General features: G+C 37.2%; 10 protein-coding genes, 3 long non-coding RNA genes, 1 other non-coding gene and 6 pseudogenes across 15 annotated transcripts; 10 read left to right on the forward strand and 10 right to left on the reverse strand.

The window, feature by feature from the left end:
- Positions 1-8,264: 8,264 nt before the first annotated feature.
- LOC125585497 lies at positions 8,265-10,880 on the reverse strand. Its single transcript, XR_007322422.1, has 2 exons — positions 8,787-10,880; positions 8,265-8,674 (listed from the first exon to the last, which is right to left on the reverse strand). It is a non-coding gene; the product is annotated as an uncharacterized LOC125585497 (long non-coding RNA).
- A 15,699-nt stretch (positions 10,881-26,579) lies between these two features.
- LOC111215994 lies at positions 26,580-28,954 on the reverse strand. 2 transcript variants are annotated; one of them, XR_007322955.1, is made up of 5 exons: positions 27,938-28,954; positions 27,710-27,753; positions 27,210-27,584; positions 27,037-27,102; positions 26,580-26,949 (listed from the first exon to the last, which is right to left on the reverse strand). It is a non-coding gene; the product is annotated as an uncharacterized LOC111215994 (long non-coding RNA). The 2 variants fall into 2 exon arrangements; XR_007322956.1 differs by having other exon boundaries at positions 27,037-27,584.
- A 215-nt stretch (positions 28,955-29,169) lies between these two features.
- On the reverse strand, positions 29,170-34,510 carry LOC106424186 (cysteine-rich repeat secretory protein 34-like). The gene is made up of 2 exons (XM_013864930.3): positions 34,169-34,510; positions 29,170-32,106 (listed from the first exon to the last, which is right to left on the reverse strand). Exons 1-2 carry the CDS (start codon positions 34,499-34,501, stop codon positions 31,663-31,665), a joined length of 777 nt encoding a protein of 258 aa, XP_013720384.2. The 5' UTR covers positions 34,502-34,510; the 3' UTR covers positions 29,170-31,662.
- Positions 34,511-37,564: 3,054 nt separating this feature from the next.
- LOC125585546 (putative cysteine-rich repeat secretory protein 37) lies at positions 37,565-42,180 on the reverse strand. The gene is made up of 2 exons (XM_048754830.1): positions 41,830-42,180; positions 37,565-40,836 (listed from the first exon to the last, which is right to left on the reverse strand). Exons 1-2 carry the CDS (start codon positions 42,163-42,165, stop codon positions 40,396-40,398), a joined length of 777 nt encoding a protein of 258 aa, XP_048610787.1. The 5' UTR covers positions 42,166-42,180; the 3' UTR covers positions 37,565-40,395.
- A 10-nt stretch (positions 42,181-42,190) lies between these two features.
- LOC125585547 lies at positions 42,191-44,574 on the forward strand. Its single transcript, XR_007322535.1, has 2 exons — positions 42,191-44,155; positions 44,240-44,574. It is a non-coding gene; the product is annotated as an uncharacterized LOC125585547 (long non-coding RNA).
- Positions 44,575-47,465: 2,891 nt separating this feature from the next.
- On the reverse strand, positions 47,466-49,379 carry LOC125585545 (annotated as a pseudogene).
- A 9,543-nt stretch (positions 49,380-58,922) lies between these two features.
- On the reverse strand, positions 58,923-59,868 carry LOC111210635. The gene is made up of 2 exons (XM_022711172.1): positions 59,517-59,868; positions 58,923-59,437 (listed from the first exon to the last, which is right to left on the reverse strand). Exons 1-2 carry the CDS (start codon positions 59,866-59,868, stop codon positions 58,923-58,925), a joined length of 867 nt encoding a protein of 288 aa, XP_022566893.1.
- Positions 59,869-65,205: 5,337 nt separating this feature from the next.
- Positions 65,206-66,567, forward strand: LOC111212192 (glutamic acid-rich protein-like). Its single transcript, XM_048755473.1, has 2 exons — positions 65,206-65,500; positions 65,579-66,567. Exons 1-2 carry the CDS (start codon positions 65,206-65,208, stop codon positions 66,565-66,567), a joined length of 1,284 nt encoding a protein of 427 aa, XP_048611430.1.
- Positions 66,568-70,254: 3,687 nt separating this feature from the next.
- Positions 70,255-77,601, forward strand: LOC111212191 (serine/threonine-protein kinase EDR1-like). Its single transcript, XM_048755538.1, has 8 exons — positions 70,255-73,041; positions 73,115-73,180; positions 73,257-73,409; positions 73,481-73,644; positions 73,714-73,861; positions 76,875-76,997; positions 77,080-77,167; positions 77,266-77,601. The coding sequence occupies exons 1-8, from the start codon at positions 71,377-71,379 to the stop codon at positions 77,454-77,456; spliced, it is 2,598 nt and encodes an 865-aa protein (XP_048611495.1). The 5' UTR covers positions 70,255-71,376; the 3' UTR covers positions 77,457-77,601.
- A 657-nt stretch (positions 77,602-78,258) lies between these two features.
- LOC125585841 (3-ketoacyl-CoA thiolase 2, peroxisomal-like) lies at positions 78,259-81,564 on the forward strand. Its single transcript, XM_048755539.1, has 14 exons — positions 78,259-78,502; positions 78,789-78,865; positions 78,989-79,073; positions 79,154-79,280; positions 79,361-79,459; positions 79,532-79,599; positions 79,690-79,797; positions 79,894-79,971; positions 80,051-80,183; positions 80,279-80,375; positions 80,521-80,644; positions 80,738-80,846; positions 81,073-81,156; positions 81,251-81,564. The coding sequence occupies exons 1-14, from the start codon at positions 78,410-78,412 to the stop codon at positions 81,358-81,360; spliced, it is 1,392 nt and encodes a 463-aa protein (XP_048611496.1). The 5' UTR covers positions 78,259-78,409; the 3' UTR covers positions 81,361-81,564.
- A 132-nt stretch (positions 81,565-81,696) lies between these two features.
- On the forward strand, positions 81,697-81,781 carry TRNAM-CAU. The gene is given in 2 exon segments: positions 81,697-81,734; positions 81,746-81,781. It is a non-coding gene; the product is annotated as a tRNA-Met (tRNA).
- A 3,388-nt stretch (positions 81,782-85,169) lies between these two features.
- LOC125585842 (vesicle-associated membrane protein 722-like) lies at positions 85,170-86,962 on the forward strand. The gene is made up of 5 exons (XM_048755540.1): positions 85,170-85,618; positions 85,988-86,129; positions 86,224-86,344; positions 86,432-86,494; positions 86,592-86,962. The coding sequence occupies exons 1-5, from the start codon at positions 85,423-85,425 to the stop codon at positions 86,739-86,741; spliced, it is 672 nt and encodes a 223-aa protein (XP_048611497.1). The 5' UTR covers positions 85,170-85,422; the 3' UTR covers positions 86,742-86,962.
- A 232-nt stretch (positions 86,963-87,194) lies between these two features.
- Positions 87,195-91,501, forward strand: LOC125585839 (cellulose synthase-like protein D1). Its single transcript, XM_048755536.1, has 6 exons — positions 87,195-87,989; positions 88,186-88,615; positions 88,689-89,069; positions 89,145-89,520; positions 89,609-90,032; positions 90,382-91,501. The coding sequence occupies exons 1-6, from the start codon at positions 87,448-87,450 to the stop codon at positions 91,331-91,333; spliced, it is 3,105 nt and encodes a 1,034-aa protein (XP_048611493.1). The 5' UTR covers positions 87,195-87,447; the 3' UTR covers positions 91,334-91,501.
- Positions 91,502-96,860: 5,359 nt separating this feature from the next.
- LOC125585840 (receptor like protein 27-like) lies at positions 96,861-99,459 on the reverse strand. Its single transcript, XM_048755537.1, has one exon. The coding sequence runs from the start codon at positions 99,457-99,459 to the stop codon at positions 97,015-97,017; it is 2,445 nt and encodes an 814-aa protein (XP_048611494.1). The 3' UTR covers positions 96,861-97,014.
- Positions 99,460-102,699: 3,240 nt separating this feature from the next.
- LOC106408699 (glutathione S-transferase T3-like) lies at positions 102,700-104,127 on the reverse strand. Its single transcript, XM_048755474.1, has 3 exons — positions 104,062-104,127; positions 103,813-103,885; positions 102,700-103,403 (listed from the first exon to the last, which is right to left on the reverse strand). The coding sequence occupies exons 1-3, from the start codon at positions 104,125-104,127 to the stop codon at positions 102,700-102,702; spliced, it is 843 nt and encodes a 280-aa protein (XP_048611431.1).
- A 15,571-nt stretch (positions 104,128-119,698) lies between these two features.
- LOC106378950 lies at positions 119,699-120,783 on the forward strand (annotated as a pseudogene).
- Positions 120,784-123,328: 2,545 nt separating this feature from the next.
- On the reverse strand, positions 123,329-126,244 carry LOC125586420 (annotated as a pseudogene).
- A 2,545-nt stretch (positions 126,245-128,789) lies between these two features.
- Positions 128,790-129,874, forward strand: LOC125585599 (annotated as a pseudogene).
- Positions 129,875-132,418: 2,544 nt separating this feature from the next.
- Positions 132,419-135,342, reverse strand: LOC125585598 (annotated as a pseudogene).
- A 2,536-nt stretch (positions 135,343-137,878) lies between these two features.
- Positions 137,879-138,962, forward strand: LOC125585600 (annotated as a pseudogene).
- Positions 138,963-143,063: the final 4,101 nt, after the last annotated feature.

Genomic DNA, 143,063 nt, shown 5'->3' on the forward strand with positions numbered 1-143,063 from the left:
TTGCAAAAGTGACCTCTTTAGACGACTTACCTTTAAGTCTTCTGGACGACTTAATGCTAAGTCGTCTGCGGCAATGTTTATTGAACTTCTTCATTTTCTCTATGTTTACTAATGTGTTTTATTTTGAATATTTGCAGATGATTTTTCAGTTACATGCAGTGTATGGAGAATGGTTGTTGAGAGATTTCCGTTGGGATTTTGTGGTTGATGATCTCAAAGGAGCAAGATTGTTTTTATTGAATGAAGATTCAACACATGCTGAACTTGTTGCAATGGCTCAAGAAGATTATAACCTGGACATGAGAACAGTGAGTGTGGAGATTAGCTACTCATTACCAGCAGAAATGATGATGGCTCCAGGCAGTCTTCCCATTCATGTTACAAGTGATAGACAAGTTCGAAACTTGCTGGAGATACTCAAAACCCATAGAGTATGTCTTTGTGTATCAAGCCGCAGCAAGGTCGAAACGGTTTCAGAGAAAAGGGATATTGATGAAGCTGGTGAATGGGAAAAAGATGTTGGTGATAATGATGAAGCTGGTGAATGGGAAGAAGATGTTGGTGATGATGATGAAGCTGGTGAATGGGAAGAAGATGTTGGTGATGATGATGAAGCTGATGAATGTTTTGAAGATGTTGGTGATAATGAGTTTGTTGAAGATGAAAATCAAGATGGGGAGGAGGAAAATGGGGAGGAGGATGCTGATAATTCTATTGTTGGTGAAACGGATCAGAATGGTGGGGATTACAGTCTTTATGGAAAGGTTCCAGATGAGGACGAGGAAGATGATGATAATATTTGTTTTGAAGAAATCCAAAAGACATATGCTAAGACAAATGCTATTGAAGGAGGAAAATCGAATGGTACCAGTATCTATGTCAACCAGAGTTTTGTTAGCAAGGGTGCACTGCTTTCAGAGCTGCGGTTGGCAGCAGTGAGGGGTAAGTTTTCTTTCAGATTATACAAATCAACGAAAACTCTCGTTGTGGCAACATGTCGGGTTAGCTATTGTGGATGGAAGGTCAGAGCGAGTGTCAAACATGGGACAAACACGTTTTGGGTAACAAAGTATGTGGAAAAACATTTATGCTCAGCGGGAGACCGAATCGCTCAGCGGAGACACTGTACTCCGAAGTATGTAGGTAGTCTTTTCATTGATCGTGTTGGAATCATTGATGGGATAACTCCGCAGCATATCACTGATGCAATGAGGAACATGTTTGGCATGGCGCTTGATTACACCACTTCATACAGAGCACTGTTATATGCACAAAGATTGGTGAGAGGATCAGCAGAAGAAGGGTATTCGCGTCTGGCATCATATCTCGAGCAAATCTCCATTGCAAATCCTGATTCTATCACGGCGATAGAACTTGATTCTATGAAAAGATTTAAGTATCTATTTCTCTCTTTTGGAGCTTCTATCAAAGGTTTTAAGTATCAGAGAAGGGTCATTGTGGTGGATGGAACTCACCTAAGTGGAAAGTATGGAGGAACTATGTTAGTTGCAGCCGCACAAGATGGCAATTTTCAGATATTCCCATTGGCTTTTGGGATCGTGGATGAGGAAGATGTACCTTCTTGGGAATGGTTTTTCACAAAATTGGCTAGTTGTATATCTCATGACAAGCCTCTGGTGATAGTCTCCGACCGGCACAAGGCCATTAAAAGTGCGTGTGATAAGGTGTTTCCTTGGGCAACCCGAGGAATATGTTATTATCACCTTCAAGATAACATTGTCAAAAAGTTTAAAGGGAAACATCTCATGTACTTGGTGAAAGGGGCTGCTTATGCTCACACGGTTTACGATTTTGACCGGTACATGGCTGAGATACGGAGTGCAAACCCGGAACTTGCAACGTATTTGGAGAAAGCCGACGTCAGGCTATGGTCAAGGGTTTATTGTAAGGGGAACAGGTTCAACATAAAAACAAGCAACATTGCTGAATCTATTAATTCCGCACTGAAGCGAGCAAGAGGATTTCCGATTACGTTCCTGCTGGAGTTCATAAGGCAGAAGTTAGGAAAATGGTATTGGAAAAGGAGACAAGATGCTTTGAGTCTCACAACTGAACATAGCGGGGGTGTTGAATACTTGCTTGCTGTTCGAGAAGAGATAGCGGATACGATGACGGTCGAACCAATTGATGGATGGCATTTCTTTGTCAAAGGTGGCAAAATGGACTGTGTGGTTGATTTGGAACATGCAAAGTGTGATTGTGGTGTCTATGGAGTGGAGAAAATACCTTGCTCTCATGCTATAGCTGCTGGAACACATGCTGGTTTGCATATCTCCACACTTGTATGTCCACTGTACTCAAAGAATTATCTGTATGCAGGATACTCAGAGAATATATATCCTATCGTGTCACAACATATTGAGGAACGAGAATGCTTTCCTCCAGAACTAAAGCGTGGTCGGGGGAGACCGAAGAAATCAAGATGGCAATCTTGGTTGGAGCTATCTAGGATGAGAGGACACAAACCCAGGAAGAAACACAGGGCACAGAGATGCTCAAACTGCAAGGAAACTGGCCATACGAAACCACAATGTACACAACCAGTTGACTAGTTGTCCAGACGACCTAAATTTAAGTCGTCCAGTCTTGATTACCCGTCCAGACGACTAAATTTTTAGTCGTCCAGTGTATTTTATTTTTAGACGACCTTCTACTAAGTCGTCCAGTGTATTTTATTTTTAGATGACCTTCTACTATCCCTTCAAGTGTATTTTATTTTTAGACTACCTTCTACTATCCCTTCAAGTGTATTTTATTTTTAGACTACCTTCTACTATCCCTTCAATTGTATTTTATTTTTAGACTACCTTCTACTAAGTCGTCCAGTGTATTTTATTTTTAGAAGTCCAGTGTAAGTCGTCCAGTGTATTTTATTTTTAGAAGTCCAGTGTAAGTCGTCCAGTTGGAAAACCTTCCAGACGAGTTATAATAAGTCGTCCAAACCTTCTAGACGACTTATTTGTAAGTCGTCCAGTTGGAAAACCTTCCAGACGACTTATAATAAGTCGTCCAAACCTTCTAGACGACTTATTTGTAAGTCGTCCAGTTGGAAAACCTTCCAGACGACTTATAATAAGTCGTCCAAACCTTCTAGACGACTTATTTGTAAGTCGTCCAGTTGGAAAACCTTCCAGACGACTTATTTCTTCCAGACAACTTATATATTTACAAATCTATACAAAGACAAGCTGAAATACAAATACTTCGCTCGTTAAAAAATCATGTTCAAATACAAAGACAAGTTCAAATACAAACACAAATCTAATCATACATGCCCACGAACTTATCACCATCCACATTTTCTTTCAAATGCTGATCAACAAGCTCCTTCCATATATCCACCGCCATATTATCCCTCATTTTCTTCGCGTTGCACCTAGCAAAGTCTTTAGGGTCAAAGGAGACCCCAAGAGCATGACATTCAATGTACTTTACAGCGTACACGCCACAATCACCATTGTTGGCCGTGGGTACACCTTTCAGCGGTCTCTCATATGTGTATGGCTCCAACCCGTATTTGACCCGTATTTCGTCGGTGGCTGCGCACTCAACAAGCAGATAAGGGACCATCTGGAGAAAAGGCTCCATTATCGCATCCCATGCGTCTGGTACACTAGATGAAGGTATGCTGTCCCAGACGACTATGTGCCTCTTAGGGATCGATATCCAAATAGCAACCCAATGCTTGTCGTTCAAGTTCACTGGCGCATAGATATCATCAATGTCCTCCCCCCACTTCTTGTTTGATTGGCAAAATGAAGGTATTGATCCGTCATAAAAATTCGACGCCCCACCAGGTAGAACTCTTCCTAAACCTTTGTGATCAGGTTCCGATGTTTTGAAGAGCTGATACTGCTCTCTCCAAGACTGGGAAAAGTTGTGATCCAGGAAGCACATTCGCTCGCTCCTGAAAGCTTGTGGGTTCTCCTGATACCTCTGCCTTAGCACATTAATCCAAGCATCTATATGCTGCATATTAAATATAACAAGTTAGAAGTTACCAGACGACTTAAATATAAGTCGTCTACGTGGTCGATTTATCTTTAAGTCGTCTGGAAAGTAGTCTACTTGGACGACTTTGTAGACGACTTAAATCGTGTGCAGAAGACTTACGCAGTCTTCCAGCCATTCTCTGGCTGTCCGGAGGAAGTGGTACCACCTTGTTGGTGATGTACGTGGTTTGTCCTCGGTCTTAGTTGAATAATGACTGCAAACAAAAAAGCAATCAGTTTTGGACGACTAAATCAAGCTATTATGGGTAAAGCAATCACTTACGGATCAGTTTTCAACCAATCAGCGAGTTCCTTCAACTTATCTTTGTTTACTGGCGGAAATGGATTATAGGCTGCCACTTTATCTTTTTTTTTTCTCTGCCGTATAAGGAGATCTCACAGTGGGAGCAGGTTTCTTCGCTCGTTTACTCTTTGCACGCTTGTCCAATACAACCAGGCTCGGTTCTGAAACTGGATCGCTTGGCTCGGTGGAAGCGAGGCTCGGTTGTTGATCGGTGGAAGCGAGGCTCGGTTGTTGATCGGTGGAAGCGAGGCTCGGTTGGTGATCGGTGGAAGTGACAGCAACAATCTCTTTGGAGGTGACACCATCTGCTTTATCCTCCGGCAAGATCTTATATACCGAGTTCGCCTCGGTTGCTGTATCCTCCGGCAACCATCTCTGCAATAAAAGTTGCACACAAGTTAACCCTGGACGACTTAAATAAAAGTTGTCTGGACGACTAGTTGACCCTGGACGACTTAAATATAAATCGTCTGGACGACTAGTTGACCCTGGACGACTTAAAATTAAGTCTTCCGTGGTCAACTAGTCGTCCAGACAACTTACGTTTAAGTCGTCCAGGGTCAACTAGTCGTCCAGACAACTTTTACAGTCGTCTGGACAACTAGTTAACCCTGGATTTGATACTAACCTCTTTGATTTGAGGAGGTTGTTTCTTTTGAGGAGGAGGCTGTTTCTTTTGAGGAGGATGAGGAGGCTGTTTCTTTTGAGGAGGAGGAGGCTGCTGTTTGGTTTGATGAGGAGGAGGCTGGTTACTAACCACGGTTTCATTGGCATGAGGGGTAGCCTGTTTGTTACTACCCCCGGTTTCTTTGGCAAGAGGGGTAGACTGTTTATCTTGAGGGGTAGCCTGATTGGTTAGAGGTGGAGGGGTAGCCTGATTGGTGACACCAACCTTCTTCTCCACAGCTTCCAATCTATCGGACAACTTCCTAAACTCCCTGATGCACTTCTTAAACCCTTCTTTCATGCAGTCAGCTACGCCCTTGAACATAATTTCCAAATCCTCTCTGGTCACCCCTCTAGCCTCTTCTCTAGCCTCTTCACTAGCCACTTTAGGAGCCTCTTTACGAGCTTTCTTCCGAGGTCTTGGATTGTCTTCCTCCTCCTCCTCCTCCTCCTCCAACACAACCATCTCTTTGGCTTTCTTCGATGGAGTCACAACCTTAGGTTTTGTATAGACCTTAGTACCAGTGACTTCCCAGCAATCCATGGTCCACTTCCACGGTCTCCGCTCGTACATGACTTTAATGATGTTCTCCGCGGGCAGGTCCTCAACATCAGAGTCCCATTTTGGCCACATTTCACTAATGTCCTTCTCAACAAAGTTGATCACGCGGGTCTGCAGTAAATAGAAGAATCGAGTTAGATATTTGAAAAAAAATACTAAATATACGACTTAATTATAAGTCGTCTACAAACAGACGACTTATAATAAGTCGTCTAATAAGTCGTCCAGCTGGAAGACTTTCCAGACGACTTAATTAAGTCGTCCGATAAGTCGTCCAGCTGGAAGACTTTCCAGACGACTTAATTAAGTCGTCCGATAAGTCGTCCAGCTGGGAAGACTTTCCAGACGACTTAATTAAGTCGTCCGATAAGTCGTCCAGCTGGGAAGACTTTCCAGACGACTTAATTAAGTCGTCCGATAAGTCGTCCAGCTGGACGACCTTCCAGACGACTTATTATAAGTCGTCTGCGCAGTCTTTTGGATTGAAGTAAATACCTGACTCAAGATAGCAGCTTTCATTGATCTGCGGCCTCTGCTGCCCTCGTAAGCCAGTATCGGTGGAGACGGACTGTCTGCTCTGGGACCACCAATACTAGCACCCAATTCCGGCATAGCTGTGTACGCCCAGACCTGAAGAACTTGTATAAACCCATCCACGGTGTAACAGCCAGTAATTTCTTTGTTCCACAAAGAGTCCATCAGCACCTTAAACGCGACTCTCCCCCATGGATAATTCTCAAACCGTTCTAAATCCATCACTAGCCTTGCCAGAGTAGATCGTGTAGCGGTTGAAAACTTTCTCCCTTCAATGAATCCAGTGAAGATGGAGAGGTACGCGAGCCGCTTGCGATCTTCCCTGGACCAATCCCCGCATCTCTTCAGTGCTGCTATTATCTGATCAGTAGTTGGCCCAGCTTCCAGATGAACTCCCAGCATCCCCCAGAAAGAAACCATCTCTTTGGTAACGTCACATTTTGGTGTCTCAAGGTCCTCGATGTACTCGCAGTTTAGACCAGTGAGGTTTTCAAACTCTAACAGTGAAAACCTCAAAGGTTCTGGACCAACGAGAGACCACATCTCATACTTCTTCTTAATGTCCAGCTTGAAACTGAGCATGTAGTGAACCAGCCTTGAAGCCCAACCAAATCCCTGCTCCTTGAACTTGATGAAAACTCCCAAACTCGACTTCTTGAACTCTTCAAATTCGTCATCAGTAAGAGCCCAACTTGCTGTTATCCGTATGATACGAAATGCTATTGTGGGCTTCTGGCTCTTCCCCTGATGTGTATAACCTATGGGGGAGTTCTGGAATATCTATCTTTTTTGTCTGCAAAATAATCAAAGACAACAATATAAGTCCAGACGACTTAATTATAAATAGATTTTATCGTTGTGGTTTTCATAAAAATTCCTCTTTTTGATATTTTTGATTCAAAAAATATAATTATATTTAATTGATCTAAAATGGTGAGTAACATGCTTCTCTGCTCATTTCCTCATAATGCAGTACTATAATCTATTTATTAGACGGTATCTCAGCCTCTATTTAATTTTAAAAACTTGACTTTTCTTTTAAAATTTATCTTTTTAAAAAAAAAAAAATATTAACTAATTATTCGGTTATATTCATATTTTAACAAAAAATTTTGTTTTGAAAAATCTTGCACCAAACTCTGGAAAATATAATTATAAATATGCTTAATCTTTTCTAATTAATTATGCAAATATGTTTTGGCTTTGATGATTATGTTAACAATGTGAGTATCCTAACATTAATCAGCTCACGGGTTGCAGAATTCGATTCAACCTGTTTACACAACGACTTTAACTTCGTCAACTCAATATATCTCTATCTACTGAGATCATAAGAATAACGAAATGCTTCTTCTTCTTACCGATGATTCATAAGAATATCTCCGCCAAACATAACCCATCTTCTAAATTCCGGGTATTTTCCTCAAACTGTGTTTTTTTGGTCTCTGCAGTCCAAGCACTGATCTGTAGAGTCATATTTTAGTCATTCGGCTTTCAAGTCAGTGATTTACTAAAATTTTAGGAAAACACGAAATGCTTCTTCTTCTTACCGATGATTCATAAGAATCTCTTAAGAGAGAAAGAGAGAACTTAGCTATACACATAAACCTTAAACTTGAAGTTTCCTGCATTTATGGCCAATTTCTTGTGCGATAAATTTCTTTTTCAAAGACGTATAAAAGAATGATAAATTTCTTTTTCAAAGACGTGTATAACAGAATGGTATTATTCAATAAAAAAAAAGGAAGATGTGGAATGTTAGCACAGCATGGCTAAGCACTACCCGTGTTCAGAAAGGCTCGCAGCCAAGTCCCACACCGTCTCCGCTCTCCAGCATATTAGCTCAAATAAGATTTTTCTTTTTCTTTATTATTTATTTCAGTTTTGGTTGAATAGTATAATAAGCTTATCATGGTTGACAGATATACTAATTGAGTAATATGAGTGTAATATAAGCTAATTTATGAAATATATACGTTTTAACGAATCACAGAGACTCTTAAAATATGTTTTGAGAGACAGAAACAGTCGTCAAAATATTTGTACGACTCCTTTTTCTTATAAAATTGTAAACAACGTATTCACATTGACTTACTGAAAATAACATCCGTAAATATGAACTACATAAACCAACACAACATCTAAGCAAAGGTGAGTTGATTATACAAATTGAAACATTGCAAAAAACACTAAAGATGCTGAATCTTGAAATAGTCAAAAAAATATAACTCACTAATCAGTCCCATGATTCTCATATATCCTATAATCTTTAAATACAACATTAGCACAAATCTATATGATCAAGATATTATTTTTACTGGTGGTTTAAAACAAAGAAACCTCAGATAATAATAGTAACAACCAGATGATGATGATAATATGATATCTTCCTGGAGCCTAAACGGAGAACTAACCAGACAGATTCTTAAGCGTTGCAAACAGAGACCATGCATCTATGAAGTATGATGCCAGATTTGTCCCAGAGTTGTCGTCGTACTTCTTCAAGAAAGGATGTTCCTGAGATGATTTTCAAGGATGGTGATTTCAACAAACCATTAGATCCTTTGCAGAGCTTCGACTGGGTCCTTTGGCAAACTGAAAGAGAGTGTAGAATAGTAGAATATCTTGAAATTAGTAACTACTCCGGGGAGATGAATGGATGAAAAAATATATTATTACCATGTGGAGATGAATGAAGATAACTTACAGGAGAAACTTTCTGAAGGAAGAAGAGTGGGCGGTGGTTGGTCATCAATAGCTTCCATGAACTCGAGAAGACTGCTCCATGTTTCCTCTTCAGCTGAGGTGGATATGATTCTTGCAGCGCAATTCAAGCATTACTAAACCCAAGCTCCATACATCGCTTTTATTACTATATACTTGTTCAAAAAAACATTTTTTTGCACATTTATTTTAAGTCTACATTAATCATTCAAAAGATTTCAATAAAGATCCGAATATAACAGCTTGATAATGTTGACTGTTGAGTTTCAGAACAATATGAACATGAATTTAAACATCAGGAGAACAATATGAACATGAGTTAAGAAGAGGAGAACACTATGAACATGAGCTAAAGAACAGAAGCACAAACGGTTTCTAAATTTATCTTTCAGAAAATTGTTCTCAAACTTATAACTTGTATATCAACCCCCGGTCTTATGTCAGGTACCAATCAAATATACTCCTGATATGAAAAAATAATCAACAAATCGAATATAAAAGAGTGAAAACGGTACTGAGACGGAGCTTTATACTTGGTTTGGTTATCAGGTTCTTCACCTGCGAAATTATTAAAGCAGAATTAGAAATCAGAAGTACAATTCGTGCGACAGAGGTGAAGTGAGAAGCTTAAGAAAGTTACCATGTGAAGATTCAGCCAACCCTCCACCCTCTCCATTTTATAGGTTTGACTTGAAGGAAACGGAGTGGTCGATACGAAAACATTAATTGGTAAATCAAGAGAATACGTTGAACGATAAGGGAAGATTAAGAGTTTGTAGAAGAAAAGTTTCGTGTTTGCAGAGAAATTGAACGCATACGACAAAGGTCAAGAGTCTGAGAACAATAAGAGAGACCCTAATCTACTTAAACACAAAACGCTGTGTTTGATGACTTAACCAAATATTAATTGAACCGACGCGTAACTTAAAAACGAAACGCCAGAACGCAATCACCAAACCAAACCGAGAACTATGGGGCCCATGTCTTTATGAAATGCATATGTTGAAATGCTTTAGGTCACGATGCTTTCGATTAAATGGACTTCCTGGGCCATTTAGCTTAACATTCTATCTCATAAAAAATTTAAGCCCAACATAAGAAATCCTTTGATTACGTGGCAAAACGTTAAAACCTGATTGGATGATTTTTTATGATGACGTGGACAGCCTAAATGAGGCCCTTATTCTCCTTTTAGTATTGTATTGATATATATTTGCATTTAATAGAAACATTGTCAATATAATCCGGTTTCTACACAACATTTATGATAAATTGTGATGTTCATGTAACTAGGGTTGAGAAGCATCTGTGTATCCAGAAATTTCAGGATACTCGGATCCCTTAGAGCCATGTTTTGACTATCCATATATCGATCCATGATTTTTTTTGATATCCAGATATTCAATATCAATCTAAATATTAAGATAGCAGTGGATATTAATATTTGGAAACCAATCCGAGATTCTATTACAAGGTTCCGACCTTCTAAGAATATCTAGATATTAAGAGTGGATCCGGAGTGAATCTCAGATCTAACCCCATATGTTTAATAATTCTCCCATCTCTATCTATAACAAATGTCAAACTTTTTCAGTTAATATTTTTATTTAACTCTAATCTGAGTTTTGGTTCATGTAGTCCTTTCTCTTTTTGCACAATGATAAGGTTTTACAACACTGCAAAAACTTAATTCTATATTTAAATGTATGACGGCTCATTACCCCTGCGACTGCGATGTCAATGCATGTACGGCATTTAGACCCGTAAGAGTCACCACGACACTGGAGAGTTACAGTGACAGAATCGGGAGTCGATGTTCCGATAGTTGTGTGTGAGATGTCGAGCATAAGCATTAGTACAAACGAGATGGAAGGCATAGTTGAGGTTGTCTTCGTACTTACTTCCTGAGTTATATTTCCCTTGATTAATGACACATTTGTGATTGAGATACTCATTGGTAAGATTCAGTGAGGAAACACTATGTATGATAAGGAATTGCATGGCTAAAATTGGAAAAGAAAATCATTTGGATAGATAATATCAAAATGTCATTGTTTTAGATTTTTATTCTTTTTCAGTAAAGGGTGATTTTGATAAATGAATTGTTGAAATTGGCATATTTATATAGGAGACTCAAAGCTTTTAATTGATTGGCTCATTGGACAGAAGAGAAAAGAGTGCATATTTTCAGCGGCGAAAAGGGCGGAACATAGAAAAAGTCTAAATTCAAAATGTTTTACTAAGTTTAAACTAGTAAAAATAAAATCAAACTGATACCAAAGTTTTCATGTACCACTATGAACTAAATGAGCTTTGTAATACGTTCTAATTTTGTAAGTAGTATAAGAATTTGCAAGAGGACCTTAGCTTTTTAATTTAAAAGCTGACCTTAAATCTAATTAAAATTTGCTAAAATTATATGATGTAGCAGAATCTTCTAAGGTTTGAGAATATTTTTCTCAGTGCTTTATCAAAAGTTCTTTAGGATTTGAAAATACTTTTTCCCTTACTATAAAGCTTGTATAAAATATCTTTCTTATTAAATCATCATAAAATTTTCTCCTACAACTTTAAACTTGAATGCCTATTTATATTAGATCACTAATCTTAGAATATCCTAATCTAATTTAATATAGGAAAACCATTAAAATTTTAAAGAAATAAAAGTAATTATCCTATTAATAAATAATAATAATATTTAGAATATATCCAAATATTCTCTCTGCATCATTATATCTGGACTTAGTTGGTTGTGTACCTTTGGCACATGCCAAGAACTGGACATTAAATCTTGTTTTTTTTCTCATTGAATTTATCCTCAAGAAAATTACCAATATAATCGGTTGTAGTTTAAACACAGTAGCACAACATAAATAGAAAATAAAGCAAAGGCTAACAATAAGCACCACAGAACCCAAACAAAAGGGGAAAGAGATCATCATAATTGTTCCTGCTCAGAGGTTAGACTATATGACTCCGAGGTACCTGATAGATGAGTAATCAGGCCGTCCCTGACGCTTCCATTCTTATGTGAGAATCCAGTCAACGGGGACCATTTCTAGCCAAGTATGATTGATGATGCTGGACCTGCAAAGCACTATCTGCAATTGCAGTAGCTATAATTAGATTGCCTTCACAGGATTCAGCGCTAGATGACATTAAATCTGTGGTTAACTTCACAAATTATATTATTTATATTTACTGCCCATTTCAAATTTGACAAATCCCCTTAAAAGAAAAGCATTTCTTAAGACTAACTTTTGTTTAGTAATTTATTTACAAGTATGTCATTTTGATTGAGGTGTCATCACCACATTCTCTCTTAATCCACATTTTAAATAATCTTTCATTTACTAGATATATTACATAAATTGCCACTAGTACCATTAACATGTATTATAATATGTCACAAATACCACGTAGCCAAATAGCTTCCTTGGTTGCTGTGGAGAGTGCCATATACTTCGCCTCAGTAGTCGACAAAGCTACAACTGATTGTAAATTTGACCTCCACGAAACTGTATTACCCCAAAACTTGAAAACATAACCAGTGACTGATCGTCGTCTGTCCAAATCAGCTGAATAATCTGAATCTGAAAACCCTTCAATTGAACAAACTGAACTTTTAACAAACATTGAACTGGTTTTAGATTCACCTCTTAAATATTAAGAATCCACTTAACTGTCTGCCAGTGATCCATTCCTGGTTTGGAGATAAATCTGCTCACAACTCCCACTGTGTGAGCTAAGTCTGGTCGGGAGCCTATCATGGCATACATTAGGCTCCCCACAGCACTCGCGTAAGGAATTCCTTCCATTCTCGCAGCTTCTTCTAATGCCTCTACCTTGGTTAGACTCTTCAATTTGAATTGAGGCGCCAATGGAGTTGTTACTGGCTTAGAATTTTCCATACCAAAACTTCTTATAACTCTCTCAATGTAGGCTTCCTGAGACAACATCAAAGTTCTTTTCTCTCTATCACGTATGATGTCCATTCTGATAATTCTTGAAGTTTTTCCTAGATCCTTCATTTCAAATTATCTGCTCAATCTGTCTTTAACTTTCTAAATCTCTGCCAAGTCTCCTGAAGCAATGAGCATATCACCCACGTATAACAGAAGATATATTTCCTTTGGAGTATTCACATTTCTCAAATACACGCATGAATCAAAACTGCTCTTGATTAACTTCTCCTTCTTCATGAAACTATCGAATCTCAAATTCCACTGGCTCGAAGACTGTTTCAACCAGTACAATGATTTCCTGAGAACACACACTTTATTCTCGTCTCCTGGTTTAACAGAACCCTCTGGCTGATCCATTAAAAAATATTTCTTCTAAGTTTCCATGCAAGAATGCGGTCTTAACATCTAGCTGCTCCAGCTCAAAGTCTTTGTTAACCACAATTGATAGCATTAACCGAATTGAAACATGCTTAACAACTGGCGAGAAAACCTCATTGTAATCAATACCTTCTCTCTGTGAATATCATTTTGCAACGAGTCTTCTTTTGTATCTTCTATCTTCAACACCTGGAATCCCTGTTTTGTATTGGAAAATCCACTTGCAACACACTGTCTTCTGATCCTTAGGCCTCTCAATCAGATCCCAAGTGTGATTTCTTTCAAGTGAGTCCATTTCATCGTCCGCTGAACTTTTCCAGTGCTTCCAATCTTTGCTCCTCTTAGCTTCTTCGAAAGACTTTGGTTCTTCCTTCTCAATATCATCTGCAACAGCCAAAGCATATGCAACCAAGTTTGCATCTTTGTATCTCGACGGTGGCCTTACATTATGTCTACGAACTCGATCTTTGGCCAACAAGTAGTTATCCACTGATCATGTAGCCTCTGGTACTTCAGCAAAAACAAGTCCTTCAGTTTCTTCAACACTCTCTAATTCTTCGGATCCCTCTTGATCTCCTGAGTTTCCAGAGCCAGACGTTTCTCCATGCTCATAATCAGGACTGCTAGGTCCACGAATCAGACTCGGACTGAATGAAATTTTCTTTCCATTTTTCTTTTACTTTCTGAAGCTTCTGAGTTCTTTCCTTGATCAGTAACTTGTTGAACTAAAGTATCTTTGTAGACTTCATATTCTTTGAACACAATGTTCCTGCTCGTAGTACACTTAAGGTCTTCTAGAATCCAGACTCTGTATCCTTTAACACCAAAAAGATAAACCAAGAATACCCCTTTACCTGCTCTCGGACTTGTCTTTTCTTGAACAACATGAACATAAGCCGTGCAACCAAATCTTCTTAAGTGTGATAAATCAGGCCTATTGCCTGACCAAACTTCCTCTGGTAGTTTGAAGTTTAAGGTTGAATTCGGTGTCCTGTTTATCAGATACACTGCTGTAGAAGTAGCTTCTACCCAAAACTCTTGTCCCAAACTAGTTTCTGCAAGCATACTTCTTACCTTGCCTGGTGCGGTTTATACGTTCTGAAACCCCATTCTGTTGAGGAATGTAAGTACAAGTTCAGTGTCTCTTGATTCCAGATTTCCTACATACCTCATCAAACTGAATGTTGCAATATTCCAATCCATTGTCAGTCTTTAAACACTTGATCTTTTTCTCTGTGTAGCTTTCATTTGCTTCTTTCCACTCTTTGAACTTAGAGAATGCTTCATATTTAGTTCTTATGACATAAACCCACACTTTCTTCGAGAAATCATCAATGAAACTTATGAAATATTTGCAACTTCCAAGACTTTCTGGAGTTGTTGGAGAACCCCAAAGATCTGAATGAACATACTTTAGGATGACTTTTGTAGTATGCTTAGCCGTAGGAAAACTTTGCTTATGTGGCTTTCTCTAGCTTTTCAACTTCAGACTTTGGAATAAATTCTTCCTTTACAAGCAACTCCATATTCTTTGAGCTCCTATGTCCCAACCGTGAATGCCATATTGAAGTCTTCGAATCAGTAGATTCACTGATATTCGCTTCGCCTCGTGACACAGTTCCTTGTAGATAATAAATACCATTCTCAGACTTGCATGTTATCACTTTATGTTCATCTTTGTAGAATGTTATTGTGATATCTCCACCTTGAAATTTGCAACCTGATTTCTCTAACATTCCATAGGGAATTAAGTTTCTACTCATGTTTGGCATATAACGAACATCTTTTAGAATAACCACTGAACCATCTTCATTTGTTATTCTAATTTTACCAATGCCTTTAACTTCGCATTGTGTGTTATTATCCATGAGTACTTTACTTCCATCTCCTTATTGTAGATCAAATAAGACGTCTTTATCTGGTGTTATATGAAATGTACAGCCTGAATCTAGAACCCACTCCTTTCTTGAATCATGTATACTCGCAGCTAGAACTAGTGGTTGCTTGATTTCAGTTGTTGTATTCACTTCTTGTTCACCATTGCTTCTTTGTCCTCTGTTTGGACAGTCACGTTTCCAGTGGCCTTCTTTGCCACAAGAGAAACATGTGCCTTTCTTTGTCTTGTTTGATCTACCTCTGGACTTAGATCGATCACCACAACTATTTGATCTGTTATACTTCTTGTTGTTAATATTGTCAGACCGCTTAGATAATTTTCCTCTTGATTCAACATATGACCCTTCAGAAGAAGATTTTTTTTTGTTTAATAAACATTTTTGTCTGAGCTCTGCCTCTTTTGAATATGCAGAGGTACCAACTTCAGAGACAGTAAGAGTATCTCTTCCAGTTCCATATTGAAGAGTGTGGACCAGTGGCTCATATGCAGCAGAGAGACCAGAAAGCAACTGTATAACCTGATCCTCGTCTGTAACGATAACCTTCAGACTCACAAGATCTGCTATTAGCTTTAAGAACACGTCCGCATTCTCTTCAATTGACGTGTCTTCTTCCATTTTGAAACAGGAGAACTGCTTCTTCAGATAGATCATGTTTGGAAGAGACTAGCTTATCCAAAGACTTCCACATGCCTAGAGCAATCTTCTCGTGCATGACCTTCCTCAAGATGGAGTCGCTCAAGCAGGTACCAAGTAAGCTTCTCACTCTTAAGTCCTTTTCGAACTTCTTTTGACCAATCACAGGTTTCTCACCTTCTTCTTGTTTTTTCAGAGGTAGAGTAAACCGTGAAACCTTCAATAACAACCGCAAGAAGACCTTGGATCTCGAGCTGTCCCATCATCTTGAACTTCCACATACTGAAGTCTCCTTTTCCATCAAACTTCTCCATCTCAAATCTCCCGAGAGTAGGTTCCATCTTGAACCGTAGAGACCTTGAGATTCACTGCACCAACAGAAACAACCACAACAACACAAGCAAGACTTCCTCAAACCACAACGATCGCAGCACGCAATCACAGATAAGAGCTCTCTCTTTCTCTTTTATCAAATCTGATCGAACTCTTAGCCTTAGCACCCAACCTTGTGCTCTGATAACACTTGTAGAGTTTTAGAAAGATTCATATCAGGTTTAGTTTTCTTATTTGAGTGACTGAAGTTGATTGAATATGGTTTCAGGTTCGAGATCAAGATCAAGATCAAAAGCAAGCAATCGACACAACACTTTATTCACCCGGTGTTCGCTGATCTACTCACTGGGGAGGGAATCAGTATCCGTCAACTGCTTCACTATCAGTATCGATCAAGTTTACAAGCTCGCAACAATGGCTATTTCAACCGAAACAGAGAAATTACAAGAGAAGTTAGCGAGCTTATCGTTTTCTCTAAAAAACCGGAAAGTCACCGTCGGGATGGTCCGATCTGACCGTTTACCGCTTTCGCAACTCCGTCGAGCTTCACACTCACTATCTCAAGCTAAGTCGTCTTCTCTCTTTCTCTCTAGATCTTATTTCTTGACCGTCTTCTCCGCGTGATAATGAAGCCTAGATCCGAAAGTTTGTTATAACAAAATTCTCCACTTGCTCTCCCGAAACGCACCGTTTCACTTAGCAAATATATTCCCTTTTGAATTTGGGCTGAGACTTGAATTGCTCTTCTTCTTGCAGATTCCAGACGGGCCAAGATTGAAACCGTAACGATGATGGGCCAAAAGAGACGAGGCCCATTCGGAGTCTGGCTGAATTATAATTCACAGTTTGCGCTAAAACAATATATCGTACATCTATTTGTAAAAAAAGAAAGAAAGATAGAACTAAAATAGTGAGCCATGTTAGAACTTGTACCGGACTATTAGACTAAATTGTCAAAAAGAAATGAACGACAAAATAACATTCTCAGAAACTAAAGCTTTAACTTAAACTAGCTTTCAACCCACAAAACCGTGTGGGTGTTTATTTTCACTTTATAAACATATACATCTGTTTTTACATTATTATTGGTATATATTTTTCATTAATTATTCATATATTTAATTTTTTATATAATTTTTAGATACAATAGTTTTATAGTTTGCATGTTTGTCTATTCAATTAATTGTTTCGAACTATTACATGTAATTGTGACTTATATATTTATCCTATTTGATTTGCTCACTAATATATACAAAGTTCAAAAAAATTGAAAATAAAATATTACCTGTAATTTTTAGTTAAAATTATAAGTAATATAAATAAATATTTTATTATTTAGTAATTTTATTTGTATTTATGAACATATTAAAATATTCATCTACAGTAATATTTGAACATTATTACTATTGAATATTAAATGAAAAAACACTGATATATTTTTTTAATATGTTAAATTGAAAAATGTTCATGATATAATCTACATACAAACTCATGGTGAGATGAAACTAATTTCTAGTAACTACAGCTGGTGGACTCCATCAATTTAAGTTTAGTGAAATTTTTAAATCTACGACCAATATAGTTGCGGGCAAATAATATACCGTAATTTGAGTTTAGTATTTTTTTGAATTGTATTATTTAATATTGGAATAGATTTTTCCTTGATATTATGATAATTGTTTTCCAATAATGTTACAATAACAACAAATATTGTTGCTGTTAAATGATTATACCCGTATTTGATGTTTTATTATTTTGAATACAGCCAACTTCATCTTCTCCAAATGATTTCTGTGTTTCAGTATATAAAAAGTAAAGATCATTTAATACAAAGATAACAATAACTCAAATAAGGCTAACACAAGTGCAACAATAAATTCAAAGAGAATCGTAACTCAAATATCACTCGAGCATATTTACTAAAAATAAAACGCTGTTAGTGACGAGTTAGTTTGGTCAAGCATTGTCATAGAAGTTATGGCCATGAGATACGTTTATCTGTATATGGTTAAATATAGTACACGATTAAGTATTTAATAAAAACGACAGAGACACATGAAATAAGACTATCATAAGTTTTTTTTTTACTAATGTATACCCTGTTGACATAACTTAAGCTTAGTGTTATCTTGTTATTATCCTAATGAGATTAGGATTTGAATATCTTGGTTTGTAGTTATCTAGTTAAGTTTATCCTAATGAGTTTAGGAAACTATGAGTTGTTATATAAGGAGCTATCATGATGTGATAGAACTTAACGTGTTGAGAGCTTTTAGTTTTTGAGACTTTCTAAAGGCAATAAAGAATTCTTGAGTTTGAGATTATTGAGTTTGATTGTTGAGCTACGTTCATATCTTTGGTTTCAATAATTGGTATCAGAGCATTAATATTGAAATAAAAAACGTTCGAGAAGAGAAGATAAACATGGCGGATCTGTCGATAACTCCTTTCAAATCTAAAGAGAATGGTTCCTCGGCAATCAAATGTCCGATGCTCACCACCACCAACTACACGGTTTGGAGTATGCGTATGAACGTTCTACTCAAAGTGCATAAGGTTTGGGAAGCAATCGATCCAGGTGGTGATGATGGAGACAAAAGCGATATGGCTCGAGCTTTCTTGTTTCAATCTATCCCTGAAAGTTTGGTTCTTCAAGTTGGTACTTTAGCAACAGCAAAGGAAGTTTGGGATGCGATTAAAGCAAGGAATGTAGGAGCTGATAGGGTCCGAGAGGCAAGGTTACAGACGCTTATGGATGAGTTCAATAGGATGAAGATGAAGGACACAGAAACCATAGATGAGTTCTCTGGTAAAATTTCTGAGATATCCTCCAAATCAGCAGCATTAGGCGAGATTCTTGATGAACCGAAGCTGGTTAAAAAATTCCTCAGCAGTCTTCCAAAGAGGAAATACATACATATTGTAGCTGCGCTTGAGCAAGTGCTTGACCTCAACACTACAGGCTTTGAGGATATTGTGGGAAGGTTAAAGGCTTATGAAGAACGAGTTCAGGATGATGATCAACAAGATGATCAAGGGAAGCTTCTATATACTAATACTGATCCTAAAGGACAACAAGAAGGTTATGGCAGAGGAAGAGGCCAAGGTGGTCTCTATAACAACAGAGGACGTGGAAGAGGACGATATAACGGTCGAACTAACTGGAGACAAGCAGGTGATTGGACGCAAGGGAGAGATGCATCCAGAGTTGTTTGCTTCCGCTGTGATAAAACAGGGCATTACGTCTATGACTGTCCTGAACGAGTACTTAAGCTGCAGGAAGCACAGGAAACTGAGAATGACAGCACACATGAGGCTGAAGATCTGATGGTTCATGAGCTGATCTATCTTAACGAAGAAAAGGTAGTACCAAGTAGGTTTGAGACCCAATCTGGTGCGGATAATATTTGGTACCTAGACAATGGAGCTAGCAATCATATGACCGGGAATCGAGAACATTTCACAAGTCTGGATGAGTCTATTACTGGAAAGGTGCGCTTTGGAGATGACTCAAGGATTGACATCAGAGGCAAGGGGTCGATTTTGTTCATTACTAGAGACAGAAAGCGGAAGGTCTTGGCCGATGTGTATTATATACCAGAACTGAAGAGTAACATAATCAGTCTTGGTCAAGCAACAGAGTCTGGCTGTGAAGTTAAGATGAGAGATGAGTACCTAACACTCCGTGATCGAGAGGGAAACGTGTTACTTAAATCAGTAAGATCAAAAAATCGTTTATACAAGGTCACAATGGAGGTTGAAGGAACAGAGTGCCTCCAACTTGAGAAGGTTAGTGACTCGGCTCTATGGCACGGAAGGCTTGGACACATTGGTGTGGATGTTATGAAGGTAATGATAAACAAGGAGATGATCACTGGTATACCAAAGATAAGTGTAGAGAAAGAAACGTGTGCCTCCTGTCTTATGGGAAAGCAAACAAGAGCGTCTTTTCCTAAAGTTAGCCCCTACCGTGCCACAAAAGTTCTAGAGTTACTTCATGGTGATCTCTGTGGACCAATCTCACCATCAACAGCCGGAGGAAGCAAATATATTTTTGTTTTGATTGATGATCATTCAAGATACATGTGGTCAATTTTGCTGAGTGAAAAAAGTGAGGCTCTTGAGCACTTCAAGAAGTTCAAGCAACTCGTTGAAAGAGAAACCGGAGCTACCATTCAAATATTACGTACTGACAGAGGTGGAGAGTTCATGTCTCGAGAGTTCAAAGAGTTTTGTGACACGCATGGGATTAAACGACATATGACCGCACCATATTCTCCACAACAGAATGGCGTAGTTGAGAGACGCAACAGGACATTAATGGAGATGACAGAAGTATCATGAAAGCTATGAATGTGTCACACTACTTATGGGGAGAAGCTGTGAGACACTCCACCTACCTGATCAATAGGGTCGCTACTCGAACGCTGAAGGATCAATGTCCATATGAGTGTCTCAAGAAGAAGAAGCCTAACATGGGGCACCTACGTATATTTGGCTGTGTATGTTATGCTAAACGTGACACTCATCTCCTTAAGAAGCTGGATGATAGGTCTAGAGAGCTAGTACATCTCGGGGTTGAACCAGGCACAAAGGCATACAGGTTATATGATCCAAGGAGTCGCAAGATAGTAGTCAGTCGCGATGTTGTTTTTGATGAAAGCAAGGTTTGGAGTTGGGATAAAATTGAGAAGAAATCTTCTGGAGTAACGTGTGAGATCACGTTACCAACTCATAAAGAGGTAACAGTCGCTGAATCTGAGACTGGAGATAGTGAAGCTGAACAAGATGAAGAAGATAGTGACAGTGGGGATGAGGAGAGCGATAGCCCAATACCTAGAAGATCAACAAGAGTTATCACACGGCCGGGTTACTTGGACGATTACGTCCTAAAAATAGAAGTGGACGAGACTGAGAGACTTCTTTTACTCATCAATGAGGAACCATGGGACTGGAACGAGGCAAAGCATGAGAAAGTTTGGAGAGAAGCTTGTGAAGATGAGATAGCTTCTATAAAGAAGAACAAGACATGGACACTGGTTGAGCTTCCTGTTGGATCTAAAGCTATTGGATTGAAGTGGGTCTTTAAAGTAAAGCGCAATGCGGATGGAAGTATAAGTAAGTACAAAGCAAGACTTGTAGCTAAAGGCTACGTACAACGTCATGGTATTGACTACGAAGAAGTGTTTGCCCCTGTCGCAAGGATAGAGACTGTCCGAGTTATCATTGCATTGGCGGCATCCAATGGATGGGAAGTTCACCATCTAGATGTGAAGACAGCATTCTTGCATGGAGATTTGGCTGAAGAAGTATATGTGTCTAAACCTGATGGTTTCAAGAAAAGAGGAAGCGAAGATAAGGTGTACAAGCTTCATAAAGCTCTCTATGGTCTAAAACAAGCTCCAAGAGCTTGGAACATCAAACTGAAGTCAATTCTTAAAGAGTTAAACTTCAGTAAGTGTTCTAAGGAACCATCGCTTTTCAAGAAAAGAACGAATGGGCGTGAGTTGTTAGTTTCTGTTTACGTAGATGATCTTTTGGTAACTGGATCTTGCGTGGAGATCATACGAGAGTTTAAAACAGAGATGGCGGCAAAATTTGAAATGACTGATCTTGGCAAGCTTACCTACTACTTAGGGATCAGAGTGATCCAGTCTGAGCTTGGCATTGTTTTGAAGCAAGAACGATATGCGTTAAAGATCTTAGAAGAGGCAGAGATGAATGAGTGTAATGCAGTCCAAATCCCGATGGACTCAGGCGTAAAACTATCTAAGGCAGAAGAAGAAGAAGACGTCAACGAGACAGAGTTTAGGAAGAACGTTGGGTGTCTTAGGTATTTGATTCATACACGTCCTGATCTTGCCTACAGTGTATGGGTTCTGAGCAGATATATGCATAATCCTAAGGCCTCACACTCAGTAGCGTTAAAGCAAGTGCTGAGATACGTTCGAGGAAGTTGTTCTCTTGGTTTGTTTTATAGAAAAGAGAACAAGAAAGGGCTTATAGGATACAGTGATAGCAGCTAAAATGTGGATCCTAATGATGGAAGAAGCACAACCGGCTTTATCTTCTACTTTAACGAGTGCCCTGTTTCCTGGTGTTCAATGAAGCAAGAGATCGTGGCTCTGTCTTCTTGCGAGGCTGAGTTCATGGCTGCGACGGAGGCAGCAAAGCAAGCTATTTGGCTTCAAGAGCTTCTAGGAGAGATTGTGGACGAGTCTAACAAAGCTATGATATTGATTGACAACAAATCCGCTATAGCCTTGACTAAGAATCCTGTGTTTCATGGTAGGAGCAAGCATATACATAAACGGTTCCATTTTATTAGAGAGTGTGTAGAGGATGGGCTGGTGACCGTGAAACATGTAGCTGGTAAGGAGCAGAAGGCTGATATCTTGACTAAGGCACTTGGGAGATGCAAGTTCAAAGAGATGAGAGGCTTCATTGGCGTTGAAGAAGTAAAGGAAGAACACATCACAAGCTTAAGGGGGAGAATGTTGACATAACTTAAGTTTGAAGTTATCTTGTTGTTATCCTAATGAGATTAGGATTTGAATATCTTGGTTTGTAGTTATCTAGTTAAGTTTATTCTAATGAGTTTAGGAAACTATGAGTTGTTATATAAGGAGCTATCATGATGTGATAGAACTTAACGTGTTGAGAGCTTTTAGTTTTTGAGACTTTCTAAAGGCAATAAAGAATTCTTAAGTTTGAGATTATTGAGTTTGATTGTTGAGCTACGTTCATATCTTTGGTTTCAATATACCCTTAGTAACAGAAAATGTATGGTCATTTATAATAAATCTGGTCTATGAGACACATGTCATTGATTTTTTATATAGTAAAGCGAAATCATCACGATTAATAAAAGATGAGTTGGTAATGTGAGATTTTAGGAGAAGTACTAGGTGATTTTATTTTACAATTTTAGCAGGCGCAACAGTAGCTGTTTCGATAGCAGTATCCGCATAAGTAGTTATAGATCTAATTCAAAAAAAAAAAATTCAAAAAAGTAGTTATAGATCTGTATTAGCGGGAGGACCAGAGGTTGGAATACTGAATACTAGGGAGTGTTCTTGCAGCTGGTATATTATTAGAGACTAGTATACCTCCAGTGCTAATGCACGTGTCAATTTACTGTTTCAAAAATTATTTTTATCATAAATTCCAATGAAAATAAATTATTATTTTAAAATATTAAATGAACATTGGCACATGATATTAGACTGCTTGCATATTTGTAGTATTTTTCAAAAAGTACATAAGAAATTATACACCAAAATATATATAAAATAATTTCTTTGATCCATTAAAAAAAAAATTTAATGGATCAAAGAAATAATTTCTTTGATCCATTAACTTTAGACAATGATTTCTTACAGAATTATAAATACTTGATTTAACTTAATATAAAGTTGGATTTAATGAATCTATAAATTTACTAGTATTTTAGCTAGTTACCTAATTTTTAATTTTAAAAACACACAATTAAACAAAATAAACCTCAGTTGCTTCTTTTGATAGTTTGTTAAATTTTTAAGATTAAAATTACAAATTTAGTTTAGTTTGAACCACAAATTTTGGCTTGAGGTCTCCATGTAGTTGATTGTCTTTATAAGGAGTAATTCAAACAAATATGAAAATTGTCGCCCTAGAGAAGGGTTTGTGTAAACATTTTGGCTTCGTGAAAGAACTCTGATGTAGAGTAATCTACCAATAAGGATGTGATCAAAAGATATATAATGTAAAAACAAAAAACAAAAACATTTTCCAAACTTGCGCACTATTAGTTTTGCATAGGTACGTATTGTATTATTGACACATGTATCCTGTTCCCTAGCAAGTTACAGCATATACTTATTTTTTATATAGAGTTGTACATGGTAGCTCGGTAAAGAGGACGATACCATAAGACTTAAGTCCCATTGACCCAGGAATTAAGTAATGATTGTCATACCATAGAGTGGGACCTGATTGCATCAGAATCAGATGAATGGACATGATCAGTGGAAATAACTAATTGAATCTAATCATTCGGGTAAAAAAAGTAACCTCCTCCTTTGATCCAAGCTACATTTACTGCCATCATGTTTCACAAGAGGCATGCTATCAACCATGCATAGTTCAATAGTTTACTCTGTTAACATTTTACCAGACTCTTCACAGATCCAATATATATTACAGATGTCTAAATAAACCTAAATCACTTCTTTCTCATACTACAACTAACTGAAATTATTTAAAAACTGAACAGTACATATATTTATGTTATATTTTTTACTCTGTTTTTGCCAAAAAAAGTTTCATATGAACTCATTGGACACACCACCATTAATACCTGCAAATTCTGCATACCCTGCAACAAAATCTTTAATGTTTCTCACTCCTCCGAATCTCTCCAACATCACGTACCAGTATCAATCTCTTCCCGACGTGATTTTAAACTCGACGGCCACAATCTACCGTATCAATCTAAAAAACTTGTTGATGATGAACTTTTAAGTATTAATCAGTAAAAAAAAGTAATAATTTTTTTGAATTGGTGCAGGAAAAAGAAAGTAGATATGAAGGAACTGGTTGAGATCAAATTGATATTTAAGAGTGATGAAAGGATCCGTTGTTTTGTTTATTTGATAGTGGAGAGGATAGAGAAAAACTGAAAAACTAAAGAAAAAACAGAGAGTAAATTTGTAGATAAAAGTTATTTAAGAAAGAAAACAGTTTGAGATCATGATCAGTTAATTTAGAACTTGGATGAATTAACTAAATATTTTGAGAATAATAAAATGAAAAAAAAAAGAGTCGCTGAAATTTTGGGATAGAAAATATTATTTTTCTTGAATTAATTTTATTTTGTAAATAATTTTTATGTGCAGAATTTGATTATCAAGTTGACTTGTGCTTTAATATATAAGGGATACCAAGGCAATGAGAAGCTTTATGAACAAGATGGTCACAGCTACTACGCTTTGAAGAAAGCCAAGAATACATAATAACAACCATTTGTAAATGCAGATAAGCCGAGAAATATAAATCAGAAAGTAAATGACACACAAAGTTTGTTAAAGAAGTTTGTTTCCTACATCCCTCGGACCTCGTCCAGAATTCGAATCCAATAGAATGAAAACGTAAATTACAACCAATTCGCAAACACGTAATACAAGCACAGCCATCTTGAATCATCGCTCCCTTCTATAACATGAACGCTTCAAGGCAATCTCACCTTAAGCTAAACTCTTCCAGAGTTCAGACTTTATCAAGATAATCTAACCCTGAACTAAACTACTCCTGAGTCTACACTTCAACCTCCAATTCTCTGAAGGGACGTCACCAAGTACTTCACCAAGTACTCCACCGAGTACGTCAACACCTAACGCACACCAAGGATACTAACGAGCACGTCAACACCAACACACAGCTTGATCACCTCAACACAACAGACAACTCCGCCACACGCAACGCCAGCACCAACGTCACAACACCAGGTACAACGGATACTCCGTCAGACACTACGTCAACACAATGTCAACACTCAGCAAGAACACAATGAAAACTCACAATGAAAACTCTCTTTCTCTTTAATATTTGGGTGATAGTCTTCTTATAAGACACATCCCTCCTTACATAATAAATAGACATGTCAGTTAGGGCCGAAGCCCGCAGTCCGAGCCCGCTCAGCCCTAGAAATTACCGGGCTTGGACTTAGTTTTATAAGCCCAAAAACAATTGGGCCTTTCGGGCTAAGCCCATTTGGGCTTTGGGTATTTTGGACCTAGGCCCGTTTGGGCTAGGGCCGGCCCGAAAGCCCGAAATTTTATACTTTAGGTTAAATGTTATCGTTCTTGAAATCAAAACCATTATTTGTATTGATATATTATTTTAATATTTTTATCGAAACTCTAATAAAACAAATATTAAAGTTGTTAATGCACTTTATTGTTTGATCAATACAAGTTTCACATTTTAAATTTTGCAAATCTACCTTCATTTTTTATGTACAACATGTTTTTTTTTTTAATTTCAAAATACAAAATATGAAACGTTTGAACATGTTTGTCATAAATTTTGTTCTTTTATATTTGGTTTTAATTTATATTTGACTATTTAAATTTTATTAAATTTGGTTTGTTTATAATATTTTTTTAAAGCATACGAAATAGTAAAATATTTTTGATAAAGAAGAAAAATTTAAATTCACTTTATATTTTAAAACAAAAAAAACGAAACTGTATTTTTTTTATGAAAGTTCACATATATTAAAACGATGGAAGTGACAATGACAAACCATTTTTCGAAAAGCCCAAAAAAGCTCGAAAAGCCCTATAACCCTATAAGGACCGGGCCGGGCTTTGAATTCTAGGCCCAAACTATTTCCGGGCCGAGCCGGGCTCAAATATTTACGGACTTAGCGGGTTTGGACCGGGCCAGCCCGAATTGACACCCCTAATAATAAACTTTAAACTTGCTGTCAAAGTTCATTAAATACACTTTAACGAACTTTCATTTTCATGTAAGGAAACTTCTTATTCCTTTGCAAGTAACATTTTTTCTCCAAGAAAACCATTTAGCTTAACGAAAAAGGTCATTTATATTCAACAAGATATTATCATTCCTTTTCCAAGCTCCACTTACACACATAATCTATGGAAGGAAACTTTCTTGTAAACATCTTCACAACCCAACGTTTTGACATATGTCTTGACACGTCTCGTAATACATCACAAACTACATCAGAACACCGTAGGAACTTACATCTTCACCATTGACATAGAACTACTCTGATCTTTAGAGCTAACTTCCGAGGGAACGACTTATCTTGCTTTACTTCCACTAGAATTTTTGCCTCTCCCATTAAACTCGGATCACGCCATGGTTTACTAGTTAACATAGGCTCACATATGCCTGAAGCAATCCAGTCTATTCCTTTGATAGAATACATCTGGAACGGAATGTTTCTGCTTGGTGAATAGAAAGACCGATTGACTAAGCCACAAAACTATGTTTCATAGAACGAAAAAAAACATACCATAGAGGTGGATTTGGTTTTTAGCACCTCCATCTTTCTTCACATCCAGGTAAGCAGCAACACCACCTGGAAGCCACAATACAAAAACATCTTTCATATCTATCATCTCCAAAACGGAAATTAACTTTTCGGTAAGTTCCTTCTCTATAAAGCTTCTGTGAAGAGGTACACACATGGAGAGGTTTCGTTGCTTTGATCTGACAACTCCATTTTGTTTTTCTTCTCCATATATTGGAGTTGCACTCACTTCAAAATACTTTACATGATCCTGTTAGCTCTGATGATTGGGTGTGTTTACTGCGTGAGAATTGTTTTAAATCCAGTGGTACGTAGTTGTTACTGAGACATACTCGCTATGGAAAGAGAACACTGACATAGCAGAGGAGATGTCAAAATCACAGATCAGTGTTACCTTTGGTCTTCAGAATTTAAAGAACTAACCAACTTTTCTTCATAAACATCAACTTTCATTATCTGTATATCTACACCCCCATTGGCGGATTCTATTGTGTGGACTACTCTCGGTCTCTTATGAGCATTTATTTTCTCTTAAACATGCAAAAGGACCAAACTTAAGTAAGAAACCAAAAAAAAAAAAAATCCAAAAGTAGACAGACCTGTTCAAACTTTAAAACTGCTGAAACGGTGGGGCAGAGAAAAAAAGATAATATACCTTTGGTGAGGGAATCCATAAACAATAACCGCTTGCAAATACAGCTGAAAACACAAAGACAATACACAATGAGAGTTAGACTGGCGTACGGGCGATCAAGAGACTGCTATGAATCCTTGAATAATTGATGCCTCTTGTCGAGATGAGGTGTGTGTTAAACTACATAATTAAGACAGGAACCATTGTGCGTGAGGAGTTGAGAAGGTGAGTATGTAGTTTAACACACACCTTGTAATTATTTCGTCACGCATCAGCAGCTCGAGGCGTATCAGAATCCCGACTTTTAGCGGTTTATATGCTTCCTCAAAGTGAAGCAGCCTGAATACCAGATTTTCGTCTGGCTGTCTACGGGAACGAACAAGTTCATCGAAGCGTAACGCGAGATAGGGAGCGACAGTGAATGAAAGAGCCATTACATCGGGAGGAGTTGAGCCGGTGGAAGATGACCGTTCAAGACTCAGCAACGGCGGATTGTGTGGATTTTGATTTGCAACAGCTACGAAAAAGATGCGGTGAAAGAAGTATGAATAGAGAAGAAGTGGTATCCGAATGGGTGAAGCTGTTACTGAGGAGGGGGTTGAATTGCTGTGTATAACGAAGGGGAAATTAATCGCCGGAGAAAGTCTTTTTTTGGGTACTGTAAAATTTAGTCCATGTTTGTTTCTGTATCCAGACGCTGATGTTGTTCGTTTATACACTATTCCATCAGCATCTAGAATTCTAGATGCAATATGTATATATTTGAGATGTCAGAATAAAAAGTAGAATTTGGATGCTACATTTGCATCTTGAAATCCAAAAGATTTAGCACAATATAAAAATTAATTAAATTAGTTATTATAATTATGAAATCCTAAAACGTGCCAAAACCAAAAAAAAAAGGTTCTCCCGCAGAAATTTGGAAAAGGTGTTTTTTTTCCCAAAACCCGAAATAGCATTTTCCCGATGAAATCTGAAAAACGTGTTTTCTCGCCGAAAATAAAAAAACGGGTTTCTTCGCCGAACCACGGAAAAAATGTTTTCCCACTAAAACCCGAAAACATGTTTCCCGCTAAAACCCGGAAAATGAGTTTTTCCGCCGAAATCCATAAAACGCGGTTTCCCTCCAAACCCCAAAAATGTGTTTTCCGCCAAAACGCGAAAGAATTGTGTTTTTCCAAAACCTGCAAAAACAATTTTCCCTCCCGGAACCCGAACAATGTGTTCGCCAAAAATGGAAAACGCATTTTCCGTAGAAACCCGGAGATTAGGTACCCCCCCCCCCCCAAACCCGAAAATGTATTTCCCGCCAACACCAATAAAATTGTACTGTCCCGTAAAATCGTAAATTGTATGTATTTGTAAACTCGCAAAATTAATTTTCCATCAATATCCGCATAATTTATCTGAATATTATAATTAGTCATTACTAAAAATAAAGGTCATGTCATTTTAATCATTTTAACTACTAGTATTAAAAAGCTATTATGAAATCAAGAAACGAACAACTTAACATCTAGATGTTGCATCTAGCTGCAAATACTAACTATAAAAACGAACAACATCTAGATGCAAATCTAGATGTTGCATTCAGATGCTACATCCAGTGATGGACCAAATACAAAAAGGAACACAGCCTTAAAAGGTCAATTTTGATACTCAATTCCAATGCAACACATGTCATTGTTTATAACACAATGATTTAGATGATGACATGTGTCACTTATTTAATTTTCAACTTAGTTTAAGGTTTTCAACATAATTGAATTCAAGTAAACTATCGGACATGTTATGCTCAGTGCTGATGAGAGAAAGTAAACTCGGATTGGAAAATTATGCTAAGTACACTTAAAGGTTTGAGTTACAAGAGCATGTATTGGTGCTTCTCAAACTCATTCTTCAAGAAACTATATACTGGATCAGGAGAAAATGTAATGGCAGTAAGAACCAGCAGCATCATCACTCAGTAGGAGAGTTAGGAAACATCATTCATAATCATATCAGCAATCCGCAGAAGTCTTTAAAAGAAAAGCTATCTGACACTAGGATTAAACATAAGTTTGTTGGGTAATAGCCTCAAGAATTCCAAGTCAGTTGAAAATCATTGTTTAAAATAAATATCACTATGGTTTCATATTCCTTCCTGGTTAATGACTCTGCGTTTAGCAATGTCATCCTTCAACAAGGAATCAGACAAGGCGAACCCGCTCTCCCGTACATATTTATCCTATATGGGGAATTACTCTCAGTACTTTATTGTCGAGCCCAAGAAAGCGGAGCGGCTTGATGACTAGAATCAAATTAGCGAGACACTTCATGGCGCATCCTAACACGACTAGGCTGTCTGTTAGCTCGCATTCTACTCGGAAGTACTGCAAAAATGCGCATTTTCGCTCAGTCATCTGTTCACCGTCAGCCTCTCATGGTTGGAGGGGACTTTTACTTGGCCCGGAACTACTGGTGTCAAGATTGAGAAATGCTATTGGCAATGGTATCTCCACCAATTTGTGGAAAGAAGCCTGGATATCCACAAAGTCTCAACTCCGCCCATTCGGACCTTGTAGAGAGCAGAATCAAGATATGATAGTTGCCGATCTCCTAACCCACGATTCTTCTTGCTGGATTAAGAAAAAAAAATTGGGGTATTTATTCTGGACATCACCACTCAAATCATGCATATTACCCCAAGTCTAATGGGATCAGAATATTCTTACTGCTGGTATGGCACAAATTCTGGAATTTATTATGTGAAATCTGGGTATTTGGCTTTGAATGATATGTATGAACATTCCCTTTTGGATCCATCACTTGCTGTCGCTATGGACTGGTAAAAATCTGTTTGGTCTGTCACCACATCACCAAAACTGAAGCTCTTCCTGTGGAAGATGCTTCGTGGAGCTCTCCCGTTGGTGCCAACCTCTCTCTTTGCGGCCTGACTACATCATCGAACTGCCTCCATTGTAGAGCACCCGAAACCGCTCTTCACCTCTTCTTCGACTGTCCTTTCGTTCTTCAGGTGTGGACCAGAGTGCCATATAAGCACTTCTTTGACGCCACCTCTTGCATCTCCCTAAATTCGGCTCTGCAAGCTTCATCAACCTATAATTCATCACCTTAGAGTTTCAATATACTCTCTTTCTTTATATCATCTCTTCTTGATCTGCCTACAACCTACAGGTCTTCTTGCGGACCTATCTTCATGGATCTGCTGGTTACTTTGGACCACGCAAAACCAACTGGTCTTTGAAAACTGTCATATTGCTGAAGGTACCACCATCTCCAATTCTCTATCGGCAGCCCGGGAATGGCAGCTGGCGTAGCTGGATACTCTAAACCTACGTGGGAACGGTATCCTGTCTGATGTACTTGTTCTGCTACCTCCTCTCACTTGGATCTGAAACACAGATGCAGCATGGTCCAAAGAACCAGGAACAGCTGGACTAGGATGTACTTGTTCTGCTACCTCCTCTCACTTAGATCTGAAACACAGATGCAGCATGGTCCAAAGAATCAGGAACAGCGGGACTAGGATGGATCATCTACCAGCATTTACCGGATTCAATAGTTCGTAAATACAAGTGGGTTCTCTAAGTTTCATCACCTCTAATGGCTGAAGCACTTGCTATGAGTGAGGCTATCACGTTGGCAAAGCTACGTCTTATCTCCAAGGTATGGTTTCGATCCGACTCTCAAAAACTCATCCAAGCTATTAACTCAAAGTCCATTCCGGTGGAGTTATACGAAGTTCACACTGATATCGAGTTTCTATCCATGTTTTCCAAATTCACTATTTTTCTTTCATTCCTAGAGCTCAGAACACTTTAGCTGATGCTCTGGCAAAGAATGCTCTACATTTTGTTTCTGCTTATTGTACTAGACATCAATCTTTATTAATCAATTTGGTGTTATAAAAGCAAAAAATAAAAAAATTAAAATTATGAAGAGGATGTATTCATCACATCCATAACAATGCTTTAACTTCTAAGAAAAGGGTATAACTCATACCTTACATCACAGTTTGAACCCAAAACTCTCGCTCCTTGTTTAATATTTCCGTTCTCAAAAAGCTTCTTGATACTCAACGTCAAACAACTTTTACAATCTAATGTTAGTCCTATACACTGCACCATTGCATATAATTTATTTTTTCCGAGCTTCTTTTCTCCTGCCGAGTAAAATATGAGGCCGAGGCCATCATGGACGGTTTTCTCGACTTTAAGTGTTAGTTCAGAGAAAAAATCCATCGCTCTCTTGGTGAAATTTTTTACATCGCCTCTCACGTTATTGTGGTTGTGCATAGAAAAAATATCCTTGTAGTTAGTCCTATATGGAATTTCTTCACCGATCGTACTAATATAGAGAAAACATTGGTCGTACCATATTAGTCCTCCTTTGTTTCTTGGACATCTCTTACGAAGCTGCAATATACAAAAATTTATGTTTTGTATCATTTTAAGTGATGATTTAATATGTCAGTGTAAAGCTTTCTTCTCCTAGTTATCCCCTATATATTAATTGAGAAACATTACAACCTTTTTTTTGTAGCCACATGTCATCACTAGGATGATTCTTAAAATCATTAGAGAAATAGGTTGGTCCCTCTATTTATATAATAAGTTTTTTATTTAACTAACCATAAATTTATTATTAATGTTTTTATTATTTCCTTAAATAAAAATTACGAAATTGCCTAATGTGGCTAAAGTATATATGACAATTAATGATTTTGAATAATAAAAAGTTAAATTAGTGTATCTTATATCATATTTATTTAATTTTAAACTATTAAAATAAATTAAACAATCACATTAACCATATAATAAAAAAAATTAGATGTTTCTATGTATGTTATATTTTGAATTTTTAAAAACGACTATAAATTACTAAAACTATTAAAAGTCTCACATTCAAATTTTGTGATCCATGTTTTAAAATTTTTTTATGACAAAATACAAATGATTACAAAATTATATAAGTAAAAAATCTAATTTAATTAATTATTAAGATTAGAAGATATATATATATATATATATATATATATATATATCGTTTTAAATTAAACTATATACCATATAAAATACTAAGTATTTTCATTTCAAAATTTACTTTGAACATTTTTTTTTTGATAAAAGCTTTGAACAAACATTGAAAACTTTTTTTTTTTTCAAATTATAAATTACTAAAACTATTAATCAATGAAAGTTTTGTTATCAATAATTTAAAATTTTTCGTATAAAAGATACAAATGATCAAAAACCATATGAGTAGGAAGCATTATTTAATATACATTAATATTAAAAATATACTATGAATGTGAATATCATTTAAATTTAATTAAATATCCTATCAAATAAAAAATATTGTTTGGATTAATAAAATTTATATATATGTTCCCACCAATTTAATTATATATGTAATAGTTATTTGCTTTTAATTATTTAATATATATTTATTATTTTATAATATGTGAAAACATATAATACATAAAATAATTTATATATATAATGTTCATCTCGCGCAATCTTAATCTAGTTTGTATATTAGATTATTGTTTTCATGATTAGGACAAATTTCCAAAATTAAGGACTCAAAGAAACCCCACAGGTGTAAAGAATTTGCAGCATTTATTAATATAGGTACATAACATTAGATTAAAAAAAATCGTCAATATAATTCATGTTTCTACACAAAATTTAAAGTATACGTTCAAGTTTCAATAATAAAATAGATGACAAAAAATATAACTATGGCTGAGATGCACCTGGATATCTAGAACTTTCAGGGTATCTGAATCAATCAGATCCTTGCTTACACTATCTATATCTGGAGCTATGATTTTTGGATATCTAGATGCTGGGTATTAGTCTAAATATTAAGCTAACAGTGAATATTCATATTTGGATACAGATCCATACAATAATCTTAAAATATTTAAAATAATATTAAACTAAATTTATATAACATTATATAGATGAAAAGAATATTTTTTACAAAATATAATATTTCAAAAAGTAAAAGTGATATTAAAAATAATTACAAATATATTGATAAAACTTGATGTTATCTTTCGAGAAAACTATTAACATATATTTTAAATATGCTTATAAAATCTAGATCTAGATATTCAGACTTCAAAATCAAAATATCCAGACTTCAAAATCAAGATATCTGATTTTAAAATCAAGATATTTGGATTTGGATACGGTTTTTACTAATCTGAGATTCTATTATACAGATCCAACCTTCTAGATATTTGGATATTTAGAATGCATCCGAGTGGATATAAGGTCGGGTCCCAAATCTTTGGATACTGTTCCATCCCTATCTATAATAAATTTCAAAGTTTGTTAGATGATTTCTAATTGATTCTAATCTGATTTTTGTGTCATGTAATCATTTCTATTTTGGCCTAAAGATAAAGTTTTATAGCACCACAAAGACGTAATCTTTATATTTAAATGTTATGACAGGCTAATTTACCCCCGCGAGTGCGATGTCGGAGCATGTATGACATTTAGACCCATAGGTGTCACCACGGCACTGGAGCATGACAGTGACAGAATCAGGAGGTGTTCCAATACTTGTGTGTGAAAAACCAGTCTCAGCAAAAGTTTCATCACGCATGATGTGGAAGGCATGGTTGAGGTTTTTTTCGTACTTACTCCCTGAGCTATATTTCCCTTGATCAAAGAGGCATTTGTGGTTGAGATACTCATTGGTAAGGTTCAGTGACGAAACACTATGTATGACGAGGAAAGGCATGGCCAAAATAAAGAAAACAAATTGTTTAGATAGAGAAAATGAAAATGTCATTGTTTTAGATTTTTATTCTTTTCCAGTAAAAGATGATTTGGATAAATGAAGTGTTGCTTTTAACATATTTATATAGGAGACTCTGGAGGATTTTAATTAATTGCTCACTGGACAGAAAAGAAAAAAGTTTGTACATTTTCGGCGGTAGAAATGGAGAGACAAAGAAAAAGTCTAAATTCTGAATGTTCTACTAAATTTAAACTCTTAAGAACATGATACCAATTTTTCGTGCACCACTCATTTACTAAATGGACTTTGTAATATGTTCTAGTTTTGTAAGTATGTTAAGTATTTTGCAAAAGGGCTCAAGTTTTATAAAAAAATTTAAAACTGACTTAAATCCGATTAAAATTTGCTAAAACTATATGTTGACTTAGTGCTTGGGCACCTTTGGCACATGCCAAACCCCGGACATACTCTATGTAACTAAGGATTTTCTTTCTCTCTTTACCTTATCAATAAAAACTATTTTTTTTAAGTAGGAAAAATAAACAGAGTAAGTGGAAAAAGAACAAGAGACGCTCCTCGTTTCAGAGACATTTTATCTGGCTATGTTTAATCTTTAAGTCGTTGAAATTGCTTTTATTTACTACTTCATCTGTTCCACAAAGATAGACTTTTAAATATTTTCACACGTATTAAGAAAACACATTAAACTACCACAATAAATGTATTATTTTCTGTAATTTTCAATTTTCAATAATTTTTAACCAATAGTTATTCAATAAAATCAATTAATTTTCTTGAAGTTTACATTTTTTTCATAGAAACACACAAAAATATATCTTTGTGAAACAAACTTTTTTTCAAAAAAGTCTATCATTAAAGAACGGAAGAAGTATTATATAATTTATGTATATTATCATTATATGTTTTTAGATACCTGTGAAGAAACTCTCCCAACAACAATGCTCTAATAAGATCACAAATTATACTCCCTCTCCTTTTTTTGCTTGGGATATTAATCTAAATCTATAAAAGGCTCATACTATTTTAAAAAAAGAGATGCAATCCACATATGGATTCTCATTCTTCAGGTATTTAAATGTGTCCTAAGCAATGGGTCCTTACCGTACAGCCACATGTGCAGTTAGCAATATCGTATTGGAAGAGAATCGATCCCTAGCGTAGACCAATATAACGATTCTCATCTGTTAGAAATCACTAGACCACTACGATATGATCACAAATTATTTCTTTTGTTTCAAAAAGCAATACATGTGGTAGAGTTTTAAAAATAAAACATATTAATTTTTTAATTATAAATGTATTATTTTTGTGTTAACTATTTTCCATAATTTTTAGCTAATAGAAATTCAATAACACAACTAATTTTGTTGAACTTTACAATCCCCTATATATTAATTCTGGAGCATTACAACATAATTTCGTAGCCACGTGTCATCACGAGAATCATTCTTAGAATTATTAGAAAAATAAATTGGTCCATATAAACATATATTATTCTTTTTATTAAACTAACTATCAAAATAATTAGTGGTGTACAAAAAAATATTTTTTCTTTCCTTAAATAAAAGCTACTCTATTACCTAATGTGGTTAAAATATATATGACAACTAATGATTATGAATATACATATTTGATAACAATTTTTCTAACCTCTCTTTTTTTGTTTAATTTTATACTATTAAAAGAAATTAAACAATCACGTTAAACATATAATAAAAAAATTAGATTTTTTCTTATATGTTATATTTTGATTTTTTTTTAAACGACTATAAATTACTAAAAATGGTAAAAGTCCCACATTGAAAATTTTATGATCAATAGTTTAACTTTTTTTTTCAAGCAAGATACAAATAATGATCATATATCGTAGGGGTGGGCGTTCAAATACACGTTCGGGTTCGTATCGTGCATTTCAGTATAAATGTATAAAACCCGTTCGGATATTTCTACACTTCGAGTCGGGTTCGGGTATTTTATGTTCGGGTTCTGATATTTTGGGCTGGGTTCGGATATTTTAATTTCGAAGAAAAAAATAAATAAATGATTCATTGTTTAAGTTTTTGTATTTAAATTATATTTTAACTTATATGGTTTTCTAATTTTATTAAAATTAAACTATTAATAGTTTTCGAGATAAAACTTTAAAAATAGAAAGACACTAATTTAGTTGTTGTTTTGAAAATTTAGATGCAATTTTTGTTAATGCAAGAAACAAGAGATTTATATATATTTTAAGTGAGTAGCAAATAATTTTGTCCATATAATAATGTATATTATCTAATTTTGAGCAATAAGCATCATTAATATAAATATTTTGAAAAAAATGAGAGAAGTAAACTAGAAATATATGGTTAAATATACTTATGTTTGGTTGTCTTTGGATATCCATTCGGATTTGGATATTACTGGAACTGGTGAAATAAGTAATTTATTTTGTTGTTCTAGAATTAGATGATTTTTAGACTGAGCTGGTGAATATATACTAGACAGACATTTATATTTCGAGTCTGCACTTATATATTCTATAACAGCTTGATATATTAGATTTGAACACTAATCTGTTAATATAATTTGTCGGTGATTTTTTCAAAATTTTGATTCGTAGACATGTAACTGGAGTGAAACTAATTTTAACTGATGTCCATTTTTTTCAAATTGACACTTATTTAATTCACCGAATTCATAGAAGAAGTTAGAAAAAGAAACTTAACTCATATCAATAAAACAAAATCGAGAATGAAAGCACAATTTTATAGAGGTAGAAAATAAACTCGCTTATGGAGAGTCAATAGTAAACAAATCGAGAGCAGAAAACATAATCCTCTTTCGTCATTATACAATCGATGTTGCATATTTGGTTTTGGTTATTTGTGTCAGCCGCAAAACTTAACTTTTTTTTATGCATATGAAGTCTTAAAAATAATTAAAATGAGATGTAATACGCTAACTCTTCAACAACGGGGATATATTTAAGAGACCAACATTTGTATTCGTCATTTTATAATCGATAAAGATTGTAGTGTTACAAAATGTTAAAATCATTTAATAAACAAATATTATTATAAAAACTTACCCCGCACATGTTATCATCTAGTTTACCGTTATTATTTAATAGAACTGTATTGAACATGTAAAAAATAATATCTTATAAAACAAATATATTTTGTAAGGCATAGATCTTTTTATTAAATGCAAAGTACTATTTTATATTAACTGCTAAACTGAAAAACATATTAAATGTCGAGAATTTCACTAATCAGTGTAATTAATCTAATCTAATCTAATATCCATACATTGTCTAAAACAATTATATCAATTTATAGAAATACTGAAAGAATTTGGAAAATTATTAAACATGATATTAACATATATGTAAACTTATAAAAAAATTATTTCTGTGATGAAATTATTATCAAAATACCATATATGACATTTTGGAAATGTAAATCAACTGAAAACACAATAATCTGTTGGATTTAGAATACTAAATATAGCGTATGTAAATTCATCTACCTCATCAGAGTATACACTCTACAATTACTCTTACATTCAGAAAGACAGTAAATAAAGACGTCTAAACTTTATGCACTGGTCTTCTATTATCGACGTTTATATTTAGGGCAACTCTTTCAAATAATCTAATTTTTTGTTATAAAAAGAGCTCGGAAAAAAATAAAAAATGTCTAAAAATGTTTCATTGAAGAGGAAAAAAATATTTATATATCTTGCATTATGAATATATAAATATAAATAAAAAATAAATGATTAAAAATAAAAAATAATAAATTTTTTGGATTATATGCTCAAGTTCGAAATTTTTAATTCTTTTTCAAAGAAACTTTCAAACTTTTTTCAAATTTCGTTTTTTAAATTCGTAAATGCTTTTGAAAATATATTTTAAAATTTTTATTTTGAAAGTTTTAATATTTATTTATTTATTTTTGAAAAAAAATAAATTTTAAACTTTGCCTCCAAAATTTCACCCTTTAATTCTAAATATCAAATCTTGATTAACTAATCTTAAATATGTATTTAATTTTTCAGTTACAAAAAAAAAATGTATATTTAATTTTTAATGAAACTCGTTTTCGTCATCCCTAGGAGGGGCTTTCGGTGAAAAGAAACAAAAAGAGGATATCATATAAAATTTCTCTTACATTTAATCGGCATGTCTTTCATCTACGGGTTGAAATATACCAAATTTACTAATTCATGTGTGATGTACAGTTGGTAGAATCTATCTTCGTTAATCCATATGGAATCTATGACAATAACTTCCCTTTGATGGTTGCTCCAAAATTTCTACAGCAGAACCGTTTCTTGTTGGAGACGAACCATCCTGACGGGAAATTTCACAGGAGCCCAAGTGGGAATGGTTTTACTAATCCTCAAACCGGTCCAGCCTATACCAGGTCTGGGAAACCGATGCTAAGGAAAAAAGCTGTTTCTGATCAACAGTTGCAGGAAGAGAGCCAAATAGACAACCGGTTAGAAGCAATCCCCAAACCTCCATGGCAAATGGTGAGAGAGAAGTCACCTTCTCTGGCTATGTCTTTTGGTTCAGAGAAATGGGAAGAGAGTGACTTCTCGTTCAATAATCCAGAACTAGGAATAAACGAGACTCAACTCACCACAGAAGTTCAAGAATAGATGAACCATGAGGATCCTAGCTCCTTTGATCTAGCTTCAAAACAACATGGAGTTATAAGTGAAACTAGTAGCTCCTTCAGGCCTTATTACCATAGAGTCGTCAGGATTGCTTCCATCGGGTTCGCAAGACTCAGGAAGCCCCGTGTTCTCTTTATCCACCAATACCAACGAGAATCTTGCTGATTGTTTGGTTAGAGAAGGCAATCTTGATGTATTCCCACGTACACAGAGATCATTTGATGTTCTTTGCAAGAAGATTCTGCTCGGTCCAAGGGTCATAGTTGAGGATGTCACAAACGATGCCACTATTGTTCCTCATGTAATTAATATAAAGTCAAATGATAACAACTCCTATACAAGAGAAGGAGAGAGCACAAGTGTTTGTTCTATGTCTAGAATGGAGGTAACTTTGTTTTTTTCTTTCTTTTTCTAGTAGAGTTTCTTTGTGTGGCTGTGATGATATCTATTTATTATGCAGGAAAAATATGGTAAAGGAAAAAATATACAATTGGAGAAGCTGGAATCCATAACTTACAGGTGAAAAAAAGTTTTCAGACAGTTGGTTCTGTTGTAAATGTTGTTTGTCGTTGACTTTGGTCTTTGTAAGTTCAGATTATAAAGAATACAGATCTTAAGGACTTACGTGAGCTAGGATCTGGGACGTTTGGAACTGTTTATAATGGGAAGTGGAGAGGGACTGATGTAGCTATCAAGAGGATAAAGAATAGTTGTTTCTCTGGTACATCATCCGAGCAAGATCGACAGGTTTAACTCTAAGTCAAGTTTGTATCATGTGTCTCCTCCATTAGCTTCACACTGATGTATTTGTACAGACGAAAGATTTCTGGAGGGAAGCTAGGATCTTGGCGAATCTTCACCATCCAAATGTGGTGGCCTTTTTATGGGGTTGTACCAAACGGACCTGGTGAAAGTATGGCGACTGTGACTGAGTTTATGGTTAATGGATCTTTGAGACATGCCTTGCACAGAAAAGATAGGTACATCCCATTTTATACCCAAACTTAGTCTTCTTCTTAGTTATACTGATGAACGTATTCACACAGGTCTACAAAGTAATAGCCTTAACAATTCCAAGCCAATTGAAATCATTGTTGACAAAATCAATTTTGATCTCGTAAACAATTTCTTAGGATATGTTTTTGTAAAAACTATTTTTATTGATTTATGAATATAACATTTCAGCAAAAGAAAATAGTAAAAAATACTCATAATTAGAAGTTATGAAAAGGATGTACTCACACCAGTGAAACTGCTTAGCTCCTAAGAAAAGGGTATAGTTCATATCTTACACCGCAATTCGTACCCAAAACTCTTGCTCCTTGTTTAATGTCACTGTTTTTGAAAAGCTCTTTGATACTCCATTCCAAACAACTCTTACAATCTAATGTTAGTTGTATGCACTGCACCATTGCATACAATTTATTTTTCCCAAGCTTCTTTTCCCCTGCCGCGTATAATATGACGTGAACGCCCTTGATTGTTTTCTCGACTTTAAGTGTGAGCTCAGATAAAAAATCCATCACCCTCTTGGCAAAAAAATGTACATCTCCTCTCACGTTATTTGAGTTGTACATAGAAAAAATATTCTCGTAATTAGTTTTGATTGGAATTTCTTCTTTGATTGTAGTAACATAGAGAAAACATTGGTCGTACCATATTATTCCTCCTTTGTTCTTCGGACATCTCTTACGAAACTGAAATATACAAACATATATATTTTGTATAGTAAATGATTATTTTTCTGAATAGGTGAAATGTTAAAAATAAGGCTTTAAAGAATCCCACACATGGATAAATAGTTTCAACCATTATTAACATAGTTGCATTTAATAAAAACATTGTATATTTAATTCGGTTTCTACACAACATTTATGAGAAATTGTGATGTCTATTTTAACTAGGACTGAGTCCCCACTGGTGTATCAATTTTCTACTTTTGTATTAATTTTCTACTTTTGTTTAGTTTTCATTATTTAGAACTCTTTGTCTAGAAGACTTTAATAATACAATTCACTGGAAAAAAAAACTAGGACTGAGTTGGGTCTAGATATCCAGATACTTCAAGGTATACAGATCTATTAGATCCATGTTATGATTATTTGATTATTCATATCTGGATTCATGAGTTTTTGATATCAAGATATTGGATATCAATCTTAATATTAAAATAGCAGTAGATATTCATAATTTGATATGAATCCTTACAAATAGTGATTAATATTTAAAATAATATCAAATTAAAATTTTTTAATATTATATAAAATGAAATAAAATATTCAAAAACCATATTTCAGAAAGTAAAAGTAATATTACAAAATAATTCAAAAATGAATTTTATGTATAAGTTAAATGTTATCTTTGATCAATTATTAAAAACTAAAATATATTTACAGAATCCATATATCCCTGTTTTTAGTGATCTCCGAGGTTCTATCACACGGGTCTGACCTTCTGGATATCTGGATAATTGGAGTGGATCCGGAGCGGATCTCAGATCTGATCTAAGATCTTTGATAATTGTTCAACCCCTAACTATAAAAATGTCAAATTTTCTCAGCTGATATCTTTCTAATTAACTATAATCTGGTTTTTTTTTCATGTAATTATTTCTCTTTTAGCTTAAAGATAAGGTTTTACAACACCGCATAACGTAATCTTTGTATTTAAATATATGATAGTTGATTTACCTCCGAGATTGCGCTGTCAGCGCATGTATGGCAATTAGACCCAATAGAGTCACCACGACACTGGAGAGTGATGGTAAGAAAATCGGGAGTCGATGTTCCAATACTTGTGTGTGTGAAACCGATCACAGCATAAGCATCACTACTAACTTTACGAAAGAGACGGTTGAGGTTGTCCTCGTACTCACTTCCAGAGTTATATTTCCCTTGATCAAGGAGGCATTTATGATTGAGATACTCATTGGTAAGGTTCAATGATGAAACACTATGTATCATGAAGAATGGCATAGCCAAAATAGAGAAAAGAAAACGTTTGGATAAAGAATATGAAACTTTCATTGTTTTAGATTGTTATTCTTTTTCAGTTAAGGGTGCTTTTGTTAAATAATGTGTTAATATTGACATATTTATATAGGAGACTCTGAAGAATTTCAATTAATTGCATTGGATAGAAGAGAAAAGAGTTTGCATATTTTTGGTATCATATTTTTGGCGGCAGAAAGGGAGAGACCAAGAAAAAGTCCAAATTATGAATGTTTTACTAAGTTTAAACTCTTAGAAATATGATACCAGATTTTTCGTCCATGGCTCATGAAACTAAATGGACTTTGTAATATGTTCTAATTTTGTAAGTATAATAATAATTTGCAAAAAGATTTTAGCTTTTTAATTTAAAAACTGACCTTAGATCTAATTATAATTTGCTAAAATTATATGTAGACTTAGCACATTTGCCACATACCCAGAACCGGACATTAACTCTATCTAGTTACGATCACTAATTATACGATCACTAATTATAGTACTTTATATTTAGGGCTTTTTAAAATATGACTTAAAATTTCAAGTCAAACACAAAAATAATACATGTTTTTTGAAATTTTATTTTTTTCTATTCACCCTAGAAGTTTGATTTCTTCACGAAATGCCATTATTATTATTATTATTATTTTTCTTTTCGAAAATGAGTATTTTACCTTATCATCTTCATCTTCACCAAGTATTTACAATATTGTCATTTCCATCAATACACCAACCACCATGAACAACCAATTTGACCTCTTAATGCACCAAAATTTCGATTTTTACTCTTCATATCTCATTACTTATGCACACAAATCACATCTCTTTCACATTCTCTTTAAATTCATCCAAAACCCCAAGATTTTGATTCCAAGCTTTGTAAGTTTCATAGAAACATTGAAGCTCATGATTCTTGGTCATTAACGACTTGGTAGCTTTTGTAATGAATTGGTAGCTTTTGTAATGAAGTTATGGGGGCTTAGAGAAACTAAGCAAGTCATCTCACATGTGCAAAGTATGAAATCATTTTTTTCTTAACAAAAGAAAGTTAGAAGACTTCTAAGGAAGTCTTCTTGATGGAGAACACATTTATCGAAATCTTCTGAAACTCTTTCCGAAGTCTTCTAAAAGTCTTTGCGAACAGATCTGAAAAAAAGACGATTTCATACCTTTATTAATACATACTTTCGATTTTTTTCTCTTTCAAAATATAGTTAATTTAAAAAGTTACCCACACAGAATTATTGCGACAGTAAGAAGACTTCGGGCCGAAAGAAGTCTGCGGAAAAACTTTCAGAAAACTTCTATAGCCCGAGAAGACTTCTCGAGAAATCTTCTATAAAAAATCAAATTTCTTACAAATTTTGGTCAATTGCAAAACTAACAAGTAAAAGGAAAGCTAGAAGATGAATTGCACATGTGAGATGACATGCAAAACTAACATGTTAAAGGAGAACACATCTAGCAAAGTCTTCTGAAAGTTTTTCCGAAGTCTTCTGAAAGTTTTCCCGAAGTCTTCTGAAAGTTTTCCCGAAGTCTTCTGAAAGTCTTTGCGAACAGATCTGAAAAAAAAACGATTTCATACCTTGCACATGTGAGATGACTTGCTTAGCTTCTCGAAGCACCTAAAACTTCATTACAAAAGCTACCAAGAGTCCGATTGGTATCTAGGTTGTTGAGGCTTTGTGGTTGTATAAAGCCATGAACGCCAAAACATTACCAATCAACTTTTTGTGGTTTTAAAATTCGGTAAAGCCTTAAAAACCACTTTTTAAAAAAAAACTTTTTTTTCTTCATTTTTCTCAACAGTCACTTTTCAAGGTTTTAAAGCTTTTTTTTTTTTAATTATTTTACAAAAACGTGGATGGCTAATTTTTTTGTATTTTGTTCATTTTTAGATATACAAAATTTTTTTGTCTTCTTCTCTTAAGCTTCTTCATCTTTTGATTCTTCTCCAAATATTTCATAACATTGAAAACTCTTATGCTCCTCCTTCTCCGTTTGTTTCCTCTCCTCCACTAATTCAGTAAATCCTCTTGTACAGTTCTTCTACATTTTTAGATCTACAAATTAATTATTTTCTGATCATTCTCTCTTCTGTGTGGCTTAGAATTTGGCTTAGGTTGAAGAAACGGCATGAGAGGTGGAGACATGACGGTGTCTACGGTGAAGGAGGCGAAGGAGGTGGATAGGAAAGCGGCAGCGATGGTGTTGGAGATAACAGAGGAAGAAGAAGATGCGGCAGAGGTGGTGTTGGAGATAGCAGAGGTCAAAGTTACGCCGGTGGTGGTGTTGGTAAGCCGGTGGTGGTTCGCAGCCGTCGTCAAAGTCACACGCGGTGGTGGTGGTTTTGAATAATATATACACATGTATTTAGTTTTGTATTTTTATAATAAATATGTATCTACATTTTTAATTTAATATAATTTATATTTATTTAATAAATAATTATTACAATAAATTTTTGTTTTTACGACTACTTAACTACCGTTAATTTTACTACTAAAAACCGACTACGCGCGGCAGTAGCAAAGTAGTCATAAGCGAAGTCTAATTTTCCGACTGAAATGTGACTACAATAATTGCGATTGATTTACGACATGTATCAGTCGCAAATGAGTTGCAAAAGGTAAGTTTGTGACTGATTAGCTACTGATTTCGTAGTCAGAAAGTTCATGTTTTCTTATAGTGAACGGTATTGATGGATATGTGCAAGTATAAGATCATGTGAATGACACCCAAATGATAAATGAGGAAAAACTTCTAAATACGAAGGAACAAGGAAGGTGTTCGAGATGAGATTACAAATAGCATATAGGCTAGGATCCGTTAAATTTTAATTTTTTTATGTTTTGTTTAATAAATTATAATATTATTTAAAATAATAAAAATAAAATTGTTGGTTATAATAAAAATTAAAATATATTTGTTGCTAAATTTTGACTACTAAATAAAAAGTCGATAGAAAGAAATAAGTAATATAACAGTCACAGCTTCTAAAGCTTTTGATGCCAATCAAGCTTTTAAACTTTTCAAAATAACGGCAACGGCTTTTAAAGCCAAATTCTCTACAGCCTTATTTCTAAAGTCAAATCCTAAAGCAAAAGTCCTTACCAATCAGACCCCAAGTCGTTAATGACCAAGAATCATGAGCTTCAATGTTTTTATGAACTTTATAAAGCTTCGAATCAAAATCTTGATTTTTGGATGAATTTAAAGAGAAAGTGAAAGAGATGTGATTTGTGTGCATAAGTAATGAGATATGAACAATAAAAATCAAATTTTTGGTGCATTAAAAGCTTCAAATTGGTTGTTCATGGTGGTTGTTGTATTGATGACAATGACAATATTGTAAATACTTGGTGAAGATGATGATGATAAGGTAAAAGTCTCATTTTCGGAAAAAAAAGTGATGGCATTTTCGTGAATAAATCGAACTTCTAGGATGAAAAGAGAAAAAAATTTCAAAAAGACATGGGTTATTTTTTTGTTTGATTTGAAATTTTATGTCATATTTGAAAAAAACCATATTTTCAATGGTATATGATATAAGAGGTTATTGACAAGATTTAAGGTGAATTCGACTATATCTCGAATATGATAGAATTCCTTTTATCAAAAAGTTTTCATTTTTAACTGGAATCAGAAGAAACTTTGATCAGAGCAGTTGTGGATCTAGAAAATAATTTTAATTGGGGACACACTACTAAAAACAACCAAAATTGTGTTTAATCGGAGGCAATTTTCTTACTTATTCACTAAATAAGAATATCTTAATAAAATTTACATAAATTATACAAGAAAAACAAAAAAAAAACAGTTGGGGACCCGTGACCCATAGATGCCAAGTCCGCCCCTAATCCGGAAGCCAAAAGACGGAAACCTTAAGACTGGAGATCTACATTCTGGTCTAACATATATGGTTTAATTTTTTACACTTTTTATAACACAAAAATTCAGATGGATAAGTCTATTTTCTGCAGAAACGTTTTCGTCTCCTTCTCTGACCAAACCCGTACCCGATGAGTCTTGACGTCCCGGGTTCGCCTCACACATATTGGGGACGTTTCCTTGACGTACCCGAGACGTCCCTGTCCCCTCGACGAACCCGGTACGTGAGACGACACCAACTTGGAGTACCCGTGCAACCTAGGGTCTAACTATTAAGATTGCTCATTGATTAATTATTCTCAACAAAACAATATATAAGAGGCCATTTAAAAAAATATCTGATTACGATACAATCGATATCTAATAATTGATTGATATTTTATAATGTATATTATTGTGGCACTTTTACTCAGTTGGGTAAATATATGGCAAAGTCGGGCTACCAAGCAGAGTACTGAGTACCTATATCTCCTGTTCGAAAACGCGGGTACTACGGGCGATTAGTCGGCGAGGAGGCGCTCGGCGGTGCTTGGCCGTGGCGAGTTGGCTGTAGTCGGCCAATTAATCGGCAACAACAAATTGTTTTTTTTTTGAGTTTTGAATGCTTTAAATCTTATATTTTTATGACAGATCTATAGGTTTTAAGTATAAAAACATGAAAACGTACCAAAATCTGATGATATGTGTGATTATAAACGTTTTACCGCTATGGAAAAACTGTAAAATTGAAAACCCTAATGACAGTTGGGGAAGATGAAGACGAAATGACGATAGTGCCCTTCATTAAAGGCAGAAAAAATTAAAAAGTAGAAAACAGCATGGATCCGGGGTCGAACCCGGATTCTTACGCTGAGCAAAGATTATGTAACCACCATGCTACTTCGACTAATTGTCTATTGCCATGAAAACTGACTAATGATGCATAATATATTTCTAAAAATTAAAAAAAAAAAAAAAAACTAGATCCCGATTAATCTCTGATTACTCTCTGATTAATTGTTAACTTTCTAGGTTCATATCGTACGCCCGACTAGCGTCTAGCGTAGTTTCGAACAGGGCCAATACCTGGATAAAATGAGACAGCCACCAGTATCCGTAGGGCCACACTCATGGAAAATAAAATATCCACCAAAGTTAAAACATTTTTTTAGCAGATTATGTCAGAATGCTTATCGATAAGAGTGAATTTAAGGAGTTGGGGGATAGAATGAGATATACAGTGTGAAAGATTTTTTGCAGCGGAGGATTCGATTAATCATTACTATTTGATTGTCCTCTGTCTATTCAGATTAGGCTCTATTAAAAGTTTCCACACGCCCATGTAGCTTCTTTATGCAATCATTTTTTTTTTTTGCGAATATGGAGTACTAGTATTGGAGAATTTTATTGTATTTATAAGATGTTCAATTTGTATTGATCCTATGGTATATTTGAAAAGAACGCAATGATAAAAATTGTAATGGATCGATATAAATCCTCAGGATACTCTAAAGTTGGGAGAGACAAAAAAAAATTTCTATGGCAATAAGCTCAAATAAGCATAAGCAAACACATGCATACACAATCCATTAAGAATATAAGGAAAGAAATCCAAAATATGCCTAAAATTAAGTTATACGGTCAATAGTAACTATGTTAAAAGGGTTAGCGTGTATATATAAAATATTAGTGCTGAATATGTCCAAAATTTAATGACAATCTTAAAAAGTAAATTAAAAAAATAAGACCCTAAGTTAATAGATTAGATGCCATCCATTACCAAAGAAAAACTCTTTATCCTTCCTAAACCGACCGTACTATTGACCAAATAACGTAATGTAAACCGACCTTTTATTATACCAAACTTTGGTTATCTATTGAACTAAAGAACCTAGCAGTTAAACTATCTGCGGTTAGAGCATAATTAACCCTAAAACTCCTAAACCCCTAATGGGGTTCTTAATGATTTTTTTAGTAATAATTGTAACCTAAGAACTTTTGTTAAGAGATTCTCATTTTGAGTGGTTCAATGAAGGTATCTTAACCGAGAGTTCTTAAAAAATAAATTATCTGTTTTGCTCACCATTGTTGCAGCTCCAAGAACCTTTCTCCAGTTCATGAACTCCGGCTATTGTAGTCCCACCTGGTGAAGTAACATCATCTTTCAACACACCCGGATGCTTCCCCGTTTTGCTCACCATTGTTGCACGTCCAAAAACCTGCCACAGACACACACAACTCAGTCTTCTCTTTCTAGTTTTCAAAACATTAAGACAAACAGAAGAAAAGGTTAAAGAAGCTGTAGGGGACCAATGGGTCAGTTGACTGACCGTCTGTGAAGCTAAACCGAGTGCGAGTTCTCGGGGTAAACCAGCAGCTACTCCTCCATCAGCTAAAGCTTCAATGGCTAAGAATATGTACGCTGGTCCACTTCCACTGTAACAAGATTGAAAATATTCAGTTGGGTACATGAATGCTTGATTCGTGACTTGAACAACTTAAGACATTCAGAAACCGTGACGTACCTGAGACAAGTGACAGCATCAAACATTTTCTCATCAACTTTGAACATCTTCCCCACAGAGCCAAACAACTTAGCAACAAGTGCTCCGTCTTCTTCCGTTGCCGCTGTTCCAAGGCTCATTACTATTTTACGCAAGACATAATGTTCATCATCAGTAAGCATTTGATAGTAATAAATCACAAACAGGGACTCAGAGAAATTACCTGAAGCTGCCTCGCCAACTGCAGCTGGTGTATTAGGCATCACCCTTACGAACCGATCTTGACCAGACTATTCCTAGCATAAGATAAAAAAGAGATCTTTCAGTAAAAAGGTATATCTTTAAGTAAATTCTGCAGATCAATGGTCAATGGATTATAGATCTCAAATTGTTTTTATTTTCTATTCGATTGTGATTCAATATAGAAAAAAAAACTGAGAGGTAGAAAGCATACCAACTTGAGGTTTCACAGAGAAGATCACAACATCGCTTTCTTTGACAACCTGCCAATTTTTTTCAACATCCGTCAAGTTCATGGTTCACTCCAATGAGAAATCTCTAGCTCCCTCTCTATCTAAGATTACTCTAAGGAGAGGTAAAGAGAAGAAGAACCACTTACTTCTTCGCTACTGGAGAAGACATTGACGCCAAAGGACTCGAAGACTTGACGGTGATTCAGATTCGAGTGAACTGCAGTGGAGTTACGATTCTGAGGAAGCATCCCGGAGGCAACGACGCCTCTGGCTATACTCTCCGCCATCTTTCCAGCTCCGATGAACCCTACTTTGAAGCTCTCTGCGGAAATTGGAAGCGTCTCCATCGCAAGAAAAAAAAACCAAACTCTCTCTAACTGTAACACGTGTCCCGCAAGACCCGGCTCTTCCTTCTCCTAAATAAGACCCGTTGCTTAACATAATTATCATTTTTCTTTTTTTTTAATTACAAAATAAAACTAAAACCCCCCTAGATATCCTGTTAATCATGGTCTTATATTTTTGATACAGTGGTTTCGTTATGGTTATTTAGGGGGTGATTGGTAGTTGTTGTAGGTGCTGTCCACAGCCGTATTTATTTCTAAAGCATCAAATTCAAAATAATCAAGCTTTAAATTTTTTTTTGAAACTACAGTTCTTGAAATAACCTACAGCTGTACAAGTGCTCTGCATAGCCAAATATCCAAAGCAATTTTTTAGTGCTTTTCATAAAATTCTACAACAATAAAATCTAAAGTCACAGCAAAAAATTTACAGATTTTTTTCTACAACAAAATTTTTAAAGCTATAGTCATTACCAATAAGACCCTTCGCTTAATAGTTAATAACATCTTCCCGATTGTTCTTTTGTCCGTGTTTCTCATGTTTAAGACCAAACTACAATAATTTAACTGTATAACAATATGATTTTTTTTATGCATTCATTCCGAGTCTCTGACATATCTTTTCGTTTCAAAAGCTACAAAGCCTATAATTTCTTCATGTGTTATTTGTGTATGAATGTATCATATGTGCATTGTTGTCAAATAGTATTGACTTTGTTAGTTGGTTCCTTTTGGGTCAAGTCCATTTCAATTTTACAATATGAGATTTAGAATTTAACATCTTATCGATATATAAATCAATACTGATCACATGAGCTGATAGCATCTAATCTATTAATTTAGGGTTTTATTTGAAATTTACCATGACATATTTTAAATTTGAACATGTTGTACTAAATAAAAAAACACAATTGTATTATTAATACTAAATCTGAAAAATTCTGTTTACTCATCTAACCAACCATAGAGAATATTCGTACAAAAATTCAATAATTTAATATTAGAAGGAAATTTTCTATGGGTTTGTCTAACAAAAAAAAATTATATTAGAAATTAACATGCAAGATTTTATAACAAATGGTATAAAATAATCTATTTACATATTTTGCTAACAATATCAATAAAATCAGAAATTGTTTCATTTTAGTTATTTTCTGTATATTCTTCTTCTTAAATGTAAAAATTCCATATGGCTATTCAAACTTATGTGCTTGAACTAAACCCGAAATTTTATCGAGTCTTTAAAATTGTTATTTGAACAAAACCAAAAATCAAAATAACTAAATCCAAACCAAATCAAAATTCATAATTAACTTAATGGTTCCTATAACCAAACCGAAAACCAAAAAATATAGTCTGGAAACAAAACAAAACCAAACGCCAATGCCTAAACATATTAGTTAACAAACAAACATGTTAATAAAATTGTTAACAAAAAATAATTCCGCGTTTAGATACTATTAAAGCAGAATCCATATTAGGATTCTACCCTTTTAATTTTTAAAATTATTTACAAAGAAATACCATTTTCTTATTTAGATTTTTTTTAAATTATTTTTTCCTCATTTAACATTCAAATCAAAACAGAAACAAAATCAGTTATACTATATTTCCATGGGCATTTAGGCAAAAGTTGGATATTCTTCTTCTTTTAAAAATGCTATATTCACTAACCGTAATAAATTTACATTCTATTATCACTAATCTATTTAATTAAGGTCTAATATTATTGAACAATTGTATTAGGCGTTTTAACCAAAAAATCCAACCAAAATGCCTCCGCTAACCTAATGTAACAAGCTTAAGGCCCAATCTTACTTTACAAAAATAAAATATATTTCTATAACACTGATTTTATCATCTAACCTATAATATTTTTCTATCATTTATTTCAAATTCTTAACTATAAATAAACCATTATGTAAATATTATTATTATTATATAATACCTTCGCATAAATCATTTATTATATCATTTTGTACATAATATTAAAAAAAGCAATTACGAGTGTAAGAATATTTTTAAATTTATCACAAAATTAAATTTAAATATAAAATAAAAATACAAACTCATAATAGGTTACTAATAACAAAATAAACTAATATTGTCATATCAATAAAAAATATTCCTATTATCATATCTTATTTTTGTGGATGACATAATAAAAATGTCATCAAACTCTAATGAATCACAAGTTTATGTAATATTAAATGTAGTTGACTAATTTAATAAGACAATAGTATCAGATCACGGGTTAGTAGTGGGGTTTTTTTGGGTTTTACTAGGATTTTTAAACGAATTTTAATTAACAAATTTTTTATTAAATCCGAACCGGATTATATACATGGTTCCACCTATGCCGGTTCAACCAATGATTTGGGTCGTATATGAAAATAGTACTTGAAAATCTAACATTATAATAAAACACTTTAAATTATTTATTTTCTAATAAAAAGATGTAAATTCATGCAAATTTTATCAAAATAGTTCAACATAAAAAAGCACTCGCGCTTTCAAAAATAGTATTAGCTTCTAAATCGAATAAAGATAAAAAGTATTGTATATTGATGGTTAGAACTATAATACAAATATATGAAAAGAGAACTCATTTTAGTTTAAAATCAACAATTCATAGCATTAATATATATATATATATATATATATATATATATATATATATATATATATATATATATATTCTATTAAATAACACATATCATCTTTAAATCTATTTCGAACAAATACCACATTTTGAAAAAAAGGATAAAAATATCAAAAATTCAATTGTTAAGATTTGAACAACAATAATGGTAGTTTTTAAATCAGCTTTGGATCAATAAATGAAAAAAAACTCGCGCTTTCTTAGCGCGGATCAAAATCTAGTCTATATTATTAAAACTGAAGTGCATTTTGGTACTGTTTGGAAACATGGATAACAGTATAAATGAGAATTGTTTGGAAATATGGATAGCAGTATTTTTAGTATTTTCTTTTATTTACACATTTAGCTATTGCATTTACAATAAATTAAGTACTTCATTTTTGTATTTCTTTTTATTTACAGATTATGCCATTATATTTAAAATCAATTTAAATTAATTAATTACAATTCTGAAACTTATCTAACTAAATAGATATTAATATATGACCATTATTAATATTGTACAAATATTAAGTAAATCACATGTATTAAAGGGAGATAATGTTCCTATATTACATCAAATTTCATTAAGTTATAAAATTTATAATATAATATTATGTACAAATAAAAAAAATTATCAAACATCTATATTATAAAATAATATATTCTACCCTACATGTAAATTACAGAACATAAAAAATATACATGAGATTTTTTTATAAAGCCAGCGGTTTATGAATTTACGTTGAACACAAATTAAATCAAATATCCGCGCGGGGACGCGAATCAAGTTCTAGTAAAACATTAAATGGCTTTGATGGTTTAATTACAGCAAGGAAAACAAGAAGCAGCATTTCTCCTCTGCAAACGGAATTTCAAAAAAAATTGTGCGATGAAATGTACGAAGAATCTCCGATACTTTTATGTGACATTTGCGATAGATTGTTCTTAATTGGTGAAAATGGTTTTAGAACGAGAAGAAAAACTTTCTTTTGTGACCAAAATTGAATGTAATACAATGGATCAAGAAAAACTTTTTGCATTTTGAGACTATGCATATACTCCGGACTCAAAAACAAGGGCAGACAATCTTTCACACGGTGTTCGAAGTCAACTGTATCATTTTCTTCTAATAGATATAGAGTTTTTTTTTATAATTAACAGAGTTTTAATTAAGTATGTTTATGGACAAAAAAAAATGTATATTATTGTATTATCACCAAATTTAAGATTTGTTAGTGTCACCGAAATAGGTTTGATTGAAACTGAACCATAGCTAGGGAGGGACATGAAAAATGCTTTCGTGAATCCTCACCAGTTATCACCCTATACACTCAATTAAGAGATTGCTTATTTAATTTTGTAAGAACTGCAATCATGTTGAGTACACACACTATTAGTGAATGTCCGGTATTTAAATCATAAACACACTCCATTTTAATCAATTAGAGAATCTCTAGGACTTTATTCTGGATTGCCCCACTAACTCCCATGTTTGTTCTATTTTATTCCACCAATTAAAAACAATATAATTTTTAATATACTTTAATCAAAAACGTGGTGAAAATCGAAATTGCCCTTAATGAAACAAGGTATTTACAGGATCCAACCTAAATTTTTTGACTCTACCCACTATAACCTGGATCCTTAACCAGACCCGCGCGTTCCTTTCCTTTTTCTCTTCCTTTGTCGTCTCTCCCTCTCTTCTAAAACTGAAAATTGAAAGAAAACCCAAGAACCGACGAACACGATGAAGCCACACCGCATTCACTGCTTCTTCTCTGGTCTTCCCTTAGTCCCCCGTGTGTAACATCCCCGATCCGGAATGAGTAAAAGTTAATTAGTTTGCCATACACCTATCAAACAAGAACATGCACGACGAACTAAAGAACTCTAACCAGATCGAAGATACTACTACCACGTGCCCAAAAATTTGATCCGAGGTTCCCAGATCAGATCCGAAATCCCAAGATCATATGTCCAAGAACGGGTTTCCTAGCGATTCCAAATTAAGGCTTTGCAACCCGAGTTTGAAACCGTTAGTTAGTTCATCCCGGACTAGGACTAGTATCATATGGAATCCAAGCATTTCGCAAACCTTTTCTTATTCATATATACTTTAAGTTCAACCACATCAAAACTTTATACATGCTCGGCCGATGTTCAAAACCATATCATACATATTACAAAACGTACATGTTTGCAAAAGGTAGCAAATCTACACCAACAGCTTTATGCTCCTCCGATCCCAAATGGAACCTACTACGGGTTATCTGCAAACAAAGAGTCTAATGAGCAACTATTTTGCTCAGTGAGACGGATTTCCTAACAATTATTTACCCCCCCCCCCCCCCCCCATTATGCATCAAATATCAAGCAACATAGATTAATTATATTAAGAAATATGCAATGCAAAAATAAAACAATCACGTAAACAAGCATCCACTCTTCACGAGTGGTTAGATCACTATCGATCGTCGAGGACTGCCTCTCGCCATTGGTTCCTATCTCGATATGAAGTCCATAACACATCCCTCCTTGCGCCCATTGACTCTAAACACAAATTCTAAAAAGCCGATGGCCCGGATAACACACTTGCCGCATCGTCATGCAGCTACACGGTCGAGGGTAGCTAGCCCTATCACACGTGTCTTTGCGTCCTGCCCGGAACTAATTTTGGTAAGGCCCCAGACAAGGCACGGGCCTCGAGTGGACACCAATGACTCTCACGACACTCCACCCGAGTGTTGGACCCTCACGGATCAAGTCTGTGGATTTACGGGTTTCCCAGTTAAAATATGATCAAGCATGTTATATTATCTGAGCCGAGGCCCAAATAATACAATGCAATGACATAAGTATATGCAACACAACATCAATGTATCACAATCATGTTATACCCCTCGAGCCGAGGCCCGACGATATAACTCAATATCTTTCACAAACATCAATCATTATTATATCATTATATATCTAAACGCGCAACCTAGCAATGCATCAACCAATACTCTTGTTTTGCAGGCGCTAAACACACACACAACAATCATAACCATAACAAAGACTCACCTCAACACTTGGATGAAAGTTTCGGACTGCAAACGCTTCTATCTCGAAGCCGACCCGCTTTAAACTTCTATCGGGAAAACTCTAGAGCTTTAGAAATCTAAATACAGGAAGGGTAGGGTAAGAAAGGCTATCTAAGTTATAATTAAGAAAATAGAGAAAAGAAAAACAAAAGCTAAATAAAAAGAAAGCTATAGACAAAAAAGTTTACCTTAGGGTTTCGACTTTTTCGAGCTGCTATGGTTAGGGTTCTAAGCATGAGAAATGACTAAATGGGTGTCTGCTATTTATAAGGGTGGAGAATGAGCTCAGGAGAAGGTATAGGTCGTGGGTTACAAGCAGGAGCTGTCCTGCCTGCCCCATGCAACCAATTGGAGAGAGATTGGTGTGCAGCCACAAATCTGTCCAATTAAAACAAGTTTTGTGGCCAGCCACCAATTCAACCAATAGGACATAAACAAGATCTGCTTGGAGGCTTCTACAGTAAAGGAGTAACACATGTCTAGCTGCTTAAGGAGGTATACAAGCAGCAGCATCCTCCAGAAGCTTCCGGATATGCTTAACACATCGTAGATGAGCCCAAATGGGCCGTATTTAAATCCCGAATGTGTTATAAGCTGATCCGAGCTAGCGGGAATGTTTCTCCTTGACAAAAACCTAGATTTCTTAAACCAAAATATTTCTAAAATAATTCTAAGGTCATTCCTATCGTAAGGTCCTATAATAAAGTTTCGATTAATTTTCTCGTCCGACTAGGACGTTCTAGGTCGAACCGCGAGCATTTTCAATCCACTAAACTTCCCGAAGAATTTATTTCTTCAGATGGAAAACTATTCTAAGACTTTCTAAATTTTTTCTTATGTACCTTGGGATCCACAAACATCCACGAGAAAAGATCAATCCGACTTCCACTTACTTGAGTAATTTTCTCGGCTGTTACATGATTTTTCCTTGTCTGCGTTTTACTCTTTAAAAAGGGTTATTACATTCTCCCCCTCTCAATAGAATTCGTCCCGAATTCTTAGTGGTTCGATGTTCCACCCATCTGGTCTTCATCATCTTCCAAAAACAGTTCAGGATGAGTCGCTCTAAACCTCTCTTCATCTTCCCATGTCACAATTACTCGGCGCTGTTTTCCCCAAAATACTTGTACTTGAGGAATCTCTCGATTCTTCACTTTCCTTATTCGTGTTTCTCCAATTCGAAGTGGTCCTTCAGGGTAAGTGAGGTTGGAGCGAAGGTTTTCTACTCGTTGCGGCTCTACTTCTGTAGGATCTCGTATATGCCTTCTTAACATCGAGACATGGAAAACTGGGTGAAGAGCCATATCTGATGGTAGCTATAATTGATAGGCTACTTCTCCAACCCGTTGCATCACTCGGTATGGTCCTATATATCGAGTGGCTAACTTTCCCACTTTTCCGAATCTATCTCTCCCTTTCTGTGCGGCTACCTTCAAATATACCCAATCACCAACTTGAAATATTACTTCACGTCTATTCTGATCGGCATATTTCTTCTGCCTGTCTTGAACTTTCTTCATATTCTCCCGAACAATCTTTATCTTTTCTGTTGTTTCATCTACTATATATGGTCCTAACATATGTCTTTCTCCAACTTCACCCAACACAGTGGTGTGCGGCAGGGTCGTCCATATAATGCCTCATAAGGGGACATCCCAATACTTGCATGGTAACTGTTGTTATAAGAAAACTCTACCAAAGGCAAGTATTGTTCCCATGTACCTGACCAGTCTAAAACACACATCCTTAGCAAATCTTCCAAGGTTCTGATTGTTCGCTCCGTCTGCCCGTCAGTTTCAGGGTGAAACGCCGTACTCATATGAAGATCAGTCCCCAATACTTGCTGGAAAGCTCTCCAGAATTGAGCCGTAAATCTTGGGTCACGATCAGATACAATGTTGGCAGGAACTCCGTGTAATCTTACTATCTCCTTTAAGTAAAGTTCTGCCAGTACTTCTACCTTGTCAACAATTCTAATGGGTAGAAAGTGAGCAGTCTTAGTTAGTCGGTCTACCACCACCCATATAGTATCATTCCCTCTTCCTGGGGCTCGAGGTAGTCCCGTTACAAAATCCATAGCCACTGACTCCCACTTCCATTCTGGGACTGGTAGGCTTTGCAATAATCCTCTCGGCACTTGATGGTCAGCTTTAATTTGTTGGCATGTCTGGCACTGAGCTACCCACTCAGCAACTGATCGTTTGATTCCTGGCCAGTGATAGTATCTACGTATATCCTGGTACATCTTGGTGCTTCCAGGATCAATACTGAATACTGAGTGGTGTGCGGTTCTCAAGATCTCTTCTCGTAACTCCTTTCCTACAGGTACTGTTATCCTTCCGTTCAGTAGGAGGGTTCTGTCATCAGCCAAATGATAACCACTATCATTTCTTCCGCCTGATTCTTCAAGTTCTTTTTATAATCTTCTTTAGCTTCACATCTTCCTTCTGCTCTTCTCGAATTCTTTGCAAGAGGTTTGCTTGATTCACTGCTCGTAATCCCAATGGCTCGCTGCCCTCGGCCTCTATGGCTGAAAGACTAACCATCTTGAATTCTGCGTTTAAGGCTTCTAAGTCTTTCTCAATAGTTGTATCACTTCTCCTCCGACTCAGTGGATCTGCTACCACATTCGCCTTTCCTAGGTGATATTGGATTTGTAAGTCATAATCCGTGATAAACTCCATCCACCTCCTTTGTCTCAAATTCAAATCTGACTGAGTAAAGAGATACTTGAGACTCTTGTGATCAGTAAATATTTGAATCGTCTCGCCATAAAGATAGGATCTCCATTTTTTAAAGCAAATACCACTGCGGCCATCTCTAGATCATGGGTGGGGTAATTCTCCTTGTGCTTCCTTAACTGTCTTGAGCCATAGGTGATGACCTTTTCATCCTGCATCAGTACACAACCCAGTCCTACTCGAGAAGCATCAGTGTATACGGTGTAAGGTCTTTCTGGAGTAGGTAATGCAAGAATAGGTGATGTCGTTAAAGCTTCCTTTAATTGTGTAAAAGCCTTTTCCTCTTTCTTATCCCATTCAAATGATATATCTTTTCCAGTCAGCCTCGTCAAGGGTTTTTCCATGATGGAAAAGTTTTTTCACAAACTTTCGATAATACCCAGCCAATCCTAGAAAGCTTCGAACCTCGGTGGCGCTGGTAGGGTGTGGCCAGTCCGTAACTACTTCAACCTTTTCAGGATCTACTGCAACACCCTTCTCTGACACTCGATGACCAAGGAATCCAATCTCCCTTTTCCAGAAACTACATTTACTAAACTTGGCGGACAACTTATGGCTTCTTAATCGCTCCAACACCTTTTGGATGTGCTCTGCATGTTCATCTTTACTTTTGGAATAAATAAGTATATCATCAATGAAGATGATTACAAATTTATCCAGGTAATCACGAAATAAATCATTTATCAAGCGCATGAAAGCAGCCGGGGCATTTGTAAGACCAAAAGGCATTACCACAAATTCATAGTGGCCATACCGGGTCCTAAAAGCCGTCTTCATGATATCGGACTCTGATATAGGGATCTGATGGTATCCCGATGCCAAATCTATCTTTGAGAACCAGCTTGCCCCATGAAGCTGATCCAAAAATTCATCGATCCTTGTCAAGGGATACTTGTCCTTTACTGTAACATTGTTAATCCCTCTATAATCGATGCATAACCGCATGGTGCTGTCTTTCTTCTTCACAAATAAGACTGGTGCTCCCCATGGTGAAGAACTCGGTCTAATAAATCCTTTTTCTATCAAATCTTCCAATTGCTTCTTTAATTCAGCAAGCTCAGCTGGAGCCATTCGATAAGGTGCCTTCACTATTGGGGCTGCTCCCGGCTCTAATGTAATGGTGAAAGGATCACTTCATGGTGGGGGCAATCCTTCCAATGGCTTGAATACATCCTGGTATTCTTTTACTATTGGTATCTCTTCCAACTGCGTCCCTTCTTTCAAGTCTCCTCCAAGGGTAGTCAAAGTTACCAAATATACTTCGCCCTTGATCAAATCCTTCTTAACTCTTAAAGCAGAAACAAGCGATACTCCAGAACTTGGACATATCCCATAGTATGTCGTTGATGGTTGTCCACTTTCTTCAAGTGTAATTCTTCCTCGACCACAATCCAACTGCGCATAGTATCTCGACAGCCAGTCCATTCCCAAAATCACTTCGTGTTGTCCTAAAGGAACAACTAGAAGGTCTGCCGGATATACCATTGATCCCACATGGATTGGAATCCCAAGTACATAACTATCGGCATGAAGGTTATGGTTCCCAAGGATTCCCTTAAAACTCGACACTACCTTAGGTATCACAAAACTATGTGTGGCACCCGAGTCGAAGAGAACATGCACATAAACTCCACCAACACACAATGTTCCTAAACAATATTTATTTCACATTTTATATTTCATGTGTCAAATTCACACAAACAAGCAATGAGTTAAAACCCTACTTACCTGTGATCAGGCCCTGATGGGGCTGTTGTGGTTCGGGATTTCCTAACTCTAAAGCATTCACTTGCTTTGCAACTGCCAGGCGCTTCGGGGCTGGTTCAATTGATAGTCTAGTGGGTGGTGTTGGAAGTGTAACCTGTCTCTTATGGGGGAAACTGTTGGCATAATGCCCTTTCTCACCACACGAGAAGCAAGTAATATAATCAGGAGCCTTCCTTCCCTGACTATAAGGACAACTTCTAGAAAAATGGTCTGTACCACCACAAGTGTAACACACATCTGGGCCATTCCTAAACCGTCCATCATTCCTTCTTCCTTGTCCTCTCCCTCGATTAAATTGTCCTTTATTATTCATTCTTCGTATTCGTAGCCCTTCAATCTGCGAGATGGCTCTGCATGCCTCATCATGGCTTGCTCCTTTCCCATACCTTCTTCAACATTTACCGCTATCTCTGCCAATTCATAAAGGCTATGAAACTTCACTACTTGCAGATGGCTAGCCAAATCCGCTCGCAATCCTCTTATAAACCTTCGAATTAGTGCACCTTCATTCCTTGGTCCATAAGGAGAATATTTCCTTACCTTTGTAAACTCGGCCTCAAATTCCCTGACTTTCCGGTTGCCTTGAGTTAACTCCAAGAATTGAATCTCTAGCCGGTCTTTTGCTTCAGGTGGGAAGTATTTCCGCTCAAACTCGTTTTTAAAATCTTCCCAGTCGATCTCTCTTCCCATACAGTATTCTTCCACGTTATCCCACCAATCAGAAGCATCGTTGGTCAAGTAGTATATTGCCACATCCTTCTTGAAATTATCAGTGGATGGCCCGAAAGTTTTTCTCCAAATTCCTCAGCCATGATGACGCTTCGAAGGGATCTGTTCCTCCAGGGTATCTAACGGTCCCAAAATTTTTCATTAACGTAACCATCTTCAGGTAATCTGGAGAGGAGGATGGTCTTTGCTCTGATGATTCACCAGTTCTATGATCAAGTCTATCTAGCAAGCCTTGCACCAATACTATAAGAGGATCCAAACTCCCAGCTGTCCTCTTTTCTTGCCTACAACGTGGCTCGGGCGTCCTTTTCCGGTGCTTGAACTCAGATTCATTCCGTCTTGGATTATGTGATGTTGTATAATTCCGCCTCGATCCATACATATCAGGTGCTTGATTCCTCTCCCTCAAATTCTCATATTGTTCTTCTTTCTCATAGTCCATATGTGAATCCGTCGGATTTCTCCCGGTCGACTCATGTTCGTGTTCATAGTAATGGTTATTTTCTTGTGCTATCGCAGAATCATCTGTCACCTCAAGGTTTGAATAGACTTTGCGGTTTTCAGAATTACATTACCCATATCTAGGTGGTGTCATCATTGGCTCCTCACTCCTTGTACGTCTTGGAAACATACTGCAGCACAACCCAGGGTAAGTACTAATCCCAACTTATCTAACAAAGGAGCATGTTGGTTTCCTATTCTACCTTTTGCGAAACCTTTGACTCGATAAATTATTGAAAACAGGTTCCCAAGTGAGCAAAGTGAACCATGCTCTGATACCACCTTAGTTGTAACACCCCCGATCCGGAATGAGTAAAAGTTAATTAGTTTGCCATGCACCAATCAAACAAGAACATGCACGACGAACTAAAGAACTCTAACCAGATCGAAGATACTACTACCACATGCCAAAACATTTGATCCGAGGTTCCCAGATCAGATCCGAAATCCCAAGATCATATGTCCAGGAACGGGTTTCCTAGCGATTCCAAGTTAAGGCTTTGCAACTCGAGTTTGAAACCGTTAGTTAGTTCGTCCCGGACTAGGACTAGTATCATATGGAATCGAAGCATTTCACAAACCTTTTCTTATTCATATATACTTTAAGTTCAACCACATCAAAACTTTATACATGCTCGGCCGATGTTCAAAACCATATCATACATATTACAAAACGTACATGTTTGCAAAAGGTAGCAAATCTACACCAACAGCTTTATGCTCCTTCGATCCCAAATGGAACCTACTACGGGTTACCTGCAAAACAAAGAGTCTAATGAGCAACTATTTTTCTCAGTGAGTCGGGTTTCCTAACAATTATTTATCCCCCCCATTATGCATCAAATATCAAGCAACATAGATTAATTATATTAAGAAATATGCAATGCAAAATAAAGCAATCACGTAAACAAGCATCCACTCTTCACGAGTGGTTAGATCACTATCGATTGTCGAGGACTGTCTCTCGCCATTGGTTCCTATCTCGATATGAAGTCCATAGCATATCCCTTCTTGCGCTCATTGACTCTAAACACAAAGTCTAAAAAGCCGAAGGCCCGGATAACACACTTGCCGCATCGTCATGCAGCTACACGGTCGAGGGTAGCTAGCCCTATCACATGTGTCTTCGCGTCCTACCCGGAACTAATTTTGGTAAGGCCCCGACAAGACACGGGCCTCGAGTGGACACCAATGACTCTCACGAGACTCCACTCGAGTGTCGGACCCCCACGGATCAAGTCTGTGGATTTACGGGTTTCCCCGTTAAAATATGATCAAACATGTTATATTATCTGAGCCGAGGCCCAAACAATACAATTCAATGACATAAGTATATGCAACACAACATCAATGTATCACAATCATGTTATACCCCTCGAGCAGAGGCCCGACGATATAACTCAATATTTTTCACAAACATCAATCATTATTATATCATTATATATCTAAACGCGCAACGTAGCAATGCATCAACCAATACTCTTATTTTGCAGGCGCTAACCGCACACACAACAATCATAACCATAACCAAGACTCACCTCAACACTTAGATGAAAGTTTCGGACTGCAAACGCTTTTATCTCGCGGTCGGCTTCGCTTTAAACTTCTATCGAGAAAACTCTAGAGCTTTAGAAATCTAAATACAAGAAGGGTTGGGTAAGAAATGCTATCTAAGTTCTAATTAAGAAAATAGAGAAAAGAAAAACAAAAGCTAAATAAAAAGAAAGCTAAAGACAAAAAAAGTTTACCTTAGGGTTTCGACTTTTTCGAGCTGCTATGGTTAGGGTTCTAAGCATGAGAAATGACTAAGTGGGTGTCTGCTATTTATAGGGGTGGAGAATGAGCTCAGGAAAAGGTATAGGTCGTGGGTTACAAGCAGGAGCTTTCCTGCCTGCCCCATGCAACCAATTGGAGAGAGATTGGTGTGCAGCCACAAATCTGTCCAATTAAAACAAGTTTTGTGGCCAGCCACCAATTCAACCAATAGGACATAAACAAGAGCTGCTTGGAGGCTTCTCCAGTAAATGAGTAACACATGTCTAGCTGCTTAAGGAGGTAGACAAGCAGCTGCATCCTCCAGAAGCTTCCGGATATGCTTAACACATCGTAGATGAGCCCAAATGGGCCGTATTTAAATCCCGAACGTGTTATAAGCTGATCCGAGCTGGCGGGAATGTTTCTCCTTGACAAAAACCTAGATTTCTTAAACCAAAACATTTCTAAAATAATTCTAAGGTCATTCCTATCGTAAGGCCCTATAATAAATTTTCGATTAATTTTCTCGTCCGACTTGGACGTTCTAGGCCGAACCGCGAGCATTTTCAATCCACTAAACTTCCCGAAGAATTTATTTCTTCTGATGGAAAACTATTCTAAGACTTTCTAAATTTTTTCTTATGTACCTTGGGATCCACAAACATCCACGGGAAAAGATCAATCCGACTTCCACTTACTTGAGTAATTTTCTCGGCTGTTACACGATTTTTCCTTGTCTGCGTTTTACTCTTTAAAAAGGGTTATTACACCGTGCCCTTCATTGTTACTCTGATTTCATCATTTCCCCAAATCAGTATGTAACCCTAGAGCTGACAAAATCAACCGAAAAAATTGATCGAATCAACTGCTCCTTCTCTCCTACGGCGTATTCCATTCTCCCTCTCCTTCCATCGGCGACGAAATCGACGGAACCCTAGACTTGATCTTCCATCTCCAGTTTTCATTCTCGTCTCTTCCGTGTAAAAGGTATGTTCTATCTCCAATTTTTGATTGATTTTTTTGTGGGTTTGAAAGTATTGTGGTTGAAAATCGGTTAGGTTCAGATTTTTTTCAGAATGTGGATTACCGAGACTGAAACTTGGACAAGTTTGGTTTTGAGGTTATAGAGATTGAAAGTTTAGTTTCAGAATTGAGATAAGTCTAGTTATTATTGAAGACTAACTGTTTTGGTGATAGAATGTTTGATATTTGAAACCGAGTTGAATGATTGAATGTTTGTGATGTAGTGATCGAATTGATTGCTTGGAGTTTTATTATTGAATGAATGGTTTTGGGTTTTGAGATCAGACAGCTCATAAAATTGGAAGAATAAATGAACGATCGGTTTTGTTGTCAATGATTTGGAGTCACTGTTTTCGGGATTGAATATTTGAAAGTTTGAAGATGTAATACTTGAAGGAATGACTTGAGATTAGGCAGATCGTGATACTATAAGAATCAATGATTTATTTTGTAGATATTTCACTGAAGACGGCTAGGTTTAAGCCTGAGCTGGAGTGGTTTGAAAACCACCCTCAGTTTTGTCATTTTTTCCACATGCCCGATGAACCAAACTTGAAGCTGCAGGGTATGTGGATGCTTCTACTGCGCACTGTTCCTTTACACGAGTCAGAGGACACAGCTTGGTTTGCTGTTAATGGAGTGCCCATTCGGTATTCAATGAGAGAGCATGCTCTCATCTCGGGATTGGGGTGCCATGACTACCCAGCTAAGTATAAGAAGATTGGAAGCTTTGCGTTTGTAGACAGGCATTTCAAATCACATAAGGAGATCACGATGATATCTGTGAGAGAGAAGTTGTTGAGTATGAGTGCGTGTGGGGATCGACTCAGGATGGCGGTGCTTTACTTCTTAGGCATGATTATCAGAGGGAAGGGAAGGTATAATGCCCCTTTTGACCCTTTCATATTAAGAGTCGTCAACGATGTGGAGGTTTGTAAAACCTTTCCTTAGGTTCGGTTGACGTTTGAAGATGCTCTATGGTCCATCACTCACGTGATGAAGCATCTGAAAGGGAAACCTAAGAATAATGTCAACTTTCCCGGGTTCATAGGTAAATTTTACTTCTTCTTATGATTTTTTTTCTTTCGAGAATCAGCTCTAAGTGTTTTGTTTTGACAATCAGATCCTGGCATTTGAGTGTATTCCAGATCTGAAAGCACGATTTAGAGAAGGTGTAGTTGGTTGTATGAGTAAGTGTCCGAGGATGTGTAAAAAGCGGTTCCAAAGTAACAGCATGAAGGGTTATCCTCTTGAGGATTTGTACGACACACTTGGAGAAATTAAGGTATGTGTTGAGTGTTGTTTTGTTTTTATTAAGTGAGTGGGATACTATGTGTTTGATATTGTTTTGGTATAAATTTTCAGATTATTGATAGTATTCTTGTTCCTACTGTTGATGAGGAACCTCTCATGGCACGCATAAGGATGGGGAGCCAGACTATGAAAATGAAGAAGGCGTGAGTAATTTGTGGAGCACATGGCTGACAGTTAAGGAGAAGCCTATCTTTTGGCAAGAACTCTATAAGTTAGATGTGGCTGCAAGGGAGTTTCCTTAGAAGAAAGACAAAAGGAAAGTGCATGAAGAAGCATCCTCCTCTAATACAAGTTTGGGGATTTTTTGAAAGGGTTTGAAGAGAGGTTGATGACATGTTTGAGTGAAGTGAATGGGAAGGTGGAGAAAATGAACAAGAGGCTTAGGAAGATTGAAAGTTGCCAAGTTGTTTTAAAAAAGAGGTGTAAGAGGATGAAGGCAATGGAGAAGAAGCTTGAGAAGATTGAGGATTGCCAATATTATTTAAAAAAGAAGGCCAAGAAGGTGGAGACATTGGACGGGAGGATTGATGGCATTGAGAAAGAAATGAAGGAAATGAAAGAGAAGGAGGAGGATAACGAGAACAATGAGGGTTTCGACTACCAAGGCATGGATTATGACTGGGGTGGGCAGCGGAATGACAGCAATGGAGTGGACGCAGCAACCAAAGAACCTGAAGATGCAGATATGGTTTAAAATACAGAGGTGGTAGAAGAGAAAGAGAGTGAAGAAGAGGCTCAGAAGGACGATAAAGGTTCTGAGGAAGATACAGAACCTAAACCTGAAGCAGAAGCTGAAGAAGACAAAGAAAAAGAGGATGAGGAAGAGAGTGAAGAAGAGGCTCAGAAGGACGATAGAGGTTCTGAGGAAGAGAAAGAACCTGAACCTGAAGCAGAAGCTAAAGAAGACAAAGAAAAAGAGGTTGAAACTGAGGTTCGGGTTGAGGTTCAAGATGAGGTTAAGATGAATGAAGCCAATGAAAAAATACCTGAGAAAGAACCTGATGAGGTTCAAGATGAAGTTGAGATGAATGAAGCCAATGAGATTGAAGAAGAGGTTGAAACAGAGGCTCGGGTTGAAGTTGAAACCGAGAAAACTCCTACACCACCACATGGTAGGACTAAGGCAGCAGCCACGAGGAGACAAGTCCTTACAACACCAGAGAAGTTGTTCGAAAAGGCTGAAAAAATGGTGGAGGAAGAGGTGGAAGAACCTGAGGAAGAGGCTGAAAAAATGGTGGAGGAAGAGGTGGAAGAACCTGAGGAAGAGGGAAAAATGGTGGAGGAAGAGGTGGAAGAACCTGAGGAAAAGGCTGAAGAAATGGTGGAGGATGAGGTGGAAGAACCCGAGAAAGAGACTGAAAAATATACTGAGGAAGAAAAGCAAGAGTGGTACATGGTTGTCTACGAAGGCAGTACTTGTGAAACGAAGGAAGCTGACAAGGGAGCAGTCAAGCCTTCTGGAACTGGGGTCAATCATAGGCCAAAGCAAATGGCGTTGAGGAAGCAGGCTCCTAAGCAGGCTCCTAAGCCGAGGGGTAGACCGAGAAAGGCTACTCAACCAAAGAAGTTCACAACGCCAGAACAGACAAAAAGGATACGTTCACGCTCACAGTGGGTTTCCACTCCTTTCACTGAAGCTAACACTGATGAGATTGAAGGGCGCAAGAAGAAGCCTAGAACAAAGGCTTAGAAGACAAGAAGCTTAAAATATTTTGGGTGTTTAGTATTTATCTCGGCTTTGTTGTGAACTTATGTAAGATGTTATGTCTTGTTGCTTGCCGGTCTGTAAAACTTGAATGCTATATCTTATGTAGGATGCTTTGTGTTGTGTGATTGTCTTGTAGCAGGTTTGGCCCAATTGAGGACAAGACATTAGTATAGAAGTAGAAGGATGTTTTCTATAGAAATGAGAGGTTTTCAACTAATTTGAGAATTTAAGAGTATTCTATGTCTAATTTGGCAAATAAACACAAATATGACCATATAATCTCGTAATATATGAGATATGTTTTCTAAAAATAAATAATAAAACGAAAACAAAGGTTCTTAGAAACATGCATACTACATAGCAATTCAAGGTAGTTCAAGGTAGTCCTAGGTAGTCCATAGTAGTACCTAGTAGTCCATATTACACATAGTAGTTCATAGTAGTACCTAGTAGTCCATATTTCATATAGTAGTCCATAGTAGTACATAGTAGTCCATATTACACATAGTAGTTTCGATAGTACTGAGTAGTGCAGCGTTACCTAGTACAAGAGTTCCATGTTACTCAGTGGTGGCAGAAATACTTCCACATTCGAAATCCTCATACAAACGTCCGCCTCTCCTTCCCCTGCCCCTGCCTCTTCCCCTTCCGCGTCCTCTTCTTCGTCCACGAGATTCTCCGGCTGATGGAAACCTTTGCTTTTGAGTGGGTCCTTTTTTTCATATACCGGGGGAAGAACTTTAAGTGCTCGAAACTCATCAGGTATGACCCATTCAGACATATGAGGAACATGATAAATCGTCATACAGTATGCCAATGCCCACAACTCCACCAAATAGTATTTCGAACAAAACTCTTGTAGATGAAGATCTCTTCCTACGCTCAAGAACTTGGCAGCAGCAGCAGCATGAACACATGGGATTTTGTCTATATCAAAACACCTGCAGGTGCACATTTTTCTTGCCAAATCAACCGTATAAATCTTTAAGTCACTACCATTGACATTGTACTCAAGGTGGAAGCTGTTTATCTCAACAACATCTAAACACCTCGCTTCCAAACATCTTTTTGACAACTCATTTTCCACTGTTGGCACAAGCTTCTTTGTGACTGGTATTTCAGCTGCCTTCTTCCTATGTTTGTTAAACCATTCAGTCATTTTCTTGATGATAACATCAATCATCGGTAACATGAAGAATTTCCTCGCTTCCCGAAGAACACCATTAATGGATTTGTGTTAACATTGTATTTGTCTCCTTCAAAGTAACATCTTGCCAATTTTCTCACTTCAACACTTTTCTCCAGATATGCCGCAGCAGAAGGATACCTTCTGGAAAAGGCATCATAGAGATCATCGAACTCAGCCACTGTATAAGCATGTGCACACTCTGTAAACTTGCTTGCGCAAGCGTCTCTGTTGTTGAAAACATGTCCTTTGACATTTTGAGACAAATGCCAGATACAATACCCATGTGCAGCCATTGGGAACACCTCACGTATTGACTTGATCAAGCTTCCATTTCTATCCGAAAGAAAAACCAATTCGCCTCCAGCTTTCGTCTTTCTCTCCATCAACTACACCAAATGCGATAGGGTAGTGGTGACGATCAGGATCTTGAGCCGTCGCAACAAGCAGAACTCCACCATAAACATGCTTAAGATGTGTTCCATCCACAATGATAACTTTCCTTATCGCTGCGAACCCTTCTATGGAAGCTCCAAATGCGAAAAATAGATACTTAAATCTTTTCGCCGCATCCACTTCAACATAACTTACTGAGTCAGGATTCTTCAACTTAAGCATGTACATATAGGAGTGTATCATAGAAAAACTCTCTTCCGGAGTACCTCGGACTTCATTAGCAGCCATCCTTTTTCCTCTCCATTCTGTGGCATATTACACATCAACACCAACCTTGTGGGTAACCATACTGATCAGATCATTTGGTGTTGGTGTGTCATATCTACCGGGATATTCTTCACTCAAAACAGATGCAACAACCTGTGGTGTGCCTCTCCTTCTATTTCTAAGGGTACTTGTAGTTACTACTGAGCACGTATGAGACTTGTTGTAAGTTCTAACCGTCCAAAGATCTGAATTCTTAAGCTTTGCTACACGCAAATACCACTTGCATCCTTTTTTGGCTCCTCGACATTTTGCCACAAATCTCACAGTATCGGACTTAAATGTTTCATACTCAAAACCATTCTTATGTGCACCCCTCTGAACTAGAACTTGCATGGCTACCTTAGTTCTGAATTCTTGACCCTTAACCAAATCGAGACCATCATCCCATTCTTCTTCTACTGCTGTCGTGGCTTCAACTACTGCTCTTGCAGCTTCAATTCCTGCTCTTGCAGCTTCAACTCCTGCTCTTGCAGCTTCAACTTCCGCTCTTGCAGCTTCTTCTTCCACTCTTACTTCTGTTCCTTCATACCCATGCTCTAAATTCTCATGCATCTCAATGTCTTCATGTTGTTCGGCTGTGTAAAGCGCGACCACGCCATCCATCTCATGATCCTGATCAGTTCCATCTTGCTCAGTTCCATCTTCCTCGGTCCCATCAGAAAGACCAACATAGCTATCATTAGTTTCATCATCATCTCCATCAGAAAGACCAACATAGCTATCATCAGTTTCATCATCATCTCCTGAAAGTGACATACCACCATATGTATCGTCCATGTCGCTGCTGATCTCCACATGTAAAACACTTCTACATTTATCATGATTTACTTGCATGAGATAACCCAAAACGTCTTCATCACACCAAATATATGATGGCTTGTTCGAATACAATACCATTGGAAAGTAACTAATCTTCACCATCCCATCTCCATTTGCCTTAATCTTTCTGTATATACTCTCAACCAATTCAGAATACGTAATCTCTTCCCCAGCTGTCTTCATCACTAGAGTGTGAATTTCATCTTCTCCCGAGATCCATCTTCTCCCACCCCCATCTTTGATGTAACTTCCTCTGTAATCAAAACATATGATTGTATAGGAGAAGCCATAGATTACCTGAAACAAAAATTATGATTAGTTAACCGTTTAAAGAATCTAAGTTGTCCAAGATCTTTGGTACATACTCGAATTAGTAATACAAGTAATACATGTTTTAGCTTAGTAGTACTAGTATTCCAGTAGTTTCTATAGATTTTCATTTTTGTTGATTTAACCTTTTAACTGACCAAGGGGGTATTATACAACCCACAATATCGTCTACCAATATTGTAATGTATTATTTTGCTTTAAAACAGTGAAAAATTAGCAGAAATATACAAAATAGTCCTCAAACATCATTTTCATACCAATATACCTAAAACTTTAATCTTTCATTGGTGTAAGTCTGTTTAATCAACAAATAACGTGTTACAAAACCCACATTATCGTCTAACACCATTTTTATGTTTTTTTCCTATCAAAATCGTGTTAAAAACAAAAAAAACCTTTTTCAAATTTTATTTTCATTTTTCTTTGAAAACTTTCACGATTTTTACAGCTAAGTTTTTATTTTTTTTGTTGCTCATAACACATAGAATATAAGTAGTATATTAGTATGAAAATTTCATGAAAAAATCGTACCAATATTCGTCAAAGAACCTTCAAAAAACGCTAATGGGGCTTGAAGGGGAAGAAGCATTCGCAGGTTGTTGGAAAAAAGGAACAGATGGACAACTGTGGGAAGGAAAGAGGTAAATGGGGTGTGGGGTCGCCTGTTAGGTGTCCAATTAATTATGGACTTTATGTGGGATGAAGGGTCTGCTTTTTACTTTTAAAATTAGAAATAAGACGTGGAGTCCGCGAGAAATAAATAATAATATAATAGTTGAGGATAATAAAGAGAAGAGAAATATGATAGGGTAATTAGAAAAGAAGTGGGGTAATGAGAATACAAAATTTCCAAGTGGGTCAATATATATTACTTTCCGAATCTGTAGCTATCGTGTTGTAAAATATATTTTATTTTAATATTTTGGAAATAACTTCAGTTTGATTGAAAAATACATAATTAAGTGTATTCATATATTTTGGCTGTGTGATTTTAAATTTATATTTTGATTATATTTAAAAAAAAAAAAATTATGTTAATTCATGTGCCTTTAACCAAAACATCTGCTATATTTTAAACAGAAGCAGTATGTTACAATCTTGTTAGAAACAAGATTATAATTTGCATTTTTATCTTCTCCATCTTAACAATTTTTATCTTCTCCATCTTAACAAACACATTCTTCTATTTTTTTTTTCTTTTCCCACAAATTTCGTTTTCTTCATTGTTAATCTCACCTCTGGTTTGGCCCTTTTCTACGGGTAATTAACTCCGTTTCTGATTACTTTTCTTTCGTACCACATTATGTGCTTGAGACAGTGATTTGTTCATTTCGTCATTTGCAGACAAAACTACAAAACAGAACAAGAGTTTCTTTGTTTCAAACTGTCCCCATGGTTGTTGTAATGGATCCTCATCGTTGCTTTTTAGGCAGGGTAATCTGAAATTCCCAGCGCATCATTCATTCGAGAATCTCTCCTCGTTTGGTTTATGATATTGTCAAAGTTGTGTATATACATAGGTTGCGGTCTGATTCTTTCTCAAAAAGCTTGAAGATGATATATGTTCATGGATATTAAGAGCACAATGTATCTGAAACTGAGGATATTTTTGTGAACGAGGAGAACAGACATTGACCATTTTGATATGTATTATGAAAGAATAAGAATTTTGCTTTTCTTGGTTTGGTTCTTGTGAGACCATGAGAATGGAGATACCATGAAGTTCAAGTAAGATGTTAAATAGGGATAGTTTCCATGGTAATGCCGATTGTGGCAGTAAGATGAATGGAGACAATGTTTGCAATCAGACAGGGGAGGAGTTTTCAGATGAGTTCTTGAAGAATTATAGTGCTCAAAGGAAAGCTAGTAAAAATGTTGAGAAGAGTGATTATGAGGATCTCAATCGAGTCCTCGGGATCCAGAGAGTTGATTCCGGCGTTTCAGATGTTGCTGACTCGGTTTGGATGTACCAAACAGCATCAGATGTTTCATTACCTGTAAAACTGAAGCTTCTATGCAGTTTTGGGGGAAGGATCTTACCGCGGTCTGGTGATGGGAAGCTTAGCTACATTGGAGGAGAGACTCGAATAATCTCGACGTATAAACATGTTGGTTTGAATGAGTTGATGCAAAAGACATTTGCTATATGCAACCATCCTCATACAATCAAGTACCAATTACCAGGAGAAGATCTTGATGCACTAATCTCCGTTCGCTCAGATGAAGATCTTCTTCATATGATTGAAGAGTATCAAGAAGCTGAAGAGAAGGCTGGTTCCAAGAGGATAAGAGTGTTTCTTGTGTCTTTAACTGAGACACAGAACTTAAACCAAAACACTCAGCATACAGATATTGAACATTATCAATATCTTTCAGCTCTTAATGGCTTTGTGGATGTGAGTCCTCAAAAGAGTTCAAGTGGGAAAAGTCAAGCAACAACACAATTTGGAACTGCTTCGGATAATTATAGCCCTACCTTAAGTCATAGAGACTCTACTACTTCTAGTCATTACATGCATGGGATTCAGATACCATATGACCTCCCATCTCCTTCATCAGCACACAAGAGATCCAATACCGACACTTCTTACTTCGTTAACCCATATGGAATCTATGACAATAACTTCCCTTTCATGGTTGGTTCAAACTTCCCACAGCAGAATCCTTTCTTGATTGAGACGAACCATCCTGAGAGGAACTTCCACAGGAGCCCCAGTGGGAATGTTTTTCCTCATCCTCAAACCGGTCCATCCTATACCGGGTCTGGGAAACTTATGCTAAAAAACGTTGTTTCTGATCCACAGTTGCATGATGAGAGCCAAATAGAGAACCGGTTAGAAGCAGTCACCAAGCCTACATGGCAAATGGTGAGAGAGAAGTCACCTTCTTTGGCTATGTCGTTTGGTTCAGAGAAATGGGAAGAGAGTTACTTCTCATTCAAGAATCCACAACTAGTAAACAACGAGACTCAACTCACCACAGAAGTTAACAAATGGATGAACAATGAGGATCCTAGCTCCTTTGATATTTTTGCTTCAAATCAACTTGGATTTAGTGAAACTAGTAGCTCCTTCAGTCAAAATTGCCATAGAGTTGTCAGGATTGCTTCCATCGGTTCACAAGACTCTGCAGGAAACTCTGTGTTCTCGTTGGCCACCAATACCAACGAGAATCTTGCTGATTGTCTGGTTAGAAAAGACAATCTTGATGCACTCCCACGAACACAAATATCATCTAATGATCTTTACAGAAAGAATCTGCTTGGTGCAAGGGTCATAGTTGAGGATGTTACAAACGGTACTACTATTGTTCCTCATGTACATATTAAAACAGATGATAATAACTACTATACAAGAGAAGGAGAGAATACAAGTGTTTGTTCTGAATCTAGAATAGAGGTAAATTTGCTTTTTCTTTTTTTTTTTAGTAGATTTTCTCTGTGTGGCTGTGATGCTTTCTTTTATTATGCAGGAAAAATATGGTAAAGGAAACATTAATGATGATGCAGTGGGAGAAGCTGGAATCTGTAACGTACAGGTAACAAAAAGTTTTCAGACTGTTGGTTTTGTTTTTAAGTGTTGTTCATCATTGACTTTGGTCTTTGTATGTTCAGATTATAAAGAATACAGATCTTGAGGACTTACATGAGCTAGGATCTGGAACATTTGGAACTGTTTATTATGGGAAGTGGAGAGGGACTGATGTTGCTATCAAGAGGATAAAGAATAGCTGCTTCTCTGGTCGATCATCAGAGCAAGAACGACAGGTTTTACTTACTTAACTCAGCTTTATATCATATGTCTCCTCCATTAGCTCCACACTGGTGTTTTTGTACAGACGAAAGATTTCTGGAGGGAAGCTAGGATCTTGGCGAATCTTCACCATCCAAATGTGGTGGCCTTTTATGGGGTTGTGCCAAAAGGACCTGGTGAAAGTATGGCGACTGTGACTGAGTTTATGGTTAATGGATCTTTGAGACATGCCTTGCACAGAAAAGATAGGTACATCCTAATTAATCTTAGTCTTCTTCTTCTTCCTCTGAGTTAATACTGATGAAAGTAATCCCACAGGTCGCTTGATCGGCGCAAGAAGCTGATGATAACACTAGATGCTGCATTTGGTATGGAGTATTTACATTTGAAGAACATAGTTCATTTTGACCTAAAATGCGATAACTTGCTTGTTAACTTGAGAGATACGCAACGACCAATATGCAAGGTAACAAACCCCGTTTCCAAAATCTGTTAAAAAATAAAAAATTCCATGCTTTCTGTTTTTGAACTAGATTCTAGGCCCAAAACGAGTAATAGCCCTGACCGGAAACACTACAACAAAACAGCGACATACTGAGGAAAAAAATCGTCGGTATGTCGTCATTTCCGAGGGATTTCCGAGGAAAAATGAATTTCCGAGGACTTGTTTCGTCGGTATGTCGTCGGAATAACGTTATTCCGACGACATACCGACGAAACAAGTCCTCGGAAATAACTCCTCGGAAATTCATTTTTTCTCGGAAATCCCTCGGAAATTTCCGACGGAATTCCGAGGAAATGAATTTCCGAGGAAACTCCGAGGACCACCAGTTCGTCGGAAAGGTCCTCGGAATATACCGAGGGAGAACTTCCTCGGGATATTTCGATGGACTTTCCGATGGTCCAATCCTCGGAAGTCCGACGAAATGTTCTTCGGAATATTCATCGGGAATTTCCGAGGAACGGAGCCCTCGGAAAATTCCGAGGAACGTGTCCCTCGGTATATTCTGAGGGTTCATTTCCTCGGAATTTAAAAAAAAATAATTTTTTTTTAAAAATAAAATTTTTGAAATTTAAATTCGAAAATATAAAATTAAAATTAAAATTGAAATCATTTTAGTTAATATTCAAAGTTGTACAAATAAAAATAAAACATTCCGAGTTTTTGAAAAAAAAAAAAAACTACGGGTCTGGCACGTCCGGGAACACCTCGTTCGGGTACATCCTCTGCATCATCTCCATCATTTGCTGGTTCAGCCTCCTCTGTGCCTCATAGCCCGCCTGTTGAGCCGCCATCTGGGTCTCAAACAAAGATATACGATCATCCTTGTCCTTCAACTGAGCCGTAAGTACTTCTGGATCAACAAAGGGCGGTGGTGCAGAAGAAGGAGGAACCGACCGGGTGCGACGACCCAAACCGACCAAACGTCCCTTCTTCTTTGGAACCGACTGAAATAGAAAATAGCCAAATTTAAATCAAGAAATAAATGAATTAAACTTAAAAAAAAAGAACTTACGGATTCAACGAACACGTTTTCCTTGGTAGGAATCTCCTGTGACAGTCAAACCAACACGTTTTCCTTCCGTGTTTTAGTTGGAAAGCATCAGTGTTATCTTGACAATATGGACATGATAGCCTTCCATGCGTTGTCCATCCAGATAACATACCATATGCTGGAAAATCACTTATTGTCCACATTAGTACTGCCCGCATTTGAAAGTTTTCTTTAGACGAAACATCGTATGTTTCAGCACCTTGAGCCCATAGTTGTTGCATCTCATATATTAGTGGCTGAAGAAACACATCAAGTGATCTCTTAGGATGCTCTGGTCCGGGAACGAGAATCGAGAGAAACAAAAACTCTCGTCGCAAGCACAAGTTTGGGGGTAGGTTGTATGGTGTAAGAATGACGGGCCATAGAGAATATTGTCTTCCACTCTTGCCAAACGGGCTGAAACCATCAGTACATGCACCAAGGTAGACATTTCTTCTCTCATACGCAAAGTCGGGATACTTTGATTGGAAATGCTTCCACGCTTTTGCATCTGAAGGATGTCTGATCTCACCATCTGTTGAGTGCTCCGCATGCCATCTCATTGGTTGCGCTGTGCGTTCAGACGGATACAACCTCTGCAACCTTTCCGTCAAAGGCAAATACCACATCCTTTTATATGGCACTGGAACTCTTCCACTCGTATCTTTATAACGAGACTTTCCACAAAATTTGCATGTAACCCGCTGTTCATCCGCCCTCCAATAAATCATGCAGTTGTCGCTGCATACATCTATTACCTGATACGATAAACCAAGACCAGCTACGAGTTTCTGAACCTCGTAGTATGAACTAGGAGCTACATTATCCTCGGGTAGAATACCTTTTACAAAATCAGCAATCGCATCCACACAGTCTTCAGCCAAATTATAATATGTTTTAATGCCCATCAATCTTGTAGCAGATGATAAAGCTGAATGACCATCTCTGCAACCTTCGTACAATGGTTGCTTTCCAGCATCCAACATATCATAAAATCTCCTAGCTTATGCATTGGGTAAATCTTCCCCTCTAAAATGATCATTTACCATCTGCTCAGTACCTACACCATAATCTACATCCGTTCTAATTGGTTCTTCTAATCTAACCGCTGGCTGAGGTTCGCTAGTACTACCATGTTCATAATCAGTTTCCCCATGATGATACCAAATTTTGTAACTTCGTGTAAACCCACTCAAATATAGATGAGTCCAAACATCCCACTCTTTAATAACCTTTCTATTTTTACAATTAGAGTAAGGACATCTTAACATACCTGTTTTTGCTTCCGGTTGTCGGTGAACTAACCCCATGAATTCGGTTATACCTCGTTGGTATTCTTCCATAAGCAATCTCGTGTTCGGATCCAAATGAGGTCGATCGATCAAAGAACGAAAATAATTTGAAGAAGACATGTTTTTTATCAATCAAATTCGTGTGTAAAGAGAGTAAGAGGGAGGATGAAGATATGGAGTGAATGAAGAGGAAGAGGGGTGCTTGTATTTATAGTTGAAATCCTACCGACAGCCCGAGGAAATTCCGACGGAATTCCGACGCCAACGGCTAGTTCGTCGGAATTTCCTCGGAATTTTTAAAATCCCCCAACGGCTCTCTAACGGCTATAATATATCATCGGAATTCATCGGTTTTTTCCGAGGAATACATTTTTCCTCGGTATTCCATAAGAATATTCCGATGGATTAGTATTTCCTCGGAATTCCGTCGGTATATTCCGAAGAAACCAAATTTTGTGTTTCCTCGAAAATTCCTCGGGATATTCCGAGGATTTCATTTTCCGTCGGAATGTCCGTCAGAATACCGTTGTTTTCTTGTAGTGAACCACAACATATAACATTAGTTTCTTTCCGTTCCAAGCATCATTTGATGGTTTGCCTATAGCTAACTACACTTGGTAAGTTCCCCAGCTTACATATTTGGATTATGCAGGTTGGTGACTTTGGATTGTCAAGAATAAAACGGAACACGCTGGTCTCTGGTGGAGTTAGAGGAACACTTCCATGGATGGCACCAGAGCTGTTAAATGGAAGCAGCAACCGCGTCTCTGAGAAGGTATCACAATCATTTAATTAAATACATATCTTTATCCAATAAATAACAACGAAAAGTTTAGCTTTAGCTACCATTATTGCAGGTAGATGTTTTCTCATTTGGTATCGCCATGTGGGAGATATTAACAGGCCAAGAACCTTACGCAGATATGCACTGCGGCGCCATAATAGGTCTATCTATGCTTCTCTTATTTTCTTTATAGTCTTACAGAAGCAAATTTAGTTTCTACCATGTTCTGTCTTTTGATGCTTGTTGTGTTGATAAAAAGGTGGGATTGTGAACAATACGTTGAGACCATCGGTGCCGGATAAATGTGATCAGATGTGGAGAGAGTTGATGGAGCAATGCTGGTCGTTTGATCCAGCGATACGACCATCGTTCACGGAGATTATTGATCGGCTCCGGCTAATGTCAGCTGCCTTGCAAACCAAGCGACGAACCCAAACCACCAGCCGATGAAGTAAAAGTGAAAGAGTTATTGTAAAGCTATAAGATTAAAGGATGAATACTGTAAATTAGTAGTAATATTTATAGATATACACACGTGGCGGCTTTCGTCGGAGTAATGTTGTTGTATCCACAATATAAACGTTGAATGCATGTCCATGAAAGATCTTTTGTGTAAGAACAGAAAAAAATGTGGCCGGTGACAACTTTTTGTGTGTTGAATGCGTTTGCTTTAGCAAAACACTGGGACATTTTACCAAAAAAGAAAAACATTGAGACATTTGTCTATTAGTAATCGAAATCTGATGTGTGTGTTTTTTCCATCGGTATTTACAATTTAAAAGAGAAAGGTATAGCATTGCTCCAAAAAAAAAATAGAATGGTATAGCAATGAGGAATGCAGAGGGTTAATGATAAATGTGAGGCGTAAATAAAGTTAGCGGAAAAGGTTGGGGGTCAATGGTGTAAATAAAAAAGGGTATGATCCTGAAGATGGGAATGAATACACGGCACGTAGTTCAAAGCTCAAAACGGGCGGGGCACACGTCACGCCTAATCTTATCTCATTGTCTCTTTCTCAGTTTATCATCAATCTTTTTTTCTTATTAGCCCACCGAACAATTTGTTTTTTTGGTTATCGAAAACGTTACAAAACTCATAGATATCTGATAAATGTGAACATGTTAGAAGCGTCAAGGCTGATACTGTTCGATTTTGATAAACGTGATAGGATAAGAACTTGTATCCAAATTGGATTATTGGACATTTTTAAGGAAATAAATATTTTTTTTGCCAACTAAGCAAATAAATATTTATAAACAAAAATGATTTTGATTTCTTATTTATTTTGGATTTATATTATTACAGCCAAGTGCGGTGAACTATCTTCGCTTATAAATTGATCAAACCCGAAGAGGTCCCCAGGAGTCTAGAGTTTCGTGCACAACAAATCCTTCGTTAAGAAAATGGAGAAAGCAATCGAGAGACAAAGAGTTCTTCTTGAACATCTCCGTCCTTCTTCTTCTTCATCCTCTCACAGCTTTGAAGGTTCTCTTTCTGTAAGTTACTCTCCCTCTCTCTCTCTCTCGCGATCCATCGCGATCTCTAAGCTTCAGGATTCCGGATTGTTCTCGATTTGAATTTTGGATTTGGATTAAAATTACGATACTGAACTATAATTTGATTCGTTGTAAAAGGCTTCCTATGATCTGAAAAAGTTATGATTCAGCTCGATTGAGATTGAATTGAAGATTTGAATATTTATTTGTTCACTTGATTGATCTTATTTCAACTACTACGTATATGTATATCTTCTCCTTAACGCGTTTCTTCGAACTTTATCAGGCTTCAGCTTGCTTGGCTGGTGACAGTGCTGCATATCAGAGAACCTCTCTCTACGGAGATGATGTAGTCATTGTCGCGTAAGTCCATTTCTTATGTTTTTGCTCTTTTTTATTATTTCGTCTGTCTAGAAGCTTATCATGACGTCTTGTCACTTTCTAAGATATTTATGATAAACTCGCGCATTTTTTAATCCATTGCAGGGCACATAGGACTGCACTATGCAAGTCAAAACGTGGCAATTTCAAGGATACTTATCCGGATGATCTCCTTGCACCTGTTTTGAGGGTCTGTCTCTACTCTCTTGTTGGTTTTAATATTTTCTTTACTACTTCTTGTGTTTATATGGTGTTGTCTTCTTGGTGCAGGCATTGATAGAGAAGACGAATCTTAACCCGAGTGATGTTGGTGACATTGTTGTCGGTACTGTTCTGGCACCGGGGTCTCAGAGGGCCAGCGAGTGCAGGATGTCTGCTTTTTACGCCGGTTTCCCTGGTATGTTTCCTCTTATGTCCTGAGATGCAAATCGGTGTGTTTTATATGATGAATGCTCATGCTGTTATGTGCTTTGGCAGAAACCGTTCCGGTTAGAACCGTGAATAGACAGTGCTCTTCTGGGCTTCAAGCTGTTGCTGACGTTGCCGCCGCCATCAAAGCTGGATTTTATGATATTGGTAAGAGGATAGCCGTCTTTGATTACATTAATTTGATGTGAAGATCTTAGCTGATGATGATGTCGGATGCAGGTATTGGGGCTGGATTGGAGTCCATGACTACTAATCCGATGGCATGGGAAGGGTCAGTCAACCCAGCGGTACTGTCTCTTATTCATCTCTTCTCCGGATTCTTTAACTGGCTTTTGTGAAGTTTGTAGCGCATTATATAATGTATTGTGTAATTGCAGGTGAAGAAGTTTGAGCAAGCACAGAACTGTCTACTCCCTATGGGTGTTACTTCAGAAAATGTGGCACAGCGCTTTGGTGTCTCAAGGCAGGAGCAAGATCAAGCTGCTGTAAGGCAACTGGACTTGTTCAATATGATTTTGTACGGTTAGATAAACCCATAAATTCGATCTCCCGATGCTAAGCTGTTGAATTATTATTGTTAGGTTGACTCGCACAGAAAGGCAGCTGCTGCTACTGCTGCTGGTAAATTCAAGGATGAGATCATTCCTGTTAAAACCAAGGTATTTTCCAGATCCTCCATACAATAACTGTAACATTTAAGACTCTTCTTGCTATAATAACTTATGTTTTCTGTTCCAGCTTGTTGACCCAAAGACAGGAGATGAGAAACCCATTACAGTCTCTGTTGATGATGGGATCCGACCAAGCACAACCCTTGCTACTCTTGGGAAGCTGAAGCCAGTGTTTAAAAAGGATGGAACCACAACAGCTGGTATAGTTTCCGAATCAGTTGTTTCATTGTAGAGACTACAGTTCCTATTTTCACAATTTTGAATCCATTGCTTCGTTTTTCTCTCTCTCAAACAGGAAACTCCAGCCAAGTTAGTGATGGTGCTGGAGCGGTTCTCCTCATGAGGAGAAGTGTTGCTACTCAGAAAGGACTTCCCGTTCTTGGTGTATTCAGGTTGGTGATAACTTTTGATAAAGCTATAACAGTACAAGTCTGGAGATGCTTGTGATGTCCGTTTACACAGATGCGCTAGTATCTAGAGAACATACTTTGTTCTTTCTGTATTTCCCTTCATTTCACACTGTTGTACAAATTGCAGGACATTTGCTGCAGTTGGTGTTGACCCAGCAATCATGGGTGTCGGTCCAGCAGTTGCTATTCCTGCTGCAGTTAAGGCTGCTGGTTTAGAACTCGATGACATCGACTTGTTTGAGATCAACGAGGTAAATAGCAAACACTTCCAGGATCTTCTTACCACATATCATTTTCCCAAACTGTCCGATGTTAACTGTTGGTTTCAATATTTGTGTGTTCAGGCATTTGCATCTCAGTTTGTTTATTGCCGTAACAAGTTGGGACTTGACGCAGAGAAAATCAATGTCAACGGAGGCGCAATGGCCATAGGACATCCTTTGGGTGCTACAGGTATATAAGAACAGAGACTTAGTTAATGAGCTACTCTAAACTCTCAAGTCTCAACCAAACCCCTGCCCAAAATAATCTGTCCACGAATCCATATAAGTGTGCTTTCACAAACTGCGCTATAACCAGCTCGGAACTGCTCTAATCTCCTATATTCCGTCCTAAGCTAGATACAATAGTTATGGCTAAAAGACCAAGATTAGCTAATCATTGTTTAAAACTCTAACAGGAGCACGTTGCGTTGCTACTTTGTTGCACGAGATGAAACGCCGTGGAAAAGACTGTCGATTTGGGGTAGTGTCAATGTGCATTGGTATGCTTCTCTCTCTCTCTCTCTAAAAATCTCACCCATAGGATCTCTAAGTTGGTGTCTGAAAATGATATTGTTGTTTGGTTGAATCTGGCAGGGACGGGGATGGGTGCAGCGGCAGTGTTTGAGAGAGGAGATGGAGTTGATGAGCTCCGCAACGCAAGGAAAGTTGAATCGCATGGCCTTTTGTCCAAGGACGCTCGTTAGAAATATTATGATGATGTGTACAATCACCAAGAAAACCCTCTTCACTTTTTTCCCAGCTTTCTTCAGTTTTATTATACTTGTTTGAATAAAGCAGCTCAGCGAATGTTTGCCGGAGTCTTTTTTATATTCTTCTTGACATGGTCATGTGTTTAGTAGTATATTTTTATTTACGCGTGTGATTTTCTATAATATTGTTCTTCTCGATTTTCTGTTGCTTCTAGATATTATAGAAGTTTCAGCTCGCAGTAAATTTTTTGAATATTCAGAGGCTGCTCTACGATGTTGTACAAAACTTACGCTAGATAAAAATAAAACAAATGTCAATGAATAACAAATGGGGTGGTGGCGCAGTTGGCTAGCGCGTAGGTCTCATAGCTATTGAGTGATCCTGAGGTCGAGAGTTCGAGCCTCTCTCACCCCATCTCTTTTTTTGTCCTTTCTTTTTTTCCATTTTTAAGAGATCTTGTCAAAAGTTTTTTGCAAATCTTTGGAGTCCAATAAGACAGAACAAGCTGTAGCTGAAAAATGTTGTCCTGTGTTTCTAGGAATCGAATCTTGCTACCCTTCTGGTGCACTAACGAGTAGTGTTCGCTGGTCCATTCCTCTCGACAAAGCAACTGCAATCATACATTTTTGTTGTTTGTTTTCGTTTCGGGTCATCAATCTCTTTCCGATCCTGTCCTAAAAAGAAACATATTCGCATATGTGCTACAAGAATTATTGAAAATAGCTAAGGACTGGCAAAGACATTTCCGTAGCCATAACTATTAACAATGAAAGTTGCGACAGATAGCGACAAAACAAAAAAAAATGTCATTTTTGTAGCTAATTTATAGCGGTCCGTAGCTAACTAGCGACGAATATGATCCGTCGCCACTCTCTAGCTAAATAGCTACTAATTAGCGAGGAATAAATTGTCGCCGAAAGATTTATAGTTTGAAACACATGGCTATAAATGTTTATGTATCTAACTAATATGTAAGTGTTATATGTTTGAAATTTTTGTTTGTGATATATGTTTGATACTAGTAATGTTTGAATTAAGATCATGTGTATTTGTGTTATATATTTGAAACACTTCAATTTTTATGTTTATCATGTTTGCTACTTTGCTTGATACGAGTTAGATATTATAGTATAGGGTTTAGATTTTAGGGGTTTGTGGTTTGGGACTTATATTTAAATTTTAAACTTAAATCCAAACTATAATATAATCATAATACATGTAAAATTGATTGATAAAAGGAGTTACAATTAATCAATGGCAATTAATTAGTGATCGAAAAAAAGAAGAAATACTATCATCGGTGTATCAAGCAGGACACAGATGATTTGTAGTTTTAGGGGTTACACTTTAAAATATGAAATTTATAGTTTTAGGGATTACAAGAGAATAATATTTGGTTCTAACTATATTTCCCTCCATAAGATTTGACTCCAAAAATTGGCTCCAATAATATTTTTGGTTTTGGCTCCAATACATTTTTGGCCCAAATTTATCACTTATGCAAACACTAACATGTCTCCACACTTGAAAAAAAAAAGAACTCTCTACCTCTCGAAGTCTCTCTGTTTTTTTTCTCTCTCAATACCAGCGAGTCACCTCCGACTCTTCTTCTGACCAGAATCCTCATGGCTGGCACCGAACTACTTGTGAATCGTCGTTGCCTACGACCACCCGAGTTAAATCTCCCCCGTTAGTTCTCCTTCTATGACTTGTTTTAGATTAGGGTTTCGATTTGTCCATAGTTCTTCGTCTTCTTCTTCTTCTTCTTCTTCTATTTATTGTTCTGGACTAGTCAACGATTAGGGTTTCAATTAGTTTCAGTGTTAGAGTTTTGATTTGGGTCTGTTTAGGCTTAGGGTTTCGATCTGGGGGGGGGGTTTATTTTACGGTTTCGATTTGGGTCAGTGTAGGATTAGGGTTTCGGTTTAGGGACAAATGATTATTCTGTACTAGTCATCGATTAGGATTGTTCTTATCTCTGCTTTGCTGGCTTATGTCAATGGTTTTCTTTTTCGTTTAAAAATTAGTCTTTGAAATTGATCTTTTGTTTTGGGAAAAGATTCACTGAAGGTTCTTCTTTTCTTATAGATCCCCATTGACAAGTGATGGTTTTGTAGCCAAACGTCTGGAGAAAATTGCCAAAGAAGTTGTTTCCATTATTGTTTCACAACACTTCTCCAGCTTCGACCAGGAGGTTCCAACTCACAAACATCAGCCACACCACTTCCACGAGTTCATGCTTCTTACTCGGTATTATTTTGTAATTTTGTTTCTCGTTTTGTTGCTTTAGTATTTTATACTTACTAGTAAATGATTGAGTAGTTATTTATTTGCTAATTGCAATATGTGACTCATATGCTTGATCTATATTGTTTAGTAATCTGCTCTCTTATTTTTTTCTTCAGGTTTTGTAGATAGCCAAGCCATATAAAGGTATGCTGTTTGGACTTGGAATAACACACATAGGAAATTTATGATCCCATTAATCCACCAGCCATTGTTTTTACTTTTCAGGATAGTTGGAGCGAGATTTGATAAAATCTGACAGGAGCTGTCAACATGATGAGCAAGCAACTGACTCTTTTATGTGAAGCTAAAGGTGTCACAGTATCACCAATACCATAAGCCGAGAAACCACATAATACATCAAAGCATTCCAAACACAAACATCACCAATTGAAGTGGCAGCTACATCTGACTCTCCTCCATCCACTCCCCCCCATCACCAACAAGAAGGGAATCTAATTATGGCAACCACCAAATAAACAAACGAGTTTGATGTCTTCTGTTTTTAGTTTTCACTTATTGGTTTAGCTTCTTGTTTGTGTACTCGAAGTTTAAAATCGACATTTTTGTTATGTATGATAATTTCAGATTTCTTATAATAATATAATGTTTTAAAATCGTTTATATAGTCAAATTTTTGTTTTAAAAATTAAGCTTTGTTCGTTGATATTTTCTAATCCAGCATTTGTAACAAAATCCATAGCTATATTTGCTACAATTTCACTAGGGATATACTGTAGTTAAATGTTGTAGCTAAATGGACATGGAAATTCTTTTGCTAAAATACGTCGCTAATGAACTACGGAAAATGCGGTAGCAATGTCATTGCAATTAGCTACGACCGGTGTTCTCGCGAATCCGTTGCGAGCTGGCTACGAATTGGCGACGATTCACAGTTAGCGTCGGTGCTGAGGCCACCGCTTCCATCCGTCGCCATCTGTTGCCTTATGTTTTCTAGCTACAGATTGTTTCCTCTAGCTACAAAAAAATAAAAATCCGTAGCTATTTCCTTGATTTCTTGTAGTGGCAGGTGTGTATATGCACCGCACCTCCTCCTTTTTTTGTGCGTGCAAAAATCCAGGCATTCTAATAACTTAATATGTTGACAAAAACTTTAATAAACTTGCAAGTATAAATCAGGAATATACGTGAATTATATAGGAACAGACATGGGTGCATGTAGGGTGACTAAAACATTTAAAACTTCTCATAAACCTTGTAAACACTAAAGTTTTTCCATTTAAATTACTCGAATATATATATGTTCCCAAACTTGCAATAGCTAAACTTATTACCAAACCCCAGAGATAATATCTTGGAGATATAATGTAATGAATACATATGGGAACGACCAATACCGTATACATGATTCAATGTTCAAACTTAATTAAAATCCAATTCAACTAATTTCGCTGGGAAATACGTTGAAAGTTGAATACCAAACATCACCAGCTTTTATGAGGCACACTATTCAAATATATAAAAAGTATGAATTTCCTATTTAGTCCTTCATGTCAAAGTTTTTAATTTTCACAAGTTGACAAATAGTTTTGCTTTTTAGTCCTTCCTTCAATCTAAGGGTTTCTCATCTTTCTCTAGTTCAATTCCATTTCTTTTCACCGTCTCTCTCTCTTTCTCATTTAGTCTCTACGCGTTTCAGCGTTAAAGTCTTTTTCTAGATCTCCTCTACCTTCACGCCGATATAACAAAACTCTCTGATCAGTCAATAGAAACCCACCAATAGAGAGAGAGAACACAAAAAAAAAAAAATGGCGCAGCAACAACAATCGCTGATCTACAGTTTCGTGGCTCGAGGGACGGTGATCCTCGTCGAGTTCACCGATTTCAAAGGCAATTTCACATCCATCGCTGCACAGTGCCTCCAGAAGCTTCCTTCCTCCAACAACAAGTTCACCTACAACTGCGATGGTCACACCTTCAATTACTTGGTTGAAAATGGATTCAGTAAGTCACGAATATTGCTCGATCTGATGTATTTGATGATAGGCATAGCTTTTCAATTCAGTTTTATACCTATTTGAGCATTTAGATCTAATCTGTGGATCTTTAATTGAAAGAACAGGACTTTCTCTGGATCTGTGGTTCTGTGTTCTCTAATGGTTTGCTTGATTTGATTTGGCTTTATTTGTGTAAAGTTTTCATTTTTATGGAGTTTGAGTTGTTTTACTGTCATCAAGTTCTAATCTTTGTGAGCTGATCGGGTTTAAGGTGGTGTTGGTGGTGGATATGTGTTATTATTACAGTGTTGTATTGGCTTTATATGTCTTGATATAGATTTAAAGGTTTAATCTTTTTCGTTTTTTTTTTGTGCAGCTTATTGTGTTGTTGCAGTTGATTCAGCTGGGAGGCAGATTCCTATGGCCTTCTTGGAGCGAGTTAAGGATGATTTCAACAAGAGATACGGTGGTGGGAAGGCAGCAACTGCTCAAGCGAACAGCTTGAATAAGGAGTTTGGGTATGTTATATTTTTATGATCTGTTTTGATTGCTAATTGAACAAAGTTTTTTAATTTTTCATCGTTTGACGATCTTTTTTTGGGTGCTATGAAGGTCGAAACTGAAAGAGCACATGCAGTATTGTATGGATCATCCTGATGAGATTAGCAAGCTTGCTAAGGTGAAAGCTCAAGTTTCTGAAGTTAAAGGTGTCATGATGGAAAACATTGAGAAGGTTTGATTCTCACCCTTTGGCGTTACCTGCTGTATAAGTTGTATGTTTCTAACCGTTTATACATTATGGAACTCATTCGTTTTGCAGGTTCTTGACCGTGGTGAGAAAATTGAACTTTTGGTGGACAAAACCGAAAACCTTCGCTCACAGGTTAGTTAGTTCTCTTAAGCAAATGGTTGCTTTGAGTTTCATAATCTCTCTATCTCTCTTACTGTTTTTGTCTTGGACTCAAAAAAACTTTGTACAGGCGCAAGACTTCAGAACACAAGGAACACAAATGAGAAGAAAGATGTGGTTTCAGAACATGAAGATAAAGCTCATTGTTCTTGCAATCATCATCGCCTTGATCCTCATCATCGTCCTCTCAGTCTGCGGTGGCTTCAACTGTGGCAAATAAGTCTGGGAACATTTCTGATTCCCGAGAACATCCTCATTCAGTTCGTTGTGCTGGTTTTTTTCTTTTTGTGGTTTAAAAATTCTCATGGCTATGTTTCTTCTCTGCTTAGATTTGTACTTCTTTAAATTGGTTTTGTATAGGTCATATATATATGTTTGAAATTGATTCTTGCGAACCATTCACTTGGACCTGATTTGAACGCTTGTGTTTGCTTTCGTCTTTTTTTTTGGTGACTTCTGTGAATTTTTATAATCGTATAGCATAGTCTATTTGGTCTGACCGGTTTATCTCATGTTCTTGTCCTACTGAAATCGAAACTACTTGCTGCCACCTGATTTCGTTGTTTTGTCGGAAAATCTCAGTCTCTGTCGCTTCTAGAGTATAATACTGGTCCTTCAGTTTGAGCTCTAGTGTCTGTAACCTCTAAAAGTTCATTTGCTGTTTGTTTAGTTGATTTAGGGATCTATTGTAATGTCTTATTTAAATAGCTTTGCACATACACAACACAACTGTAGAAAGAAGATAGAGAGGGGTAAAGCTTAAAAACAGGAGATATCAGAGTAGATAGATTTTCAGTTATCTTAGAATAGAAAAAGGATCTATCAACCGTTGGACAAATCAATTTTCTGCTAAATCAGGTTGTGTCAAAAGAGAAAAATGAGCTCAAGAAACCAAAGGAGCCAAAACAGAACATTCCATTATTGTAATGGCTTCAAGTCCACCCAAAAACACCTTAAATTCACAACCCTCTTCCTCAACCCGCCCTCCTCAAGCCGTCAAGTTTGGTCGCCGGACGTCCAGTGGCCGCACCGTTAGCCTCTCTCGAGACTATGACATGGACGTCCCTGGCGATTACTCCTCCGGCCAAAATGATTACATCGACTACACCGTCCTCATGCCTCCTACACCTGACAACCAACCTGCGGGCTCTTCCTCCTCTGCCGCCTCAACGTCACAGTCAAAACCTGACGCAAACCGCAGCTCCAAGATGGGGAATAAGATGGAGAGGAGGTTATCCGTGATGAAATCTAATAATAAATCAATGTTGCTGAGGAGCCAGACGGGAGACTTTGATCATAACAGATGGTTGTTTGAATCTAAAGGCAAATATGGAATAGGAAACGCTTTTTGGCCAGATGATATTGATAACGGTGAAGGTGGTGTTAGCATGTCAGATTTTTTAGACAAACCATGGAAGCCTCTCACAAGAAAAGTTAAAGTACCTGCCAAAGTTCTTAGTCCCTACAGGTTTTTAAATTTTCTTGTTCTTTAAATCTCGGTCCTAAGATTTTAGAAACTATAGACAATTTAGTACGAATTTAATTTAAAAAAAAATTAAACAATTTTGTGGATTTATGTTTATGTAAATTTTTTTAAAAAAATTTGGAGGCAAAAGACTGATGTTTCACTTGCCTATGTTACATCTTATCCTCCTTTGTTTCAGGTTACTAATTGTGCTTCGTCTTGTGATACTCTTCTTCTTCCTATGGTGGCGTGTTGCGAATCCTAATGAAGATGCAATGTGGCTATGGGGACTATCTATAGTGTGCGAGATTTGGTTCGCTTTCTCTTGGATTCTTGACATTCTTCCAAAGCTAAACCCTATAAACAGAGCAACTGATCTAGCTACCTTGCATGACAAGTTTGAGCAGCCTTCTCCTTCAAACCCTACAGGTCGCTCTGATCTTCCTGGTGTTGATGTGTTTGTTTCCACGGCTGACCCGGAAAAGGAACCGCCGTTAGTCACCGCAAACACCCTTCTATCCATCCTCGCCGTGGATTATCCAATAGAGAAGCTTTCAGCCTACATTTCAGACGATGGTGGTGCAATTCTCACCTTTGAAGCCATGGCTGAAGCTGTTCGCTTTGCCGAGGTTTCATTCACCTTCTCTCTTCTTCTTCTGCGTCTTGGAAAGTCTAATAGATTATTTTATATGGCTTTTGCAGTATTGGGTGCCGTTTTGTAGAAAACATGACATAGAGCCGAGGAACCCTGATAGTTACTTCAGCATCAAGAAAGATCCAACCAAAAACAAGAAGAAGCCAGATTTTGTTAAAGATCGTCGCTGGATCAAACGTGAGTACGATGAATTCAAGGTCAGGATCAATGGTCTTCCAGAACAAATCAAGAAAAGAGCTGAGCAGTTCAACTTGAGAGAAGAGCTCAAGGAGAAGCGCATTGCAAAAGAGAAAAACGGCGGTGTATTGCCGCCGGACGGTGTTGAGGTTGTAAAAGCAACGTGGATGGCTGATGGTACACATTGGCCAGGAACGTGGTTTGAACCTAAACCTGATCATTCAAAAGGAGACCACGCTGGAATCCTACAGGTACCAACCATTAACTTCATCAGTTTGAAAAAAAAAACCCAAGAAACTTTACAAAAACTTGAATCCTATTTGTAGATCATGAGCAAAGTGCCTGAGCTTGAACCGGTGATGGGCGGACCGAATGAAGGAGCGCTGGATTTCACAGGGATCGATATCCGAGTACCGATGTTTGCATATGTATCGCGTGAGAAACGTCCAGGGTTTGACCATAACAAGAAAGCTGGTGCCATGAATGGTATGGTTAGAGCTTCAGCCATATTATCCAATGGCGCCTTTATCCTCAATCTTGACTGTGATCACTACGTCTACAACTCCAAAGCTATCAAAGAAGGAATGTGTTTCATGATGGACCGAGGTGGTGATAGAATATGTTACATTCAGTTTCCACAAAGGTTTGAAGGAATTGACCCATCAGATCGATATGCAAATCACAATACTGTCTTCTTCGACGGTGAGTTATTGAAGTAAAACATAAATTTAATGCTTGTATCACAAGCCACCATAGGTTAAACCATATATATTTTGGGGTTCTGAAACAGGTAACATGAGAGCATTAGATGGGTTACAAGGTCCGGTCTACGTCGGAACAGGGTGTATGTTCCGAAGGTATGCTCTTTATGGATTCAACCCACCTCGAGCCAACGAGTACAACGGCGTGTTCGGTCAGGAAAAGGCCCCGGCTATGCATGTCAGGACTCAGTCCCAAGCGTCCCAAATATCCGAAACATCTGATTTAGAGTCGGACACACAGCCTCTAACAGATGATCCGGATCTTGGTCTTCCCAAAAAGTTTGGTAACTCGACCATCTTCACAGACACTATTCCAGTCGCTGAGTACCAAGGACGGCCTCTAGCAGATCACATGTCAGTTCAAAACGGAAGACCGCCCGGTGCTTTGCTCCTTCCACGGCCTCCCCTTGATGCTCCAACCGTAGCTGAAGCCATCGCTGTCATTTCTTGCTGGTAAGGTTAACTTATATGCTTTGTCAGTAAATGGAAAATATAATAATAATGTAAATATGCTATAATAGTATTGCTTGTTATCCAAGACTCGAGAAGCAAGTAGAAGGTTATAATTTGATTCTGGTTAACAACTAAGTTGTACAAAACAATTTATTTTCTTTTGAATTAATTTAACATTCATTCAAAAATATAATAATAATAATAATAATAATAATATTCGTTTGTTCTTCAAGTCTTTCTATTTACTTTTCAAAGTCTTCCTAGGTTATTTTTACAATCTTGGTCCGCAAGATACACATATTACTCTCCGATATATTTCTAATAACGGTTTCGAATTTGGCTTTTTCAGGTACGAAGACAATACAGAATGGGGAGATAGAATAGGATGGATCTACGGGTCGGTAACCGAAGACGTGGTCACAGGCTACCGTATGCATAACCGCGGTTGGCGGTCCGTTTACTGCATCACAAAACGTGACGCTTTCCGCGGCACAGCTCCCATCAATCTCACCGACCGTCTCCACCAAGTCCTACGTTGGGCAACCGGCTCCGTAGAAATCTTCTTCTCCAAGAACAACGCCATGTTCGCCACCAGAAGGCTCAAATTTCTCCAGAGAGTCGCTTACCTCAACGTCGGTATCTACCCTTTCACCTCAATCTTCTTGGTCGTCTACTGCTTCCTCCCGGCACTATGCCTCTTCTCCGGCAAATTCATCGTCCAGAGCCTCGACATTCACTTCCTCTCATACCTCCTCTGCATCAGCCTCACCTTGATTCTAATCTCCCTCCTCGAGGTCAAATGGTCAGGGATCGGACTAGAAGAGTGGTGGAGAAACGAACAGTTTTGGCTCATCGGTGGCTCGAGCGCTCATCTCGCAGCAGTCGTCCAGGGTCTGCTCAAAGTACTAGCCGGAATCGAAATCTCATTCACCCTAACGTCGAAAGCTTCGGGAGAAGACGAGGACGACGCGTTTGCGGATCTTTACATCGTGAAGTGGACGGGGCTGTTCATCATGCCGCTTACGATCATTGTAGTGAACCTCGTTGCGATTGTTATCGGTGCTTCGAGGACGATATACAGTGTGATTCCGCAGTGGAACAAGTTGTTTGGAGGGATATTCTTTAGCATGTGGGTGTTGACGCATATGTATCCGTTTTGTAAAGGGTTGATGGGTCGGAGAGGGAAGGTTCCGACGATTGTTTATGTTTGGTCAGGGCTTGTGTCGATTACTGTCTCGCTGTTGTGGATCACGATTAGTCCTCCGGATGATGTTTCAGGCGGTGGAGGATTCTCGGTGTAATTTGGATCAGAGTGTAATACAGTACTGAGGTTTTTGAGTTTGTGTTTTTTTTTGTAACAGTAAAATTTGGTTTGTGTAAATTTTATGTTGAAAAGACCAACTCTGCTTTAGTTCTTGTTAGCTTTTGATTCTTATTGACACAAAAAAAAAATATCTTACGATACATCTCTTGGCTCTGTTTTCTCTCTTTGTGTTGTACAACTCCAAACCCTTTTTTTTTAATTAACCGGACCCATAGGTCTATGGAAATATCCACACTAATCTTCAAGTGCAGGTGCACTTCACGGATAGACGGTCTCTCTGAGTATTCAAATATATAATGCAAGACAATGTATATATACATGACCTCTCCACCCCTGCGAACTTGAAGTGTGTGTCATTCGATATGGCAAAGAGATGCATCAAGTTATCAAAACATACCCAGAAAACCAGTTATATCTATAAATATGTAATGGAGCGGAAGTAACGATAGTAACCGATAACACGATGATCCTATTTAGTCTGCGAATTCCTAAGATCAAAGTCTTCTTGTGATCGTTGAGAACACCTATATTCTAAGTTTTATAAATCAATAATCAAAGTTGTGTCTCTCACAAACCTAAGAGATCACATTATATATCTATTAGAATTTCCTAAAACCAATAGGATAAAGAAAACCAAAACATACTTATAAAAGGAATGGAAAGTTTTAAAGAAATAAGAAAACCAAAACCTTAGGGAAGTACGATGTATGCTACATCAGGTCCCCTCCCGTATGGAAGATTCGTCCACGAATCCCGATAGTGCATCATCAGCTGGCTCATGCTTGAACAAGTGCTTCACATTGAAAACATCAGCAGTATGTATATGAGATGGTAATCGCAAACGATAAGCATTGGGATTGATTTTCTCGAGGACTTCAACAGGGCCGATCTTTCGTGGCTTCAATTTATTGTACTGGCCGGCAGGAAACCGGTCCTTAGTAAGGACGGCCCAAACATAGTCACCCACCTGCAAATGTAGTTCACGCCTGCGTCTGTCCGCAGCCTGCTTATACTTCAAGGAAGAAGCCTCTAAGTTATCATGCGCCACCGTATGAACGTGTGCCAGTTCCTCCACAAGATCCAGAGCTCTCCCATGAAACTCACCGACCTGAGGAAGAGACGTTAATGCCAAAGGCCCCCGCGGCACAAACCCATACACCACTTTGAACGGACTGAAGCCAAGGCTCCGGTTATGCGCGTGGTTATGGGCGAACTCTGCCTGGCACAGGATAGAATCCCAAGATTTTAGGTTGTCGCCCACCAAACAACGTAACATGTTACCCAAGGAACGATTAACAACTTCAGTCTGACCGTCCGTTTGAGGATGATACGCAGAACTCATATTCAGGCTGGTCTTGAAAAGCTTCCATAAGGATCTCCAAAAATGGCTAATGAAACGAGAATCACGGTCGGAAACAATAGAGACGGGCAGACCGTGTAAACGATAAACTTCGCGAAAGAAAAGCCCAGCAACCTGAACGGCGTCAGTTGTTTTCTTACAAGGGATAAAGTGCACCATTTTTGAAAAACGATCGACCACAACAAAGATGGAATTGTTACCCCGTTAAGTTCGCGGCAGCCCAAGAACAAAATCCATACTTATATCGCTCCACGGCTGTGTAGGAACGGGTAATGGTAGGTAAAGGCCGGCATTGGACGCGTGACCTTTACTTTGTTGACACGTCGTGCATCACGCCACAAACCTCTCCACATCACGCCTCAACGTAGGCCAAAAGTAAGAATCCACAACCAACTTAAGAGTGCGACCATGACCAACGTGTCCTTCGCCATGCAACTCACGACTGATCTGTAGCCGAAGACTACTCTCTGGTACGCAGAGCCGGGTGTCTTTGAACACAAATCCGTCTACCAATGAGAAGTCAGAACGGACACCGTGCATAAGGTCCAACCATACCGAAGAAAAATAAGGATCTGTCGGGTACAAATCTGCCAAAGATTCAAAACCAAGGACCGAAACTTGTAATGTAGAGACCAGGGCATGGCGTCTGCTCAAGGCGTCGGCTACTTTGTTCAGCTTTCCCGACTGATGCTTGATAACGAAAGTAAACTGCTGTAAGTAGGCAGTCCACGAGGCGTGACGAGAAGAAATCTTATCCTGAGTGCCCAAATATTTTAACGCAACGTGATCGGTATATAAGATGAACTCCTTATGTGCCAGATAGTGACGCCAATGTTTTATGGCTTGGACTACAGCATAAAACTCGATATCATAGGTGCTGTAGCGGCTGCGTGCTCCTGCCAACTTCTCACTATAAAACGCAACCAGCTTCCCATGTTGACTTAACACGGCCCCGATACCCAGCTTCGAAGCATCACAATGCAATTCAAAAGGTGAATCAAAGTCGGGCAACACTAGAATGGGAGCGGACGTGAGTTTCTCCTTGATTAGAGCAAACGCCTCGTTAGCTTCTGCGGTCCAAGTTAACGAAACACCTTTCATACAATCTGTAATTGGTGCTATTATAGCGCTGAAGTTGTGGACGAAACGCCTGTAGAACGAGGCTAGTCCATGAAAGCTGCGGACGTCCGAGACAGTCTTAGGCGTTGGCCATGATGCTACGGCTTCAACCTTCTGTGGATCAACACGTAAGCCTGCTGATGACACTACATACCCGAGGAACAAGACCTGAGACCCTCCAAATTCACACTTTTGCTTGGCGATGAACAACTGTTCCTTCCGTAAAGCTAGTAAGACGTCACGGAGATGGCCGAGGTGCTCCTCTAATGTGGTGCTGAAGATAAGAATGTCATCAAAATATACGACCACAAACCGACCAATAAAGGGTCGCAAGGCTTGATTCATGATACGCATAAACGTGCTTGGTGCGTTAGAGAGACCAAACGGCATAACTAACCACTCGAACAATCCCTCGCGAGTTTTGAAAGCAGTTTTCCACTCGTCACCAGGTCGAATTCGAATCTGATGGTAGCCGCTTTTGATGTCCAATTTGGTGAAGACAGACGCCTTCCTATTTGATCTAATAGATCGTCAAGGCGTGGGATCGGAAACCTATACCGTGTTGTGATTTTGTTGATAGCACGACTATCGACACACATGCGCCAAGTGCGGTCTTTCTTTGGTATAAGTAAAGCCGGGACAGCGCAAGGGCTTAAACTTTCACGAACATAACCTTTGAGGAGGAGTTCCTCTACTTGGCGGCGGAGCTCTTCATGTTCGTCAGGACTCATGCGATAGTGTGCACGATTCGGTAGAACCGCGTTGGGCACAAGATCAATATGATGTTGAATGTCCCATAAAGGAGGTAACCCGGATGGCAGTTCCTCGGGGAAAAGATCGTCAAACTCTTGTAAAAGAGGAGAGAAAGCCGGCGGACACGGGGTGTGTTGTGATGGTGGTGGCGTGACTGCAACCAATGCGAACAGAGGGCTAGATTCTCGGAGTTCCAGCTCAAACTGTGACCTAGTAATGATCAACAAGTTTTGCTTTGGTGAAGGTTGTTTGTTGTGACTGGCAACTGATAGGTCTGACTCCGGTGCCGGAAGCAAAGTGATTTTGCGTCCCTCAAACACAAAAGAATGGGTGTTTGTTTTGCCGTTGTGGAGAACTTCTCTATCTTATTGCCATGGCCGTCCTAATATGATATGTGAGACATCCATTGGCGCGATATCACAATAAAGATTGTCTTTGTAGAAAGACCCGATAGAGAGGGATACCATTGTTCGTTGAGACACAAAGACCTCTGCGCCGGTTTGCATCCATAATAATCGGTAAGGATGTGGATGTGCCTCTGGTGTAAGTGCGAGTTTGCGAACTGGTTCTTCCGAAACTACATTCGCTGAACAACCCGAATCAACCACGAAGCGACAAATCTTGCCTTTGACGGTGCAAGTCGAGGTGAATAATGACGTGCGCTGCCAAGCCTCGGTCGTTTTTGGAGCAAGACAATTGCGGCGAAGCATGAGAAACGTACCCGTATCACCATGAACTTGTTCTTCCTCGGCTTCATCACAATTCTCTTCGTCCTCATCGTAAATAGGTTCACCAATTATTTCACGATCATTGGCAATTAGTCCCCGGCGACCCTTGTTAGGGCAAGCCGTTTGTATGTGCCCGCGTTCCCCACAGGTAAAACAACGGAGAGAATTAGGACGGGAAGGTCGAGGTTCTATTGCTGCAGGAGCGGTTTCCGTTGGTCGAGTATCCACTCGAGTTCCTGTAGTATCACGTCCCGTTGAAGATTTAGTGTCGTCTGTGGTGGTTGTGATTGTACGAGGTCGTGTGTTCCCCGTCCATTGACCGGTGCTGATGCGAGCTTGCTGTTCTACCAATAGAGCTCTCTGGCGAGCTTCCGCAACAGATCCCGGGTCGAACTGGTGAAGCATATTTTGAAGCTGCGGTCGTAAACCGGCAACAAAACGAGCGACGAGCTGATCCTCTGAGTCCTGAATATCAACTCGTGTGAGTATTTGATAGAACTCATTGGCATAGTCTTCAACAGAACGCGTCCCTTGTCGTATGTTATGAAACTTTTGAAACAACAGTCGTTCAAAATTATACGGAATAAAGGTTTTCTGCATATGTTTCTTAAGCTTGTCCCAAGAGGTTATTTTTTCTTTCCCCCGTCTGGTACGAGAAAGTTTGAGTTGGTTCCACCAAGAGGCGGCATGCCCACGGAATCGTGTTGCAATCAAAGAGACTTGTCTATTGCCCGGTACTTCTTTGAACTCCAAGAATTCATCGACCGTAACGATCCAGTCAAGAAGGTCTTCAGGTTGTGACCCCCCATGAAATTCTGGGATTTCGACTTTAATACCCGCAGTCCAGCGTGTGTCATTGTTGCATTGTGGTTGTTGATCCCGACCAAGATGCTCTTGTCGATTGTTAATGTCATCCCCGAACGAATTTTCATCGTCGGACTCGCCATTAGCCTCGTCAAAAACAGGGTTATGGTGTTGTCGATGGCGTTGTTGTGGTGCTGCGGGTGCTGCGTTAGCGCGAGCGCCGTTGGCGGTGAAGGCAGCTTGAACCCCAGCCTGGACTCCGGCTTGAATTGCTTCAGCCATTGTTCGTCTCATGTTGTCTTGAAAATTTTCCTTGAAATCTTCCAGAAACTGTTGCATCTGCGTCCATTCATTAGGACGAGGTGCCATTGAACCAAAGATCGAGAATCACGAATAGAATCGCAATAACCTGGCTCTGATACCAACTAATGGAGCGGAAGTAACGATAGTAACCGATAACACGATGATCCTATTTAGTCTGCGAATTCCTAAGATCAAAGTCTTCTTGTGATCGTTGAGAACACCTATGTTCTAGCCGATTGCAAGGATTTAAGAGATGTTGTAAAACAAAGCTCTAAGTTTTATAAATGAATAATCAAAGTTGTGTCTCTCCCAAACCTAAGAGATCACATTATATATCTATTAGAATTTCCTAAAACCAATAGGATAAAGAAAACCAAAACATACTTATAAAATGAATGGAAAGTTTTAACTGAAAAGGAAATAAGAAAACCAAAACCTTAGGGAAGTAAGATGTATGCTACATCAATATGACTTCAATAATTTTAGTTTTCTTACATTATGGAAAAGGAAACAGAACAAAGTTGTGGGCAAACATACAAAGAAAAGTATCCCAAGTAACTGCTCGATTATTAGACCAATAACGGATTGATCCTAACGGGTTCTGCGATTTCTCTGGCACATTATCTTGGTAAGCCACTCCGGTTTGTATGAAGCAATAACTTGTGCTATTGACAATCCAAGCAACAATCCGGTCCCATACCCTATTGCCACTGCTTTCCAGTTCAACACTTCTTCCTCGTCTTCTTCCTTTTCTTCCTCTGGTTGTTGCATTGGTGGTGCGTTACTCCCAAAGCAACTTTGCTCGAGAGGAAGACCACAAAGTCCTTCATTCCCTTCAAAGGAGGATTTAGGTTGCCCAGTGATCTGTGTTCCTTGCGGTATTTCACCCTTGAGTTGGTTGTGAGCAACACTTATGTACGCCAGAAACGAGAGTCTCTCGAGTCCTTTAGGAATGGTCCCTGAGAGCTGGTTGTTTGACAGATCAAGTGACTCAAGCTCGGTAACATTAGCCAAAGACAGAGGAATATGACCTGTGAATGCGTTGTTTGATAAGTTGAGCGCGATCAATGCCTTCAAGAGACCAATAGATTCAGGAATCTGTCCTTCAAGTTTGTTTCCAGAAAAATCAATGGTGGCGTAAAACGTGAGGACACTCTCTTGCTCCATGTGTAGACCTTTGTATCGCAAATCCAAATTGTATCCGTAGTGATAAGAAGTATGATTGTAGTCTCCCATATAAATACGCCCATCTTGGTCTTTCTTGAATGATGATGTCTGCCAGTTATCAAAGTAATTCGAGGGCAAGCTTCCAGTAAAGTTGTTGTATGATATTTCAAGTACATGCAGCCCGCGAAACGCAAAAGAACCTTGACCAGGAGGAGGAGAGATAGGACCATCGAATTTGTTTGAACTGAGGATAAGAATTTGCAAGTTTGGTAACGCCTTGAGCCAGAAAGGAAATGCGTCTTTGATTTTGTTGTTCTCAACGTTTAGAAACCTTAGAGAGGAGCAGCTGAGAAGAGACTTTGGAAGCTTTCCGGTTAGCTGATTGTAGCCAACATCAATTGTCTGAAGCAAGGCACCATTATTGCACATGTCTGGAAGACTTCCCTCCAAGCTGTTCTTCCTGAGATTCAAAACCGTGAGAGAGCTTTGAAAATTAAGCAGGCATCGAGGAATTGAGCCGGTGAAGTTGTTGTATGAGAGATCAAGAATAGTAAGAAAGCTTCGGTTGCAGATTGCAAGAGGTATACTCCCCGTGAATGCATTGTTCCATGCAGAGAAGTGGCTGAGAGAGTGTGGTGGATTAGGAAGTGGTCCTTCAAAATTGTTTAAATCCAAATCTAAAAGCGTGACCGTTGAATTCACTAAAACTTCTGCCGAACCTTCAAAACCTGTGAATGAGTTATTAGCAAGATTCACTATGTCCAAATTAGGAAGATTCCAAAACCACTCGGGAATCTTCCCTTTGATTTTGTTGTTGGAGATATCCACTTGCTGCAAGCCATCAAGGTTTTTGAAGAAATTTGGGAACTGACGGATGTCACAGCCTGACAAACCCAATATAATAAGGTCCAACGAGATGCCTGAATCTGAACTTAAACTAGCTGGCGATATACTATTCCCAGAAAGAATAAGTGTCATCAAATATTTGAGTGAGGAGAAGAGGTTTAAGTCAATTGGGTAGCTTATGTTTTGGAAAGACAGGTCGAGTTCCCTGAGGTTAATGAGCTTTGAGATAGGCTCTTCGATGCCAGTGAACTCGTTATCTTGAAGGTACAGGGAGCTAAGCTGACTTAGGTTACTAAATGACGGAATTTGACCTTGGAAACCATTGTTGGAAAGAGACAAAAACTCTAATCTGTTGAGATTGTCAAATTCATAAGGAACTGAGGATGAAACTAAGTTGTTCTTAGAAAGATCAAGGTAAAAAAGGCGATGCAACTCGAACAGGCTAGGATTCAAAGTTCCAGAGAAATGGTTAGAGGAAAGGTCTAAATAGGAGAGTCTACTCAGATTCTTTATAAGTGGGAAACTACCGGTGAGCTCGTTAGAGGAAAGGTCTAAATGGGAAAGCTGGCTTAAGTTACTAAATGAGAAAGAGAGTTGACCTACGAAGCCATTAGAGGAAAGAGTCAAGACCTCTAATCTGTTGAGATTGCTGAATCCAGAAGGGAGTGAAGAAGACTTGAAGTTGTTGTTAGAGATATGAAGGCTACGAAGATGACGCAACTCGAAAAGGCTACTGTTGGGCTTCAAAATTCCTTTGAGACAGCCACTTGAGAGTTCTAGCTCTACCATAGAACCAGTAGTGTTATCGCAGCTGTAAGAGTCGTCGTAGGTGCTGCCGTTGCAAGTGTGGGAATCAAACTCACTCTGGAACAGCTCAAGAGCTAGGATCTGGTCAGGACGACACGCATAAACTCCAGCATAAACAGCATTTGTCATTAAGATGCTTGAAGAAAAGGCACAACAGAATAAGAGTACCAAGAGAAAATGAAAATGTATACATGACGTCTTCATCATGAAAAACATTTTTAGAAGAATAATATTTCTTTAAGAAAAGATTGGCCTGGATAAGTTTATTTATATGATCAGCGAACGCGTGGAGTTTTCGAACGGTTTTTGGCTTTAGGAGTACGTGGAAGAGGCGAAGAACTAGTCTGATCGTGAAGTGAAATCCACGTTGATGTTGACATCTCTTACGTAAATTTTAGGTAAGATGATTACAAAAAAAAAAAAAAACTTTAGGTAAGATTCACATCAGTTTCAACCATTCCACACGTTTTCATTCATGGAAGAGGAAAACACTGTTCTCCAACTTTTTTTTCGAACACTGATTTAAATTAATTCGAAAGAGTTAGTTGGGTACATTCAAAGCACCATCAACCGCCAGCAGACCAGACGCAATCAATGCATCTTTGGGTAACAAATCAGCATCGGTGTTCCTCTCACTCTGTTCTCCAATTAAATAAATCACAATTGTTCGGGAGTTCAATTAGGCCCAAAATTGCTAGAGTTCAATCCCTTTTATTGGCCATTTTCAATCTTTTTTTTTAATAATAAATCTTGTAGTCTAAACTTTTTAGAACTTTTTAAGTATCCAAAAAAATAAAAAAGTGTAAATGGAGAAAAAAATGAAATGGTTTTGAGAGTAAAGACATAAACGGAAGCAAACGATCTGAAGTAATTCTTTGTTGCTGTTTAGGTATTTTGCAACAAGGAATCAGAGCAATTAGACCATCTCCATGCATTAAAACCTCTAATGGGGTATAATAATTAAATTAAGAGTAAATAAGGTGATCTGTCAAGTTTAGAACTTTAGTCAGTGGAAATAATTATTTCTTTCTCCAATGGGAGAACCCTGTAGGGGTTCTTAAATTTTTTTTTAGTAGAATTATTTAAAATAAAAGCATGCATAAACTTTTTTAACATAAATGACATTAAAACATATGAAAAATTCAAATATAAATCGTAAACGAGAAAAAGCCAATTAGTTGAAATCTTGATTTGTTCCAAATTTTTTCCATATATATATATTCTCAACCAAATCAGCTTTCAATTGTTGATGTATTGTTCTATCACGAACTCGATTCCGAACGCTCATCATATTGCCGAGATTTGAAGGCATATCTGTAGAATACGTGAAATCCACTTCTGAACTTCGGCTTGAGTCCGGTTGTGCGAAAACTGATACATCTAAGTGTACCCATCTCGTTCGTCTTCTACGATCATATTATGTAGAATGATACTTGCTCTCATTATCTTTCCAATTTTTATTTTATCCCAGAAAAGAGCTGGATTTTTGACTATGGCAAATCGAGCTTGCAAGACCCCAAAAGCACGCTCGACATCTTTACGTACAGCTTCTTGATGTGTAGTGAATAAGGATGCTTTCAGACCTTGTGGAAGTTGAATAGATTGGACAAAAGTATCCCATTTTGGATAAATACCATCTGTGAGATAGTAAGCCAAATAGTACTCGTGTCCATTGACAATGTAATTAACTTTTGGAGCTCGGCCTTGTAATATATCATCAAAAACCGGTGATCGATCAAGAACATTGATATCGTTTAATGTACCTGGAGGTCCGAAAAACGCATGCCATATCCAGAGATCTTGTGAAGCTACAGCCTCTAAAACAATGGTTGACTTTCCTGATCCACGTGTATATTGACCTTTCCATGCACTCGGACAATTCTTCCACTCCCAATGCATACAATCAATGCTTCCTATCATCCCGGGGAATCAACGTATCTCTCCAATATCGAGTAGTCGTTGAAGATCTTCTGGCGTGGGTCTTCGTAGATTCTCATCTCCAAACAAATTTATGATTCTCATCTCATCTCATAAAAGTGAATTGCTCTCACCAAGTCGAAGGTATTCGTCGACTGCATCAGCTGAGCAACCATATGTCATCATACGAATTGCTGCCGTTGCCTTTTGTAACGGTGAGTGACCGAACCATCCAGTAGCATCTCTTCTTTGTTGAAAGTATAGGATTTCAGCGGAGAGTCGATCAACAATACGCATGAACAAGGGCTTGTTCATTCGAAAACGGTGTCGAAACATGTGAGAAGGATATGTTGCATCTTCACTAAAATAATCGTTTCATAACTGCAAGTGTCCTTGTTCTCGTTGTCTTTCAATGTAGGCTCGTTTCTTTTTTGACCTTAATGCTTCTCGACGATCAACATTATGCATGAGAGCTTTTTCGAATTGTTGATCAAAGATTTCATCAAATTTGTCATCCATCATGTCTTCAATGTTATTAGAAGAAGAAGAAGCCATGTTGAAATCTTTGAATTATCTAATGTGTAATAGAAATTTTGAGAAACAAAGTGGTCGGTGAAATGGTAAGAGCAATAGAGAGAGAAACATAAGAAGGAGTGGTTGACAAATTTGGTTCGACAACAAGATTTTAGAACTAAGTGTTTGGTAACAAGTTCTTTAACAAAGTGTTCAAGAAAAATATTTTTAACAAAGTGTTTGGGAGAGAAATGAGACAATACAATCTTGTAACTTACAAACCCGAAAATGTTATACTTATATAGAAAGAGACACATTTAACACCAATGGCTTTTGTTACTGATCACTCACGAGAAAACTGGCTCTTGTCCTCTTCTTTTGTTACTGATCACTCACATGTAATGGCTCTGTTCTTTCTTGTCCTCTTCTTTTACGCATGCTACTGGCTCTTGTTCACTCACGAGATAACTGTTTTTTTTTTTGTGTCACATGCTCTGTCCTCTTCTTCTTTTGGTCTTGGCTCCACCTGAAAAGCCACCAGAACGAATAAAGACATCTATGAATAAGCAAGTAGACATAAAGATACAATGACTAAACCGTGTCACAATACAATAACTAAACCGTGTCACAAGATATAAACCGCAATCAAGATAAAATACCATAAACCAAACCACAGTGTTACAGACTCGATTAGACAACATGAAACAGCACATAAACAAACAGATAATCTTAGACCCGAAAACAAACAGGAAGCAAACACATTAAGAGAAACAAACAGAGACATAATCTTAGACCCGAAACAAACAGAAACAAACAGAGACATAATCTTAGCTCAAACTGAAACTAACTGGCTAACATGTCATTGATAAGCTTATTTTTCAAAGTTGTTTCCAGTTCAGTAAGAGGCTCTGTCTTGGCAATTAGGCTGTCAAGCAGTCTTTGCTTGTTAAGCTTCTCCTTCAAGGTAAAGTCTTTCTGCCTGATCTCCCACATGCCTTCAAACTCTACAATTGGCTTCCCTTCCTCTTACAAAGACCTTTTACCTTTGGCCTTAGCGGCTTTAAAACCAACAGGCCGAGCGGCTTCATGCTCGCCGTGGCTAAGTGGCACTGACGTTGAAGAAAAAGAAGATTGGTCATCAAGCTTTCTTCTTTTGGAGTTCACATTTCCTTTAGTAGAGGAAGCACCACACCATTTCTGATCATGCCTAAATTCTAACCAAGCATGCTCTAGTGTGAACTTGCTCTTGTAATCATTGAAGAATATTTGATGAGCCATCTTCAACACTTCATCCTCGTTCTGGTCACTTGATTTCTGTTTGTTTGCAGCATCGTAACACCCAGTAAACTTACACACGCCCTCATTAATTTTTCTCCACCTTTGTTTACAATGAGTAGGCTCTCTCTTTTGCAAACCAGCAAGTTTGGGACTTGACCCAAAATAAGCTGCAATTCGTTTCCAAAACGCAATTGCTTTCTGCTCATTCCCAACCACTGGGTCTTTGGAGGTGTTCAACCAAGCGCTGATGAGCACAACGTCCTCTGTTGGTGACCATTTCCTTCTCTCCTTACGGTCGTCCACATTATGAGCTTCTACGTCTGCAGCTTCATCCCATTGTGTTCCAAACATGACATTTGAGGCAGCGGTTTGTATACTAGGGTCATTGTGTGGTTGTTGGTTTTTTAAGAGATCTAAAAAGCTAGAAGACTGATTATAAGAATCCATAAAAGCTAGAAAATTGAAGGAAATAGGAAAGAAAAAGGAAATAACAAAGGAGATTGCAAAAGAGAAAGGGGTGTTGTTCAGATTTTTAAAGGCAAGTTAAAAGTAGTTGAAGTTAATACCAATCACTTCACCATTTACGTTTCAACTACACCTTACATAAACTATTTCATAGTTTCATATTTTAACCACACCTAACAGATACGATTTCAAAGTTAATACCAATCAATGTCTACACCTAATTGATTACAGAAACGATTACATATCTAAAGTCCATTTCAAAGTTAATGTCAATCAATGCCAATCAATGTCTACACCTTTAACAACACCGCAACTAACACAAACCATAATACTAATGTCCATTTAATTCCAAACCTACTCCATATCTAACTTCTCTTAAAGGAAAAGTATACTAACCTCTTGGTTTCTGAAATGACATACGGATGCTTTCATGATGGTGAATCCGTTTTTGAGGCAAACTCAGACGAACCTGTTCCACAACCAACAAAGAAAGTTAGATTAAATGGAACTAAACCATGGACTATGAAGAGATAAACGAAATCAATAACCAAAAGAAAACATACAAAAATAGACGAACAAGAGCTTGGTGTGATCATGTCTACCTATATTCAGATACTACCAGAGAGCTTTAACCAATTTTATCACCTTGTTAAGACGAAAACGAGAAGAAATTAAGCATTTCGATTTTCCAGAAACAATCAACCCCACCATCGCTGACCTCTTACAAATCTGACGAAATCATTCACACATAGCTTAAGCATTTCGTTTCCAGCCTAATAGAGATTTTCTTTACCCAAATCTGTGATCATCACTTGTTATAACCAACCAACCCACTATGTTACTACGCCTACCCAAATCGAATCGATCTTTTCAACAGTCAAATGATGGTCTAATACAACTCTAAAAGACAACAGATGTTTGTACTTACAGTCTAATCTTGTTTCTTCTTCTTCTTCTTGTCTGAGTTTCATCCTTCCCTCGATCGATCGCTGCTTTCTCTTCAAGCCTTCTTCTCTTCTGATCTTCATCATACCTTCAGAACGAAATTTTGCGAGGCGAAGGAGAGAGAGAGGCGCCGGATTGATTCGAGCAAGGAGCCGAATTGATGAGATTCGAGAGAGGAGGCAGATTGATGAGATTCGAGAGAGGAGTCAGATTGATCGTTGCTATTCTCTTCAAGCTTTCTTCTCTTCTGATGAGATTTGAGAACGGAGGCGGAATGATCGAGATTGGAGGAGGCGGAATGATCAATAATGGAGGAGGAAGGCAAACAGATTTCGCGACGTGAAGGAGAGAGAGAGACATTATGGGGAGGTCGAATAGAAAACAGCCACGTTAGGGACTCCTACCAGTCCCACAATGCTTCATTTAAGACGTGGCTCCTCTTTTATTTGGCATTTTTCATTTTTTTTTCCATTATGTTTGACCTCCTTTTAAGACCCCCCATCCCCCTCCCCCCGATGGACTTGCTCTTATATATTCTTCTTTTTTTGTCAACTTTTCATTCATTTTAAAAGCCCAACAGGTTACAATTAACAGCACAAATTCCATTCAATACAATCCAAATATATATTTAAGCCCAAAAAAATCCAAATACAACATAAATTTGTTCTCCTATCGTAGGTGACACGCTAGCTCCGCGCGTTTAGTTATCTGAAGAGACATGATACATGTCGTGCAAAGACTTTGCATGCAGTAAACTCCTCTACGAGACTGGAACGCGCCGCCGTTGCGAATGAAAAATTCATGTCGCCGGCCAAACTTTGATTTACAGGAGCTACAACACCGGGCTCACTGATCTTTACTTGCGATTGCTTTCCACCCTAACTAAGGCTACCTGACCAGATGTGGTTCTGGATTATATGTTTTCAAATTCAAAACTTTTTTATTTTTATATTTTATATTTTTCATTTTTAATAATTATATCTATATTATTAAAATAGAAATACCAATTTCAAAATGTTCTTACATCATTAATTAAACTCCCTATTTTTTTACTTGTCTTTTTCAGTTGCATTTATGAAATATCCTAAAACGAATAAAACTGCCTAATTTATTATTTATCTTTTCAGTTACATTAATGAAATATGCTTAAATGAATTTAAACTTCCTATTTTATTGTTTGTCTTTTTCAGTTACCTTAATGAAATATACTTAATTAAATTTGGACATAATGTCATTTAATCAACCAAAAAAACTCATGAGTTATCCTTACGTGCATAATTTTAATAATGGAGATTTTAAAAAACGTGCACCATTAAAATGTTACCTAAAACATGCAGCACTAATATATAAGATGCATCAATAAAACTAGAATTTGACTCACACAATTGTACAAATATTATTTTCAGTTGATTAAATTTAAAAATAATTATTTATTCGAAAAATAATTAAGAATGACTATGTTTTTAAAAATTATATGGTATTATTTTCTCATAGCTCATTTGTCATTTGCTAAATTGTTAGAAAGAAAATTTTAGCATAATATAACTCAGTTGTCATTTGCTAAATTTATGGTTTTTATTTATATTTTTTATTATTTAATTATAATATTTTCATTTTATATCTGAAAGATAAATGAATTTTCTTTCAAACAATATTTTTGTAAATGTATTTTTTTAAAAAAATAATCAATTTAAATTGTTATTATCATTGAATATAATTATTTTTGACATAATTTGAGTTTTCGTTTACATCAAAACTTATCATATTTTAGGATAATTTTAATTTAAAATGTACTTTTCACATTTTTCAAAAAAAAATTCTAAAAATATTTTTTAAATATTTTGTTATAATTTTTTTTAAAAATATTGAGTTGCATTTCAAATAAAAAGGTAAAGATATTAAAAATATTCTAATTAAAATATGTAAAATTTAATATAGTTTTAAGGAAATGGTCAAAATAAAAAAAATTACACATAAAAAAATCATGATTTTTGTTAACTGGGCGGATCATTATTTATATGATATAGCACACGAAAGAAAAATTTCCGTTTTTGCAATTATCTAATTAACTCTATATACTCATTTTTATATGTTTTTTATATGATATCACACATTCGTAAAAAAATAGATAGTTTAAGATGCAAAAAAAAAATTTACTTAATGAATATACTGTGAACGAATATTACAAATAAATTATTTAATAAAATAAATAATTAAAAACTGAAAATTTATATCCGCGCTGGCGTGCGAGTCTGAGTCTAGTTTTATTTTAAAATAATTTAATTTCACCTTCAAAACCCTAGTCTTTAACTACAAACCATAGATCTATATAACTTTTTTTTTTCTTTTTGAACACCAGATCTATATTACTTATAGTATAAGCGTATATTTATTTTTTAATCAACCTCTTTTTTGGTGGAAAGACAACTAAAATGAGTTATCCTAGAATTGTTTCAAAGAATTAAGTATCCGTTTGCTAAAGGATTGATGGGTCGGATAGAGGAAAGTTCCAGCGATTGTTTATGTTTGGTCCGGACTTGTGTCGATTACTGTCTCGCTGTTATGGATAACGATTAGTCCTCCGGATGATGTTACAGGCGGTGGAGGAATTTCAAGTGTAATTTGGATAACGATCAGTCCTCTAGATTATGTGTCTTTTATTTTTTGTTAAGTATATTTTGTTTATGTAAATCTTATGGTGAAAAGCAGGGCTGGGCAAAAAATCCGGATTCGAAGAACCGAACCGGAACCAAAAAAGTAATACCGAACCCGAACCAAAATTGATTTTTATCCGACCGGCTTCAAAATTTTGATATCTAAAGAACCGAAAGCGAATGTGACCCGGACCAAAGTATCTCGGGTACCCGAATCTAACCGAAATATATTTATATACATAAATATATTACTTATTTTTAGATTTAATATATATTAAAAACATCCGAAATATATAAAATACTTTAAGTAGTCTGAAATACTTAAAAATATACATAAATAGTCAAAAATAAATGTCTAAAATATATTCAAAACACCAAAATACTTGAAATATCTATCTAAATATTCAAATCAAACCAATTTATATATTAATTTTAGGTATTTTGTCATATATTATACAAATTTATATGTAATATATTATTTTGTTTTATAGATTTTGAGAAATTTTAAACATATAATGAATATTCAAAATTTTAAAATAATTTAAATGGGTTATCCGAACCCGAAAGATCCAAAAGATCCGAACCAAAATTTAGAATTACTCAAATGGGGCTGAAATCTGTAAACTCAAAAACCCTAAACAGCCACCCCGAAACACCCATTTCCCTAATGAAAAGACCGACTATACTTCTTTTTAGCTTTCGATTTTTACTACTACAGAGAATTTAAATATACATCTCATTTCCCTCTGTTATACAAAAATCTGCAGATATAGCTAGTGTAAAGGGAATTATCTTTGTCTATAGAAGAGAACAATCTGCGTGGACAACACTCTCTTTGCTATTCTACTTCCCCATCATCTCAACGGATCATGAGACGAAGAGGATCATGGAGAAGCTTTTCTATCTTACAAAGCACAAAGACCTTAAAACTCAAGGCGAGTGGTGTCACCAGAGAATCTTGAAATTGTTAGATTGTTTTATTCTTCTGAGATCCAAATCATTGGCAATTGCTCTATATGTTTTCTCTGCTTCTCTGTTCAATCACAAACGAAAAGCCATATCGAATGCAAGAGAAACGTATATATGAGCTTCTCCACTCTCTGTGAAAGACTGAAGTATGTGTTATTTGTTATGGCAGAGAGAGACATCAATTTATCAACGCATACCAAGAAAAAATAAAGATAGACTTCATAAATTTTAGCTTTCTTACATTGTGGAAAAGGAAATAGAACAAAGCTCTGGGAAAAGATACAAAGAAAAAGTAATCCCGAGGAACTACTTCATGACAGGACAAACAAGAAGGATCCTAGCAGTTTCTGCAGTTATACAGACCAGTTATCTTGACGAGCCACTCCTGCTTGTATGAAGCAATGCAGTGTGCTATTGAAAATCCAAGAAACATTCCAGTTCAACACTTCTTCCTCTTCTTCTTCCTTTTCTTCCTCTGGTTGTTGCATTGGTGGTGCGTTACTCCCGAAACAACTTTGTTCGAGAGGAAGACCACAAAGACCTGCATTCCCTTCAAAGAAGGATTTAGCTTGACCAGTGATCTGTGTTCCTTGTGGTATTTCACCCTTGAGTTGGTTGTGAGCAACACTTATGTACGCCAGATACGAGAGTCTCTCCAGTCCTTTAGGAATAGTCCCTGAGAGTTGATTACCCGATAGATCTAGTGACTCAAGCTCTGAAACATTTGACAAAGACAAAGGAATATGGCCAGATACAAGAGGCTTATAGATTCAGGAATCTGTCCTTCGAGTCTGTTTCCAGAAAAATCGATGTGGCATATGAAGTGAGGACCTTTCCTTGCTCCATGAATAGACCTTTGTATTGAAGATCTATGGTATCTTCATAGTTGTAGTCAGGAATGCTGTTGTCTCCCATATACAAACCCCCCTCTTCATTCATCTGAAGTGATGATGCTTTCCAGTTCACAAAGTAATTTGGAGGCAAGCTTCTTGTAAAGTTGTTATACGATACTTCAAGTATGCGCAGCTCGGGAAACGCGAAAAGACCTTGACCAGAAGTAGATAGAGGACCGTAGAATCTGTTTGAACGGAGGGTAAGAGCTTGCAAATAAGGCAAAGCCTTGAGCCCAGTGTTCAAAAATACGGCTTATGCGGCCGCCGATACGGTCACTATACGCTATGCGGCTATGTAACGTACGAAATTCATCGTATACGGCATTATATGCGGTTTGTTAAAAAACGGGCGTACATACGGTTTACGCGGACGTTTATACGGTGGTGGCGTCTAGGCGTTAGACATTGTTTTGTTTGAAAAGATAAAGTTACGTAATTAAATGAAGTTGAATTAAAAAAAGTAAAAACTGAAAAACATAAAACTACGTAGTTTAGCTAAAGTTTTAAGTTGTTAACCCTAATTAGCAATTCACGTTCAATTCATTGTCTTCTAAAGTCTATACCACAGAGCCCTGCTAGGCTGCCACCTTCACTTTGCCTCTTTATCGCTTTCTTATCTACCAAAGGTTTTTGTTTTGATTTATGTTCTCTTCTTTTTTGTTTCTCTGCACATGTTTTTATTTTATTTTGAAGTTTGCAATAGTTCTAAAGTACGATCAGTTTTTCTTACTAGTTACTAAAGATATGTTTTTGACTTTTTTTCCAAAAACTGCAGAAAATCATTCAAGAGATTTTGCCATTTTGGTATGGCTGGATCATTTGCAAATTCAAATATGAACCAAACAAGAACATTGATATATTGCTGGCTGATGATGCTACTCATGCTCAAGAATGGCTTGTTGAAGGTGATGATGCAGAGCATGAATCAGCTATGGGTGTAGGAGCTGGTGATACAGAAGGAGCGGCAGATGATGATGATATGGCTGATATTAGAGAACTGCGTGATGAAGATTTTATTTCTGATGCTGAAGAGGAAGATTTTGCTGGTACTAATTTGGAATCAGATGAAGACCAAGTTCCAAACATGTACGGTGAAGAAGAATATGATAATTAAACTTTCAGTTGTTTTTTTTTCATTTTAGTTGTTCTTTTGATTTGAGGACGAGGATGTTTTCTACTTTATTTAGAACTATTAGCATCTTTTTAGATGTTGGTTATTTGATTTTTAAGAATTTAGTATTGAAAGCCTTTTCTTCTTTTAGTACTAATATTATTTTATTTCATATCAATCATTAATAATATATATCATTAATCATTAATATATATATATATATATATCCAGTCCGTTTAGGCCCCGTTTAGGCGTCCGCGTATACGGCTAGGCGCTAGGCGCTACGTCACCGCACAGAGAGCGCATAGCGTATTTTAGAACACTGCTTGAGCCAGAAAGGAAATGTGTCTTTGATTTTGTTGTTGTCCACACTTAGAAACTTTAGAATGGTGCAATTCAGAAGAGACCTCGAAGCTTCCCAATTAGTTGATTGAAACCAACATCAAGTGTCCGAAGCAAGGCACCATTATAACACATGTCTGGAAGACTTCCTTCCAAGTTGTTCTTCCGGAGATTCACAACAATGAGAGAGGTTTGAAAATTACTCAGACATGGAGGAATTGAACCGGTGAAGTTGTTGTAGGAGAGATCAAGAAGAGCAAGCATGGTTTGGTTGCAGATTGCAAGAGGTATGCTTCCAGTGAAACTATTGTTCCATGCCGATAAGACGGTGAGAGAGTGTGGTGGATTAGGAAATGGTCCTTTGAAATGGTTTAACGCCAAATCTAATATCTTCATCGATGAATTCACTAAAACTTCCCCGGAACCTTCAAACCCTGTGAAAGAATTGTTAACAAGATCTGCTATGCTCAAATGAGGAAGGCTACAGAACCACTCAGGGACTTTCCCTTTGATGTTATTGTTGGAAATGTACACACGTTCCAAACTGTTGGATTTCCCTCCTTAAGCCCAAAACTAATCAAATCATAATCAAGCCTTAGTCCAAGAAGAAGAAACATCTAGAGAAAAGTGGAGAAGTATAGAAGAAGAATTGTGTAGAAGAAGAGAGAAAGTTATGGAGTTAGATATTTTGAAATAAATAATAATTTAGAGAAATCTAGAACTTGTTGGAGTGTGCTCCTTCACTTGTATAAATAGGGGTGCTTAGCACCATTTGTAAACATCCAAGAATCAAGAAAACAAAGAGAGAAAACATTTGTAAGAGAGAGTTCTCAAAACAAAATCTTTGTAAACCTTTTCCTAAATATAAAGAGTCTTTTTCTTAAATCTTTTAGTTGTCTAATCCCATCTTCATCTCATCGATATTGGGTAATATTCCCAACAAGTGGTATCAGAGCCAGGTTCAAACATAACATCAAGACCCGTGAGATTCAAGATGGAGGCTACCGTTACCGTTGAAGGTGACATGTTCAAACTCACGACAGACAACTACTCTTATTGGAAACCGATGATGGAAGATCACCTTTATTGTAAGGATTTGCATGAACCCATCATCATGAAGGAGAAGCCGGAAGGAAAGGATGACAAAACATGGGAAATACTAAACCGAAAGGCGGTTGCTGTAATCCGTAAGTACATTGACCGATCTCTCTTTGAACATGTTTCTACCTACACAAATGCTTTTGAATTATGGACAAAACTTGAATCCATGATTCAAAAGAAAACACCTCGAAACAAAGCTCTTCTTGTTCGACGGTTGGTAAAGTTGGAGTACAAGGATGGCCAGAGCATGATGGAGCACTTGAACAATTTCAAGGGGATTGTAAATCAGCTTAACAAAGTTGATATGAAGGTTGAAGACGAAATGCAAGCCCTTTTACTCCTTAGTTCACTACCGGAGAGTTGGGACACACTAGTTGTCACTCTAAGCAATTCAGCACCGGAGGGAAAGCTTACCATGGACACCGTCACTGATAGCCTTCTAAACGAAGAAGTTCGCAGGAAGGAGCGAGGTTCGAGTTCTTATTCAGAAGCTAACATTGTTGATAGACGAGGTAGAGAAGAGACTCGTGGCCAAAACAGAAGCAGAGGACGAGACCAATCTCGAGGAAGATCTAAGTCACGTCCGAGAGTTACTTGCTATTACTGTGGCAAACCGGGTCACATGAAGTCGGAATGTCGGTTTCTCAAGAAAGACAAACAAGCCGGTAATATCAAACCAGACCGGTTCAATCCTACAAAGAAGCATGAAGACGAGACTACCACCATTGTGGAAGACCAGAGCGAAGAATTATATCTCGTTGGAGAATGTAATCTTAGCTCTGATGATAGCTCATGGATCGTTGATTCTGGTGCTTCTTTTCACGTCACCCCTCATGGAAGCTTCTTCACAACCTATCAAAGTGGTGACTTTGGTAATGTTCAAATGGGAAATCAAGGAAGAAGCAAAATCATTGGAAAGGGGGATGTTATTCTTACATCAAACACTGGATGTAAGATAGTTCTCAAGGATGTGAGACATGTTCCCGACATGCGACTCAATCTCATATCAACCGGAAAGCTCGATGATGTTGGCTTGGACAGTCATTTTGGTGGTGGCAAATGGAAGTTAACCAAAGGAAGTTTGATCATGGCTCGAGGAAGAAAAGAAGGCTCATTATACGTTACTCAAGCCAAGCTTTGCAAGGAAGAAGTAAACATTGCGAGTGATGACATGGATATATGGCACCGAAGACTTGGGCATATGAGTGAGAAAGGTTTAAATATACTTTCTCGCAAGAAACTTCTTCCTGATATGAAAGGTACGCATCTTTCACCATGTCATGATTGCTTAGCTGGAAAACAACATAGGGTCGCTTTCCAAAGATCGTTTACACCTATGAGAAGAAAGCATATTCTTGATCTTGTGCATACTGACGTATGCTCCATGTCTGAGAAATCCAATGGAGGGGCATCATATTTCGTCACCTTTATTGATGACCACTCAAGAAAAGTATGGGTATACCTTTTGAAGTCAAAAGATCAAGTTCTTGATGCTTTCAAGGAATTTGTAGCCCAAGCAGAGCGAAGTACGGGTCAAAAACTCAAGTGTGTTCGATCTGACAATGGTGGAGAGTACCGAGGTCCATTTGAAGCATTTTGCAAAGCTCATGGAATCAGGATGGAGAAGACACCACCAAAGACGCCACAACTGAATGGGCTAGCAGAAAGAATGAATCGAACGATTACAGAAAGAGTTCGGTGCATGCTCTCTCACGCTAAACTACCCAAGCCATTTTGGGGAGAAGCCATAAAAACTGCAGTGGACGTCATAAATCTTACACCATCATTTCCTTTGGAAGGCGATGTCCCGGAGGAAGTTTGGTCGGGTAAGAAGGTCTCTTACAACCATTTGAAGGTGTTCGGTTGCAGAGCATTCGTCCATATCCCTAAAGATGAACGATCCAAGCTAGACTCTAAGACTAAAGAGTGCATTTATCTTGGATCACCAAAAGACGAATTCGGCTATCGGCTTTGGGATCCGGTTAACAGAAAAGTTATCCGGAGCAGAGATGTTGTTTTCTTCGAAGATCAAACAATCGAAGACATCAACAATTCAAAGAGACCAAAGCTAAGGGTTGTAAGGAAAGAAGAAGCTCATAATCCCCAAGATCATGAACAAGCGATTGGAGATGGCGCTAATCCAGAAGAAGAGATTCCTATCATGGATCCAAATGGTGATGAAAGTGAAGAAGAAGATCAAGTGGAGCCTGATGAAGAACATGAACCAAGAAGGTCTGGAAGAGAGACAAGACCATCTGTAAGATATTATCGAGATGAGTATGTTAATCTTACAGATGAGGGGGAGCCTCAAAGCTATGAGGAGGCCATAGGAGACACTCATAGAGATGAGTGGGTTGAAGCTATGCAAGAAGAAATGCAATCCTTGCATGATAATCACACTTATGAGCTGATGAAGCTACCAAAAGGAAAGAGAGCCTTGAAGAACAAATGGGTGTACAGGTTGAAGTATGAAGAGAAAAGCTCAAATCCAAGATACAAAGCTCGATTGGTTGTGAAAGGATTCAACCAAAAGAAAGGCATAGATTTTGAAGAAATATTCTCTCCAGTGGTGAAGATGTCCTCTATCCGAGTGGTTCTTGGTCTAGCAGCGGTTCTAGACTTGGAGATTGAACAACTCGATGTCAAGACGGCCTTTCTACATGGTGAACTCGAGGAGGAGATCTATATGGAGCAACCTGAAGGATTCAAGGTTCCAGGAAAAGAAGACTTGGTGTGCCGATTAAAGAAGAGTCTTTACGGTCTCAAGCAAGCTCCAAGACAATGGTACAAGAAGTTTGACTCCTTCATGGTGGATCATAACTTCAAGAAAACCAAGAATGATCATTGCGTTTTCATAAAGAGGTACGAAAGCGGCGACTTTCTCATATTATTGCTCTATGTTGATGATATGTTAATTGTGGGTCAAGATCGCAACAAGATAGCCGCATTAAAGAAAGATTTGGGAAGGTGTTTTGCGATGAAAGATCTGGGGAAAGCGAGACAGATTCTTGGAATGAAGATCACTCGGGATAGGCCAAAGAAGCTTTTATGGTTGTCCCAAGAACGATATGTTGAAAGGGTATTGGAGAGATTCAACATGCACAAAGCAAAGCCGGTGAGCACTCCACTTGGTGGACATTTCAAGCTAAGTTCGAAGCAAAGTCCAACAAGTGAGAAAGAGAAAGAAGAAATGAAGACTACCCCATATGCATCAGCAGTAGGCAGTCTCATGTATGCTATGGTGTGCACCAGACCGGACATTGCCTATGCAGTAGGAGTTGTGAGTCGCTTTCTAGCGAATCCAGGAAAGGAGCATTGGAAAGCAGTTAAGTGGATCCTACGCTATCTACGAGGCACAACGAAGAAGTGTCTATGTTTTGGCAATGGAAAATTGGAGCTGAACGGTTACACCGATGCAGATTGGGCTGGTGATAAAGATTCAAGGAAATCAACATCAGGATTTGTGACTACCTTTGCAGGGGGAGCTGTTTCCTGGCAATCGAAATTACAAAAGTGTGTTGCCTTATCCACAACGGAAGCGGAGTACATCGCAGCAACGGAAGCATGCAAGGAGATGCTATGGATGAAGAACTTCTTGCTTGAGTTGAGAGTAAAGCAAGACAAGTACAACATGCTATGTGACAACCAAAGTGCTATTCACTTAGCAAAGAATCCAACGTTTCACTCTCGCTCAAAGCACATTGATATCCGACATCACTGGATCCGAGAAGTTCTGGAAGAGAAGCTCATACATCTCACAAAGGTACACACCGACGAAAATTGGTCAGACTTTATGACCAAAGTATTACCGATCAAGAAGTTTGAAGATTGCTGCAAAGGCACAGGCATGGCGACTGTTTCGGGCTAAATCGGGAAGGGGGAGATTTGTTGGATTTCCCTCCTTAAGCCCAAAACTAATCAAATCATAATCAAGCCTTAGTCCAAGAAGAAGAAACATCTAGAGAAAAGTGGAGAAGTATAGAAGAAGAATTGTGTAGAAGAAGAGAGAAAGTTATGGAGTTAGATATTTTGAAATAAATAATAATTTAGAGAAATCTAGAACTTGTTGGAGTGTGCTCCTTCACTTGTATAAATAGGGGTGCTTAGCACCATTTGTAAACATCCAAGAATCAAGAAAACAAAGAGAGAAAACATTTGTAAGAGAGAGTTCTCAAAACAAAATCTTTGTAAACCTTTTCCTAAATATAAAGAGTCTTTTTCTTAAATCTTTTAGTTGTCTAATCCCATCTTCATCTCATCGATATTGGGTAATATTCCCAACACAAACTATGAAGGCCTTTTAAGAAGTTTGGGAACTGACTGATGCCGCAGCTGGATAAAACCAGTACTTCCAAGCTCAATGGGAGGTCTGAATTTGAACTGAAACTAGTTGGTGATACACTATTACCAGAAAGATCAAGGAGTAATAAAGAACGGAGAGAGGAGAAAAAGTTTAAGTCAATTGGGTAGCTTATGTTTAGGAAAGAAAGGTCAAGCTGCTGAAGGTTGATGAGCTTTGAGATAGGCTCTAGGCTACCAGTGAGCTCTCTATGTTGAAGAACCAGAAACTTTAGCCGACTTAGGTAACCAAAAGAGGAAGGAAGATGACCATGGAGGCCATTGTTGGAAAGAGACAAGAACTCCAATCTGTTGAGATTGCCAAATTCAGAAGGAATTGAAGAGGAAACTAAGTTGTTGTCAGCGAGATTAAGGTAAATAAGGTTATGAAACTCGAATAGGCCACTGCTAGGATTCAGAGTTCCAGAAAAGTGGTTAGAGTAAAGGTCTAAAAAGGAGAGTTTACTCAGATTCCGAACAAGATCGAAACTACCCGTGAGCTCGTTATTGGAAAGGTCTTAATAGGAAAGCTGGCTCAAGTTACTAAATGAGGAAGGAACCTGACCTATAAAGCCATTTGAGGAAAGATACAGCACCTCTAATCTGCTAAGATTGCTGAATCCAGAAGGGAGTGAAGAAGACGTGAAGTTGTTGCCAGACAGATCGAGGCGACGAAGATGATGCAGCTCGAAAAGGCAACTGTTGGGTTTGAGAATTCCAGTTAAGCAAGCCACTTGGGAGTTTTAGCTTCGTGACAGCACCGGTCGTGTTGTCGCACATGACCCCGTGAAAGTAGTCGCTGTTGTTGCAACCGCGGGATTCAAACTCGTTCTTGAACTGCACGAGAGCTCGGATCTGGTCTGGACGACAAGCAGGACGTCCGACAACAAGAGCATTTATCATCAAGATGCTAGAAGCAAAGACACAACGAAGAGAAAATGCAAACGTAAACATGACATGGCCATCATGAAAGCTTTCACAAGGAACAATGTTTTCTTTTACGATGCGTCAATTATATACTACTTGTCCAGCGAAGACTTGCAGCTGATAACAAGTCTTGGTAGTGGGGATTGGAGACAAATATGTTTAAGAGCCAACCAAGTCAAAGAAGTAAAGTTTTCAACGTTTACACCTTACGTCGCATACCGAAGCTTCATCGGACGTCCGCTTCCCGCGAACCGCAAGTTTTCAACCTTATGGAATCTCGCTTCCAAAACGCTTTTAAAATATTCTCTTTAAAAATGCGTTGGAAGCTTACGATTCCGTTTTGGAAACACGCTTCCGTTCTTTAAAAAAAACACATTATCTTATATCAATAAAAATATAAAATTATAATTTTTAATTAATATAAAATCCAATTTTTAATAGTATTGAATAGATATAATTGAAATATACAAATATTAAAATTAATAATATAAATTATCTTTATGCATTGAGGTTTTTATTAAAGATAAATCATATATTCAAATAAATTATGTCAGTTAATTATAAAATATCAAAACTATTATAAATGAATAAATGCTTTATTATAAATTTAAATCACATAATTTTTAGTTCTAGATTTTTTTTAAAATCTTATATATGTATATATGGATACGCTTCCAACACGTACCTGCTTCCTAATTTTTTAAGAAATCTCGTTTCTGCGCTTACATACGCTTTCGCTTCCACGTACCCGTTTCCGTTTCCATGTAATATAGGTTTATACGCAAAAGCGTAACACTGAGAGAAATGGCATTAGTTAGGGCTGGGCATTTTATCCATTAAATTTGATTTGATTCGTTATTCGTTTTGATTCGATCCGAAAATTCTGGATATCCTTAAACTTTCGAAGCAAAGCAAAAACTAAAAATCAGTATCTATTAAAATCGAAGCAAATCATTAATAATAAAATTTTGGACAGTGAATATCCGCTCCGATCCGGCAATATATAAATACATGTATATTTTGATATATTTAAAGATTTAAATGTATAAGTTTATATACTTATTATTCTAATATATGATTTGACAAATTCTATTCACATTATTACTTATATAAAAGTATTACGTAAAACAGAACAGAAAAAATTATGACAAATATAACTTTTTTTTAAGTTTTGTGTTTTATAATTGTTAACTAAGTTTAAAATTTACAAAATACGTAGTAGTTTCACTACTTCTTTTAATTTTTGTTTTATATATCATGAAAAAAATAAAATAAAAATAAATTTGTATAGAATTTTTAAGATTATTTGTATTGATCAAAGCGGATAAGATATTCATAAGTATTCGTAAATATCCGCAAATATCTATTTATTTTGCGGATATCCGCTTTCTGGATATTAGCGGATATCTGTATTTTTCCGAAGCAAAGCAAATAAAAAAATTAGATATCCGTAACATACAAAGTAAATCACAAATACCTTAAAAATGTGGATATCTGATCCGTGTTCAGTCCTAGCATTACTGGGATAATGAATTGGACAAGACTTGGTCAAAATTCTCAAAGTGAGTCGTTTAGTCCCTTTTTAATAGTGCCTTACAAAGATAATAAAGTGACATTAATTTTTATTTGATTGTAGAAAACTCAGAAAAGAGTCTTTTGGAATTTCACACATTCTTTTTTTGAGTGGAAACGTTTTTAATTCTCTATTGAATTCTCGGGCAATTTGGTTGTCCCCTGCTCTCATGACCCCAAGTAAAAGTTAAAATAAAATAACAATAGAAGGTTTTGATAACGATATGAAGTTTACGTAATAGTTTTCGAACGGTTTTTAGCATTAGGAGTTGGAGGAAATTACGTGGAAGAGGCGAAGAGCTAGTCTGATCATGAAGTGAAATCCACGTTGATGTTGACATCTCTTACGTAAACTGTAGGTAAGATGATTACAAAAAAAAACTTTAGGTAAGATTCACATCAGTTTCAACCATTCCACACGTTTTCATTCATGGAAGAGGAAAACACTCTGTTCTCCAATTTTTTTTTTGAACACTGATTTAAATTAATTCGAAAGAGTTAGAACATGTCCATCGGCGGTACTTGCCGCAGGGTTCCAAAGAATAGGGAAAAATAAATAAATGAAAAAGGAGAAAAAAAGGAAAGGACCTGAGCTTATTATGGGATTTCAGGAAATGGTAAGGAACCCTACGTGGCAGTGTTTCATTGGATGTCAAGATTGTGTCTCTCTCCTTTGTTCCGCTGTGAAACTTTACGAGCTCGAGCTCCGACTCCCCTTCTTCTTCGTATCAAGCTTCTCCATAGCCGCTACAGCACTTCGTCATCAATCTGAGCTTCTCCGGCGATAGCATCAAGTCCTCTGGTCGTAACTGTGTTCACCATTCCAAGCCGCCGCATCTCCCCGCGATTCCCTATCTCTGTTCAGCTCTAAACCGCGACAAAGCTTTCTCCATGGCGTCAATCCTCCACTGTCGTCGGAATCAACGAGCTTCCGCCTCTTCAAGCCACCGTCCCCGTTACACCGCGACAGTAGCTCGCCTTCGTCGTCGAGCTCGAGCTTCGCCGTCGTCGTCTTGCTCGCAGTCTCACCTCCACCTAGGATCTTCTTCATCCTCGTCGCGAATCTCTCACCGCTCGCGAAAAAACCAAAGCTCTTCTCTTTCGAACACTCCGTCTCCTCTTCTCTCTCCACGACTCCGTCGTCTCCTTCGCTGAATTGCTCATCCATTTCGTTCATCTCTCGTATCTTCGAATCCTAAAGGTTAGACCTTTCTCAATCAATCTCATATCATTTCCGTCTGTTATGTATCATTCGTCTGTTCTTCATTGATTGATTCCAATTCTCTGTTTTTGTATTACACCATTGATTAGCTTACTGAGCTCGAACTAGGGTTGTCCATTTGTATCCCTTCTGCGTGTTTCAGAATCAAAAAAGTTCACATTTTATTTATGTTTTTGATTGATCTTGTGTAGCTACTAGAATCGCAGGAAGGAGTCATGGATCCAGCTGAAATGAGGTACTTGGAAGAAGAGGACGATCAAAGGCAGCGTCACTGGTTTCGCCGCCGGGACTATCTACGGAACCATTCTGGCCACGTGGAAAGACGTTCCGAGAGTGGAGAGAAACGTGTTTCTCCCAGGACTCATCAGAACGCTGAAGATGATGGGAACACATGGGCTCACTTTCGCAGCTATTGGAGGTGTTTACATTGGTGTTGAACAGGTGGTTCAGAGTTATAGGGGAAAGAGAGATTTTTTCAATGGTGCTATTGGTGGTTTTGTTGCTGGAGCTTCTGTGCTTGGCTATAGAGGTACTTGCTCTTTACTTATGGTTACTTAGAATATGTATTTTAAACCAATGTCTACATGATTCTCTTCAAGTTGTTTTGGAACGGATATGGTTTTAGGGAAGAAGACCAATGTCTACATGATTCTCTTCAAGTTGTTTTAGCAAATCTATATGATATATCATTAGTTCCAAGACTTTGTTGATATTGGAGTGTCTAAATACTCTCAAAGATATCATTTATGTAAAGATTGAAGTATTACAGCCTTTTGGCATTGAAAGTACATAGCTTTGAGTGATTAGATTCTACAGAGTCATGCATTCTTTTTATTGCAAAATCTCCATTGTAACCTAGTTTTATTTTGGTGAATTTGTTTTTTTTTTCGTCACAGCAAGGAGCATCCCTACAGCGATAGCTGCAGGTGCAACTCTAGCGGTTACCTCTGCTTTGATTGACTCTGGAGGTCAGACCACAAGAGTAGACAACGGCAGAGAGTATTATCCTTACACCCCCGTCGACAAAACAGCTCAAGCTCAAGCTGATGCCTGATTTCTCTTTCTTTTTTTTTTTGGTGACCAAAGTTAATAAAAGCTCTGCACTTGTGATCATCTCTCCATCATCTCATCTATTTTGATAACTTAATCTGGGAGATGTGAAATCGTAAAACTCTTTTGTTATTGTTTCCTCCTGTTTCTATCGAGAGTGACTTGCATCTTGTACTTGAATGTTGAATGTAAGAAACGTTACAGTTCTAAGTATCGGAATGAAATGTGTTTGCTTCTGTTAAACTATGAATGTTCAATGGATTGAATATGGCTAAGCACACTAGGAAACAAACAGACGAAGTAGAATTTGGAGATCTACATGTAAATGCCTTCAAATCTCGGCAATATGATGAGCATTCGGAATCGAGTTCGAGATAGAACAATACATCAACAATTGAATGCGGATTTGGTTGAGAATATATGACAAAAATTTGGAATAAATCAAGGTTTCAACTAATCGGTTTTTCTCGTTTACGATTTGTATTTGTATTTTTAATATGCTTTTATGTCATTTTTAATAAAAATTTTATGTTTTCTTTTCTTTCAAATCATTCAACTTAATTTTTTTTTTTAATTTAATTTTTAAGAACCTCAATGGAGGATGAAAAAATTAAATAGATTGACAAGGGTTCTAAAGTTGTCAAATCACAAAATTAACTCTTAATTTAATCTTAAGAATCCATTAGGGTCACTAATTGATGGAAGTGGTCTTAGTTGGGAACATTCACAGCACCATCAACCCGCCAACAGACCAGACGCAATCAATGCATCTTTGGCTAACAAATCAGCATCGGTGTTCATCTCACTCTGTTCTCCAATTAAATAAATCACAATTGTTCGGGAGTTCAATTAGGCCCAACATTGCTAGAGTTCAATCCCTTTTATTGGCCATTTTCAATCTTTTTTTTAATAATAAATCTTGTAGTCTGAGCTTTTTAAGTATCCAAAAAAATAAAAATGTGTATATGGAGAACAAAATAAAATGGTTTTGAGAGGAAAGACATAAACGGAAGCAAACGATCTGAAGTAATTCTTTGTTGTTGTTTAGGTATTTTGCAACAAGGAATCAGAGCAATTATATCTTCTTCTTTTTTGTCAACTTTTCATTCATTTTAAAAGCCCAACAGCACAAATTCCATTCAATACAACCCAAATATATATCTAAGCCCAAGAAAATCCAAATACAACATAGATTTGTCCTCCTATCGTAGGTGACACACTAGCTCCACGAGTTCAGTTATCCGAAGAGACATGATTAATAATTATGTTTTATTTTCAACGAATTTAATTTCACATTCAAAACCCTAGTCCTTGACTATAAACCTTAGATCTATATTACTATACTTTAACTATACGCGTATATTTATTTTTTAATCAAACCTCTTTTTTGGTGGAAAGACGACTAAAAATGAGTTATCCTAGAATTTTTTTCAAAGAATTATGTATCCGTTTGCTAAAGGATTGATGGGTCGGATAGAGGAACGTTCCAGCGATTGTTTATGTTTGGTCCGGACTTGTGTTGATTTACTGTCTCGAACGATTAGTCCTCCAGATGATGTTACAGGCGGTGGAGGAATCTCAGTGTAATTTGGATAACGATCAGTCCTCTAGATCATGTCTTTTATTTTTTTGTAAAGTATATTTTGTTTATGTAAATCTTATGTTGAAAAGTAGGCCAGGCAAAAATTCTGGATTCGAAGAACCGAACCGGTATCGAAAAAGTAGTACCGAACCGGAACCAAAATTGATTAAATATTCCAACGGGTTTAAAATTTTAGTATCTAAAGAACCGAATTCGACCCGAACCAAAGTATCTCGATATATTACTTATCTTTAGATTTAATACATGTTAAAAACATCTGAAATATATTAGATACTTTTAATTTGTCTAAAATACTTGAAAATATACATAAATAGTCAAAATTAAATGTCTAAAATCGTTAAAATATATTCAAAACACCAAAATACTTGAAATATCTATTGATTTTCTATCTAAATATTCAAATCAAACCAATTAATATGTTCATTTTAGGTATTTTGACATATATTATACAAATTTATATATAATATTTATTTTGTTTTATAGATTTGGAGAAATTTTAAGCATATAATGAATATTCAAAATTTAAAAATAATTTAAATGGGTTATCCGAACCCGAACCGAACCTGCAAAGATCCAAACCGAATCCGAATCGAAATTTAGAAATACCCGAATGAGGCATCTTTAAACTCAAAAACCGAAACCCGAATAGATCCGAACCAAATCCGAATGGGTAGCCGAACCTCCACCCTTATTGAAAAGACCGACTATACGTCTTTTTGGCTTTGGATTTTTACTACTACAGAGAATTTAAACATACATCTCATTTCCCGCTGTTATACAAAAATCTGCAGATGTAGCTAGTGCAAAGGGAATTATCTTTGTCTATAGAAGAGAACAATCTGCGTGGACAACACTCTTTGCTATTCTACTTCCCCATCATCTCAACGGCTCATGAGACGAAGAGGATCATGGAGAAGCTTTTCTATCTTACAAAGCACAAAGACCTTAAAACTCAAGGCGAGTGGTGTCACCAGAGAATCTTGAAATTGTTAGATTGTTTTATTCTTCTGAGATCCAAATCATTGGCAATTGCTCTATATGTTTTCTCTGCTTCTCTGTTCAATCACAAACGAAAAGCCATATCGAATGCAAGAGAAACGTATATATGAGCTTCTCCACTCTCTGTGAAAGACTGAAGTATGTGTTATTTGTTATGGCAGAGAGAGACATCAATTTATCAACGCATACCAAGAAAAAATAAAGATAGACTTCATAAATTTTAGCTTTCTTACATTGTGGAAAAGGAAATAGAACAAAGCTCTGGGAAAAGATACAAAGAAAAAGTAATCCCGAGGAACTACTTCATGACAGGACAAACAAGAAGGATCCTAGCAGTTTCTGCAGTTATACAGACCAGTTATCTTGACGAGCCACTCCTGCTTGTATGAAGCAATGCAGTGTGCTATTGAAAATCCAAGAAACATTCCAGTTCAACACTTCTTCCTCTTCTTCTTCCTTTTCTTCCTCTGGTTGTTGCATTGGTGGTGCGTTACTCCCGAAACAACTTTGTTCGAGAGGAAGACCACAAAGACCTGCATTCCCTTCAAAGAAGGATTTAGCTTGACCAGTGATCTGTGTTCCTTGTGGTATTTCACCCTTGAGTTGGTTGTGAGCAACACTTATGTACGCCAGATACGAGAGTCTCTCCAGTCCTTTAGGAATAGTCCCTGAGAGTTGATTACCCGATAGATCTAGTGACTCAAGCTCTGAAACATTTGACAAAGACAAAGGAATATGGCCAGATACAAGAGGCTTATAGATTCAGGAATCTGTCCTTCGAGTCTGTTTCCAGAAAAATCGATGTGGCATATGAAGTGAGGACCTTTCCTTGCTCCATGAATAGACCTTTGTATTGAAGATCTATGGTATCTTCATAGTTGTAGTCAGGAATGCTGTTGTCTCCCATATACAAACCCCCCTCTTCATTCATCTGAAGTGATGATGCTTTCCAGTTCACAAAGTAATTTGGAGGCAAGCTTCTTGTAAAGTTGTTATACGATACTTCAAGTATGCGCAGCTCGGGAAACGCGAAAAGACCTTGACCAGAAGTAGATAGAGGACAATCTGTTTGAACGGAGGGTAAGAGCTTGCAAATAAGGCAAAGCCTTGAGCCAGAAAGGAAATGTGTCTTTGATTTTGTTGTTGTCCACACTTAGAAACTTTAGAATGGTGCAATTCAGAAGAGACCTCGAAGCTTCCCAATTAGTTGATTGAAACCAACATCAAGTGTCCGAAGCAAGGCACCATTATAACACATGTCTGGAAGACTTCCTTCCAAGTTGTTCTTCCGGAGATTCACAACAATGAGAGAGGTTTGAAAATTACTCAGACATGGAGGAATTGAACCGGTGAAGTTGTTGTAGGAGAGATCAAGAAGAGCAAGCATGGTTTGGTTGCAGATTGCAAGAGGTATGCTTCCAGTGAAACTATTGTTCCATGCCGATAAGACGGTGAGAGAGTGTGGTGGATTAGGAAATGGTCCTTTGAAATGGTTTAACGCCAAATCTAATATCTTCATCGATGAATTCACTAAAACTTCCCCGGAACCTTCAAACCCTGTGAAAGAATTGTTAACAAGATCTGCTATGCTCAAATGAGGAAGGCTACAGAACCACTCAGGGACTTTCCCTTTGATGTTATTGTTGGAAATGTACACACGTTCCAAACTATGAAGGCCTTTTAAGAAGTTTGGGAACTGACTGATGCCGCAGCTGGATAAAACCAGTACTTCCAAGCTCAATGGGAGGTCTGAATTTGAACTGAAACTAGTTGGTGATACACTATTACCAGAAAGATCAAGGAGTAATAAAGAACGGAGAGAGGAGAAAAAGTTTAAGTCAATTGGGTAGCTTATGTTTAGGAAAGAAAGGTCAAGCTGCTGAAGGTTGATGAGCTTTGAGATAGGCTCTAGGCTACCAGTGAGCTCTCTATGTTGAAGAACCAGAAACTTTAGCCGACTTAGGTAACCAAAAGAGGAAGGAAGATGACCATGGAGGCCATTGTTGGAAAGAGACAAGAACTCCAATCTGTTGAGATTGCCAAATTCAGAAGGAATTGAAGAGGAAACTAAGTTGTTGTCAGCGAGATTAAGGTAAATAAGGTTATGAAACTCGAATAGGCCACTGCTAGGATTCAGAGTTCCAGAAAAGTGGTTAGAGTAAAGGTCTAAAAAGGAGAGTTTACTCAGATTCCGAACAAGATCGAAACTACCCGTGAGCTCGTTATTGGAAAGGTCTTAATAGGAAAGCTGGCTCAAGTTACTAAATGAGGAAGGAACCTGACCTATAAAGCCATTTGAGGAAAGATACAGCACCTCTAATCTGCTAAGATTGCTGAATCCAGAAGGGAGTGAAGAAGACGTGAAGTTGTTGCCAGACAGATCGAGGCGACGAAGATGATGCAGCTCGAAAAGGCAACTGTTGGGTTTGAGAATTCCAGTTAAGCAAGCCACTTGGGAGTTTTAGCTTCGTGACAGCACCGGTCGTGTTGTCGCACATGACCCCGTGAAAGTAGTCGCTGTTGTTGCAACCGCGGGATTCAAACTCGTTCTTGAACTGCACGAGAGCTCGGATCTGGTCTGGACGACAAGCAGGACGTCCGACAACAAGAGCATTTATCATCAAGATGCTAGAAGCAAAGACACAACGAAGAGAAAATGCAAACGTAAACATGACATGGCCATCATGAAAGCTTTCACAAGGAACAATGTTTTCTTTTACGATGCGTCAATTATATACTACTTGTCCAGCGAAGACTTGCAGCTGATAACAAGTCTTGGTAGTGGGGATTGGAGACAAATATGTTTAAGAGCCAACCAAGTCAAAGAAGTAAAGTTTTCAACGTTTACACCTTACGTCGCATACCGAAGCTTCATCGGACGTCCGCTTCCCGCGAACCGCAAGTTTTCAACCTTATGGAATCTCGCTTCCAAAACGCTTTTAAAATATTCTCTTTAAAAATGCGTTGGAAGCTTACGATTCCGTTTTGGAAACACGCTTCCGTTCTTTAAAAAAAACACATTATCTTATATCAATAAAAATATAAAATTATAATTTTTAATTAATATAAAATCCAATTTTTAATAGTATTGAATAGATATAATTGAAATATACAAATATTAAAATTAATAATATAAATTATCTTTATGCATTGAGGTTTTTATTAAAGATAAATCATATATTCAAATAAATTATGTCAGTTAATTATAAAATATCAAAACTATTATAAATGAATAAATGCTTTATTATAAATTTAAATCACATAATTTTTAGTTCTAGATTTTTTTTAAAATCTTATATATGTATATATGGATACGCTTCCAACACGTACCTGCTTCCTAATTTTTTAAGAAATCTCGTTTATGCGCTTACATACGCTTTCGCTTCCACGTACCCGTTTCCGTTTCCATGTAATATAGGTTTATACGCAAAAGCGTAACACTGAGAGAAATGACATTAGTTAGGGCTGGGCATTTTATCCATTAAATTTGATTTGATTCTTTATTCGTTTTGATTCGATCCGAAAATTCTGGATATCCTTAAACTTTCGAAGCAAAGCAAAAACTAAAAATCAGTATCTATTAAAATCGAAGCAAATCATTAATAATAAAATTTTGGACAGTGAATATCCGCTCCGATCCGGCAATATATAAATACATGTATATTTTGATATATTTAAAGATTTAAATGTATAAGTTTATATACTTATTATTCTAATATATGATTTGACAAATTCTATTCACATTATTACTTATATAAAAGTATTACGTAAAACAGAACAGAAAAAATTATGACAAATATAACTTTTTTTTAAGTTTTGTGTTTTATAATTGTTAACTAAGTTTAAAATTTACAAAATACGTAGTAGTTTCACTACTTCTTTTAATTTTTGTTTTATATATCATGAAAAAAATAAAATAAAAATAAATTTGTATAGAATTTTTAAGATTATTTGTATTGATCAAAGCGGATAAGATATTCATAAGTATTCGTAAATATCCGCAAATATCTATTTATTTTGCGGATATCCGCTTTCTGGATATTAGCGGATATCTGTATTTTTCCGAAGCAAAGCAAATAAAAAAATTAGATATCCGTAACATACAAAGTAAATCACAAATACCTTAAAAATGTGGATATCTGATCCGTGTTCAGTCCTAGCATTACTGGGATAATGAATTGGACAAGACTTGGTCAAAATTCTCAAAGTGAGTCGTTTAGTCCCTTTTTAATAGTGCCTTACAAAGATAATAAAGTGACATTAATTTTTATTTGATTGTAGAAAACTCAGAAAAGAGTCTTTTGGAATTTCACACATTCTTTTTTTGAGTGGAAACGTTTTTAATTCTCTATTGAATTCTCGGGCAATTTGGTTGTCCCCTGCTCTCATGACCCCAAGTAAAAGTTAAAATAAAATAACAATAGAAGGTTTTGATAACGATATGAAGTTTACGTAATAGTTTTCGAACGGTTTTTAGCATTAGGAGTTGGAGGAAATTACGTGGAAGAGGCGAAGAGCTAGTCTGATCATGAAGTGAAATCCACGTTGATGTTGACATCTCTTACGTAAACTGTAGGTAAGATGATTACAAAAAAAAACTTTAGGTAAGATTCACATCAGTTTCAACCATTCCACACGTTTTCATTCATGGAAGAGGAAAACACTCTGTTCTCCAATTTTTTTTTTGAACACTGATTTAAATTAATTCGAAAGAGTTAGAACATGTCCATCGGCGGTACTTGCCGCAGGGTTCCAAAGAATAGGGAAAAATAAATAAATGAAAAAGGAGAAAAAAAGGAAAGGACCTGAGCTTATTATGGGATTTCAGGAAATGGTAAGGAACCCTACGTGGCAGTGTTTCATTGGATGTCAAGATTGTGTCTCTCTCCTTTGTTCCGCTGTGAAACTTTACGAGCTCGAGCTCCGACTCCCCTTCTTCTTCGTATCAAGCTTCTCCATAGCCGCTACAGCACTTCGTCATCAATCTGAGCTTCTCCGGCGATAGCATCAAGTCCTCTGGTCGTAACTGTGTTCACCATTCCAAGCCGCCGCATCTCCCCGCGATTCCCTATCTCTGTTCAGCTCTAAACCGCGACAAAGCTTTCTCCATGGCGTCAATCCTCCACTGTCGTCGGAATCAACGAGCTTCCGCCTCTTCAAGCCACCGTCCCCGTTACACCGCGACAGTAGCTCGCCTTCGTCGTCGAGCTCGAGCTTCGCCGTCGTCGTCTTGCTCGCAGTCTCACCTCCACCTAGGATCTTCTTCATCCTCGTCGCGAATCTCTCACCGCTCGCGAAAAAACCAAAGCTCTTCTCTTTCGAACACTCCGTCTCCTCTTCTCTCTCCACGACTCCGTCGTCTCCTTCGCTGAATTGCTCATCCATTTCGTTCATCTCTCGTATCTTCGAATCCTAAAGGTTAGACCTTTCTCAATCAATCTCATATCATTTCCGTCTGTTATGTATCATTCGTCTGTTCTTCATTGATTGATTCCAATTCTCTGTTTTTGTATTACACCATTGATTAGCTTACTGAGCTCGAACTAGGGTTGTCCATTTGTATCCCTTCTGCGTGTTTCAGAATCAAAAAAGTTCACATTTTATTTATGTTTTTGATTGATCTTGTGTAGCTACTAGAATCGCAGGAAGGAGTCATGGATCCAGCTGAAATGAGGTACTTGGAAGAAGAGGACGATCAAAGGCAGCGTCACTGGTTTCGCCGCCGGGACTATCTACGGAACCATTCTGGCCACGTGGAAAGACGTTCCGAGAGTGGAGAGAAACGTGTTTCTCCCAGGACTCATCAGAACGCTGAAGATGATGGGAACACATGGGCTCACTTTCGCAGCTATTGGAGGTGTTTACATTGGTGTTGAACAGGTGGTTCAGAGTTATAGGGGAAAGAGAGATTTTTTCAATGGTGCTATTGGTGGTTTTGTTGCTGGAGCTTCTGTGCTTGGCTATAGAGGTACTTGCTCTTTACTTATGGTTACTTAGAATATGTATTTTAAACCAATGTCTACATGATTCTCTTCAAGTTGTTTTGGAACGGATATGGTTTTAGGGAAGAAGACCAATGTCTACATGATTCTCTTCAAGTTGTTTTAGCAAATCTATATGATATATCATTAGTTCCAAGACTTTGTTGATATTGGAGTGTCTAAATACTCTCAAAGATATCATTTATGTAAAGATTGAAGTATTACAGCCTTTTGGCATTGAAAGTACATAGCTTTGAGTGATTAGATTCTACAGAGTCATGCATTCTTTTTATTGCAAAATCTCCATTGTAACCTAGTTTTATTTTGGTGAATTTGTTTTTTTTTTCGTCACAGCAAGGAGCATCCCTACAGCGATAGCTGCAGGTGCAACTCTAGCGGTTACCTCTGCTTTGATTGACTCTGGAGGTCAGACCACAAGAGTAGACAACGGCAGAGAGTATTATCCTTACACCCCCGTCGACAAAACAGCTCAAGCTCAAGCTGATGCCTGATTTCTCTTTCTTTTTTTTTTTGGTGACCAAAGTTAATAAAAGCTCTGCACTTGTGATCATCTCTCCATCATCTCATCTATTTTGATAACTTAATCTGGGAGATGTGAAATCGTAAAACTCTTTTGTTATTGTTTCCTCCTGTTTCTATCGAGAGTGACTTGCATCTTGTACTTGAATGTTGAATGTAAGAAACGTTACAGTTCTAAGTATCGGAATGAAATGTGTTTGCTTCTGTTAAACTATGAATGTTCAATGGATTGAATATGGCTAAGCACACTAGGAAACAAACAGACGAAGTAGAATTTGGAGATCTACATGTAAATGCCTTCAAATCTCGGCAATATGATGAGCATTCGGAATCGAGTTCGAGATAGAACAATACATCAACAATTGAATGCGGATTTGGTTGAGAATATATGACAAAAATTTGGAATAAATCAAGGTTTCAACTAATCGGTTTTTCTCGTTTACGATTTGTATTTGTATTTTTAATATGCTTTTATGTCATTTTTAATAAAAATTTTATGTTTTCTTTTCTTTCAAATCATTCAACTTAATTTTTTTTTTAATTTAATTTTTAAGAACCTCAATGGAGGATGAAAAAATTAAATAGATTGACAAGGGTTCTAAAGTTGTCAAATCACAAAATTAACTCTTAATTTAATCTTAAGAATCCATTAGGGTCACTAATTGATGGAAGTGGTCTTAGTTGGGAACATTCACAGCACCATCAACCCGCCAACAGACCAGACGCAATCAATGCATCTTTGGCTAACAAATCAGCATCGGTGTTCATCTCACTCTGTTCTCCAATTAAATAAATCACAATTGTTCGGGAGTTCAATTAGGCCCAACATTGCTAGAGTTCAATCCCTTTTATTGGCCATTTTCAATCTTTTTTTTAATAATAAATCTTGTAGTCTGAGCTTTTTAAGTATCCAAAAAAATAAAAATGTGTATATGGAGAACAAAATAAAATGGTTTTGAGAGGAAAGACATAAACGGAAGCAAACGATCTGAAGTAATTCTTTGTTGTTGTTTAGGTATTTTGCAACAAGGAATCAGAGCAATTATATCTTCTTCTTTTTTGTCAACTTTTCATTCATTTTAAAAGCCCAACAGCACAAATTCCATTCAATACAACCCAAATATATATCTAAGCCCAAGAAAATCCAAATACAACATAGATTTGTCCTCCTATCGTAGGTGACACACTAGCTCCACGAGTTCAGTTATCCGAAGAGACATGATTAATAATTATGTTTTATTTTCAACGAATTTAATTTCACATTCAAAACCCTAGTCCTTGACTATAAACCTTAGATCTATATTACTATACTTTAACTATACGCGTATATTTATTTTTTAATCAAACCTCTTTTTTGGTGGAAAGACGACTAAAAATGAGTTATCCTAGAATTTTTTTCAAAGAATTATGTATCCGTTTGCTAAAGGATTGATGGGTCGGATAGAGGAACGTTCCAGCGATTGTTTATGTTTGGTCCGGACTTGTGTTGATTTACTGTCTCGAACGATTAGTCCTCCAGATGATGTTACAGGCGGTGGAGGAATCTCAGTGTAATTTGGATAACGATCAGTCCTCTAGATCATGTCTTTTATTTTTTTGTAAAGTATATTTTGTTTATGTAAATCTTATGTTGAAAAGTAGGCCAGGCAAAAATTCTGGATTCGAAGAACCGAACCGGTATCGAAAAAGTAGTACCGAACCGGAACCAAAATTGATTAAATATTCCAACGGGTTTAAAATTTTAGTATCTAAAGAACCGAATTCGACCTGAACCAAAGTATCTCGATATATTACTTATCTTTAGATTTAATACATATTAAAAACATCTGAAATATATTAGATACTTTTAATTTGTCTAAAATACTTGAAAATATACATAAATAGTCAAAATTAAATGTCTAAAATCGTTAAAATATATTCAAAACACCAAAATACTTGAAATATCTATTGATTTTCTATCTAAATATTCAAATCAAACCAATTAATATGTTCATTTTAGGTATTTTGACATATATTATACAAATTTATATATAATATTTATTTTGTTTTATAGATTTGGAGAAATTTTAAGCATATAATGAATATTCAAAATTTAAAAATAATTTAAATGGGTTATCCGAACCCGAATCGAACCTGCAAAGATCCAAACCGAATCCGAATCGAAATTTAGAAATACCCGAATGAGGCATCTTTAAACTCAAAAACCGAAACCCGAATAGATCCGAACCAAATCCGAATGGGTAGCCGAACCTCCACCCTTATTGAAAAGACCGACTATACGTCTTTTTGGCTTTGGATTTTTACTACTACAGAGAATTTAAACATACATCTCATTTCCCTCTGTTATACAAAAATCTGCAGATGTAGCTAGTGCAAAGGGAATTATCTTTGTCTATAGAAGAGAACAATCTGCGTGGACAACACTCTTTGCTATTCTACTTCCCCATCATCTCAACGGCTCATGAGACGAAGAGGATCATGGAGAAGCTTTTCTATCTTACAAAGCACAAAGACCTTAAAACTCAAGGCGAGTGGTGTCACCAGAGAATCTTGAAATTGTTAGATTGTTTTATTCTTCTGAGATCCAAATCATTGGCAATTGCTCTATATGTTTTCTCTGCTTCTCTGTTCAATCACAAACGAAAAGCCATATCGAATGCAAGAGAAACGTATATATGAGCTTCTCCACTCTCTGTGAAAGACTGAAGTATGTGTTATTTGTTATGGCAGAGAGAGACATCAATTTATCAACGCATACCAAGAAAAAATAAAGATAGACTTCATAAATTTTAGCTTTCTTACATTGTGGAAAAGGAAATAGAACAAAGCTCTGGGAAAAGATACAAAGAAAAAGTAATCCCGAGGAACTACTTCATGACAGGACAAACAAGAAGGATCCTAGCAGTTTCTGCAGTTATACAGACCAGTTATCTTGACGAGCCACTCCTGCTTGTATGAAGCAATGCAGTGTGCTATTGAAAATCCAAGAAACATTCCAGTTCAACACTTCTTCCTCTTCTTCTTCCTTTTCTTCCTCTGGTTGTTGCATTGGTGGTGCGTTACTCCCGAAACAACTTTGTTCGAGAGGAAGACCACAAAGACCTGCATTCCCTTCAAAGAAGGATTTAGCTTGACCAGTGATCTGTGTTCCTTGTGGTATTTCACCCTTGAGTTGGTTGTGAGCAACACTTATGTACGCCAGATACGAGAGTCTCTCCAGTCCTTTAGGAATAGTCCCTGAGAGTTGATTACCCGATAGATCTAGTGACTCAAGCTCTGAAACATTTGACAAAGACAAAGGAATATGGCCAGATACAAGAGGCTTATAGATTCAGGAATCTGTCCTTCGAGTCTGTTTCCAGAAAAATCGATGTGGCATATGAAGTGAGGACCTTTCCTTGCTCCATGAATAGACCTTTGTATTGAAGATCTATGGTATCTTCATAGTTGTAGTCAGGAATGCTGTTGTCTCCCATATACAAACCCCCCTCTTCATTCATCTGAAGTGATGATGCTTTCCAGTTCACAAAGTAATTTGGAGGCAAGCTTCTTGTAAAGTTGTTATACGATACTTCAAGTATGCGCAGCTCGGGAAACGCGAAAAGACCTTGACCAGAAGTAGATAGAGGACAATCTGTTTGAACGGAGGGTAAGAGCTTGCAAATAAGGCAAAGCCTTGAGCCAGAAAGGAAATGTGTCTTTGATTTTGTTGTTGTCCACACTTAGAAACTTTAGAATGGTGCAATTCAGAAGAGACCTCGAAGCTTCCCAATTAGTTGATTGAAACCAACATCAAGTGTCCGAAGCAAGGCACCATTATAACACATGTCTGGAAGACTTCCTTCCAAGTTGTTCTTCCGGAGATTCACAACAATGAGAGAGGTTTGAAAATTACTCAGACATGGAGGAATTGAACCGGTGAAGTTGTTGTAGGAGAGATCAAGAAGAGCAAGCATGGTTTGGTTGCAGATTGCAAGAGGTATGCTTCCAGTGAAACTATTGTTCCATGCCGATAAGACGGTGAGAGAGTGTGGTGGATTAGGAAATGGTCCTTTGAAATGGTTTAACGCCAAATCTAATATCTTCATCGATGAATTCACTAAAACTTCCCCGGAACCTTCAAACCCTGTGAAAGAATTGTTAACAAGATCTGCTATGCTCAAATGAGGAAGGCTACAGAACCACTCAGGGACTTTCCCTTTGATGTTATTGTTGGAAATGTACACACGTTCCAAACTATGAAGGCCTTTTAAGAAGTTTGGGAACTGACTGATGCCGCAGCTGGATAAAACCAGTACTTCCAAGCTCAATGGGAGGTCTGAATTTGAACTGAAACTAGTTGGTGATACACTATTACCAGAAAGATCAAGGAGTAATAAAGAACGGAGAGAGGAGAAAAAGTTTAAGTCAATTGGGTAGCTTATGTTTAGGAAAGAAAGGTCAAGCTGCTGAAGGTTGATGAGCTTTGAGATAGGCTCTAGGCTACCAGTGAGCTCTCTATGTTGAAGAACCAGAAACTTTAGCCGACTTAGGTAACCAAAAGAGGAAGGAAGATGACCATGGAGGCCATTGTTGGAAAGAGACAAGAACTCCAATCTGTTGAGATTGCCAAATTCAGAAGGAATTGAAGAGGAAACTAAGTTGTTGTCAGCGAGATTAAGGTAAATAAGGTTATGAAACTCGAATAGGCCACTGCTAGGATTCAGAGTTCCAGAAAAGTGGTTAGAGTAAAGGTCTAAAAAGGAGAGTTTACTCAGATTCCGAACAAGATCGAAACTACCCGTGAGCTCGTTATTGGAAAGGTCTTAATAGGAAAGCTGGCTCAAGTTACTAAATGAGGAAGGAACCTGACCTATAAAGCCATTTGAGGAAAGATACAGCACCTCTAATCTGCTAAGATTGCTGAATCCAGAAGGGAGTGAAGAAGACGTGAAGTTGTTGCCAGACAGATCGAGGCGACGAAGATGATGCAGCTCGAAAAGGCAACTGTTGGGTTTGAGAATTCCAGTTAAGCAAGCCACTTGGGAGTTTTAGCTTCGTGACAGCACCGGTCGTGTTGTCGCACATGACCCCGTGAAAGTAGTCGCTGTTGTTGCAACCGCGGGATTCAAACTCGTTCTTGAACTGCACGAGAGCTCGGATCTGGTCTGGACGACAAGCAGGACGTCCGACAACAAGAGCATTTATCATCAAGATGCTAGAAGCAAAGACACAACGAAGAGAAAATGCAAACGTAAACATGACATGGCCATCATGAAAGCTTTCACAAGGAACAATGTTTTCTTTTACGATGCGTCAATTATATACTACTTGTCCAGCGAAGACTTGCAGCTGATAACAAGTCTTGGTAGTGGGGATTGGAGACAAATATGTTTAAGAGCCAACCAAGTCAAAGAAGTAAAGTTTTCAACGTTTACACCTTACGTCGCATACCGAAGCTTCATCGGACGTCCGCTTCCCGCGAACCGCAAGTTTTCAACCTTATGGAATCTCGCTTCCAAAACGCTTTTAAAATATTCTCTTTAAAAATGCGTTGGAAGCTTACGATTCCGTTTTGGAAACACGCTTCCGTTCTTTAAAAAAAACACATTATCTTATATCAATAAAAATATAAAATTATAATTTTTAATTAATATAAAATCCAATTTTTAATAGTATTGAATAGATATAATTGAAATATACAAATATTAAAATTAATAATATAAATTATCTTTATGCATTGAGGTTTTTATTAAAGATAAATCATATATTCAAATAAATTATGTCAGTTAATTATAAAATATCAAAACTATTATAAATGAATAAATGCTTTATTATAAATTTAAATCACATAATTTTTAGTTCTAGATTTTTTTTAAAATCTTATATATGTATATATGGATACGCTTCCAACACGTACCTGCTTCCTAATTTTTAAGAAATCTCGTTTATGCGCTTACATACGCTTTCGCTTCCACGTACCCGTTTCCGTTTCCATGTAATATAGGTTTATACGCAAAAGCGTAACACTGAGAGAAATGACATTAGTTAGGGCTGGGCATTTTATCCATTAAATTTGATTTGATTCTTTATTCGTTTTGATTCGATCCGAAAATTCTGGATATCCTTAAACTTTCGAAGCAAAGCAAAAACTAAAAATCAGTATCTATTAAAATCGAAGCAAATCATTAATAATAAAATTTTGGACAGTGAATATCCGCTCCGATCCGGCAATATATAAATACATGTATATTTTGATATATTTAAAGATTTAAATGTATAAGTTTATATACTTATTATTCTAATATATGATTTGACAAATTCTATTCACATTATTACTTATATAAAAGTATTACGTAAAACAGAACAGAAAAAATTATGACAAATATAACTTTTTTTTAAGTTTTGTGTTTTATAATTGTTAACTAAGTTTAAAATTTACAAAATACGTAGTAGTTTCACTACTTCTTTTAATTTTTGTTTTATATATCATGAAAAAAATAAAATAAAAATAAATTTGTATAGAATTTTTAAGATTATTTGTATTGATCAAAGCGGATAAGATATTCATAAGTATTCGTAAATATCCGCAAATATCTATTTATTTTGCGGATATCCGCTTTCTGGATATTAGCGGATATCTGTATTTTTCCGAAGCAAAGCAAATAAAAAAATTAGATATCCGTAACATACAAAGTAAATCACAAATACCTTAAAAATGTGGATATCTGATCCGTGTTCAGTCCTAGCATTACTGGGATAATGAATTGGACAAGACTTGGTCAAAATTCTCAAAGTGAGTCGTTTAGTCCCTTTTTAATAGTGCCTTACAAAGATAATAAAGTGACATTAATTTTTATTTGATTGTAGAAAACTCAGAAAAGAGTCTTTTGGAATTTCACACATTCTTTTTTTGAGTGGAAACGTTTTTAATTCTCTATTGAATTCTCGGGCAATTTGGTTGTCCCCTGCTCTCATGACCCCAAGTAAAAGTTAAAATAAAATAACAATAGAAGGTTTTGATAACGATATGAAGTTTACGTAATAGTTTTCGAACGGTTTTTAGCATTAGGAGTTGGAGGAAATTACGTGGAAGAGGCGAAGAGCTAGTCTGATCATGAAGTGAAATCCACGTTGATGTTGACATCTCTTACGTAAACTGTAGGTAAGATGATTACAAAAAAAAACTTTAGGTAAGATTCACATCAGTTTCAACCATTCCACACGTTTTCATTCATGGAAGAGGAAAACACTCTGTTCTCCAATTTTTTTTTTGAACACTGATTTAAATTAATTCGAAAGAGTTAGAACATGTCCATCGGCGGTACTTGCCGCAGGGTTCCAAAGAATAGGGAAAAATAAATAAATGAAAAAGGAGAAAAAAAGGAAAGGACCTGAGCTTATTATGGGATTTCAGGAAATGGTAAGGAACCCTACGTGGCAGTGTTTCATTGGATGTCAAGATTGTGTCTCTCTCCTTTGTTCCGCTGTGAAACTTTACGAGCTCGAGCTCCGACTCCCCTTCTTCTTCGTATCAAGCTTCTCCATAGCCGCTACAGCACTTCGTCATCAATCTGAGCTTCTCCGGCGATAGCATCAAGTCCTCTGGTCGTAACTGTGTTCACCATTCCAAGCCGCCGCATCTCCCCGCGATTCCCTATCTCTGTTCAGCTCTAAACCGCGACAAAGCTTTCTCCATGGCGTCAATCCTCCACTGTCGTCGGAATCAACGAGCTTCCGCCTCTTCAAGCCACCGTCCCCGTTACACCGCGACAGTAGCTCGCCTTCGTCGTCGAGCTCGAGCTTCGCCGTCGTCGTCTTGCTCGCAGTCTCACCTCCACCTAGGATCTTCTTCATCCTCGTCGCGAATCTCTCACCGCTCGCGAAAAAACCAAAGCTCTTCTCTTTCGAACACTCCGTCTCCTCTTCTCTCTCCACGACTCCGTCGTCTCCTTCGCTGAATTGCTCATCCATTTCGTTCATCTCTCGTATCTTCGAATCCTAAAGGTTAGACCTTTCTCAATCAATCTCATATCATTTCCGTCTGTTATGTATCATTCGTCTGTTCTTCATTGATTGATTCCAATTCTCTGTTTTTGTATTACACCATTGATTAGCTTACTGAGCTCGAACTAGGGTTGTCCATTTGTATCCCTTCTGCGTGTTTCAGAATCAAAAAAGTTCACATTTTATTTATGTTTTTGATTGATCTTGTGTAGCTACTAGAATCGCAGGAAGGAGTCATGGATCCAGCTGAAATGAGGTACTTGGAAGAAGAGGACGATCAAAGGCAGCGTCACTGGTTTCGCCGCCGGGACTATCTACGGAACCATTCTGGCCACGTGGAAAGACGTTCCGAGAGTGGAGAGAAACGTGTTTCTCCCAGGACTCATCAGAACGCTGAAGATGATGGGAACACATGGGCTCACTTTCGCAGCTATTGGAGGTGTTTACATTGGTGTTGAACAGGTGGTTCAGAGTTATAGGGGAAAGAGAGATTTTTTCAATGGTGCTATTGGTGGTTTTGTTGCTGGAGCTTCTGTGCTTGGCTATAGAGGTACTTGCTCTTTACTTATGGTTACTTAGAATATGTATTTTAAACCAATGTCTACATGATTCTCTTCAAGTTGTTTTGGAACGGATATGGTTTTAGGGAAGAAGACCAATGTCTACATGATTCTCTTCAAGTTGTTTTAGCAAATCTATATGATATATCATTAGTTCCAAGACTTTGTTGATATTGGAGTGTCTAAATACTCTCAAAGATATCATTTATGTAAAGATTGAAGTATTACAGCCTTTTGGCATTGAAAGTACATAGCTTTGAGTGATTAGATTCTACAGAGTCATGCATTCTTTTTATTGCAAAATCTCCATTGTAACCTAGTTTTATTTTGGTGAATTTGTTTTTTTTTTCGTCACAGCAAGGAGCATCCCTACAGCGATAGCTGCAGGTGCAACTCTAGCGGTTACCTCTGCTTTGATTGACTCTGGAGGTCAGACCACAAGAGTAGACAACGGCAGAGAGTATTATCCTTACACCCCCGTCGACAAAACAGCTCAAGCTCAAGCTGATGCCTGATTTCTCTTTCTTTTTTTTTTGGTGACCAAAGTTAATAAAAGCTCTGCACTTGTGATCATCTCTCCATCATCTCATCTATTTTGATAACTTAATCTGGGAGATGTGAAATCGTAAAACTCTTTTGTTATTGTTTCCTCCTGTTTCTATCGAGAGTGACTTGCATCTTGTACTTGAATGTTGAATGTAAGAAACGTTACAGTTCTAAGTATCGGAATGAAATGTGTTTGCTTCTGTTAAACTATGAATGTTCAATGGATTGAATATGGCTAAGCACACTAGGAAACAAACAGACGAAGTAGAATTTGGAGATCTACATGTAAATGCCTTCAAATCTCGGCAATATGATGAGCATTCGGAATCGAGTTCGAGATAGAACAATACATCAACAATTGAATGCGGATTTGGTTGAGAATATATGACAAAAATTTGGAATAAATCAAGGTTTCAACTAATCGGTTTTTCTCGTTTACGATTTGTATTTGTATTTTTAATATGCTTTTATGTCATTTTTAATAAAAATTTTATGTTTTCTTTTCTTTCAAATCATTCAACTTAATTTTTTTTTTAATTTAATTTTTAAGAACCTCAATGGAGGATGAAAAAATTAAATAGATTGACAAGGGTTCTAAAGTTGTCAAATCACAAAATTAACTCTTAATTTAATCTTAAGAATCCATTAGGGTCACTAATTGATGGAAGTGGTCTTAGTTGGGAACATTCACAGCACCATCAACCCGCAACAGACCAGACGCAATCAATGCATCTTTGGCTAACAAATCAGCATCGGTGTTCCTCTCACTCTGTTCTCCAATTAAATAAATCACAATTGTTCGGGAGTTCAATTAGGCCCAACATTGCTAGAGTTCAATCCCTTTTATTGGCCATTTTCAATCTTTTTTTTAATAATAAATCTTGTAGTCTGAGCTTTTTAAGTATCCAAAAAAATAAAAATGTGTATATGGAGAACAAAATAAAATGGTTTTGAGAGGAAAGACATAAACGGAAGCAAACGATCTGAAGTAATTCTTTGTTGTTGTTTAAGTATTTTGCAACAAGGAATCAGAGCAATTATATCTTCTTCTTTTTTGTCAACTTTTCATTCATTTTAAAAGCCCAACAGCACAAATTCCATTCAATACAACCCAAATATATATCTAAGCCCAAGAAAATCCAAATACAACATAGATTTGTCCTCTTATCGTAGGTGATACACTAGCTCCACGAGTTCAGTTATCCGAAGAGACATGATTAATAATTATGTTTTATTTTCAACGAATTTAATTTCACATTCAAAACCCTAGTCGACTATAAACCTTAGATCTATATTACTATACTTTAACTATACGCGTATATTTATTTTTTAATCAAACCTCTTTTTTGGTGGAAAGACGACTAAAAATGAGTTATCCTAGAATTTTTTTCAAAGAATTATGTATCCGTTTGCTAAAGGATTGATGGGTCGGATAGAGGAACGTTCCAGCGATTGTTTATGTTTGGTCCGGACTTGTGTTGATTTACTGTCTCGAACGATTAGTCCTCCAGATGATGTTACAGGCGGTGGAGGAATCTCAGTGTAATTTGGATAACGATCAGTCCTCTAGATCATGTCTTTTATTTTTTTGTAAAGTATATTTTGTTTATGTAAATCTTATGTTGAAAAGTAGGCCAGACAAAAATTCTGGATTCGAAGAACCGAACCGGTATCGAAAAAGTAGTACCGAACCGGAACCAAAATTGATTAAATATTTCAACGGGTTTAAAATTTTAGTATCTAAAGAACCGAATTCGACCCGAACCAAAGTATCTCGATATATTACTTATCTTTAGATTTAATACATATTAAAAACATCTGAAATATATTAGATACTTTTAATTTGTCTAAAATACTTAAAAATATACATAAATAGTCAAAATTAAATGTCTAAAATCGTTAAAATATATTCAAAACACCAAAATACTTGAAATATCTATTGATTTTCTATCTAAATATTCAAATCAAACCAATTAATATGTTCATTTTAGGTATTTTGACATATATTATACAAATTTATATATAATATTTATTTTGTTTTATAGATTTGGAGAAATTTTAAGCATATAATGAATATTCAAAATTTAAAAATAATTTAAATGGGTTATCCGAACCCGAACCGAACCTGCAAAGATCCAAACCGAATCCGAATCGAAATTTAGAAATACCCGAATGAGGCATCTTTAAACTCAAAAACCGAAACCCGAATAGATCCGAACCAAATCCGAATGGGTAGCCGAACCTCCACCCTTATTGAAAAGACCGACTATACGTCTTTTTGGCTTTGGATTTTTACTACTACAGAGAATTTAAACATACATCTCATTTCCCTCTGTTATACAAAAATCTGCAGATGTAGCTAGTGCAAAGGGAATTATCTTTGTCTATAGAAGAGAACAATCTGCGTGGACAACACTCTTTGCTATTCTACTTCCCCATCATCTCAACGGCTCATGAGACGAAGAGGATCATGGAGAAGCTTTTCTATCTTACAAAGCACAAAGACCTTAAAACTCAAGGCGAGTGGTGTCACCAGAGAATCTTGAAATTGTTAGATTGTTTTATTCTTCTGAGATCCAAATCATTGGCAATTGCTTTATATGTTTTCTCTGCTTCTCTGCTCAACCACAAACGAAAAGCCATATAGAATGCAAGAAAAACGTACATATGAACTTCTCCACTCTCTGTGAAAGACTGAAGTATGTGTTATTTGTTATGGCAGAGAGAGACATCAATTTATCAACACATACCAAGAAAAAATAAAGACAGACTTCATAAATTTTAGCTTTCTTACATTGTGGAAAAGGAAATAGAACAAAGCTCTGGGAAAAGATACAAAGAAAAAGTAATACCGAGGAACTACTTCATGACAGAACAAACAACGAAGGATCCTAACAGTTTCTGCATTTATACAGACCAGTTATCTTGACGAGCCACTCCGGCTTGTATGAAGCAATGACTTGTGCTATTGACAATCCAAGCAACATTCCAGTCACATATCCTATTGCCACTGCTTTCCAGTTCAATACTTCTTCCTCTTCTTCTTTTTCTTGCTCTGGCTGTTGTTGCATTGGTGGTGCGTTAGTACCGAAACAACCTTGTTCCAGAGGAAGACCACAGAGACCTGGATTCCCTTCAAAGGAGGATTTAGCTTGACCAGTGATCTTGTGCTTGGTGAGTATGTTGTCCTTGAAGTTGTTGTTGCAAAACTAGTACCCCAGAGTGCAAGTTAGAAGTAAATCTGTTTCGGAAAGGCTTGCCCCATCTTGTTGTTGAATTGAAGACCAACATCAAGTTGCTCGGGAAATGCGAAAAACCTTGACCAAGGCGTAGAACCATCATAACACATGTCTGGAAGACTTCCTTCCAAGTTGTTCTTCCGGAGATTCGGAGATTCACAACAATGAGAGAGGTTTGAAAATTACTCAGACATGGAGGAATTGAACCGGTGAAGTTGTTGTAGGAGAGATCAAGAAGAGCAAGCATGGTTTGGTTGCAGATTGCAAGAGGTATGCTTCCAGTGAAACTACTGTTCCATGCCGATAAGACGGTGAGAGAGTGTGGTGGATTAGGAAATGGTCCTTTGAAATGGTTTAACGCCAAATCTAATATCTTCATCGATGAATTCACTAAAACTTCCCCGGAACCTTCAAACCCTGTGAAAGAATTGTTAACAAGATCTGCTATGCTCAAATGAGGAAGGCTACAGAACCACTCAGGGACTTTCCCTTTGATGTTATTGTTGGAAATGTACACACGTTCCAAACTATGAAGGCCTTTTAAGAAGCTTGGGAACTGACTGATGCCGCAGCTGGACAAAATCAGTACTTCCATGCTCAATGGGAGTACTGAATTTGAACTTAAACTAGTTTGTGTTATACTATTACCGGAAAGAACAAGGAGTAGTAAAGAACTGAGAGTGGAGAAAAGGTTTAAGTCAATTGGGAAGCTTATGTTTAGGAAAGAAAGGTCAACCTGCTGAAGGTTGATGAGCTTTGAGATAGGCTCTAGGGTACCAGTGAGCTCGCTATGTTGAAGGTTCAGAAACTTTAGCCGACTTAGGTTACCAAAAGAGGAAGGAAGTTGACCATGGAGGCCATTGTTGGAAAGAGACAAGAACTCCAATCTGTTGAGATTGCTGGAATGAAAAACTTTATAAAGATGGAGAAAGTGTTTAAGTGTTTGAAGAGAAAGATACTTTGTGAAGAAGAAAGATTTTATAATTTAGAAGATGATTTTTTATTACTTTAAAGTTTCTTACAAACTTGGTTATTTCTTGGTGATGCAAAATGAGAAGAGAGTGGAGTT

This window comes from Brassica napus, chromosome C4 (genome assembly GCF_020379485.1).
Source record: "Brassica napus cultivar Da-Ae chromosome C4, Da-Ae, whole genome shotgun sequence".
In the NCBI taxonomy this organism is placed as follows: Eukaryota; Viridiplantae; Streptophyta; class Magnoliopsida; order Brassicales; family Brassicaceae; genus Brassica; species Brassica napus.

Excerpts from the sequence above, each read along its gene's own strand:
- LOC106424186 (XM_013864930.3), bottom strand. The coding sequence starts at position 34,501 with ATGACATTTTCATTTTCTCTATCTAAACAATTTGTTTTCTTTATTTTG. Across the intron at positions 32,107-34,168 it reads CCGACATCGCACTCGCGGGG|CTTCGTAAGAGATGTCCAAG; the intron begins GTAAATTAGCCT and ends TGTATATTGCAG.
- LOC125585546 (XM_048754830.1), bottom strand. The coding sequence starts at position 42,165 with ATGAAAGTTTCATATTCTTTATCCAAACGTTTTCTTTTCTCTATTTTG. Across the intron at positions 40,837-41,829 it reads CTGACAGCGCAATCTCGGAG|TTTCGTAAGAGATGTCCGAA; the intron begins GTAAATCAACTA and ends TGTATATTTCAG.
- LOC111210635 (XM_022711172.1), bottom strand. The coding sequence starts at position 59,868 with ATGAATAATAAAGGACAATTTAATCGAGGGAGAGGACAAGGAAGAAGG. Across the intron at positions 59,438-59,516 it reads CCATCAGGGCCTGATCACAG|GAACATTGTGTGTTGGTGGA; the intron begins GTAAGTAGGGTT and ends AATATTGTTTAG.
- LOC111212192 (XM_048755473.1), top strand. The coding sequence starts at position 65,206 with ATGACATGTTTGAGTGAAGTGAATGGGAAGGTGGAGAAAATGAACAAG. Across the intron at positions 65,501-65,578 it reads AGGCATGGATTATGACTGGG|AGGTGGTAGAAGAGAAAGAG; the intron begins GTGGGCAGCGGA and ends TTTAAAATACAG.
- LOC111212191 (XM_048755538.1), top strand. The coding sequence starts at position 71,377 with ATGTTAAATAGGGATAGTTTCCATGGTAATGCCGATTGTGGCAGTAAG. Across the intron at positions 73,042-73,114 it reads GTTCTGAATCTAGAATAGAG|GAAAAATATGGTAAAGGAAA; the intron begins GTAAATTTGCTT and ends TTTATTATGCAG. Across the intron at positions 76,998-77,079 it reads GCAACCGCGTCTCTGAGAAG|GTAGATGTTTTCTCATTTGG; the intron begins GTATCACAATCA and ends CCATTATTGCAG.
- LOC125585841 (XM_048755539.1), top strand. The coding sequence starts at position 78,410 with ATGGAGAAAGCAATCGAGAGACAAAGAGTTCTTCTTGAACATCTCCGT. Across the intron at positions 79,074-79,153 it reads TCCTTGCACCTGTTTTGAGG|GCATTGATAGAGAAGACGAA; the intron begins GTCTGTCTCTAC and ends TTCTTGGTGCAG. Across the intron at positions 81,157-81,250 it reads GGTAGTGTCAATGTGCATTG|GGACGGGGATGGGTGCAGCG; the intron begins GTATGCTTCTCT and ends TGAATCTGGCAG.
- LOC125585842 (XM_048755540.1), top strand. The coding sequence starts at position 85,423 with ATGGCGCAGCAACAACAATCGCTGATCTACAGTTTCGTGGCTCGAGGG. Across the intron at positions 86,130-86,223 it reads AGCTTGAATAAGGAGTTTGG|GTCGAAACTGAAAGAGCACA; the intron begins GTATGTTATATT and ends GGTGCTATGAAG. Across the intron at positions 86,345-86,431 it reads TGATGGAAAACATTGAGAAG|GTTCTTGACCGTGGTGAGAA; the intron begins GTTTGATTCTCA and ends TTCGTTTTGCAG.
- LOC125585839 (XM_048755536.1), top strand. The coding sequence starts at position 87,448 with ATGGCTTCAAGTCCACCCAAAAACACCTTAAATTCACAACCCTCTTCC. Across the intron at positions 87,990-88,185 it reads AAAGTTCTTAGTCCCTACAG|GTTACTAATTGTGCTTCGTC; the intron begins GTTTTTAAATTT and ends CCTTTGTTTCAG. Across the intron at positions 89,521-89,608 it reads CAATACTGTCTTCTTCGACG|GTAACATGAGAGCATTAGAT; the intron begins GTGAGTTATTGA and ends GTTCTGAAACAG.
- LOC125585840 (XM_048755537.1), bottom strand. The coding sequence starts at position 99,459 with ATGTTTTTCATGATGAAGACGTCATGTATACATTTTCATTTTCTCTTG.
- LOC106408699 (XM_048755474.1), bottom strand. The coding sequence starts at position 104,127 with ATGGTGGGGTTGATTGTTTCTGGAAAATCGAAATGCTTAATTTCTTCT. Across the intron at positions 103,886-104,061 it reads CTCGTTTTCGTCTTAACAAG|GTTCGTCTGAGTTTGCCTCA; the intron begins GTGATAAAATTG and ends GTTGTGGAACAG. Across the intron at positions 103,404-103,812 it reads GTCATTTCAGAAACCAAGAG|CTTTTATGGATTCTTATAAT; the intron begins GTTAGTATACTT and ends TCAATTTTCTAG.